The sequence below is a fragment of the Panthera onca genome, chromosome C1 (genome assembly GCF_046562875.1).
Source record: "Panthera onca isolate mPanOnc1 chromosome C1, mPanOnc1 haplotype 2, whole genome shotgun sequence".
Classification (NCBI taxonomy): domain Eukaryota; kingdom Metazoa; phylum Chordata; class Mammalia; order Carnivora; family Felidae; genus Panthera; species Panthera onca.
The window spans coordinates 139371977-139516155 of record NC_138346.1 but is presented as its reverse complement, the minus strand read 5'-3'; the positions used below and the strand labels follow the sequence as shown (position 1 = coordinate 139516155).

General features: G+C 35.1%; 1 protein-coding gene and 1 pseudogene across 6 annotated transcripts; one reads left to right on the top strand and one right to left on the bottom strand.

The window, feature by feature from the left end:
• Positions 1–52285: 52285 nt before the first annotated feature.
• Positions 52286–133922, top strand: PTBP2 (polypyrimidine tract binding protein 2). Of its 6 annotated transcripts, none has more exons than XM_060621635.3 (14): positions 52286–52408; positions 54106–54136; positions 79941–80016; positions 95288–95460; positions 96325–96468; positions 102223–102387; positions 102480–102590; positions 108379–108574; positions 123264–123403; positions 124877–124910; positions 125328–125420; positions 131764–131980; positions 132081–132158; positions 132337–133922. In XM_060621635.3, exons 1-14 carry the CDS (start codon positions 52401–52403, stop codon positions 132464–132466), a joined length of 1596 nt encoding a protein of 531 aa, XP_060477618.1. In that variant the 5' UTR covers positions 52286–52400; the 3' UTR covers positions 132467–133922. The 6 variants fall into 6 exon arrangements, with proteins under 6 accessions (XP_060477618.1, XP_060477617.1, XP_060477616.1 ...); XM_060621634.3 differs by having other exon boundaries at positions 132334–133922; XM_060621633.3 differs by having other exon boundaries at positions 123249–123403.
• On the bottom strand, positions 97389–97547 carry LOC132673921 (U4 spliceosomal RNA; annotated as a pseudogene).
• Positions 133923–144179: the final 10257 nt, after the last annotated feature.

Sequence of the window (144179 nt, the reverse complement as noted above, 5' to 3'; positions counted from 1 at the left end):
GTCTAAGACCAGGAAATGCTCATTTGCCACCTTGTAGAGCATATGAAGGAACACAGTGCTGCACACTACCTCATTCATGAAACATTATCATCTCAAAAGTTATAAGCAGCTTAAATAATGGAGATTCCAACATAGAAAATACATTAATAAGAGGGAAAAAGAGAGAGAGAGAGACAAACCAAGATACAAACTCTTAACTATAGAGAACAAACTGATGGTTACCGGAGGGGAGGATTACAGCAGGGGTGGGGGGGGGGATTTAGATGGGGGAAATAGGTGAGGGGGATTAAGGACGGCACTTGTGAGGAGCACCAGGTGATGTATAGAATTGTTGTATCAGTATACTGTACACCTGAAACTAATATTACACTGTGCATTAACCAGCTGGAATTTAAATAAAATTTTTTTAAAAAAGGAAAATACATTACTATATTTGGCTCTTCTTTTTGGCAGATATTCCAGGAACAAAACAGCAAAGTAATTTTGCTATTGAAATTGATTGTGAAATGGTTTTTCGTACAAAAGCTGCAGTCAGATTTCACTGTAGGCAAAAGTTTTAAAAGTTTAGGAAAAGCACTAGTTATGCAGAATATTCGATTTCTGAGAAAACTTGTGACCAAATATATTTAACTCTTAAGTTGAGCTCAACTCTTAAACCACAACAGCTCCAAATTGTATGACATGTTTTTGCATGTGAGGAATACCCTCAGTCAAATATGTTAAGTGAAAATGTTAAAGGGAATCAGTTGCTCTTCGACCTGAAATAATGGGAATTTGAAATGAAGAAGGTTCTTTCGCTGCTTGTGTGCTTCTTGTTAGCGTGTCAGATCAGTCAGAACTAGGATTCTGTCACTCTTTCCCACAATTTCCCCTTCCTCTGACTCTCTAGCATCAGAGATCACAAAGAGCTTGACACATCTATTGAAAACTTCTGGAAGAAGGAAATGCGATTAATAGTGTGCTTGTACACACACACAAACACAAACACACACAATTTCTTCTCTTTGAGTTTATTTCTGAAATTTTTCTGCTATTCTTAGCCAAATTAAATAATAAGTCTCCAAATAAAATCTTCGTTTGAGGCCCCATGATCAGTAATCTCCTGGAAAAAGAAGGGCGATATTCGTTACCAGTAATTTAGAATGCCCATGGTAACAAAAAGGGATACGTTCATCAATTAGATTTCTATTCTATCCTTTTACTAATTAATATTTGGTATATATATGAATATATGTAACATAAATTATTTGAGACACAATGAATTGAACAGTTACTAACCTACCCCCAACTTATGAATATTGCCAGTAATGTTGTATCTGTGTCTCTTTTCTTTGCCTCCCTATGCCCCAGGAGGTATGACTATTATGAAATCTGTGTATATCCTGTCCCATGTTCCCCCTGTCCCATAGTTTTATCACAAATGTATTTAGGTGTAAACAGTACACTGTTTGATTTCTTGCTTTGAAGACTGTAAAACCAGAAACATACTATACACATTCTTCAATTATTTTCTTTGTTTAAGCAACATCTTGTTTCATTCATGTTGTTGCATATAATTGCAGATCGTTCATTTTCACGACTGCATGAAATCGCTTTGTGTGAATATTCTAAATATTCTAACAATTTAATGATCCATGATGTTGTCAGCAGACATTTGGGACATTCTAACTGCCACCCAGTGATCCCAGACTTTATCATCACCCATTTCAGGTTGGGTAATCCTGACTATCAACAAGCTAAAAAGTTTCTTCAGTTAGAACAGAATAAGCACCATGATAAATTATAGCCCTTTGTAAGGAACAACCCAAGAAGGCTCTTTAAATCCTTCTGATCATAGGATGCTTAGCTCTACTGTAAGACATATTACTGGTTCTAATATTTTTTCCTTCCCTTTTTGGGATACAGGTTTTGTAATACTATAATATGCATTGTGATTAATTTGAATAAACATGGCTTGAGTTTTGAAAACTTAAATGGAGAAATATTTTCCACAATGGAAAGAGCTTGTGCTTCGGATTCAGTCACATTTGGATTTAAATCCTGATTCTGCCACTTTCTAGCTATAAGAGCTTGAATAATTTATTTAACTTACCCAAGTCTCAGTTTCTTTTTCAATAAAATGGAAACAATAATACATATCCATGTGATAGATATCATTATTAAATAATATATTAATGCTTCATATAATGTCTAGCATATAGAAGACATTTAATAAATGTTTAGGGAATAAAGGATTGAAAAATGAATAGTCAAAGTGTGAGCAAGGAGGCAACATGAATACCTACAGAGCAAAGAAGGTAGCAAAACTGTGAATCAGGTGTGAGAAAATACTTAGTGGTGGGTCCTGTTAGAAGGTGGCCTTATTCCCAGGCCTACCATGTTAAACACAAGTGATGTTCTCTAGAGTTGTGCAACATGGCAGCCTTGTTTTAAGACACTTATATTCTTTTTTTAAATTTAATATGCTGGTGAAACAAAAACATATCTGCAAGTGACAGTCCTGGATAACTATTATCCAATTCCTGATTTATAGAACTCTCATCTGGGGATGTAGGAATTATCAAATATGTGGCAAAACCAAAGCTAATATCTTTTGTGTGCCTACTATATGTCATGTATCTTCTGGGATGAGAAAAAGGAAAGTGCTGTTGAAAACACCTTGTCCCTTTGCCTGAGAATCTAAAATTCACTCCTTCTGTCTTGACATAGTCTTCTGACACTTCACTTGCTTGGTGAGTTCCTCTTTGTCTAGGCCTTGTGGAGTCCAGTCCAAGCCGAAGGGCTTCGAACACCTAAGATATGCTTCAAAACTGCAACGTACACAAATTTATTTTTTTATTTTTTTTTATTTTTTTTTTTAATTTACATCCAAGTTCGTTAGCATATAGTGCAACAATGATTTCAGGAGTAGATTCCTTAATGCCCCTTACCCATTTAGCCCATCCCCCCCTACGACCCCTCCAGTAACGCTCTGTTTGTTCTCCATATTTCAGAGTCTCTTATGTTTTGTCCCCCTCCCTGTTTTAATATTATTTTTGCTTCCCTTCCCTTCTGTTCATCTGTTCTGTGTCTTAAAGTCCTCATATGAGTGAAGTCATATGATATTTGTCTTTCTCTGACTAATTTTGCTTAGCATAATACCCTCTAGTTCCACCCACATAGCTGAAAATCACAAGATTTCATTCTTTTTGATTGTCGAGTAATACTCCATTGTGTATATATATACCACACCTTCTTTATCCATTCACCTGTCGATGGACATTTGGGCTCTTTCCATACTTTGGCTATTGTTGATAGTACTGCTATAAACATTGGGGTGCATGTGTCCCTTCGAAACAGCATACCCATATCCCTTGGATAAATACCTAGTAGTGCAATTGCTGGGTTGTAGGGTAGTTCTATTTTTAATTGTTTGAGGAAACTCCATACTGTTTTCCAGAGTGGCTGCACCAGTTTGCATTCTCACCAGCAGTGCAAAAGAGATCCTCTTTCTCTGCATCCTCACCAACATCTGTTGTTGCCTGCATTGTTAATGTTAGCCATTCTGACAGGTGTAAGGTGGTATCTCATTGTGGTTTTGATTTGCATTTCCCTGATGATGAGTGATGTTGAGCATTTTTTCTTGGGTCAGTTGGCCATCTGGATGTCTTCTTTGGAGAAGTGTCTATTCATGTCTTTTGCCCATTTCTTCACTGGATTATTTGTGTTTTGGGTGTTGAGTTTGATAAGTTCTTTATAGATTTAAAGATTTATAGATTTAAAGATTTTAGTCCCTTGCTTCCAAGGACGTGTTGAGTAAGAGGTTGGTGCGGCCAAGATCGAAGAGGTTTTTGCCTGCTTTCTCCTCAAGGATTTTGATGGCTTCTTGTCTTACATGGAGGTCTTTCATCCATTTTGAGTTTATTTTGTGTATGGTGTAAGTAAGTGGTCCAGCTTCATTCTTCTGCATGTAGCTGTCTAGTTTTCCCAGCACCACTTGCTGAAGAGACTGTCTTTATTCCATTGGATATTCTTTCCTGCTTTGTCCAAGATTAGTTGGCCATATGTTGTGGGTCCATTTCTGGGTTCTCTATTCTATTCCATTGATCTGAGTGTCTGTTCTTGTGCCAGTACCATACTGTCTTGATGATTATAGCTTTGTAGTATAGCTTGAAGTCCGGGATTGTGATGCCTCCTGCTTTGGTTTTGTTTTTCAAGATTGCTTTGGCTATTTGGGGTCTTTTCTGGTTCCATACAAATTTCAGGATTATTTGTTCTAGCTCTGTGAAGGATGCTGGTGTTATTTTGATAGGGATTGCTCATAATATTCTCTTGTTATTGTTTGTATTTCTCCTGGGTTGTTGTATTCTGTTGGTTGTGATCTCTCCTCTTTTATTCTTCATTTTATTTATTTGGGTCCTTTCCTTTTTCTTTTTGATCTATAGCAAGGATACACTTGATATTAATTTCTACCACTTTTATTCTTCCTATCCTCCAACCATTTTGTAATATTTCCTATTTCTGTCATCTTTCTTCAAAGCCCTACTCCCTAAAGCAAAGAGGTTCTAGGCCATCCATCTCTAATCCCATTTATTCACCTTATCCTGGAAACAATCATTTTGTTTGACTAATTGATGTAGCTCAAGTTCTTGGTTTGTCTTATGCATATTATCTACAGCATTAGTGCAGTGAAACCCTTCTCTGCCATCCCATTATTAATTCACATAAGTTATAGTCAACCATACAAAATTTAAAACATAACTGAGCATATTTCAAGGCCAAAATGTACTGAAAAATAGTGACTACATTCTACCAAATTCTGACTTGTAAAGTACTTATTGAACTTGAAAAATATTAGCTATTCTGGCCTCTTTCCCACCCTTTTGAAAACCTGGTCTTATATATATCGCCCACTATTGCCACTGGGTGATTATCCTAGGCTTGCCATCAATCAGAGCTGGTTGCCTTGCATGCCTTAAGGATTTCATTTTATCTTGCCTAACCCTACCATATATCGCCTGGCAATTTCAAATAATATCTTTGATGATTTTCTCTTTTCTCACTATGTTAGAAGTATCTGAAACACAGAACAGGTATAATCTGACCTGCCCATTTTGTAGCATTGCTATGACCAGATTAATAATAAAAAATGATTAATACACAAATTAAACATTATATGATAGATGACATATAATAGTTGCAACATTCCAACCTTTAGGACATGTTGGCTTCATTCATAATGGCTGGGAAGTGAAGAGGTCTAATCTGGCTTTCCTACTTCCCTCTGTTGCATGCCTCATGATGTAGTACTCCTGTTTCTTCTTCTCTGGTTCCTTGTATGTCTGCATCACTTCAGATCTTTCCAGAACCATAAGCAACCTTCTGGCCTATCATTTATTCTCAGTTCTGTGCTCCATTCTCCAGGCTACTATGATATCCATGAGGACTAATTCTAATGAGGAGGGCTAAGGTAAAGCTCATTTCCTTTCTGAGAACATGTATGTTAATGTCATCCCCCTTTTGTGTTGTTAATATGTCAGCTGCTCACTATAGTGGCATGCTTCAGTAGGAAGAGCTTGCCTTCTAGTCTTTATGCCCTTGGGAGACTCTCCCCCATTTGAGAGCAGCAGAGCAAAAGCCACCCACTGCCTATTTATGCATTCAGCTAAAAATGGAAAGGAAATATTATTAATACTGGCTTAAGCAAACAGTTTATTTCTCTTATATAAGCACAAATTTAGAGGCAGGAAGCCTACTGCAACTACTTTACAATGCTGTCACAGACTAAGGCTCATCTAGGCTATCTTTTTGCTCTGTGTACTAAGCATGTAGTGTTTGTCCTCACATTTACAAAATGGCTACTGCACCTTCATATATCACATCTGTATTCCAAGCAGGAAGAAAGCAGAGGGTATTTGTCATTTTATTACAGAGTTTATCTCCTGGGCTTCCCTTCCCAAGATGTCTCTGTTTACATTACCATTGACCAAAATAATCCAGCCTACAATCATGGCTGAGAAATCAAGTGTTTTTACTTTCCAGTCCTCATAGTAGAAGACACAAATTTTACAAACATATTACTCTTAGAGGTTGCCAGAGAATTTTTCTTAAAGTTTAAGGAAATTTTATTCATGAAATATATATTTCTCTATGTATATCTGTTACACTTTATTACGATTTTGACAAGGGTGCTTAAGGCACTACATAAGTAACTCTCAAATGATAGACGTTTTGCAAAATAACTAATATCTTAAACATTATACTGCAGGGCCAAAGTATGTGAAATAAATAGGGGAAGATAACAGGGAGAGGACAGTACAAAAAGAAGTGCATTAGGAAATGGAAGAGGAGAGAAAACTGAATTCAATATGATAACAATAAGTTAGTAGTTATCTTAAGTACTTGTTCCTCAAGACCAAAGTCAACTTGTACTCAATCTCATCTTCCCAGGATGCTGATGAGGGTGGTGCAGGAGAGAAAACCTCCAGATCTTCAGTGCCTCCACAAAAACATGTATGTAATAATTTTCAAATATAGAAAAATTTATTGATTTTATTATGCTACAGAAAAGTATTAGACCACAGGCTTAAAAAATGTTGTTTCTATCTGAGGAATTCAAAACAATTATTAGACTTTAAAATGTACTCAGAAGAAATTTGTTAGCAATATACTATATATAGAAATTATAGTGAATCACAGATCCTTTTCTCGGGATGCCTGGGTGGCTCAGCTGGTTAAGCATTGGACTCTTAACTTAGGCTCAGATCATGATCTCACAGTTCATGAGATTGAGCCCCGCGTCGGGCTCTGTGCTGACAGTGTGGAGCCTGCTTGGGATTCTCTCTCCCCCACTCTCTGTCCCTCCCCCCACCAAAATATAAACTTTTTTTTTTAAAGATCCTTTTCTCAATCTTTCTCTTTTCTTCCATTCTTTATTTTGTGCTCTCATGCTTTCCCTTACTCTCCTTTCCCTACACACATATGCATAAACACACACAAACTAATCCAAATGATATTGTATTTCCCAATGTGTTTTGATAAAATATACATTTTAATAACAAATATGCCTATTTGTAAATAAAAGCAAGGTATTAGAGTAGTAAAGCATATGGTTTAAGAGAACAAATGTTTTAAATTATTCCCTTTAGTTCTCACATTTTTTTTTTAATTAGACAAGATAGGATGGCAATAACACCTTCCATTATCTGACCTTCTCCTTTATCCTAGCTTATACCCTTCTGCATAAAAATGCAAATACAATTTGCTACACATTTATTATGGTGCCCAAAAATAGTTACAAAAAATGTTATTTACATCTAGGATATGTCTCTAACATCCTACTACAATAATAATAGCTTCCATTTCCAGTAACACTTCAAGATCCACTTTTAATGTTTACACATATATCTTGAATTCGACAATTGTGAATATATCTGTAACCATATTATAATCAATACATTAAATAGAAATCTCATGAATGGGATTTGATGTTTTATCACAACAAGATAAACAGTTGCATTTTAAATTGATTAATTCATTTGACATAATTTTTTGAGGCCTGCTCTGTACCAAATATTATGATTGCTTCTTTTCTTTTCTGAAGCCTGTGATTAAAGGCTGGAGACTAAGCATGGGGTGTATCTTATTCTCCACTCAGTTGCTAGCATCTAACTTAGTATCTGGCACATAGTAAGTGTTGAATAAACATGTGTTGAATGCATAAATAGACATTCATCTTAAAAGTCTGTTTCTGTTTTCTGGTTCACTTTTTAGTCATTGTGAATCTAAACTTTTCTTTCCAAAAAAGTAATCCTTTTCCTTTCAGCAGACTTTCAGGCTTGAATGGTGGTTACATTTGTTTTCCAGCCATCTACGCATGTGCCAAACTGCTTGAAGCAGTATTTGAGTGAATTCTTAAAGCATCTCTCTTGCTCTTCCCATTCACCATTACCTGAATTCAGATCACGAGCCAGGAACTTCTTGACTATCTTCTCAGAGACATTCTGTTGTGAAAATCAAGCACTTTAAGTAAAAGCATCATCGAGTCACCCAAAAGATTGCTCAGCAAAAATTATCCTCCCCACAGAGGGCAAAACTTCTATGAATATCCTTTTTAGGTTCATTTTCTTAAGAAGTATAAATGAATAGAACATTAAATTTCAATAATCTTAAAATAAATAATGCTAAGATTGCTTTCCTTCTGAGAGAAAATATTCAGGCCATGTTGTGACTACTGGGAGTTTCCATGTAGTTCTCAGGGATTCTGGAACCATCTTGTACTTTCAACAATATGCCACAATACTTTATGTAAACTGTTTGTAAGGTTAATGGCCATATAAAATAAGGCTAGTGGAGGTGAATGTTTTCTTTCTAAGAAAGATTTTTGTATGTGAGAACACATGTACTGGATTGTTAAGGTTACAGTTGTGACATATCAAGACTGTGTGAGTTTATGCTGCATATTATACATATTTTATTAATAACTTTGTGAATCATCTCAGAGATGCATCATAGATAGAGTAAAAAATTTTACATATACTAGAAATGTCTAATTCCATATTTAGAACCAACTGGCAGCCCACCATGACCCAGGGCCTAATTTTATGACTAATTATGAAGCAGGTAGGGCATGAATTATCTCTCATCAAAAATCATTCCAGGTCAATGAACGTCTAAATAGTTCCTGGAGCTACCTGCTCCCTCATGCAATTCATAGGAATCCATATATTTAGATAGCTACAAATGTTCTCAGAAGCTGTGAATTCTAATCCTGTTCTACCACTAAAGTGCTTTGTAATTCTATGTTGCTTTTCTACTCCAAGTTTTTTTTCCCACTATAAAAATGAATATGAACATAATACTCTTCTCACGAGGACATTGTGAGGTATAATTAATTAATGTATGTAGCACATTCTGGGAAACTCAGAAGAGAGATATTGTATAAGTATAGAGTATTACACTAAAATCTCTAAACTGACTTAATTATACAACAATGCACATTTTCAATATGGATATTGTGGTGCTGTATTTTCTGTGCCAATATTATAATTTAAAGTAATTATAGCAGCTTTACTTTTCAAAAAAAGACATCTTTTTCTTAGAATACCAGATGCCACTAGTCTTTTAGCTACGGTTACAATGATAGCCTTAGTAAATTCCTATTAGGAGCCAAAAGTCATATATAAGAAATTCAATGAGAGTGAGGAAAATGATTGCCACAGTTAGTCTGGACTATGGATGTTTATAATGACATGCTGAGACCATTAGTGATGCATTAGTGTTCAAAGGGTGGGCTTACCATGGTTCTGCATAGAGAGTCAAATTTGAATTTAAAGCAAAACTTGATTAAATAGTGTCTATGTAGCAAAAGGCAACAATTTTAAGGGGTGGGGAAAACTCTGAATGTCACAATGACAACCCTAAATTTTCTTTTGTTTGTTCTACCAAATTGAAAGCAATAACAACCCATCATCCACCTATTATGCATTAAGTCCCATAACTTGTCAGCTGCTGAAATAATTGTCCAACCACTTAAATATTTCCAATATATGTCAGCAAGCAATGACAGTGTCAAATGCTCCCAAAGTGTAGAATTTATGATCTTAGAATCTACTTCCTTTCCCTGTGGAATCCTATATATATGTATGGGATATACATTAAACCCTACTTCTAATAACAGAATTATTTGAACTTATCATGACTGTCATCTGTTATTCTCAAAGTATTTTACTAGTAATAAATAATCTGTGAAATTTTTCTGTGCTATGGGCATTACTACTTGTGTTTCATCAGCATGTCTCTGACTCTGGTCCCATCTATTACTGCCAAGATGTCTGATTAGGGGAATTAGGGGTGAAACTGGAAATCAGAGCTAGATTGCAAGACGGGTGGCTAGTGGTTCTGCTACTTTTTTGTGTGTTGTACTTGTCAAAAAACTTCCAGCTGTAGTTTCACACAGGGATCAGTTTCAAAGCCTGACTCCCTGAGGGCGCCTGGGTGGCTCAGACGGTGGAGCGTCAGTCCAGCTTTGGCTCAGGTCATGATCTTGCATTTTGTGAGTTCAAGCCCTGTTGGGCTCTGTGCTGACACATGCTCAAACCTGGAGCCTGCTTTGGATTCTGTGTCTCCTTCTCTCTGCCCCTCCCCTGCTCATGCTCTGTCTCTCTCTGTCTCTCAAAAATAAATAAAGTCTGACTCCCTAGCCAAACAGCAGTGCAATGAAAGTCAACACAGCAGTCACAGGCCCGGGACAAAAACACTGCCCTAATTCACACCTGTTCTGAGCTCCTGCAACCTGCACTTGATTCACTGTTCCTTGCTCGTGTTTCCATTCCACTCTCCCAAGAAACCAACAGAAGACCAGAATGACCGCTCACTTTTTCTGAGATGATCAAGTGGAACTCATAATAATCTTAGAGCATTGGCATCAGGAGTAGTATATCTTGCTTGTCTATTTCCTACTTTTTTGTGATAGTAACACTGCAAAAATAAAGTTGCAAGGATAGTAAATGTATAAGGGGAGGCATTGGATGGTCAAGTGGTTCCCATTAAACAACTTAATAAATATTTGTCATTTCAAATATTGTATAATACACAGCCTCTTCAGTTTTCTTGTGGTTGTTAAACCTCTGACCCTAAGCACCAAAAGATTATAAGTTTATTATTATCTATTTATTAGTATTTGTAGATAATGCCTAAGTAACACTACCAGCCTTAAATTAATTTTAATTAATTTCCAACCTGCTTGGCTATTTCTTACAAACTTTCATTAATCATTTACACAAAGAAATGTGAGTCTTGTATAGAAATGGAAATTCTTCAGATTTGTGAAGATGTCAAGTGTCCTAAGTGTATTCAGAAGTTCTAAAGTAAATATTAGAGCTGGAGTGAAGTCTTTTTTTTTTTTTTTAATAAAAATGTGAAAGATCCTGGAGTAACTGACATTGTTCAAATTATCAAGTAAAGCTTCTGAACTCACATTTTTATATCCTTTCTTTCCCAATTCCATGCAGTAAAGTGAAAAGATCTATATTAGCACTGCAAGTGGTTAAAAATGCTGTTTGCAGACCAGACATTTTGATAAATTTTAGGAGAAAACATGGATGAGATCATATTCAGAGTGCTGACCACATAGCACCTTTGTGAAAAGTAGAGAAGGACACCCTCTGGGGAGACAGAGCCCTGAAATCACAATCACATCTCTCTAAATGCTAAAGGGACCCAATATTCAGTTCTTGATCTCTCCTCTACCTACCCTTACTCATTAGAAAGTTCTCATGTCTTTAAATATCATCTTAAAACTGACAGCCAGATTTGTATTTCAGCCCCATTTGCCTGTCTCAGCTCTTGATTCATGTATCTGTTCACTCAGCATACCCAACTTGATATCTCATTGGACAGTCAAAGTTAAAATGGCCAAAAATAACTCTGGGTTCCCTTACCCTCACCCAAACCTGATCTTTCCTAAGTCTTTCCCATTACAATTAGTGGCACTACCCTTCACATGTATATTTAGCCCAAATTCCCAGAAATCATCCTCAATTCTTTTCCCATCTCCTACGGTAACCCTGAAGCATCATATTTACCTTAAATCCTGAATCAAACCATTCTCACATCCTTTCTGCTGTGACTAGCTAGTACAAGCCACTATCATTTCTCATCACGACTCCTATCATAGCCTCCAAATACTTCTCCTGATCTTTATTTTTGCTCTCTATACAGTTCATTCTTCACGCAGCAGTTATTTTTTTAAATTATAAATCAGACCATGGCATAACACAGTTCAGATCCCTCCAACAATTCATCATCAGAGTTAGAATAAAATCCAAACATATGATCATAGCGAACAAGGTTCTATACAAAGGTTCTATATATCTGGTCACTAACTCTCAGACCTCATCTAAAACACTCTATCTCTTGCTCTTAGCCCTCCTACTATTGGTGTTTTGGTCCTTTCTCAAAAGGGTCATGCTTGTTTCTGCTGTAATATTGCTCTGGTCACCCATGCACCCATGCTACACATGTTTACTGAGCACCTATCTTAGGATAGGTTGTTTTATGCAATGAAACAATGGCAATGATGACAGCAACTGCCCTCAAGGAGTTTACATTCTTGTGCCGAAAGGAATGTTCTATCATAAAGACTCCTAAAATAGCCTCCTAACCCTTCTCCTTGCTTCTATTCTTACTCCCTTTAAAATCCATTCTTCACACAGCAATATGAGTGTGACGTGCTCCATAAAGAGGTTTTTTTCCTAAAGATTCTATATAAAACAGTGCTCTGGGTCCCTATCACTTTTTATTCTTCTTAATTTCCTTCACAGCTCTTATAACTATTTAAAATGGTATTGTGGACTTATTTGCTTACTTTTCTATTACCTGTTGTTCTCACTGGACTATAAGATTCAAAATGACAGAGATTTTGTTTTACATCCCTGTATGGGATGTCACAATACACAAGCACAGGAAAGAGCTTAAACTGAGTGGAATTCATTCCTTCTGGAAATGAAAATGAAAGGTTTCAAACTTGAACTTACCAAGTATGTGGAGTGGAATAGTCCATGGGGGGAAGTAAGGTTATTTACTAGATGACTGTCTATAAAATACCTGAGACAGTAAAGCCTCACCCTTTAAATGCCCTATATAGAATGATTGGTACAGTGTTTGTTCCAAAACCAAAGTCAGCATTATCCTCTAAAGACAGTGAACACTTCTGGAATTATCCAAAACTGTTAATGTAGCTGGTAATACCATAGAGAGAGGAGAGCGGAGACTACCGTAAATGTAGACCTACAGGGCTAAGGGGGAAGAGAGGACAGGGAAGGCAACTCTGCCTGTAGGAAACATCTTAAGTGAAGCCTGTCTGTTCATTCCTGCACATATGTCTCCAGTCTGCCTGCTCCAGTCTGCTCATCTGCAGGCCATGATTGTTTACACTGAGCCAGAGATCAGTGATCCATTTCAGGAAAAAAATGTTTGAATATAAATCTGCTCAATTGTAATTAGAGTTAACATTTGCATAGCACTTGCCATGTACTAGGCACTGTTATACATGCTGTAAATATATTAATTTATTTAATCCTTATAACTGCTCCATGAGGTAGGTACAATTATTATTCTTCCCATTTTACAGATGATATACAGAAATGGTAAAGGGACCAGCCCAAGCCCTTCCAGTTTTTAAGTTACTTAGTAAGAGCTTTAAATCTGGAAGTCTTTCTCCATGGTCAACACACTTCTCTACTGTCTTTATAGAACAAACCTATGCCATTGCCCAATGTTAATCAACTTTGTTCTTTGTTCTTTAATAGAAATGAAAACTGTGAAAAACAAGACTTTAGATAAATATACAAAACAAAAAAAAAAACTAAAGGAGAAAACAGGACAATTAACACCATGGGAAACAAAATTAAGTTAGGATGCTAGTAAAATTCTAATAGTATCCTTCAAAGGATTCAAGAAGTTCTTACACCCATAAGACATGATCAGAATGTTTTGAAACAAGGGTAAGTCAGAAATGTGAAATATTGTTGCTAAAACTTTTTAAATAGTAGATCTAAAGAATAAAATGAACACCATAGAAGATCAACCAATAGTATAGAAAATAAAGGTAAAAAAATTTCAAGAAACATAATTCAAAAAAATAGATTAAAATATGATAAAAGTAGCTAATAAACATAAAAAAATTGATCTACAAGGTCCAACATCCAACTATTAAGAGCTCAAGAAAGAAAGAGAGCAGAAAAAGGAAGCAGGGGGGAAGGGAAAAGAGGAAATGAAAGAAAGAATGAAGGAAATGGAAGAGAAGATACATTATTAATGGAAGACATTTGGGAAAATGGCATAATGAAGAAATAATAGAATAAATTGAGACATGAGTCTATATTGAAAGGGCTTGAGTTTTAGTAGGAGAAATGTTTTAAAGACATACATGGAAGAAAACTCATGAAATATAAAAATTCTGAATATTAAGAGAAAATTCCAATATCTTAAAGACAGAAAAACTGCAGAAAATTGCATCAAAAACTTTGGATATTAGAAAATAATACAGGAGGTTCTGACAAAATCTAAAATTGGAAACTATAATTATAAATTTAGTCAAGGACTGGATACATACAAGAACTCAAAATTTACTCCCACAGATGTTTTTGTAAAAGTACTGAAAAATATATTTCACAAAACACAAAACAAACAAACAACACCAATATATTATATATATAAAGAGTTATAAATGTGCTTTCAGGAGCTATGAAATTAATACAGAATATAAAAGTAGGAAAATTACTCAGTAATTACTTACTGCATAATTACTGAGTAATTTTCCTACTTTTATGTTGGTAGATAATATCTATGCAGTAAGACTAGAAACTACTGGTTTCTAAAAAGTAATTTTCTTACTTTTGTATAGATAGATAGATAATATCTATGCAGTAAAACTAGAAACTACTTGTTCAAATTAAAACAGAAGAGGGCTCTGTGAAGCATCACTTCAAAAAGATAGATTTCTTTCACAAAAATATGACTGTAAAATGAGAATTTATTCTGTCAGTAAGGAAAAGTAAAGGTAATTAGAAACTGAGGGAAACACAAAAAGCTGTACAAGAAAGCCATGATTCTAGAATGAGAATTAAAAATGTGGCATGATTTTTAGTAATCTATGTTCTGTAAGAAAAAAAAATTCACTCAATTTTAAAACATTCAATGTTGAGCAGCACAGTTTTAATCACCTGTAATTATATTTTCTTCCCTACAGGTAAATCACACAATTTAGATATCAGTCAATGATGTTTTATAATTATTGTAAATACTTTTTTAGTTCATTATATTTAGATCAATTTATTGTCAAAGATCACAAAAGCTTTGATTATATCATAGAATTATTTAAGTTAGCATGTAACAAAAATTTATAAAATGACGGAAATTGGAAGAAGTCAGGGCTTCTGGGTGGCTCAATCAATTCAACGGCTGACTTTGGCTCAGGTCATGATCTTGTGGTTCGTGAGTTTGAGACTTTGTGCTCAGACTTTGTGCTGACAGCTTGGAGCCTGGAGCTTGTTTCGGCAAGCTCCCTCTCTCTCTGTCCCTCCCTTGCTTGAGCTCTCTCTCTCTCTCTCTGTCTTTCTCTCTCTCAAAAATAAACATAAAAGAAAAAAAAATTTTTTTTAACGTTTTATTTTATTTTTGAGACAGAGAGAGACAGAGCATGAATGGGGGAGGGTCAGAGAGAGGGAGACACAGAATTGAAACAGGCTCCGGGCTCTGAGCTGTCAGCACAGGGGCCCGATGCGGGGCTCGAACTCACAGACCGCGAGATCGTGACCTGAGCCGAAGTCGGCGCTCAACCGACTGAGCCACCCAGGCGCCCCAAAAGAAAAAATTTTTTTAAGAAATTGAAAGATGGCATGACATGAGGTAGAGGACAATGTAAGGAAGCTAACTTCTCATATTATATATAAAGAGAACTCAATAGATTCTACCTAAAATTGGTGAATTAAGATATGGAACTAGATATTTAAAATTATTATAATAGCCACTAGAGTAATTAAAATCAGAAACAGAGTGGTAGAGGGAGAGGGGCAATTAGAAGATACTGTAACTATGATCACTTTCTACTTGCAACACTGATTCAGTCAATATTGTCTAAATCAACCAGCACTGGCCATGCATATCACTTAGAGATATAATGGTAACCTCCAGAACAACCAATTTTTATCATTTTTATAGGAAGTAATTAGTTACATGAAAACTATGAAATTCTTGATATCAAGGTGACACAATGGGTAAAATATGGTCTAGAGAAATTAGTCTTCATGTCATCTGGCTGAAAAATAATCAAGTGTCATTACAAAGTCAAAGTGCATGTTCTTGAAAGAATGAGCTCTTTGAGATGTGTACATTAATCTTTACTATGAATTATAACCATTCTTTAGTTCAACTGAAGGGCAAGGAATTTAAGATAAACAATGATGAGTAAATAAAATGTAAAATGTATTTAAACAAACACACTAGTTTTTGCTGCATAAAACAACCAACCAAAACATTCAGCAATAGGCTTTTATTATTATTAATATTATTTTGCTTATAGGTCAGCAATGACAACTTCTTTAACTTTTAGATCTGCTGCAATGACTCAGCTCCATAGTCCTATTTAGAAACCCAGGCTGACCGAGGCATCAGTTTTCTGAAAAATGCTTTTCTCATGGTAAAAGTTGGAAGTTTCTGCAAGGATACATGAAAATACATGCTGTCTATTGAGGTCTAAGTTCAAAATTTACACATTCACTTCTACCTTCATGCCATTAGGCAAAGCATATCACACGCCCAGTCTCAACATCAATGGGGCAGAAAATATACTTTCATGGGGGCAGGGGAAAGGAATAAATACTTGCTGAACAGTCTTCTAAGCTACCACATACACGTAAATGAAATCATTTCTTTCTATTGAGCACTACTGATTTCATTCAGAAATACATTTTAGGAAATTATTATTCCAACCAGACTTTACCTGTCTTTGTTTCTCAAGTATTCTCAAAGGCCAATAAAAGCTTTACAAGTCAAGATGCCAATAAAACTAAGTTAATAGAGTAATATATAACCAAGCCATTATTTATCATCTCACTACAGTCAGACACTAAAGAAACTGCATGGTAAATTATTCTCAGAAAGGAAAAGTATCATTTATTCATTGTCTCATCATACACATTTATGTATACGTTATATTCATTCTAGAAACATAACATTCATCTTTTGTGTGAATAGAATATGTATAGCATTTTTTTGTATAGCATTTGATAGGAAATGCTTACTTTGTTCTGTTGAATAGCACTACCACTTGGAATATTAAAAATAAATTATCACATTGGACACAACATAGTCTGGTGAAGTTTGACTGAAAGTAACGGTTCTCAAATGAACTTCTTAGTATATATTTAAAAGCTCTTTAATCATAAGAAACATTACTTTTCACCCCCCAAAAATTACTGTACAGTGACTTATCTTTTCTTTGATTTAAAAGGAGAAATATTATAGTCTTTAAAGGTAAACATTGATTTGAATTTCACAAATGAAGCATAGCTAACCATTAAGATTTTTTTATTATTTAGATACAGCTAAAAAGAACAGTAATTTTAGGCCTAGAGACATATGGATTTGGTTGATTGGCCAGCATGTTCAACAAGCTAAATTCATTTTAGAAGCATTTCAAATGAATCGGCTGGTAAACTCCAGGCAGAAACAACAACAAGCTAAGTGAGAAGTAGGCCATTTTTCTCTTGATGTTTCTTTGTTTCTCTTTTTCACCATCTTTCTCCATTTCCAGGCCGGGAAATAAAGTAAGTCCTCATGCAATCCTAGTTGGATAACTGTTGTGGTCTTCTTGCCCTGCCTTCCTAGAATCTCCCAATCCCCTCAAATTTCAAAACTGTTAAGACCTACACATATTTTAATGATTAATTTATCTGTACTAGAAAGAATAAGAGTCCTACAAAGACTTGTGTGATCCTCAAACTCTAGAAAACTTATTAAAGGAAAAAAAATCAATAAAATTTACCCTAAATTGAGTAATTCAAATTTGCTGCAAATACATATAGATAGAAGGATGGATGAATAGATAGGTAGATAATAGCTAGATACTAGCTACATAGACAGATAAGAGAGAGGAAGATAGACATATAGGTATATATATGTATGTGTGTGTGTGTGTGTGTATACATACATATTATATATATCCATACACATGTATAGGTATATATATGTATGTGTGTGTGTGTGTATACATACATATTATATATATCCATACACATGTATATGTATATATATGTGTGTGTGTGTATACATCCTAATAAACCTACATAGATGCCGTGCATTATTTTCATGATGCTCCTGCATAAAATAATCTCACTAAACCACTTTGAATCTATTCCTGACTTATATTTTCATAATAAAGCAATGACTTGGAGCAGCAATATCAGTGGACCCTTCATTAATTCAACTTGGCCAATGTCTTCCACAACCAGGCCAAATTGATAATATTTCCTGGTATGTAAATAGGGAAAGCGAAATACTTAGCAAACAATTATGACGCTTAGTAGGTAGTCACTAAATCTTTGTTGAATGATTCAATGAATGAATCCTATACAAATATGGCTCATTTTTTTAAATTTCACAATATTTCAACTCACAAACATTGGAAATGTCACTTGGTGAAGGAGAAAATGGGTATCTGTATTTAATTCCTTCTACATGAATGCTTAAAAGATTTAAATATAGATTTATATGATAAATTTTTCCTGAATGTATTTCTTGAACAATCTTTTTGTTCCCCACCAGCACCACTGCTTTAAATTATTGATTTGTCATTAAAGTATAAGTCAGGAATACATTTAAAGTAGGTTTAGTGAGAAATGTTTATGTGAGAACATCATGAAATAGTGTTCTCTATAAATTTATGGGTATGTAAATGAATACATTTATTTTTGAAATATTCTATGAAAGAGTTTTACTGATGTGGTCATGAAAGTGTGCTGTTCAGGTCTCTTACTATTAAGAGCAAAATTCACAGGAAGCCTCCGTGGCTGATGCTTCTCTAGATCTACCCCATCCTTGGGCCAGTCACACCAAGGCCAGGCTTCCAGACAAAGACTGAACATAGTGAAGGAAATATGCTCAATCTTACAAGACTTGGCACTACTTTAATGAATGACTTTGGCTCAAGGGCTCTGTATTAGCCTGACTAAAACTTTCTTAGAGCTGAGCTTTGGTCTGAGACTCTTTTTCCTAATTCTTCCTTCCTTCCTCCTCTCTCACAGGTGTCAAACCTACAAGGCACTTTGAATGCTCTTCCCACTTGGTCTGGCTCTGTCCCCTTTATCTTTTATAGATTTCCCCCAATATATCTCTTGGACTTCCAATCCTACCATATCATCTGTTTCTCAGACCATCCTAACAGAGCTGAATAATTCAACTTAGATGAAATTTTATTGATTTTTTTTTCTCTTTAAGATCTTCTCCAGGGTTTGAGGATCATGCAGTCTCTTAGAGAACTCTTACTCTAACCCATACAGGTAACATATTAGAATTAACCATTGAAAAATGTATAGGTTTCAACAATGTAGAACTTTTATTTACAATGGGAAGTGCAGAAGGGCAAGGCAACCCCAAAATTGGTATTTAACTAAGTTTGTATGTATGTTAGGCCCCAGAAAGGAGATGAGACAGAGAAATGTGGCCTACTTCTCCTTTACCCCACTGTTATTCCTGCTTATACCTTCAATTGCTATTTCAATTAAAATACTTCCAAAGTGAGTTCAGGTTATTGAACAAAATGGTTGTTGAACACAACCAGATCCAGCAGATATTACCATTATGTCTCTAAGCGCAAGAATGACTATTTTAAGAGAGTTTAAAATGTAGTTTTAAAAAATGTAATGGTTAGCCATGCTTCATTTGTGAAATTCAAAGCAAAGTTTATCTTAAAAAATCTTATAAAATGACCCTATTTTGGTAGAATTCACAGAAAATTAAACTAGTCAAGCTATGACTTTTTTCTAAAAAAAAAAAAGTAGTATTTCTTATGTCTAAGGAGCTCTCAGATATATGCTTATGTTAATTAATTTTAAAAACTGCATTTTAATCCAATTTAATTTTCACTAGGATGGCAGCAATGCTTCGGATGTGCTTTGTCTAGCCAATGTGACAATTCTTTTTTTTTTTTTCATAATTTTATATGAAGCAGATTTCATTGAATTATTTCATTATTATTTTATTTTCATAAACATGAAAATAATTTTGAAAGAATGCCTGGAAGAGGAGAGCAATAGGCTGTATAACTTGTAAAAACGTTACCACATAACATAAAAACTACAATATATAAATAGTTGAATTGCTTGACAAAACAGGAAAAACACATTACTTGAAATCATTACAATTGCATACCTTCAAAAAATGCAAGACTATCAAAGAAAATTTCTTTGATTCTATCAGGGAACATTACTGAGACATCTGTAAGACATCTAGGAAAAGAATAAAATAGTGCTGAGAATTTTGAAAGAAGATGTGAATAAATGGAGAGACCAGTTAGTGCTGCTTAGAATGAGTATGGGGTTTGCTGGCCTATAGAGGAAGCCACTACAAAGACCCATCAAGGTAACAAATTTCTAAGTCCCAGACACATCACAGATTCTACTTCTCAAGTACAAGGCTGAGCTCCCTTGTCCCATCAGGAGTGCCCTTTGGAAGATATGTAATCATGACCATATCATAATGTGCCCACTCAATACCTCTTCCTGGCCATGTATGAGTGGAAATGAGACATGATGGAAATATAGCAGGTGAGAGGGAGTTATGACACAGGTTAGCCAGATCTCCCTCCAAAGGCTACTGGCAAAGAAAAACCCTGGTTTGAATCAGAAGATCCATTATTTATTAATATATTTTACTCATCGTAAATTGGTTGTCTCCCCCCAAAACCACCCCTGAGAGAACATAAACTCAGGGGCAGGTGTCCTTGCAGATTTTGTTCGCTTATGTGCTCAAGCACCAAGAATAGTGACAGGCACAAAATAGGCATTCAAAAAATAACTGGATCGAATGAATAAATCTCCTCCCTCAGTAAACTGTCAGACCTTTAGGAGTAAGAATCATGCTTAATTGAGCTTTGTAAATCCAGCATCCAGTTCACTGACCGAGGCCTTTTCAGCATCAATGAATACATGTTGAATTAATCGACTGATTATTTGGAAGTAGAACTAATAGGAAAAAAAAAACTTTTCCTCCCAATTCAGAGATAGCACATTGGAAAGCTGTCTTTGGGCCACATGTATAAGGCTTTGGATTGTCAGGTGTCCTGCAAATTCTTCTAATCAGTTGTGAGTTTCAAGGACAAGAATGAGAATGTATTTCATTTTTCTATGGTATCCAGACAGAAGCTGATACAATTCTCAGGACAGAGCATGACTGAGGGTGGCATTTCTCACAACTCAAGCATTTATTTTCTCTTTTTCTTTTTTAAATGTTTGTTCATTTATTTTGAGATAGAGATAGAGAGCACAAGTTGGGGAGGGGTAGAGAGAGAGGAAGAAAGAGAATCCCAATCAGGCTCTATGTTGTCAGAGCAGAGCCCTAGTAGGGCTCGATCCCATAAACCGTGAAATTATGACCAGGGCTGAAATCAAGACTCTGACGCTCAACCAACTGAGCTACCCAAGCACCCCAGAACTCAAACATTTCTAGAATTGCTCCTTCCCCCTGCACCTCTGCTACACCAATATATTTTTCAATTATTTACTACGAAAAATTTTAGATTTACAGAAGAGTTGTTAAGATAGTATAGATAGTTCCCATGTACCCTTTACCCAATTTTCCCCAAAGGTGACATTTTATATAACAATGGTACTTTTTGCCAACACTACAAAATTAACATTGGTACACTACAGTTGGTATTTGTATTTCACCACTTTTTCCATTGTCCTTTTTTTTTTTTTAGCTCCAGGATCCATGTTGCATTTAATCATAATGTCTTCTTAGTCTCCTATAACCTGTGACAATTTCTCAGCTTCTTCTTAGTCTCCTATAACCTGTGACAATTTCTCAGTCTTTCATCATTTTCCATAATCTCAACTAACAGATATTTTTGAAGATTTGTGGTCAGGTATTCTGCAGAATGTCCCTGAATTTGGGTATTATCTATTGTGCTATGATTAGACTAAGGTTATAGATTTGGGGAAAGAACAGCACAGAGGTAAAATATATTTGTCTGTTAATTTTGAATATTCCAAATGATATTGCTATTTTACAAAGCAATGTGAGCATTTTGTATCACATGCATCTCGTGTCAAAATTGATGTCAGTTTCTGGTTACACTAAGCCTAGAAATCCCAATAGATAGCTCTTTTGTGTACCAGAACAATTTAATGCATAATCTAGATGTACAAAGGTAAGCTGGAAGCCTAGTCTGCAGTGGAGGTCAAGGCCTATATTAAATGGTTGGGTGAAAACACCTACTCCTGTTTTGGTCCTTTTAGTTACTGATCCCAGCAGTTGCTGGAAAAGAGGAAATAAGAGCCTACTTGGTGGCATATACCAAGTTACTTATATTGATGTCATGGGGCATTACATATGGTGTAATACTTGACACATAGTAACCGTAATAAATATTTGTTGAATTTATAAGTAAATGACTAAACAGCCAAGTCACAAAAGCACATCTCCTGGTACCAATGACAGAATATTAGGCTTTCAGGACAATGGATCTGACCCAATATATCTGCAATTTTTCTCTTTAAGGGTCATAGTAATCTAAACAATTAGCTTTATAACAGGTAGTTGAGGAGAAGCTGAGAAAAGATCTCATCAAAGATTACACTGAATATAAAAGCTAGAAATTAAGTTGAGCCACATATAATAAGGATCTTCTTGGGGCGCCTGGGTGGCGCAGTCGGTTAAGCCTCCGACTTCAGCCAGGTCACGATCTCGCGGTCCGTGAGTTCGAGCCCCGCGTCGGGCTCTGGGCTGATGGCTCAGAGCCTGGAGCCTGTTTCCGATTCTGTGTCTCCCTCTCTCTCTGCCCCTCCCCCTTTCATGCTCTGTCTCTCTCTGTCCCAAAAATAAATAAGGATCTTCTTGCTTTCTTTTCAAACCAAAAGGAATAATTCTAGAAAAAATATTTGTGTTTTCCTTATTTTAATTAGATCTATGTATCTAACAACCTTAAGTCAAGGCCTTTACATGTCTTACGTTGAAATAAATTGTATTGTGGTCAGTGTGGACCCGAATTTTCTTTCTCTTGCCAAACTTAACTGTTGGATATATTATTGGTAGTATTTTATTTTCGTTATTTTTAGCGTTTCACTTGGAGGAATCTAAAAATGCACACATCACTGAAAAGACAGTTTTTCTATTTCTGAAATAATTCCTCCTTAAAGAATGTTCCTGATTTAAAGAAAATTCGGAAAAGGTTTTCTCTTTGAAAAAACTCATACGATTGAAGAGATTTCACCTTCAAAGAGTTTTACTCCAGAGGGAGCCCCCTTTGAGAATTTTAAGCATTGCATGGGAAATGTATTCTTTGAAGATTTTCATGTTAAAAAACAGTTGCATGACTTGGGTATCCTCTTTGAAGTTTTTTTTAAAAACAATATTGAAAGGATTTCCCCCTTTGAATGTTTTCATGTTACTAAGTACTGCTTTTCTGAAAAATGTTACTCTCTACTCAAGTGGTTTGCTTCTCTTTTCATTTTCCCCCATTATTACCATACATTTTATTATTTGATCTAATAGGAGAGATAGAAGATGCTACCTTACGAGGACTCCTCCTATATATGGTAAAACTAGAATTGGATTTCCCAGTCTCACCCTGCATCAGATCAGAATCAGAAGTACTATAAAAGATTACTACCCCATATAAAGAACCAACGCAGAAATGTGACCTCATATAGGAGGTTTTATAAGAATTGGTGATGTCTGGATGAATTACTCAAGAACATTATAAATTAGTTATAGGTAATAGAGAACACATCAATGAATAATCTCTTCATAAAATCCCTAAATCATATACAGCTAAAGAAGAGACAAAGATCTTTTGGGGTAGATCGAATGAGGCATATTATCATGACCAATATCAGGTTTCCCTCATTTGACTAACTGCCAGTGAGACTCTACTATGTCCTAGGTGCCAAAGAGGACACGGAATAAATAAGACATCAACGTCACTCTAAAGTTTACAGTCTTACAAGAAGGCATAAAATGCACAAAAATAACTATAACCTCAGGTCTTGTGTTAATAAGTGCATCAATACTAGAAAGCTCTTATCAGAGTTTAGAGAAAGGAAAGGCTATTTGTGATTAGGGGGATAACAGTCTTCATATAGGAAGGGACATTTCAGATAAGCATTAAAGCAATGTTTTCAATTGAAGAATAGTAACCCATATTTGGGTCAAGACTCAATCCGATGGGATAACACTAGCATTTTCTTTTAATGAAACAGAATGGGAGAGAACAGAATACAGCACAATAGAAAAGAAATTTTATAACACTCAAAGTAAGGGAAAATGTGCTTTCTTGAAAATTGTATTGCATTTTATTTTTAAGTACATGCATGTGCCTGTATTAGTTGTGACGTAAAATACATTTCTTACGGTGAGTCTCAGTAAGATAAAGGAAAACAAACAAAAACCACTTGAAAGCCACTTGCTACGTTAAAAGATGGGAAAGATTTCAAGGAGGAAAATGAGCTAGGATACATTTTTGGCAGAAGTCAAAAGACAGAAACATATTAAAGGACAAAGTAGCTCAATATCTGGAAGATAGAATTCACAAGAAGAGTGAAATAAGGTGGGAAAAGTAATACGTGGTAAGGAAAGGAGTGACTTTTGGAGGAATTTGAACTCTAAGCCAAAGACCTCAGGTATTGTTCTAAAGTAGAGGGGAGCTACTGAAGACTTTTGGACAGGAAGTAACAGTATCAGAGTACGTAGTAGGAAGATTAACCCATCAGTGATAGATTGCGGGAAGTAGAAATTATAAGTGGGAGAGATATTAGTGGTACATTGCAATAATGACCAAAGGAGAGTGGTGTTTATTTCAAAAATAAGAAATATATATATAAATCTAAAAAAAGGGTAAAACATCATTACTATAGTCTCGAATAGAGATGTATTATTCTTATAAGGAAATAAGTTTTAAAAAAATCTTTCCCTTTAATTGTGTTCTTCCAAATAAGAAGAATAAAAAGTTACAATATGATGTGACACTATACCAACACTACATATAAATTACCAGCAAACTACTACAAAACTGGCAATGAATTCATAGGCCTTTTCCTGTTTTCTTATTTTTAGCCTTAGGCTTTCCTTTTCCTAATCATTTAGAAATTATAACTCATAGACTTCTTTTTATTTTATTTTAATGTTTATTTTTCAGAGACAGTGAGCACAGGTGGGGGAGAGGTGGAGAGAGAGGGAGACAGAGGATCCAAAGTGGGCTCTGTGTTGACAGCAGAGAGCCAGATATGGGACTCAAATTCACAAACCTCGTGGTCATGACCTGAGCTGAAGTAGGACACTTAACCAATTGAGCCACCCATGCTCCCCTCAGAGACTTCTTTTAAAGTTATATCACTGTTATATTTAGTAATTTGTACATAGAGGTAGAATTCATATTGTTAGTATGTCTAAGAATTACCATAACTCGAGAACACCCCTCAAAGGCCAGAATCATATATTATGCTTCGTTAGATTTCAGTACAAAGCACAATATCTGATGCATAGTAGATAATTTTGCTATATTTGATAAAGAAAACTACAGAAATCCCAGTGAAATTTGGATTTCAGATAAACAATGAACTTTTTTGGTATAAACATGCCACATTTCAAATAAACAACAAATAACTTTTTGAGTAGGCCCCAAACATTGTATTACATGGTACATATTTACATGTTCATTGTTTTTATGAAATCTAAATTTCATATTTTATCTGGCAACCCTAATAGATGTTCACTAATGTTAAAGGAATGAGTGAATGCTTGTATGTGGTCTTTTTTATTGTGATACAATATATGTAACATAAAATGTATCATTTTAACCACTTTTAAATGTAGGATTCAGTGGCATTTAGTACATTCCCATTGTTGTGCAAATATTACCACAATCCATCACCAGACTTGTTCACAATCCCAAACTGAACCTCTGTACCCATTAAACAATAACTCCCCATTACCCCATCCCTCAGTTTCTGGTAATCACTATTCCACTTTCTGTCTCTATGAATTTGTCTATTCTAGATCACTCACATAAGTGGAATTATGCAATATTTATCTTTGGTGTCTGCTTATTTCACTTAGCATAATGTTTTCAAGGTTCACCTATGTTGTATTATGTATTAGAATTTCCTTCCTTTTTAAGGCTGAATATATGCGTTTTTATTAGAGCATCTTCTTAGGATGCTGGCATAAAGATCACCCTGTAATGCTCATACAGCTTTCAAGCTTTGCCCCAGTTCCAGCACTTTGAGAGCCAGAATTGTGATTCTTCCTATTGCCTATTTCAAGTCAACAGCTTTCCATTCCCAGGAACAACACAAAGTGGGGTCAGAGGTCAACACCACCTGTAACAGAATCATTCAACAAACTCATTCCCTTCTTCTGTCCCTTAGTGTTGCTGCCTTCAGCAATCATACCTTCTCCCTTTTCTGGACTCTGTAGTTTATCATCCCAATCCTTCCAGACCAGCCACCATTCTAGCTCAGCTGAATTTCCTGATTGTCTAGCCATAGATCCCTAACAACCTTCTTCCCAACTGCTACTCTGTACTGGGGGTGATAGCCCATTACAATATGTTCAGTAAGCAGTTTTAGTGAATATTTGTTAGCATAAGTTGAGTTCTTTTTTATTATTTTGAAAAATTTACAATCACTGACACGTTGGCCATTTGAAATGATGTTTGGTGACTATACATTTAATTCCATGGTAAAACTTTTAAAAATCTTTGAATTTATGTTTATATAACAATATTTTGATACAGCTGAGATTTGTTTAATTTTCAGCTCTATTAAAGCAATTTTGTACCATTCTTCATATATATGAGATGGTTGCTAGGGAACTATTCAATGTAAATATCAAGTAATGCAGGTTTGTGCTTCGAAGGGCAAAGAGCTAAATTTGAGAGATCAGAGGGAGATAATAGTGGGGTTTTTTTTCCCACTTGAAAAAGTAGAGAGATATTGCAAAGTCTCCTTATGTTCCTATGCAAGGTGAGTCAACCATGGCACCCCATGCCTTGCCTCTCATGACACTTACCACATCTTACAGTAAGGATGGCTTTGTATTCCCTCTTGTTCCCTCCTCAATTCCCTAACACAAACTCAGGTCTACTGTAGGCTCTCAATAAACACTTCTTGTTTAAGTAAATAAAGGGATAAACTTGCTAGACAAATAGAGTAGCTTCTTTGCTTTTTCTTCACTTTGCCAGGATTTTTCTTTCTTCGAGAAACAACAATCAGTTATGCAGGCAATCTAGCACTGGGAAATGGATGTAACCCATCATCCTGACCCTCACACTGAGAGTGATTAGCTCAGGAATGGCATCGTGATCCAAACTTGACCAAATCACAATCAATTTTGGATTTTTGCTGTAACTCCTAAAAAAGAGAAGCCCTCTTTGCCCTGAGTCACGAGGGGTCTCCCTATCAGTAAAGCCAACATAGAGAGAGCAGACCTGACCAAGAGAAAGACTGAGGCCTCCTGCCAAACCTTGAGTACCTGAATCCAATTCTGCCTGACCTTTTCTATCTCTGTACTTTTCACCTTCAGCAGTCAATGAATTCCCTTTCACTGTTTAAGAGTTTGAGTTTTCCATCACTTGTGAACAAGAGTCTTGTCTGAAGTAGCAAGTTTTAAGGTAGATGGCCCACTTGAAAAACCATAATAGTTACAAGCAAGATTTCTCATTGTGGAGGTAATTTAAATAGCTCTCAAATTTAACTGTTGTTGTTGTTGTTGTTAACTGTATAGTAGACATTGTTGTTGTCCTTTTCCAAATCTATAACTCCACACTGAATTAGCCAGGCATTTTGAGTAGAATCAATCTTACTTCCTACTATGGTACTCTAAGCACTTGAAATCCTTGTCTCACAGTGATCGTTTAAGGATAGGTGTGTGGCCTTAGTTGATCCAACCAGAGTGAAAACCAGAACTTAACACTCAATGGTTTTAGAAAGAAAAATCTCCCTTCTGAATGGATGTGGTGGGCAGCTATATGACCTGGAGTTGCTGCAGCTATTTTGCTACCATGAGGAAAGCCAGCCTGAAGAGAGTCAACACATAGAGAAAGACAAAGCTGTGAAAATTAGGAAAAAGTAAAGTCTAATTTTTAATCAATATAGTCTACCTCTGGGCTTTTTAGTTCATGAATGAGTATGTTCTATTTATTGTTGAAGCCAATTGAATTTAGTGTTCCGGGGTTTGGTGTTTAGTGTTCTTGGGTTTGGGAATATTATGTTAAAATATCTTAATTAAACCACAATCAGTCAACTGATAAAATAAGAAAACTCACTGCAGAGTGCCTTATTTTGCTAAAATACCTCTTTTGAGGAGCCAAAAGCACCATATTTGAAAGTACCTACCAAAGATCATGGCGAGTAGGAATACAAGAAATAATGACTTAATTGCTGAGTGTTATTTTTAATACTAGCTATCATTTTAGTTATACCAGGCAATCCTAAGGATTTGACATGTACTTTTTCATTTAATTCTCACATCAAATTACAATAACCATAATGATTGGTTCAGGGTTAGACATATGACCCAAGCTATCCAGAGTGAATCTCAAAACTTTTGTAGGAGATACAGAAGAAGAGGCTTGCTTTTTCCATTGGATATGAAGTTGCAAGAATACAGGCCAGAATCATCTTCACATAATTGATGAAGGTCCTCTCTGAGAATGGGACCAACATAGAAGAAACAAAGCTAAGAGTTAAAGAAAAAGCAGATCTTGGGGCGCCTGGGTGGCGTAGTCGGTTAAGCGTCCGACTTCAGCCAGGTCACGATCTCGCGGTCCGTGAGTTCGAGCCCCGCGTCGGGCTCTGGGCTGATGGCTCGGAGCCTGGAGCCTGTTTCGGATTCTGTGTCTCCCTCTCTCTCTGCCCCTCCCCCGTTCATGCTCTGTCTCTCTCTGTCCCAAAAATAAATAAAAAACGTTGAAAAAAAAAATTAAAAAAAAAAAAAAAAAAAAAGAAAAAGCAGATCTTAACGTAATCATTTAAAGTTCTGTGCTCAAAGTTTTCACCTATTCTGTATCATTTATCTGCTTCTGTGTGTGAAACAAACAAATAAGTTCAGTGGCTTAAAACAATAAGCATTTATATTTGCTCACAAGTCTATGCATCAACTGAGTAGCTATGTTGACCTGGTCAGGCCAGTTCATTTTGACTAGGCTTACTTATATGTATGTGGTCATCTAGGGACTGACTGGTCTATAAGAGCTTCATTTACATACGTGGTGGTGAATTGTCTGTAGGCTGGGGCTAAAGAGAACTATAATTGATCTTTCATTGTCTGACAGGAGAGTCCATGCTTGCTCACATGGCTATAACAGTGTTTTAGGGAGGGAGCAGAGAGTGTATAAGGACTGTTTACTCTTGTATAAGGACTATCAGTTCTGCCAAATGCTATTGGCAGGTCACAGGGAAGCCCAGATTCAAGTGGGAGGGAATAGATTCTGTGTCTTGATGGAAGTCCCATTGGAAAGAGTGTGGATGCAGGGAGGCATGAAGAATTGGTTTTTAAATAAATCTACCACATGGGCCTAAATTAAGTTCTACTCTTAGATGTCGCAGTTATGTGAAGCAATAAATTCACTTTTTTAAATGTTTTTTTTATGTTTATTCATCTTTGAGAGACAGAGAGAGAGACAGAGTGTAAGCATGGGATGGGGCAGAGAGAGAGGGAGACACAAAATCTGAAGCAGGCTCCAGGTTCTGAGCCAGACAGGGGGCTTGAACCCACGAATCATGAGATCATGACCTGAGCCAAAGTCGGACGCTCAACCGACTGAGCCACCCAACAATAAATTCACTTTTTAATCAACCTTATTTAAATCTAGTTTTCTATCTCTCATATATCTCAGTGTTTTAACTGATACAATGATTGCCTCCCCTTTGTAGCTGTATTTTGGGCTCCTCTAGAGTGAGAGTCACATACACATTTAGGTCCCTCAAAGTTACTCTTATTAGGTGCCTGAAAATTTTACTGTTTTAAGCTACTGTAGTAGAGGAAGCATCATACCAGGACTGTCCAATAGTAGCCACTAGTTATATGTGACTATTGACCACTGAAATGTGTCTAATATATATAACAAACTTTTAATAGTATTCATTTTTTTAGTATTCAATTTTTTAAAAATTGATATTGAAATAGCCACAGGTGGCTAATGATTAGCCTTGCAGCACACATCTTGACTGATAATCTCACCTATGCCCCAGGCTGGCTGAATGACTATGGGTCAGTCATAGAAGCCTTCTAGTGTTAGACCCCTTACCTATTTGATGAAGTGATTAGACAAAGTGTTATCTAAACAAACTCTTAACTTTAACATTCTATGATTTTAAGTAATTCAGTAATTTCTGCTGGAAGGATGAAAAATTCTGAGGGAAGTTCGGTATTTTGTGAGGATATACAAATGGTATGAAAGATTTTTTTTCTTCTTTAAAGTAGCATTTATAGCTCTTTTTCTTGCATCAAAAGTCATATGTGAGCACTAAGGAAAACTGACAATAAAGGAAAGAAGAAAATCAAAGTCGACTGTAACTGGGATGAACATATAATTTATTGTCCAAACAGGCACTTTTGAGAGTGGAAAGGGCACTAATGACAATCACAATGGGACAAGTAGAATCAGGAACTGTCCCAGACCAACTAGGCTATATGGCCACTGTGTACATAACCCACAATGTGCCTTAATAGAAACTAACAGCATAACATGCGGCTAACACAATGTGTCCAGGTGTATATGCTTTCTGTTACCTGTCATACTACAGGGATAGATTTTATAGTATATAAAGAAAGAAATGGATGATATAGCTAACAGTCAATTCTTCAAAAAATAATTGTTTCCTCTGGCTAGAGCTTCAAAAGGTATTGAGCAATGATGAATTAAAGATCAGGATACCAGGAGAGTACCTCTATAAAATATTGCAGACTAAAAACAAACCCATGTCTTTTAACAGCCACTCAAACACAGGGTAGAATTTGCTTCTTCTATTACTAGAATTAGAAGTCTTTTGTGAAGATACTATTTCTTTAATTCTAGGAAAATAGAAAAAAATAATCTCTCATTTATGTGAATGATAATTTGCTTACAAAATAAGATAGTTTTAACTATGACAATAATAACGGTGGTTTTTGGGGCGCCTGGGTGGCTCAGTCGGTTAAGCATCTGACTTCAGCTCAGGTCATGATCTCGCGGTCTGTGGGTTCAAGCCCGGCATCAGGCTCTGTGCTGACTGCTCAGAGCCTGGAGCCTGTTTCAGATTCTGTGTCTCCCTCTCTCTCTGACCCTCCCCCGTTCATGCTCTGTCTGTCTCTGTCTCAAAAATAAATAAACATTAAAAAAAAAATAATGGTGGTTTTTACTTTCTTATTACAACATTGGAAATAATTTTACTTTGAAAATAAAATAGACCTTGAAAAGATCAACTACTATCAATTTTATGTAGCATTTCAACCAATAATAACTACTTCATTTTCTTTTCTTTCTGAACCTAGCTGTATCTTTATATTTAAAGTGCATTTCTGGTGGACAGTATATAGTTGGTTCTGTTTTTATCCAGAAACTGATAATATCTGTCATTTAATTGAACTATTTAGGCCATTAATATTTAATGTTAGTATTGATAAAATTGGATTTAAATCTATCACCTTAGTTTTGTTTCTTCTTTATCCTAGCTGCTTCATCATTTCCTTTTTCTTCTCTTGCCTTCTTCTGATTTTTTTTTGTTTTTTTTTTAAGTTTTTATTTAAATTCCAGTTAGCTAACATACAGTGTAATACTACTTTCAGGTGTACAATGAAGTTATTCATCAATTCAGTACTACACCCAGTGCTTATCATAACAAGTGCACTCCTTAATCCCAGTCACCTATTTCACCCATCTTCACACACCTCCTCTCTGGTAACTATCAGTTTGTTCTCTATAGTTAAGAGTTTGTGTCTTGGGTTGCCTCCCTCTCTCTCTCTTTCCCCTTTGCTTTTTCTCTTGTTTCTTAAATTCCACATATGAGTGAAATCATATGGTATTTGTCTTTCTTTCACTGACTTATTTCACATAGCACAATACTCTCTAGCTTTATCCACATTGTCGCAAATGGCAAGATTTCATTCTTTTTATGGCTAGGTGATATTCCATTGCATATATATATATCACATCTTCTTTATCTATTCATCCACCCATGGACATTTGGGCTGTTTCTGTAATTTGGCTACTGTAGATAATGCTGCTATAAACATTGGGGTGCATTTATCCCTTTAAATTAGCATTTGCTTATTCTTTGGGTAAATACCTAGTAGTGAAATTGCTGGATTCTAAGGGTAGTTCTATTCTGCCTTTTTTGAGGAACCTCCATACTGGTTTTCAGAGTGGCTGCACGAGTTTACATTCCCACCAACACTGCAAGAGGGTTTCCTTTACTCCACATCTTCTCCAGCCCCTGTTGTTTCTTGTATTGTTGAATTTAACCATTCTGACAGGTGTGAGGTGATATCTCATTGTAGTTTTGATTTGTATCTCCCTGATGAAGAGTGATGTTGAGTATCTTTTCATGTATCTGTTAGCCATCTATATGTCTTCTTTAAAAAATGTCTATTTGTGTCTTCTGTCCATTTTTTCATTGGATTGCTCAGGGTTTTGGCGTTGAGTTTTATAAGTTCTTTGTATATTTTGGATATTAACCCTTTATCATGTATGTCATTTGCAAATATCTTCTCCCATAACACAGGTTACCTTTCAGTTTTCTTGCCTTCTTTTGGATTATTTTTATGATACCATTTTATCTTTTCTGTGGACTTTTTGTCTATAATTCTTTGTTATATCTTTAGAGTGGTGGCTGTAGGTTTTACAATATGCATCTTTGATCACAATCTCCCTTTAAAAATTATACCATTTCTCACATAATGTAAAATGCTTACATTGTTGTTCCATTCTTCCCCTTCCACCCCACAAGTTATTGTTATCATACATTTACTTCTACATATGATATTTTTTATCATTGCAACACTGGAAAACAATCTTACTTTGAAAATAAAAGACATGAAAAGACAAATTTTATCATTTTTATATAACATTTCAACCAATATTAATGACTTTCTTTTCTTTTAACTCACCGTGAGATGTTATTAATTTCTGCTTTAAGCAGTCAATTGTCTTTTGAAGAAATTTTATTATATAAAAATTTAAATATACCCACATACTTACTTTTTCTAACACTTTTTATTCCTTTATTAAGATTTAATTTCCATCTAGATTTAATTTTCCTTTTATCTGAGAATCATTTTTTCTTGTTGTATAGATCTGCTGATATTCTCAGCTCTGTTTGTGTAAAAAAATTATTTCCTTTTCTTTAATTTTTGGAAGATATTTTCCCTGGATATTGAATTCTTAGTTTGACAATTTTTAGCCAGATTCTAGTTTGGCAATTTTTTCAAAACTTTAAAGATGTCATTGCATTTCTGAATTGCAATTTTTTTCTGATGAGAAATCTGCAGTTATTCTTTATTTTCTCTGGATACTTTTAAGATTTTGTCCTTATCGTTAATTTTTAGCAACTTGCATATGATGTGGCTTTATGTGGGTTTTTGTGTGTTTATTCTGCTGTGTTTGTTGAGTTTCAGATTTGTGGTTTTATGGTTTCTATTAAATTTGGAAACAATTTTAGTCATTAATATTCCAGTCTTCCCCTCTAAGTGCAAACTTCAATTACACATGTTTTAGACTATTTAATATTGTACCACAGGTCACTGAAACTCTACAGTTTTTTTTTCGTCTTTTCTTCCTTTTTGTGTATCAACTGGGAGAGTTTCTATTGATTTCTATGTCTTCGAGTTCACTGATCTTTCCTTCTGCAGTGTCTAAAAACTCCATTAAGCCCAACAAATCAGGTTTTTTTTCATCTCAAATATTGTCTTTTTCAGTGCTAAAATTTTCATGTGATTTTTCTTTATTTTAGAGAGAGGGAGCACAGCAGGGGAGAGGGGTAGAGGGAGAGAAAAAGAAAATCTCAGTCTCCATGCTCAGCACAGAGCCCAATATGGGGCTCAATCCCACAACCCTGGGATCATGACCTGAGCTAAAATCAAGAGTTAGTTGCTCAGTCAATTGAGCCACCCAGGTGTCTCTCAGTGTAACTGTGTAACTCTTCCTTTTTTTTTTTTTTTTTTTTTTTTGGTAACTTGGGCAGGGACGGTCTTTTTTTTTTTGAGAGAGAGAGTATGTGCATGTGTACACAAGCACAGGAAGTGCAGACAGAGAGATGGAGAGAGAGAATCCCAAGCAGGCTCCATGCTGTCAATGCAGAGCCCAACTCAGAGCTGAAACTCATGAACCATGAGATCATGACCCAAGCCAAAATCAAGAGTCAGACACTTAACCAACTGAGCCACCCACGTGCCCCAAGAGTATTCTTAACACTAGTGCTAGTGAGCCCTACTGTTAAGGTATGACCTTTCTGGGGTTCCTATTGAATGTCCAAGGAGTTCAACAAGGGCTCTCTACTATAGCTTATTACAACTCAACTCTCTCCCAGTCCTGTGAATCTCCTGGCCCTGTGTGAGTAATGGGAATTGCTCAGCTTATAGATCCTCAATCATTTTTGACCAGCCTTATGGAGTTTAACCCTATGCATGTGTAGCTCAGTGTTCACTGGTAGACTCAAGGATAACTCTTGAAGTGTTTTGGAGCTCTTTCTCTGTTCTTCTTTCTTTCCAGTTCTCATCAGTTCAAACTGCAGGTGTTTTGCCTCTCTTAAATCTCATATCTGTCACCTCAGCTTATTGAGAGTGTCATTTTCTGTTTTGCTTACCTTTCTCCTTACCATATTCCAGAAAGTGCCTTCAGGCACAAAGCTGGAGTGATCATAAGGTTTGCCTCATTTATTTTTTTTCTCAGTCACGCACTGCCTGTTGCCCAATATATGAAAACAGTTTTTTCTTTATATATTTTTTCAAGTTTTCTGTTTGTTGTTGTTGTTGTTGTTGTTGTTTTTAATTGTAGGAGGGCAAGTCAGGTTCCAGTTACTCTTTAATGGCCAAGGATGCTCATGAGCCTAGCCCAGATTATTAACCGTGGTTGACCTGTCTTGACTCTTTGTTAGGGAAGTTTCTGTTTTCCCTTCCAGGTACTGCTGCTATATTAGTTGAGAACCCTGATATCACTGTACAGAAGTATGTTCAGTCTGATGTACTCCTGAAAGCTGGAGACAGAACATTGAAATCTTAGAAAAAGAAAACATAGCATGGCCTACTTCCTGAGGCTATTATTTCTGCTGTAGCTCAAGGATCATGTCCCCAGTATAGCTGAGCCAGATGTCCAGACTGGTGAACCTTGTTGCTACCAGGGATTTACTCAGGATCTTGGCCATTATTTGTTAACCCAGAAGGTCTTAATTTCATTAACATTCTCTAAACTGTTAATGAACATCTGCATACAGTATGTATGAAATATTTCACAATACAGATTAACAGTTTTGCTAACAGTAAGGATAAAATGTTGGAATTATGAAGTTCACATTTTGTATTTTAACCATTGTGAGGCAAACATATTCTGGTGGGCACAGTGTTACCATAAAATAAAAAGCAAGCACACAAACAAACAAAGAAATAAAAACTTATATGCCTGGGAATGCAAGCTGGTGCAGCTACTCTGGAACACAGTATAGAGGTTCCTCAAAAAACTAAAAATAGAACTACCCTACAACCCAGCAATTGCACTACTAGGTATTTATCCAAGGGATACAGGTGTGCTGTCTTGAAGGGACACATGCACCCCAATGTTTATAGCAGCATTATCAAAAATAGCTAAAGCATGGAAAGAGCCCAAATGTCCATCGATGGATGAATGGATAAAGAAGATGTGGTATATATATACACACACACAATGGAGTATTACTCGGCAATCAAAAAGAATGAAATCTTGCCATTTGTAGCTATGTGGATGGAACTGGAGGGTATTATGCTAAGTGAAATTAGTCAGTCAAAGACAAATATCATATGACTTCATATGAAGAGTTTAAGAGACAAAACAGATGAACATAAGGGAAGGGAAAGAAAAATAATATAAAAACAGGGAGGAGGACAAAACAGAAGAGACTCATAAATATGGAGAACAAACAGAGGGTTACTGGAGGGATTGTGGGAAGGGGGATGGGCTAAATGGGTAAGGGGCATTAAGGAATCTACTCCTGAAATCATTGTTGCACCATATGCTAACTAACTTGGATGCAAATTTTTTAAAAATTAATTAAAAAAAAGAATGAAAGTAAAAAAAAAAAAAAAGATGCCTACCCCTAAACAAAGTTTAATGATAGAGGTGAGGGAGTAATTGATGGATCAAGGGCCCAGATGGTATAGCATCAAGGAACTGGAAGAGACACCCTTCATGTTCAAAACTAGAGGAAAGGAATACATGTGAATGGTTTATATAAATTATTTTGTAGGTGAGAGATCTGAAAATTCAGAGAATTTCTGCATAATGGCCTAAGTTTTGCAAATGAAAGTGGGCTGAAAGTGAGTGGAGAATTGTATGAGATTTGTACAGATTTGGAGTAGTAGTTGAGGGAAAGGAAGCTCAAGGGATTAGTAGGAGAAGCCAAGGATCTGGCTGCAGTTTGAAATTATGATTTTATGGCGGCGGCATCTGTAAGACTGGGAGATTTTTTGCCTAGTGGTGTCCAACCGCTCAGGTGTAGGAAAGAGAAGATGATAGTTTGAAGTTCTAATTCAGTTTTTGTTGCATTGAGTTGAGAGAGTAGGGTTTCAGAGTTTTTCTGAGTAGCAATTCAAAGCTTTCTTTAGATAATCAAAATCCACCTTTTAAAACTTCTCTCTCATCTCCTATAAGGGGGAGAGGTAAAATCAGTCCCCCAAGGGTTCTCTTGGGAAGAACAAAGTATAGTATTATTTGGAAGAATTATTTCTTGGAGTTGTGAGTGAGACCCCCAAATGTATATTGAGGCAATAAATGATGCTCACTGAAATGATATGCATGAGAGAGGGAGGAAATTTTGGTTTGCTTCAACAGAGAAGGAAAGAGTACAAAAACAAGAAGAAAGAAGGAAGGAAGAGAGAGGGGCTACTGATGTCTAACCCCAATACAATATAACAACTCCTCACGGTCATTGCTAAATATTCAGGGACATTCTCACAAAGACTTAGTGGAAACTAATTTATCATGTCAACTACACCAGGGACTGAATTTCACATACAGGTTAATGCAAGATGTACAAATGCAGGAAATACAGACATAGGATCTGGAAGCAGAGTAGATCATGAGAATTTCAGTTTCTAGGACTGGACATTAGCGATCCCTGACAAGTTCACCTTCAGAGGCAGGAAGGCCCCATGATAGCTTCTAAAGGGCAGGATTCAGACTGATCCCTCTGTATCTCCTGACTGCCTATCATATGCCTTATACATACAAAGCATTCAATAGATAACTCTATTCTGAGTCATCCTCCTTGAGGATGAATGCTACCTTTTACAAGAAGAACAGAAGGAAAAGAGTGACTGGATCTCTGACCTTTCACTGCCTTCAAATAAACAACACAAAGCACAGCTCAGCACTGTCATTTTCAAATAACAAGGGCACGACATTTTCAAACATTAGAGTACTGTGATAGCACATGTAAATTTTCCAAGAGAGACTGTATAACCAGAAACATGTGTGCATTCCAGAACTATTATACCCTTGTAACAACCCTGTGCCAAAACTGATAGGCATCTGTTCTGAAAGGTGAATGCTGGCTCTCAGTTCTCCTCTGGTCCAGAACCTTATCTGGAAAAAAATTTGTCAGGTTGGTCACTTTTGGAGCTAATGCTGGATTAACCAATCATATTAAATTTGTGTTTAAGATGACAGCAAAGCTGGGGCGCCACATTTTTTTTTTTTTTCCAATGAAATGCTTCCAAGTATAGGAAAATGTGTTGGGCAAGGTTTAGTTTGTGTTTTGTTTTTTATTTTTTAATTTTAGATTATACTGGGAGCTGATGAGATGTGAATAGGAAAGTTTTCCTCAACCTTGTTAGGATCCCTGGCTGAGTCTGACAATTAAACTGATAAAGACAGATTAACAGAAGAAAAGCATACACATTTTATTGACATTTTACATGTACATGGGGGCCTTCACAGGAGAATGAAGACCTAAAGAAAAGACCAGAGTAGGAAGGTGTTCCTTTTTGAAGAATGAAACAAAGAATTCGTGAAGAATTGGTAAGATACAGGGGTTTGGGTTCAGGTAGCAAGTGGTGAAGAAGTAACTACAAGATAAGCATAAGTTTAACAAGGTTTGTACAGATTTCTTGACCTCAAATTCCCCATCTCTGGTTATAAGAATGTCACCCTTCTTCCTTGTACAGGAAGAATATCTTTTACATCGGAGTTTCACGAGTTGTTTCAGGGAAGAAGGGTAAGGAGGATGGTGGCAAGTTATCTTCCTTCTTCTGCCCTTTTCTCAAAATCCTCCAGCTTAAGACATTCAAATGCCAAATTCTCATATTTTGGGATACCATGTCCTGAACCCCGTAAGATGGAAACTATACTTTTCTTAGTTTTGTTAATAATTATGTCTTCAAAAATTACACCGTAGCACTGCCTGGGTGGCTCAGTTGGTTGAGCGCCGCCTCTTAATTTCAGCTCAGGTCATGATCTCAGTTCATGGGATTGAGCCCCTTGTCGGGCTCTGTGCCGGCAGCATGGGTCCTGCTTGGGATTCTCTTCACCGCCCACACCCCTCTGCCTTTTCCCTCACTCATGCTTTCTCTCTCAAATAAACACTTTTTTAAAAATTACCCTGGAGGTGGATATTTTCAGCAGACATAATGGTGTTGCATCCTAAACAAAGAGGTACCAAACAAGTTGGAATAGTAACTAAAGAAAAAGAAATTATCCAAGTTCATTTGACAGAGATAAAGGGCAGAAAACATGTCACAATTTTGCAGTACTCATTCAGCTATCAAGTCTTAAGCAACTCAAGCTTACAGTTAACAATATGTTGACTAATAAAAATCCTTGGGGGACTGATTTAACGAATAGATAAGAATTATTCAAAGATTAATTATAATTAGCATATCAACTGTATGCAAATTAACTACTTCTGAAAGTACTTGAGGGTATTGAAGGTGCTTAGAAACAGTTGATAATCTACATTATTTTAAACATTCTGCTAACACTAATACAATTAAATTGTACTGTTCATAAGCAAGGAATTATTTTTGACAAAGATGAACTCTATTCCAATTTAACTCAATCTCAGAAGTTCTAAATCACACAAAATCGGAATATTGTGAGGAGTATTTTGAAAGGTTTTATTGTAGTTTTTAAGTTCTCTTTTTTCCTTTTTTTTTTTTTTTTTTTGTCTTTTTAGTGATATTGGGAAGGAGTTCCAGAAGATGTGACCATAATTGACATGAGTACAAGAAGGTCCAAAGATATATTGTATAAACTATTAAAACCTATCTTAAAATATACCCTAATTGGTCACAAAGCATTCCATAGCACATATAACATCTGAATGACCAGATTGGTATCTTCTTTTTAACTACATCCTTGTGCCCAATGGGATACAGGGAAAGATTTAAAAAAGAAAGAAAGAAAGAAAGAAGAAAAAGAAAAGAAAAAGAGAAAGAAAACCACTTCCCCTGCCTACCATAAGTTCTCCAACTGGAACCCAGTAAATTAGACAGACAAAAGACAGATTAACCAGAGAAAAACAAACAAGTTTACTAACGTATATTTCACACGTATCTGAGAGAAACTCAGGGATTAGTAACTCAAAGGGGTGGCTAGACCTTGGGCTTATATAGCATTATAACAATGGAATCATAATTTTTTTAGAGCAGCTGCAAGACAAAGGGAAAATACCTCAAGATTCTAGGGCTCAAATCATGGGAAGACAACTATCTGGGAAACTAATGGTAGATAAAGGCTGGTTAGTAAAGTTTGTTACGTAGATTCCTGTGGTGCTGTCTCCAGGCTGATAAGGGACTAAAGTTGTTCTTTATGTGTTCTTCCTGGGGGAGGGGGAGGAAGGGCATCTTTGTAAAATCTTGTTTTTAGATAAATAGGAGGAGAGCTTTTTTCATATTTGCTTTTTTTCGATTGCCTTCAGCTCAAAATCATCCTTATGCCAAAGTGGCATGTTTTGGGTGGCAAAGTCTTCTACCCTTCAAAGGACAAGATTTTGTTTATTCCTCCCCAAACTTAACAAAACTCTCTGCATTTGAAAATGTGAGAACAAGATAACTTTTTATGAGATATAAATAAACTTTTTCTAATTAATATCAAAAGCAAGTCCATTAGCCCATTAACCAAGGTAAAATCAAGGCAATATTATCATATTATCAGGAATACTATAAGTGGGAAAATATCTTATTGGCCTATTAAAGAAGCTTCATATCAAAGACAGTTTCCAGGCTATACTACGTGTCCTGAAAGAGTAATTTTAACATAAATATCTTGAAGCTTAAGTATCCTTTATGTATTTCAATGCTAAAGAGAAACTATAAATTCTTTGTATTTGCTTTTTTCCCTTTTGAGATATCAAATGTGGCAAATAGATAACAATTTTAGGAAAGTCTTATGACTTCAAAAAGTTAAAATTTCAATGTGTACCCTAAATCTCTACCCAAGTATCTTATAAAGACCTCATGTCCTCCTCTGCTTAAAACCTTCCAACAACTCCCTGCTGCATTTCCCTTAAGGTTCAAACTCATCAGCATGTCTTACACAGACATTTGAGGATCAGGTTTCCTCTTCACTCTCCGTTTCTTACACCCAAATCTTCAACACTATTATCATCTCTCTGTGTACCGGTTCTGAGCACTTTATTCTCTCTTCTGACTCCCTGATTTGCAAATGCTGTTTCTATATCAGTGATGCCTTTCCAGCCTCATCTACTGGCAACCTAACAGTTAAAGCTTCAACCACCCAGCAATCCTGATCATGTATCTTCAACCCTCTCCAGCTTACATTAAAAAGGAAAAATTGTGGTGGCGACCTCCTTTGTGCTTTACCTAGTTGTGCTGGTACTGCACTGAATTTTTGGGGTTTTTTGCACCGAATTTTAATGACTGATTTCCTCATATCTTCTCTCTACCAGAAGTCTAATTACTTGAGGCTGAGGACAGTTGGGTTTTTTTGTTTGCTTGTTTGTTTTCAGTAGCTTGCACAGAGATTGAAACGTGGTAGTTTTTTAATAAATACACATTAGATAACTGAATTTTCAAAAATTTTGAACAGCCACAGTGAATGTATTTCTGCATCTTTATGGGTCTGGATTACCAAGCCTACAGGCTCATTCTGCTATCTTTATCTTCTTTTAAGTCTCTGCTTAAATGTCATCTTATCAGAATGGCCTTTCCTAATCTCCCTATTGAAACATATCACTCAATTCTCATCTATTACCCTCGTTCTACCCTGCCTTGCTAGTTTTCTACATAGCAGTTATCATTTTCTGAAATACACATATATATATATATATATATAATTTTTTTTTCTGTCTCTCCCCCTGGAATGTAAGTTCCTTGAGAGCAGAGTCTTTGTTTTGTTCTCTACTGTATCTCTAGTCCCCAAAATCGTGTCTGAAACATAGAGAGTATAAATTTCATTCATTTAATAAATATTTATTGAGTGCCAGGTACTCTTCTAAGTGCTTAGGATACATTGGTGAACAAAGTAAGCTTTTTCCCTTGTGAGTTGCCAGCAGGAGGAAGTTGTGGGGGAAGAAAAAAAAATAAAAAATCAACATAATAAATGAGGAAAATATTTCCTAGCTTGGAAGATGTTACGAGAAAATGAATGTAGAGTAAAAAGGATCAGGTGTGTGAAGGGGACAGTTTACGCCATTAAATAGGGTGGTCAAATAAATATTTATGAATAAATAAATGTTTATTGAACAATACATATTTGTTCAATGAATGAATGAATATCTTATATTTCATATAGTCAGCTATTTTATATATATTTAAACTAGGATTAGTTAAATAACTTTAGCTCACTAACAACAACATGAATGAAAACCTTTGGAATAGAAAATTACTTTGTTTGAATGGGATATTTTACCTAATGTAAGAAAAAAAGTTAAATGATTCATCCTACTCAGTTTAGGCAGCTAGAGGAGGAGCAAACTCTCCTAAATTATCAGTCCATCGCTCTTTCCATTACATCAGACTGGTTCAAATCCAAACTTTCATTTCTGAGTTGACCTACTAGCCTTACAGAAACACAGCACATCTTGTGTATGTAGGTAAAGTCAACTTGTTTTTCTGTATGTCAGTCTTCCATGCTATGAAACAGGATAAGGAAGAACAGATTTGCCATCTGGTATGCAGGCATATCACTAGAAATATAGTGTTCCTAAATGAACTTTCTTCTAACTTCCCACTCTTGCTCATTTGTCTTATATATCTATGTAATTACTTATTCATATATTCAAACATTTTTATTGAGTGCCAATTCTGGTCCAGGGACTGTGCTAAGCACTTAGGATGTAGAGACGATTGCCACTTGATTTAACAAAGTCTATCCATTAATTCGTTCCACAATTATTTGTTGACTATGTACTTTGTGTCAGGCATTGTTCTAGGTGTTGGGAGGGCAGCAAAGAACAAAAATTGCAAATTCACTGCTCTCTTGTTAGTTGCATTTTGGGAGATGAGACAAATAATAATCAACTAAACATATAGATACACAATTTGTTAGGCTGTTAATTCCTAAGAAGAGAAAATGAGGAAGGAAATGGAGTGATGGGATACAGCCGCCTATTTATTTATTTATTTATTTATTTAGAGTTGGTATTTTAAATAGAACTCTCCGAGAAGGCCTACCTGAGCAAGACTTGAATGAAGTCTTCTGAGCAAGACTTGAATGAAATAAAGGAGAAAACCCTGTAAAGATGTAAAGAAGAGGGGCGCTTGGGTGGCTCAGGTCATGATCTCACAGTTTGTGAGTTTGAGCCCTGCGTTGGGCTCTGTGCTGACAGCTCAGAGCCTGGAGCCTGCTTTAGATTCTGTCTGTCTGTCTCTGTCTCTGTCTCTGTCTCTCTCTCTCTGCCCCTCCCCAACTTACACTCTCTGTCTCAAAAGTAAATAAACATTAAGTTAAAAAATGTGAAGAAGAGCATTCAAGACAGAAGGCACTGCCTGAGGCTGACTGTCTTTGGCAGTGGGTTCTAGATACAAGGCAGCCTATCTCAGTGGTGTGCTAGAGCCAGCTTGAACATGCCCTCAAGAGCCAACTATGCTCACTTTTTCCATGTTTAGTCACATTTGTAGCTTGAAATCAACCTTGTGGAAGTATTTATGTCATGAAAATCAACAAACATAACAAATCAGAGTTTTTCTCCCAAAGAGACTCTGTTCTCATGCACTGAGGGAGGGGAGACTGGTAGAGGTGAAACCATTTACTTAAGGGCCAAATCTGACTTCTGTGAGATCAGTTCTCTTGGTGGAGACCTAGCCAAAAGGTTCTGGTTGTTTCTTTATGTATCCCTTCCTGGACCCCAACACTTGAGGTGGGGGAGTAACCTTAGTAGTCACTGCTCCCAGTAATTGGTAAATGGCATCAATGAAAAAGCCCTTCCTCCCTACTCTTGCACTTATGTGTCACTCCCAATTTTTTAAAATGTTTAGATAACACCTGTTTTATCATGTTCACAGTACCACCAACAGCTAAACCTGAAAGAATAAAAAAGCTAAGTAAAGGACAAGAACAGAAAATACTACCAAGTGAGTAGGGCATAATAATAGCAATAATAACGTTAAGGTACCCAAATAGAAATATACAGTGCATTTGTTAAGTCCCAAAATACTCAACATAATAGAACTGTTATCACAGTTTTTAAAGCTTTATGTCAAGTATTAACATGATAGAAATGATAGTTAGGCAACTGATACATTAAAAGAAATGTCATACAACTTGTTTTTTTGAATTAATTGACAGTGTATGCAGTTTCAATTAATAAGTAATATGTATATGTATATATGTAATATGTAATATGTAATAAGAGAGAATCTTATTTTTACCCATTTTATATAAATGATAGAAGATTTAGTTTATAAATGGGGATCCTGTACAGAGATACAGTAGTTAAAAACAAAATAAAGTGTTTACTGATTATAACCCTTTGGTTGCAAGTAATAGAAACAACTTGAGTGGCTTACAGAAAAGAAAGAGAAAGAAAGTGAAAAGAGTTAGTTAGACTCATGGGTGAGAACATCATTACACCTTAGGAAGAACTGGACCTAGAAACTGGAAAGCCTGATAGACAGGCAATATAGCCTTTGTTAGTTAGTGTTGCTCTCTCTTTGTATCAGCTTCAATCTTTTATTCCTTCATGCAGACCAGTTATCTCCACTCCTAACTCACACGGTAGAATATAGTTGTCCAGTATTTCTGAGTTAGGGTGTTGCCTTTCTAATCACTTAAGAACACTGACTGAGAGTTTTTCTTCCTGTATCTAAGTTTCTAGGTGGAAGAATTTGATTGACATACTTTGCTAGGCTGCCCATTCTTGGCCTAATTAGCTATGGCCATAGGAACTGGGCTCTTGCATTACAAATATGGCTGCTGAAAGCCCATCATGTGAAGAGAGTCAAGGAATTGAGAGAGAGAGAGAGAGTTCACAGAGAAAGAACATGTATTTTGAGGCTAAGCAAATATTCTATAAGTGCCCCCATCAAAATACTTCATACCAAATTCAATAGTAGAAAGGGACTCAAAAAATCACCTAGTTCAATCCCCTGCCCTGTGCAGTGATCTCTTCCATCCTCTCTCTGATGGATACATTCAGCCTCTGCTTGAGCATATAACAGAGAGCTGACTAAAGCATGAGGCCGCTCATTCCAATGTGAGGCAGTTTTATTGTTAGAAGGTTCATTCTTGCACTGAGCTGAAATTTGCCTCTCTATAACTTTAATCCCTTCTACTTTGTGGAACAATAAATAATATGCTTAAGTCCTCTTTTTACATGACAGCCCTTCACTTATTTGAGGACGACTAACATGTTCTTCACTGGTTTTCCCCAGGTTCAACATCTCCAACTCCTTCAAACATTCCTTTTCTGATATGGATCCCTCATCCTTTGCTATTTTAATAGCTAGTTTGCTTTTGATTGTCTAAAAAAGACGTTCCTACTCTAAATGTATAAAGCAATAAAGGAATCACCCTGGCTCACATCACTGGCAAGTCTACTAGAGTCAGTCTTCAGAAACTAGGTGATCCAGCAGATCCCTTCCTCATTCATTCATCAGCAAATGCTTGAGAAGTATCTACTCTGTGCCAGACATTTGTATTAGGTGCTTGAAATACATCAAGGCCAAAACAAACTGCCATTCTAGAGCTTATATTCCAATGAGAGGGGGACAGATGGTAAGCAATACATATAAAAAAATAAACTACATGGTACATTAGAATGTGGTAAGTGCCTTTAATAAAAAGAGTAGAGCAAGGAAAAGGGGACTGAGATAATTGGAGCAGGGTGGCAGGTGGCTGTATTTAGTAGTGTGATCAGGGTGCATCTCCCTGAGACTTGAATAAAGGCTTAAGGAAGAGAGAATTGGGGGAGGCATGGGAAGTAGGCAAAAGTATTTGCAGGAAGAGCAGAGAAACAGTTTAAATGAAGGCCCTAAGGAAAGACAGTGCTTGGCATGTTCCAGGAACAGCAAAAAAGGCTAGCACATGGCAAAGAACGAGCGAAGGGAAAAGTCATCAGGATTGAAGACAGAGGACAGGGGACCAGATCATCTAGGATTATAAGTTTTTATAAGGATCCTGCCTTTTACTCAGAATGAAATCAGGTTCCATTTCAGGGGTCTGAGCACAAGAGTGACATGACCTTACCTACATTTAAAAAGAGTCTTCCTATCTCCTACTCAAAATAGATTGTTGGGAGGTAAAAGTTTCTTTCTGTCTTTCTGTAGGTTTTACATTTAGGTAAGTTCATTTTGTGATTATAGTGTGGTTGTTTGCAATGATCAGAGCTGCATACCTCCACATTTGTGTCCATCAAGAGGGAGATGATGATTATTACCCTCATCAAATGATAGCAAATTTCATGCTGATAGACCCACTCCTGAACCAATCCCTGGGCTCAAAGGAATGCCATATTCTGATTGGCCTTAACTAAGAATTACCCGAAACTATCACTATGGAAGGTCAATGATTACCTTGATTGGGTTCTCCATGAAGCTGGAAATAAAGGCTCAACTACTCCACAATAGAGAATAGAACGAATATTGAGCTGCCAACAATAATGCCCTCCAGAAATATACCGGTCTAATGATTACTGTTTTCTTAGCACTTATTCTAAGTAAACATAATCTATGGGCAAAATTTGAGTAGAATACTTTCATTCCATTAACAAATCCTAAGATCGTAATTGTTTTTGCTCGATGCTTTATGATTTCTTTAGAGGTTCTGTCATCAAACCATATATCCCCTAATATGTAGAGTGTTTTGCAGCTGTTTCTTTATTTTTTTTTTAAGTTTATTTATTTATTTTGAGAGAGACAGAGAGAGAATGCAAGCAGGGGAGGGGCAGAGAGAGAGAGGGAGAGAGAGAATCCCAAGCAGGCTCTGCGCTGTAAGTGCAGAGCCGCATGTGGGGCTTGAACTCATGAACGGTGAGATCAGGACCTGAGCCGAAACCGAGAGTTGGGCACTTAACTAACTGAGCCACCCAGGCACCCCTTTAGCTGTTTCTTTTAATCTAAATATGAGACCTTACCTTCCTTTCAATACCATCTTGAATGTGGATTCTATCTTCCTGACACAGGTTATCTGTCATTTGCAAATTTGGTAAACATACTTCATTGTGAATATTAAATAAGGACAAAATCATATTCTTCTTTCTTTTCTTAAAAAGCCGCTTTGTTTCTCTAATAGAAAGTGGGTGTAGGGGGTCCGGGGATCATGGACGGAGGTGACAATGCTCCAAGAGAGACATCTATTGTAAAATAATTAAGAGATTTAACCAAATCTGAACTATTTTCAGCTCTCATTTCTCAGTTTTTCATTGCCAGTGTTAAGGAGCAAATGTATTCAAACTACTTAGAAAACTTTAGAAATATTAAAAGATTTTGAAAAGGCCGATGGTTTCCATCTGTTATTTGGTTTCTTTCTTTGTGAAGTTATCAAAGAAGAATTTAGTCAGGAAGAGCTACTCATTCCAGGAATGATCTGAAAACCTGCATTTTTATTTGCAAATCACTTGTCAGTTATCATTTATGTGGCTATTTACATAAAGCTACGTGAATTATAATGTGGATTTTATAATATATTTATAACATTTCAGAGTTTACAATATTTTAAAGCAAAATGATGTTGTTTCCTTTGTATGTAGCATGTTTTTTCACCTTTTACTTTTCTGTGTATTTTTCTTTACTTTTCTCATTCTCTTCCCTACTTTAGTTCTTTATGCATGATCATTCTAAAAACTGCTGATCCACTCAAACTATTGTGTTCTCTTCCAAGAATAATCTCTATTATATGCACAGTATAGGAAGGACAGCCAGCTATGCTGAGCTTTTTTCAGTGAGCATGTAGATAAGCAGTCACTTTTGCTGAATACAAAAGAGGCAATGTTTGTGCAAGGACAGTCCTTTGCTCACTGCCATCTAATCCTTTCGTTTTTTAATGTAAAATGTATTTTTATCAAAGTAACACATGCACAAAGCTTAACAAGTAAATAGTTCTGGAAGATTTATCACAAAATAAACAAAACCAAAACTATACTCTTCTGTCTCTCCTCTTTCCTTATCCCCAAGTACCATGCCCCAGAAACAACCACTTTGAACTCTTTTCCCTGATTTTTCTGGTATTTACCTCTATGCTTCTGAATAATATACTCACTTGCTATTTTCTCACCTATCAATTCTAGACATTATCTGTTGACTTTCTACTTTGGAGTATGAGAATTCATATTCCCACCACACACACACACACACACACACACGCACACATCCATACTTCTCTTCTATCCTCTCATGATAGTGTTTCATAATATTAATTTTGTTAATATTCAATGCTCGCATTGTGTGAAGACATAACTATTTTTTACAACTGATCCATAGAGTGCACTGTGACTTATTTCCTTACAACTTTTTATTTATCTGAGTTAATTTCTTACCCTATGCTTGCCAACAGCATTACAAAACTGCTCAATATAGTCAGACATTTTTGGTCTATATAAGCTCTTTGTTTTGTCTTAGAGACATCTTTCCTGGGGCCTTCTGGTCTCATATCATATTGGAACCCAAGAACTGCTATATAGCTGTGTAGCTGTTGGCCTGAGTGTTCTTTGATCAATATCTAATTTATTTCTCCTCTCTTACGTGTTGGATGTCTGGCTTCCAGGATACCATATTTTCTTTACTGATATATTCCCTCATTGGGAAATACATCTTCCAGAAGATATCAAGGAAGAAATGCATAGGAAACAAACTTTTTGACATATAAATTTAGTGTATTTAGAAGCATGTTTATTCTATTTTCACACAGATTGATAGTTTTGAAAGGAATCCTTTTTCTCAGTAGTCAGGAAGCTTTGTGCTATGTTTCCTAGGGAAGGAGACAGGTGGGCATTGACAGGTGAAAAAGAGTACCCGAGTACAGTTTTATCTCTAATTTCTCTTATTGTAAGTGGGGCTGAGCATTTATTTTTGTTTTTATTTTTCTGTAATATTTGTTCAGATTCTATTTGTATGCTTTACTTATTTTTTCTATTTGGCTGTTGACTTTTTTATTTGTAGTAACTCCTAATATATTAAGGAAATCAGCCCTCTTTCTTACAATAGGAATTGCTAACATTTCCCCACAAGGGCTCACTAACCTGAAAGACAATTTGATAGTATTTTTAAAAATTTAAAAATGCATTCTACCCAGGAATTTAGTTTGTAATATAAAATGACTTAGAAACACAAATATTGATTGCAGAATTATTTGTAAATACTAAAATTGGAGGCAACCTAAATGTTCATCAATGAGATCCAGTGAAATACATCATGATTTACTCATTTGGTGGAATATTATGCAGCCATATACAAAGAAAGAGACAGTTCTAAATGTACCAATAAGGAAAGATTTCTATGATATATTTTTAAAGTTGAAACATAAGTTGCAGAAGTGTGTACTGTAGTTATTACTTTGAAATAAAAACTGATACTATGTATCTAATCAATTTATGCATTAGAACATTATGCAATAAACTGGTAAGATGGGTTGCTTCTGTAACAGCAGCTGGGGAGAAGAAATAGGTGCTTTTTCTTTTTGTAACAGCTTTATTGATATATAATTTATATGATATGAAATTCACCAATATTGAGTATATAATTCAATAAATTTTAGTATATTTGGTATATGTACAACTATCACTACAATCTAGTTTCAGAACATTTTCATCAGCCTAAAAAGAAACCTATGTTAATTTACAATTATTACCCATTTTGTCTGTAGGTATTTACCCTTTCTGGGCATTTTGTATATGCTTTTATACCTTTGGAATTTACTTTATCTATTTTGAATTTATATCACCTATTCAAAGATACATATCAAAAAAATAAACGATATAACTGATCACATTATTATTCTCTCTTCTCATAAGAAGAAACTGCTTTATGAAAACGTTAAAGGAAGCCTTTGGTACTATATGCAGATGAGAGGAGACAGGAATAAAATCAGAACATTATGAACAAGATCCTATTTCCTACTTTTATTGCATCCATATTAGACCTCATTTTGTCTTAGCATACACTGAAATTTAGATTTAATCATTGTTCACATAAGTGTAAATCTCTGTAAAAGGTCAAAACATTTACCACTCAGAAGGGAAAGAACAAATTGTTACACTGAAAAAAGATATGGGTATGAAAATAATACTGTACAGGCACTCACTTTTTATTGCCTTTTTTTTTTTTTTAGGAATCCATAAACACTAATATAATCTTGTCATATATTACAAAGGTTGGCCATGTGCTAATGTTGAGATTAATAATCTGTCTCATGGTTAACTCATAAAAATCATGTAAATTTAGATTTGGATGAGGTTTCAAAACTTATCTATGACATTTTCCCAGATTTATTCCACTAGATACCAGCCAATCTAATTACTTCAATGACATCTTTAACCTTTGTGAAAATCTCTATATCGATTTATTATATGAATACTGTTGATTGTTAACAATCCAAGAGCTAAATTTGTTACCGGTTTCTTGTCGAGTGAATAACAGTTAATAAGTAAAATAACTATGATGATAGCAGTCTTTATTGAATATTTACCATAACCCATCACTGAACTAGAGAGATACTTTACATACATTAAGGCATTTAGACCTCACAACCATCTGGGATGAAGTCCCTATTTTAAATCCCTTTTTCATTTTCAGTAATAAATCCCATATTTTCAGTAACAGAAACTTTTTCCTGGAGGAGTTAGTGAACATACCTAATGTCACACAGCTGCTAAATGAAAGAGCTCAAATCTGAAACTAGTTTTTAATCAACATGTTTTTGTGATATACATTGTTACATTAGCCTCTTTTTGACTCCATGTTATATTTTTGTCCATTTGTCTTACTCCTTATTTGACTTTGACATTTTGTCTAGTATTTTATATGTCTTGACTTGTAAAGAACTTTAAATCTTTTCTAGAAAGTGGAGGGTTTAAATAAACAATCATATTGACTATTATTTGTTCATACTCTTGTACTTTATTAGGAGAAAAAATAGAGAAAAACGTGGTTTTGTGAATATTATAATATCTTTTGCCATTTAAGGACAAGCTTCCCTCATGGAGACAGTTTGTCTTTGACCATCAATCAATATCGATTGAGTCAATATGGAGAATACAGAAAATTATGCTAGAGTTCCTGTCCTTTGGGAGCTTACATATTTAATTGTTGAGGGAAATACATGTACAAAACCACAAATATATGAAAAGTGATAGGACTGATAATGGGTCCTTTATATATTGTAAGTCAATGGTGAAGGCAAAGGCATTGTTGGAAATAGATTTTTTTTTTTTAATATTTATTTATTTTTGAAGGAGAGAGAGAGAGAGACAGAACACGAGGGGGGGAAGAGCAGAGAGAGAGAGACACAGAATTCAAAGCAGGATCCAGGCTCTGGGCTGTCAGCACAGACCCCAATGCGGGGCTCAAACCCACAAACCGTGAGATCATGACCCCAACGGAATCATGACCCCAACTTCACCGACTGAGCCACCCAGGCGCCCCCGAAATAGATTTTTTTTTAAGGATTGCCAATCCCTGAGGTAAATAACATTTGTATACTTTTAAGAGTTCTATAGCAAAATATTTGGACAAGATGCTCTTTAAGGTCTGTCCACCTTAAAAATAGTATTATTTTATGAATTGTATAGAACGTAGCGGTTAGTGCAGTGAAATACCAATCAATAAAGGAGTAACAGGGTTGCATGTAGGAGGTATAGACCCAGAGTGGGCACTGAGAGTAACTGGAGAATACAGAGAATACTTGTCGTGTGTGTGTGTGTGTGTGTGTGTGTGTGTGTGTGTGTGTGTGTTGTAGTTCGGGGTGATGGGTGGAGAAGAGGGTAAGTTGCCGGCCAGAGTCACCCCACTAAGCACATTTCCCCAAAATGGATGCTTGTTCAAATTTTGTCGAGCCCCTGAAAAACATGTTAAAGGAAAGGTCCAATATACTATTAGAATTAAAATGAAGACTGTGAGATACACAGGAAAGGGAGTCAATTTGTGTGGCCCATTTCAATGTTCCTTCCATCCCTAACCAATGAAGACTGAGGCACCACTCTCATCCCCACTTTCCCTTTCGAGCTCCCAAATGGTAGATCCTAACTATCGCTGCATTTTTCATACCTATTCTTTATTACAAGGCTCCACCTGTGTTCTTTTCCATCCAAGGTACTGTGACTGTTTCCTGTAAGTGCTCATTATCATCAGCTGAGGTGAGAATTACATTCTCCCAGTTGGCAGGGAACTACAAGGGTCTGGAAGCAAAAATCTAGGTTCAGTCTGATTTGTACAAAGCAGTGGTTTCATTTAGTGGGGTAAAGGTTGTGTGTGTGTGTGTGTGTGTGTGTGTTTGAGAGGATGGAGAGGGTCTGCAAATAAAAGATGGCGTAGGAGGACAGCTATAAAATGGTTTTCCCTTTGCCCAAGTAGGTCGAGGGTGGCCAAGTTGGGACCTGGTTTGGAGTTAAAAGTGGAGGCTGCTTGGTGGCAGTCGTGCAGTTCTGGGACCACCCCCGTGAGATCCAGGGCAATGGGTGTGAAGGGTTGAGAGGTGTTCCAACCACGCTGCCCAAGAAAGACATCAGGGACTTCTCACAGGCGCGTGCAAAAAGAAGCTAGGCCGCCCTGCTCCACCGCAGCAGGCCTGCGCCCACAGGGCGGAGGGCGGAGGGCGGAGGGCCCCAGGCGCGCGGCCGCGCGGAGGAAGAGGCGGCGGCGACGGCGCCCACTCCCCCTCGTCCCCGCGCCCCGCCGCTCGCCTCCCGCAGCCGGGCGCCGGCGCGCTCGGCTCTTTCCGCCGCCGCCGCTGCCGCGCGCTGCCCCGTGCGCTCCGACACCTTCGGCAATTTCCGTCGGGCCCTGGCCGCCATTTTCTAGCCGCTTGTGTGTCTCGCTGGCTGCGTGGCTCGGTTCTTGTGAGCGAAGCTTTGTCCGGTTCGGCAATGGACGGGTATGTAATGGGGCCGGGAAGGAAGTGTGTGAGAGGGGATTTGGACCCTCCTTCGGCCCGGTTCGGGGTCGGCCAGAAACCCTCCGGCGGCCCCTCCCAGGGCTGGGCTGCCGTTACCCAACCCCCGCCCCATCGCACACACCCCTCCCTTCGCTTCCCCCGGCGGCTCTGGTCGAGAAAATGAGAAGAAAGCGGGCTCGTAGACTGGAGAGGCATTGGGGCGATGGCGGGGGCGACGACCCCGGAGAGGGAGCGGGCACGGACTTGGCGGCGGGGGATGGGGTGGGAACCCCAGAACGTCTGGCCCGTCCCTGCCCCCTCTAGGAGCCATTTCGATCCGTAACCTGGGACCCGAACCCTGGGTAGCCGCGCCTGTGGGAGCGAATGTTGTGGCCAAAGAGAGAGGCCTGTGTGGGGGTTGTTAGGGGATGGGAGAAAGGCGTCTGTGTGCACCCCAGCCGTCCTCCATCTGCCGGGCCTCGCCCGGCGGGCCCAGGCTGGGGGAGATGCCGGTGGCGGGAGCTCGGGGGAAAGCTAAGTGGGAGCCGCTGGGGAAGGGGGGGGGGCGGGGAGGGCGTGCGGCGGCGGGAGGAAGGGGGAAGGCAGATGTCATACTCCTTTGTTTTCACTTGAGTCTGGTAGTGGGGGCGGGAGACCGAAAAAAAATGCCTTTTTGTGGGGGCCTAAACGTTCAAGGCTTGGCAAAAGGGCCCAGAAATTAAATCATCTGAAAAACCCAAGTGTTTGTGGTCGGCATCAGTCACATGGGCAAAGGCCAACAGCCATGGCAGAAACAAGAGCAGATAGTCAACACAGGGCCATTTTTTTTTTAGCCACTTTGACCGGTTTCGGGAAAAACAAAAAGCCAGAACCGTGCTGCATCTTTGAGAGCCCTAGTGCAGGTAGAATGCTGAGTGAGGTGAGGGCAAGGGCTTTGGGAAGCGACCAGGACCGGGGTCTCCCTGGTACTTAATGCTCTACATCTGAAAAGACTCTTAATGATTTAATTGTTGGAAAGGAGGCACCCTTGAGGGCGAAAAGAGAGCTGTATTGGGCCCATTTGGGGGTATAAAAACGAATCATTTAAAAAGTACATCTAGTAGAATCAGTGGCAGTATATGAAGAGTCCTGTAAAATATGAGTTTATTTTAATTAAGTGTTTGGAGTTTGGTGTTTTTAAAAGATATTAAGGGAAGACCATATCAAAGTGAACAAAGTAACCAAACTTAAGTTGTCCGAGAGGTTATCTAGAGATAATTTTCCACATGAAATCTAGATCTAAAGAAGTTTGCTATTTCCCCAGGTTAAAATGAAAATTGACGGCAGAAGTTGGCACTGGAATTCATGTTTTCTGATTCTGTCAGGATAACTAAATTGTTTTAAGTTTTAAACTATTAATCTAAGTATACTAGCTTTGTGGAAATGGCATTATAGTTCTTGGGGTTTTGTTCTTTTTGATATTTAATAGGTTATTAAAAAATACCATGAGTTTAGTGATTTCATCTTAAGTTTGAAAGCAGTTTTTAGAAAACTGAGTTTAAAATAGTACAAAGAATTGTCACTGACCATCTGTGTATCTGTTTTCCATTTGCATGGTTAGTGGAAGATTTATGAATGGTGAACTACCCTAAAGTTTTAGAGACCAACAGTGATCATTAAAAGAATAAGAGGTTGAAACTATTTTTTTTTCTTTACAGAATTGTCACTGAGGTTGCAGTTGGCGTCAAGGTAGGAAAAAATTGTTTGAAACTAATGAAAACAGAATGGCTGAATCTACTATTACCATCAACGGAAATTTTTAAGTTAGCTTTTGAAAGTTAGAGTTAACAAAACCCAAGTGTAAAGTGTTTCATTTAATTTTAAAAGTTGGATTATATAATTTATAATCTAAATAGACAAAACTAAGTTTTTCTAGAAAGTCTGTGAGAACATTCTAAAGTAGGTATGAATGGTGTTCAGGGAATTAAAAATGCTTTCAGACATGACTTTTTGTGAATATAAAAATGATATCCCAATTTTCTGAGGGGAAGTTATGGTTTTAAGTGGGCAGATAAGTGATTTGACATAAATCATATAATTTTATTAATCTAAGTGTTTCTAACTTTTGATTATGAAGACTAAAATGTGTCCGTAGTGAGCCACATTAGAAATCAGTTATCTTGATCTTTAAAACAAGCGAAACTTGTTTCAGTAATTAGCTTCAAATTAGAGTCAGAAGTTAAGAGCTGGTTTGTCTTTCTATTAAAGGAAAATAGCTGTTATGGTACAGATCATTTGGAATCTTTCCCTCACTTTTTGGCCAGGAAAACTACTCCTTTAGACCTTAGTTCTAATACTTAGGCCTTTGATTTCCTTGAATCGTTGCACATTTTAACAGCATAATATGTTAAAATTTTTGTTTGCAAACCTGTCTGCCGTGTTTGGGCATGGTCCTTGTCTTCTGTCTTTTTAATTTTTCAAGCCTGGCACAACATACTCCAAACCTGATATACAAATACTTGTTGGATGCAGTAACATTTCCCCCTTTCAAGCGTGAGTAGTCTTGAGAGGCTGTGTCCTTAGTATAGTGATGGTGACTGTTCACAGTATTTTTTGTGATAGTCTTTAGAATACTTTAGGGAATATTTTGTATTTCCTTGCTTATTTTCTGTCCTCTGCCCTGTAGTGCACTGGATACTTTTCCATGCTTTAAATTTTTTTTTTTAATGTTTTATTTATTTTTGAGAGAGAGAGGGAGGGAGACAGAGCACCATTGGAGTGTGGGACAGAGAGAGAGACAGAGAGAGAGACAGACAGAATCTAAAGCAGGCTCCAGGCTCTGAGCTGTCAGCACAGAGCCCAACACGGGACTTGAACCTATGAACTATGAGATCATGACCTGAGCCTGAGGTTATGACCTGAGTAAAAGTTGGATGCTTAACTAACTAAGCCATCCAGGCTCCCCACTTACCATGCTTTAATATTTAGGCTTATTTGTTGAGTTTCTACTATGTACATTGGGGGAGAAAGAGCTTTTTCTGGGGAAGGCATTTTTATTTGGCAGTGTTATTTTGTAAGTTGAGGTAGTTGCAGGATTTGAAATCGGGAATAGCTCAAGAGTGCAAGATGTAAAATGTATAGTTACCATTCAGTTAGGTAGGTATCCTGTGGAATTTTGTAAAAGAATGAATGACCCAAGTCTGAGTTGTTCACTGTTAGTGGGTGAGGAGAGAAGGAATTCAGACAGGAGCCACCATGAGTTGGCCCAGAGATAGGAGGAGACTCGGGATTGGATGTCCAGGTATGGTTTATTGGTTCTACCAGTTTCTGTGTTAGTGGTTTGAGGAGAAAAAAATGGAAAATGATGTAAAAATAATTGCCAACCATTTTTTTTATCCTTTGTTCAATATAAAAGTTTGAATAACCGAAGTTTTGTTTTATGAACTTTTCTGAGACAGTGGTTAAGAATTTTTGCTTTGGAGTCATGCATATGTACAAGTAGTTAAGTTCTCATTGTATATATATTTCTATGTGCCCTTAAAAAAATTTAAAGTGGAAGGTATGTTTCCCCAAATCCCAGTCCTGTTTCTCAGGTGTAGGTAATTATGTTAAATTTTTCCTGGTGCTTTTTTCCCCTCTGAGGTGTTACCATTTTGTATATTATCAAACATTAGCATCCTTGCTTACTTACACAGGTGGATTCATAACACATGTACTGGCCCACATCTTGCCTTTTAAAAACATAACTTTATTGAGATTCAATTTGATATAAAATAAACTGGACATATTTTAAGTATACAGCATCTATGAGACCATTATCACAATCAAGATAATGAACATATCATTTTGCCCTTTTGTAACCCTTCCTTCTGCCTTTCTTTCTCCAACCACTGATCTGCTTTCTGTCACTATAGGTTGTTGGCATTTTATAGAATTTTAAATGAATCCGCATGTACGCCCCTTTTATTTGGTCTTATTTCACTGTGTGATTATTTTGAAGTTTACCCGTGTTGTCTGTCAATAGTCCATTCCTTTTTATTGCTTAGTAGTATTACATTTTATGGATATACAGCAATTTATCATTCAACTCTTGATGGACATTTGGTTTTTTTTCCAGTTTTTGACTATTGTAAATAAAGCTGTGAACATTCCTGTAAAAGTCTTTGTGTGAACTTTTCGTTTGTCTTGGGGAAATACCTTTGATGGGAATGGTTAGATCATATGATACACATATGTTCTTAACTTTTTAAGAAACTGCAGACTATTTTCCAAAGTGGTTGTATAATTTTACATTGCCACCAATAGGGTATGAGATTTCCATTCCTTCTGCATCCTTTCCAATGCTTGTCTTTCTGATTCTAGACATTCTAGAGGGGGTGAAGTGGTAATCTTGTGGTTTTAATTTGCATTTCACTAATGTCTGTTATGTTAAATATCTTTTCATGTGTTTTCTTTTGCCAGCTGCATATCATCTTTGGTGAAGTATCTCTTGAGATCGCCTGCCCACTTTTTAAATTGGGTTACTATTGAGTTTTAAGAAGCCTTCATTCTGGTTATAAGTCCTTTATCAGATATATGGTTCATAGATTTTTTTTTTTTTTTTTTTTTTTTTGCCATTTGTAATTTCATTCTCTCAGTAGTGTCTTTTAAAGAACAGCAATTTTTAATTCTGATGACCTTTACCATTTTTGTCTTCTTATGGCTTGTACTTTTCAGGTCTTGTTTAAGCCATCTTTGCCTAACCCAAGGTCACAAAGATTTTTTTCCTTTGATTTGTAATAGAAGTTTCATAGTTTGGGTTTTGCATTTGAGGTTTTTTTTTTTTTTTTTTTTAATATGGTGCATTTCTTTTTTGGGGGGTATGGAGTTAAACTTTTTCCAGCACTGTTGAAAAGGCTGTCTTCTGTTCATTGAATTCGCTTTGCACCTTTGTCAAAAATCAGCTATCTGTATGAGTGGTTCTATTTCTGTACTGTATCCTTTTCCATTGACCCATTTTTGTCCATGTAGATGCCAAAAACATACTGTCTTAATTACTGTGACTTTATGTTAAGGCTTGACATCAAGCAATCATGGTTTTCTTTATTTTTTTTTAAAGTTGTATTGGCTCTTCTATGTCCTTCATATTTTTATAGGAGTCAGTTTCTACAGAAAAGCTTGCTGGGATTTTATTGGAAGTAACTTGAATGTAGAAAGCAATTTGAGGTAAATTGACATCCTGACAATGTTGAAGTTTCCCACTCATGAACACAGTTTATCCATTTATTTAGATCTTCTTTAATTTCTTTTAGCAGTGTTTAGGTTTTTTTAAATTTATTTTGAGAGAGAGTGAGAGTGCACATGTGTGCAGGCATGAGGGAGGGGCAGAGAGAAGGGGAGAGAGAGAATCCCAAGCGGGCTCTGTACTGACAGTGAGGAGCCCGATGCAGGGCTCGAACCCACAAACCGTGAGATCATGATCTGAGCCGAAATCAGGCACTGGATGCTTAACCCACTGAGCCACCTAGGCGCCCCAGCAGTGCTTAGTTTTCATTGTACAGTTTTTGGACATTTTTGTCAGATTTATTACTATTTCAGTATTTTTTGGTGCTGTTATAAATGGTATTTTTAAAATCTCAGTTTCTAGTTAGTAGTGGAGAAAAACACAAATATTTTGTGTATTGTTCTTGTATTATTCACTCTTGCCAAACTCACTTGTTAAGATATAATAGCTTTTTTGTAGACGCTATCAGGTTTTCTACATAGACCATCTTACTTTTTCCTTTCCTATCTGGATGCCGTTTTTTTCCTGTGATATCTTAGTACAGTGCTGAATAGAAGTGATGATATTAGGGTGAACCCCTAAATGCTATTCTTTCTTAAATGTTTGGGCAATTCACCAGTTTTCTTTGTGGAGGTTTTAAATGACACATTTAGTTTATTTAATAGATCCAGGACTATTCAAGTTATCTATTTCTTCTTAAGTGAACTTTGGTGATTTGTGCCTTCCGTGTGAATTAGTCCATTTCATCCAAGTTACTGAGTGTATTTGCATAGAGTTGTTTATGATAATTACCTTTTTTATACTGTTGATGTCTGTAGAATCTGTAGTGCTGTCACTTTTTTCATTCCTGATATTGATCATTTGTGTCTTTTTTTCGTTGTCAGTCTAGCTAGAGATTATTGATTTTGTTAATAGTCTCAAAAAATCAGCTTTTGGTTTCATTGAGTTTTCTGTGTCCTATTTTATTGATAACTACTGTTTTAATTTTCTTCTGCTTTGCATTTAGTTCTTTTTCAAGTTAGTTATGTTGAAGCTGGTATTGTTGACGTGATACTTTTCTAACATAGAGGTTTAGTGCTATGTATTTTCCTTTTTTTATTTTTTTAATTAAAAATTTTTTAATGTTTTTATTTATTTTGGAGAGACAGAGTGTGAGCAGGGGAGGGGCAGAGAGAGGGAGACACAGAATCTGAAGCAGGCTCCAGGTTTTGAGCTGTTAGCACAGCTGGGCTTGAACTTGTGAACTGCAAGATCATGACCTGAGCCAAAGTCAGATGTTTCACTGACTAAGCCACCGAGGTGCCCCTATATATTACCCTCCTAAGTACAGCTTTCGTGGCCTCTCTCAGATTTTTTTTTTTTTTTTAAAAGTTTATTCATTTCGAGAGAAAGAGAGAGAACCCCAAGCAGGCTCTGCACTGTCAGTGCAGAGCCGGATGTGGGGCTGGAACTCGGGAACCATGAAATCATGACCTGAGCTGAAATCAAGAGATCCATACTTAACCGGCTGAGCTACCCAAGCTGAGTTACCTAAGCACCCCTGCATCTCTCTAATTTTGACATGCATACTTTTTATTCAGTTCAAAATGCATTGTAATACATTTTTCTGCCCCATGTGTTATGAGAAGTATGTTATTTATTTAATTGCCAAATATTATGAGTGTTCCATAGATGTTTGTTACTTTTTTCATTTAATTTTTTTTTTTTAGTTTGTTTTTGAGAGAGCTAGAGCCCACGTGCACTTGCGCACACGCATGTGGGAGAGGGGCAGAGAGAGAGGGAGACACACTCTGAAACAGGCTCCAAGCTCCAAGCTGTCAGCACAGAACCTGATACGGGGCTCGAATCCATGAACTGTGAGATAATGACCTGGGCTGAAGTTGGGTGCTTAACCAACAGATGCCTAGACGCCCCAATGTGTCTATTATTTTAATTCAATTCCATTGTGGCTAGAGAACATACTGTAAGACTTGAATCTTTGTAAATTTGTTGAGACTTGTTTTATGATCCAAATATCACATATCTTAAGTTTTATGTGCACTTGATAGAGATGTGTATTCTGCTCTTGGGTAGTGTTTTATAAATGTCATTTGTTTATTGATAATGTTGTTGAAGTGATCTCTGTCCTTCTTGATTTTCTGTGTATTGTGCTATCACATTGAGAGAAGGATATTGAAATTTCCTCTTTTACCTGTGCATGTCTAAGTTTCTGCTTGCAGTTCCAGTTTTTATTTATTTATTTTTTTTAAGTTTATGATTAGTACATAAATGTTTAGGATTACTATGTCTTCTTTGTGCATTGACTCCTTTTTTATTATGTAGTGACCATTTTATCCTTGGTAATACTCTTTGCTTTAAAATCTACTTTTATGATATAGCCATTCTGGCTTTCTTTTGAATAGGGTTCACATGGCATATCTTTTTCCATTCTTTTACTTTCAACCTATTTGTGTCCTTAGATTTAAAATGTGTTTTTTGTAGATAGCATAAAGTTGGAATTCCATTTTTACATCCAACTTACACTCTCTTGTTTTGACTAATAAGATTAGTTTTAAAACTACTACTTTGCTGTTTTTCTGTTTGTGCTTTGTGTTCTTTGTTCCCTTTTTCTGCTGTCTTTTGGATGGATAATGTTTTAATTCCATTATATCTCTTGTTAACTGATTAGCTTATAACTCTGGTTATATTGGTGGCTGGTTTTAGGAGTTGTATCATACATCTTTAACTTACAGTCTTCCTTCAAGATTTATTTCTTCTCTCTTGGCCTCTGTACTATTGGTATCGTATATTTTACTTTTGTATATGTTACATGTCATATATTATTTGTTGAAACAGCTAATTATCTTTTAAATACTACTTAAACAATAAGAAAAATATTTTCTATATTAATCATAACACAGTTGTGTGCATGCATTGAATTTTCGGGGGGATTTTCCACAGATTCCCAGAGCTGCCTCTGTGCAACTCTCTTTGGTACTTTGCTTCAGAAACCCTACTTGCTTTGGTCTCCTTGGACTCATGTCCTCTTAGGGAGTTTTTGAAGTTTGGCCATTTTCTCCACCTGGGCTGTGCCATGGCCTGGTCTTTCAAGATAGTAAGCTGGGGCAATCATGGACTGACCTTGTTTTCTGAATTTCAGGGATCATTGTCCATCATTGTCTGGTTCTTGAAAACCATTGTTACACGTGTCATGTGTAAATTTTTTTTTTTTTTTAAAGTTTCAGTGGGAAACTCGTGCATATTACACTGTCTTGCCTGGAAGTACAAGTCCACCTATTTTTTCCTTTTTTCAAAAAAAATTACATAATGTGGTCTGTAGTTCTAGATCTGCCTCATTCTTTGTTATATGGCTACACCACGATGTAGTTTCTATGTTGATGACATAGTTTGATTCTAGTTTGTAGTTAAAGAGTATGTGGAAATATTTACAATGGAAGTAAAAATCCTGTGTCAAATGAAATTTACAGTTAAAAAGTTTATGAAAACCAGAATGCCAAAAGGATTCTTTCCACAACTATGTATGGGAATGCCTGGGAATCTTTGTTACACTTCTGTGTAAAATTGATTTCCTGTACACATTGTAGGTACATTTTCTTACAGATTATTATTTTGAATTTCTTCATGTAGTGTTGGACATATAGATTTATTTGTATTATTAAGGAGTATAGTTTTTTATTATTTGATCTTAAATGTTTTTAGCTTCAGGTCCTTTACTTTTTAGATGAGATTATAATAGTTTTGAAGATTAAATGTGATTATGCATAAAAAGTATTTTTCACAAACCAGGTCCTCAGTTAATATTAACTGATTTGCACTACTTATAGAATATCTGAATTTTATAACTTTAGGGTTTGTTGAAATTTCATTTTTCATTACCCTTATAAATTTGATGTAGCTACTCAGTTGATTTTAGACTTGTTTCTTTTTGGTTAGCTTAGTGAGAGTATAAAAATAAATTTGTGAGTTTTTTTTAAAGATTTTTTAAAAAAATTATTTATTTATTCTGCGTGGGAGCAGAAAGAGAGGGAGAGAGAATTCTTAGCAGGCTCCACATTCAGCACAGAGTCTGACAAGGGGCTTAAACTCATGATCAGGAGATCACGACCTGAGCTGAAATCACAAGTTGGGTGCTTAACCAACTGAGCCACCCAGGCGCCTCGGAAATTTATGAATTTTTAATAAAGAGATTTGTTGCATTTCTGTAAAATGGTTTTTTTGTTCTTTGTAATTTGTAATTAACTTCATGGTTTCATTTTTATACTCTTAACCATTTTGCCACTGAAATCGCAGTGTAATCGGCCTTTTACTGAGGAAAACAGAAATGAATGAAGTGATTGCACAGTAATTCAAGATTATACTCCTTGTGGTAAAATGTTAACTTTTTGAATGGATATTTTAAACAGTGAAATTGGTGCTAGCTCTCATACTAAATTAACTACTAAATGAAGCCTTTAAAACTGGACAATAGAGGACATATTTGTTAAAATAAGTTATTAGCATTTTCCATGTTGGATCTCACTGGTATATAGAAAGCACTGTTTGTAAATTGCTGAACTTAACTGAGATGTGAATTCACCAACGTGGGCTTTTTAGATAATTGCAATGAAATAATGCGATCGAATATAACTGGTTGTTTATAATAAGTGTGTTAAAAACTTCTGTTTGGACTTTTAGAGTGTGATTTTTCTTAAAATGCTACATATGCATGCTTAGGTGTTTATATTTGAATTGCAAGTTGCAGACATTTATAGTGTGTCTACAAAATGCCAACACTGTTAACTGGCAGTTCAGAAACACTGAGAATATGTGCTCTTTGAGGGTAGAGGTAGGGACCTTATTTGTTTTATTGTTCTTCCATCATCAGTAGTATGTGTTAAGTAGTACATACACACTAAATATTTAATAACTCCTAATGGGTCTGGCTTCAGTATGCTTATCATCTCAAGCCACTTATCAGTGAAAAGATAAACATCAATTTTATTTCATAACATTCTTCCTATTTGCTGGAGATCCAAAAGAGCTGTGTCTTCTAGGACCTCATCTGGTTAAAGAGATAACACAAGGTTTAAGCAAGTGCCTATGACTGTTATAAAAGATTAGTCTGGTTTGGTAGGATCAGAGTAGACCTCACGAAAGTAGTGAGTTGTGACCTATACATTAAAAATAGTTGGGGAGAGGAGGTGAGTAGTGTATGGTGAGGGAATGACATGGCCAGAGTTGTGATAATGGGCTGGCACAAATTGAGAACCACTGAATAGTTTTTGTGTCAGTAGATTTGTATATGAATTTGAGAGAAAGATGGCATATAGGTTGTAGAAGGTCTCAAGTGCAGGTTATGAAATCTGTACTTGATCTGGTAGGCACTATTCTGTAAATACTGGTAAGTTCCCATACATAAAAAGTAGCTCATTATTATCCTCTTGTTAGAATTTGGAGAATTAACTCCAAAAAGACTGGCTTTGGTATTACGTGGGGTGCTATAAATTAGAATCATGAATCTCTATAAATTTAAAATATAAACTCTTATGTGGTCTATTTGTGTTGCTAAAGTGTAATATTTAGTTTTGGACATACTGCATTAGGGGCTTAAGGTGGTTAAGTAATATTTTTACTTTAGAAGTGGTAAAGGTATCACAGAAACTTATCATGAAAGATGTGTTTTTGAACAATGATTTTTTATACCTATTGTGAAATTTGAACATAGAAAAAGACCTGATAGTTATGAACCACTATTTGTCACTTAGTCCCAATAATCATCAATAAACCATTGCTAGAATTTGTGATATTCACTGTACTTTTCTATGTTATTTAAAAAAAAAATTTTTTTTTATGTTTATTCATTTTTGAAAGACAGAGAGAAAGAGCACAAGCAGGGGTGGGGCGGAGAGAAAGGGGGACACAGAAACTGAAACAGGCTCCAGGCTCTGAGCTGTCCGCACAGAGCCCGATGTGGGGCTCGAACTCACGAACTGCGAGATCATGACCTGAGCCGAAGTCGGATGCTTAACTGACTGAGCCTCCCAGGCGCCCCTCTCCTATGTTATTTTGAGATGAGTAGCAGATACAGTATTTTACTTGTAATGTTTTGGTGTGTCTCATAAAGATAAGATTTTTTTTTTTTTTTTTTGATATAACCACAATACTGTTAGGACAGAAAAAAAAACATTCCTTAATGTTATCAAGTGCCAAATTAATGTTAAAATTTTTAATTTGGGGGCGTCTGGGTGGCTCAGTCAGTTGAGCATCCGACTTTAGCTTAGGTCATGATCTCATGGTCTTTTGAGTTCGAGTCCTGTGTCCGGTTCTGTGCTGACAGCTCAGAGCCTGAGGTCTGCTTCTGATTTTGTGGATCCCCCTCTCTCTGCCCCTCCACCTCTTGTGCTCTGTGTCTCTCTCTCAAAAACTAAATAAAAACATAAAAAGAAAATTGAATAAAAAAACATTTTAATTGTCTCATAAAGGTCAAAGTATTTGTTACAGGGGTTTTTTGTTTTGTTTTGTTTTGGTTTTTTTTGGTGAGAAGGAGAGATCAGGATGAAACAAGATGAGCAAATTCAATAGGTTGATAAGCCTTTTTTTAGTTTTTTTTTTAATCTGCATGTTATCCTTTCACTCGTGAAGTTTTTTTTTAACATTGCATTTTATTAAACATTTTTTTTCATGTTTCATTTTATTTTTGAGAGAGAGAGAGACAGAGAGAGGGAGCAGGGGAGGGACAAAGAATCTGAATCAGGCTTCAGGCTCTGAACTATCAGCACAGAGCCATGCACAGAGCCTGATGCGGGGCTGGAAATCACAGGCAGTAAGCTCATGACCTGAGATGAAGTCGGATGCTTAACCAGCTAAGCCACCCAGGCGTCTCATTGCATTTTATTTTTGAAGAATACTTGTTGATTCCACAGAATTGCCCCCCGAGTCTGCATCTACTAATTGTGTTCTGATGTTATAATTTAAAATGTTCATGTATCTGTCAATTGGTGTTGGATCTAGAGACTGTCATATTTTTTTTGTTTGTTTTTGGTAATATTTTATAAGTGGTGGTATGTTTTTACATTAGAAGACATATATTTGATTTTTGTGTGTGTCTGTAATGTTATTCCCAATAATATTTCTTATAATAACTTCTTTCACCTTTTTTGTGTTCATCATTGTCTGCTCAGCATAGTTCAGTAGACATCTGTTATCAGTATTCTTAAAGGATATGTAAAAGAAATGTATCTTAAAGTTCACTTAAAATTTATATGATGGAAAGACAGTATTAAAGTTCAACTTAAATTGTAGTTATTGATGGTAGACAAGAATTTTTTAGTGGAGGTCTTGTCAAGAGCATGTGATTTAGAATTTGCTAGCAGGCTAGAGTATGGCCTCTCTATAACATTGAAGGTAATCTCTGAGCTTTAGTTTAACAGATTTTTAAATGGTCTTAATAGGACTTACCTCAAAAGTTGTTTTGGAGATTAAATGAAATAACATGTAAGATTTAGCACAGAATGGCACATAAGTGCTCAAATGAGGATCATGGTTGTTACTGTAGCTCTTTACTCTGTACACCTGATTTGGGAGGAGCACCACAGTGGACTCCCAAATACGAACTTTTTTAACTGGCTATTAGAGATAAAATTTTTTCTTTAAAAATTAAAATTTTTAAAAAGTTTATTTATTTTTGAGAGAGAGTGTATGCACACATGTGCCAGGTAGGGGAGGGGCAGAGAGAGAGGGAGACTAGGATCTGAAGCCAGCTCCCCGCTGACAGCAGAGTCTCTGATGCGGGGCTCAAACTCATGAGCCACAAGATCATTATCTGAGCTGAAGTCAAATGCTTAACTGACTGAACCACACTGGTGCCCCCAAATTAAATTTTTTATTGAAGTATAGTTGACATACATAGTATTAGTTTCAGGTGTACATAAGTTTTTTCAATAGCTTACTAATTTTTTTTTAGTAATCTCTGTAATCTCAAATAATCTTTAGTAATCTCAAGACCCCAAAATCAAAGGAGTCGCATGCTTTTCCAAGCTGAGCCAGCCAGGTACCCCCTCAAGTGTACATAAGTTTTTTTTTGTTTTTTTTTTTTAACATTTATTTATTTTTGAGAGAGAGAGAGAGAGAGAGCATGAACAGGGGAGGGCCAGAGGAAGAGGGACACAGAATCTGAAACAGGCTCCAGGCTCTGAGCTGTCAGCACAGAGCCTGACGCGGGGCTCGAACCCACAGACTGCGAGATCGTGACCTGAGCCGAAGTCGGATGCTTAACTGACTGAGCCACCCAGGCGCCCCTGTACATAAGTTTTTAAGAGAGCTTTGAGTCCAGGTTAAAAATAGCTGGGCAGATAACCCTACAGAGAGAATTAGTAAATTAAAACATAAAAATTACTCAGAATTTAACACAGAGCAACAAAAAAGCAGAGGTTAAAAGAGGAAAGGAAGAGAAATTCTAACAAATTGTCTAGACTACCAGAAAGTGAAAGTTAAAGATTGCAGGGAAGTGGAATATGAAAGTTTAAAAACCTCCTAATTTACCAAAATTGATGAGCTTCATGAATTCTTAGATTTAGGAAGCACAAGAAAACCTAGCCACGTCACAGTGAAAGAGCAAGCCATTAGACACACGGAAGAGCTTTAAAGCAGCCATGGAAAAACCAGATTTCCCAAGAAGGAGTAACAACTGTAAAGATACAATATGCTTCTTCAGCAACATGGGGATCCAGAAGATGGTGAAATAGTATCTTCAAGGTGTTGAATGAAAATAAGTACCTACCTGTTATTTTGTAGTCTGCTAAATTATCACTTAAAGAGAAGAACAAAATAGTCATTTCAGAAACCCCTTTTCCCTTCACCCTCCCCCAAAAAAGGCAATTGAGGAAATTTATCAACAGACTCACTGAAGAATTTCTAGAGTTTATGCTGTAGGAAGAAAGCTGATGACTCCAGAAAGGAGGTTTGGGGTAGGAAAAGTAAGGTTAACCAAGAAGTTGGTAGGCCTGTGGGTAAATATAATTATTGACAGTATGAGAAAGTGATAGCAGTGATTGTTTGATTTGGGGTTTAAAAAGTTGAACTAAAAATATTATAACAACGTGTAAGAGAGTAGTTGAGTAACTGATGTTTAAGTTCTGATGCTTCTAATATTGTTTTGAGCTATGGTGTCCATTATAATAGCCACTCGTCATACGTAGTCATTGAGCACTTGACATATGGCTAGTCTAAATTGATCTCCAGTTGTAAAATGTACATAAACGTCCAAGACTTAGTATGATAAAAAAAAATGTAATTTTATATTTATTACATGTTGATATTATTTTGTGTTCAATAAAATTGTGTTCTTTTTTTGTCTTTTAAAAATATGGTTATTAGAACATTTAAAAGATCGTCTTACATTATAAGATCATCCTATATGCTCATCTTACATTTCTTTTGGACTGTACCAGTCTGGAGGGTGGAAATTTTAAGACTAAAGTGAATCAGATAAATTTATATTTTAAAATTGTAAGGGTCAACACAGTAAACATAGGGATAGAATATATAACTTCTAAAATAATTGGAGAATTGGGGCAACTAAAATTAAAGACATCTAATCCAAAAGAATTCAGGGGGGAAAAAAGTAAAAAAGGTCACAAAGTGAACTCATTTTAATGGTGTTAGGAAAGGTTCATTGGAGGGTTCCTTTCAGCCTTTAAATGTAGAATTTTGAAGGTATGGAGTTGGACTTAATTTAACCCTAATTATCTCCCAAAGTCTCCATTTTCAAATACCATCACATTGGGAATTACAATTTGAATGTATGAATTTTGGTGGTCATTAACATTCAGTTCATTGCATCCTGTATTTCCCTCCACTTCCACCCCAGGTAACCACTATCTTGAATTTGGTGTTTGCCATTCCTGTGAATGTCTGTACTTTCCCTGTGTGTGTTATTTATGTTTTGTGTCATAAGCAATATATGGTTTTGTTTTACATGTTTAAACTATGTATATGTGCCACATGCTGCTTGTATTCTCTAACTTGTTCTTTTTGTTCAATGTTATTATTTTTTAATTTTTTAACGTTTGTTTACTTTTGAGAGAGCACAAACAGGGGAGGGGCAGAGAGAGAGGGAGAAACAGAATCTGAAGCAGGCTGCAGGCTCTGAGCTGTCAGCACAGAACCTGATGCAGGGCTCGAACTCTGACTGTGAGATAGGTCATGACCTGAGCCAAAGTCAGACGCTTAACCAACTGAGCCACCCAGGTCCCCGTTTTTGTTTTTTTTAACCCAGGTTTACATGTGGCTCTAATTCATTTTCATTGCCATATGGTATATGATTATGTGAATGTACCTTACCCTACTGACAAATATTGAGGTTGTTTCTAATTTTTTCCTGTTATAAATTACTGCTGTGAGTATTCTTGTGCGTGCATTAATAAATGCCACTATTCAGGTTTCTCTGGAAGTGGAATTGCTGGATTATATTGTGTGTCTATTTGCAAGTTGATATTGACATGTTGCATTCCTAAATGGTTGTGCTAATTTATACTTTACTAGCAGTGTATGAGAATTCTTGTTTCTGTACGTCTTCTCTGATAATTGGCATTGTTGGAATTTTTAATTGTCAGACTGAGGAACATGTGAATAGATCTCTTGTTTTAGTTTGAATTCCCTGAGAATGGATACATTTTCTTATTTATAGGCCGTTCTTGTTAAATACCTGTTCATGGATAGAGTCTATCCATTTTCTTTTTAATGTAGTTTTTATCCTTTTTTAAATTGTTTCCTAGGAGTTTTATACATTATGGGTCCTAAAGCCATGTTACTTATGTACATTAACTCCTGTCTGTGGCTTGTGGTTTTTTTTTTTTCATTGAATAGAATTTGGAAATTTTAATGTCACATTTATGTTTTAGTTCTAAGAAATTTTTCTTTAACTCAAGATCTTATATATAGTGGTTTTTATCATGAAAGTTTTGAAGTTTTGGTTTTCACATTTAGGGCCTCAGTCTACCTGGAATTTAACTTTATGATAAAGTTTAATGATTTTTCCCCCCTTATGAATAACCCATTTAGTACCAACTTAATTGAATAGTTCATGTTTTTTCCCCACTGATCTGCAGTGTCAGCTGTCAGATTTCCATAGATGGATGGAACTGTTTCTGGGCTATCTGTTCTGTTTCATTGTTTGTCTATCCTGTACCAGTACCACAGTGTCTTAATTTAGTGTAGCGTCACAGTAAGTCTTGGAACCTTGTAGAGTGAATTTCACAACTTTGTTCTTCAAAATTGTCTTGGCACTTTCTTTACCATGTGTATTTTAAGATCAGTCGGCTGAGTTCCATGAAGACTTTTTGGTTTTGATTAAATTGCACTAAGTTTGGGGAGCTCTACTGGTTCAGTTGGTTGAGCATCTGACTCTTGATTCGGCTCAGGTCATGATCTCATGGTTCGTGAGATGGAGCCCTGTGCCAGGCTCTGCACTGACTGCACAGCGTGCTTGGGATTCTCTTTCTGCCCCTCCCCTGCTCCCATGCATGCTCTCCCTCTGTCTCTCAAACATTTAAAGAAGTTTATAGGATAATTGTAATATTATATTTACATTATCAATAAAATAAGATGGCAGTGCTTGAGCTCAAAGGTAGGAAACTAACATTTGAAAAATTTATCTCTTTCTTCCCCATAATATTTTCTGCAATTATAGAGGTTATGCTTAATGCATTAGCCAAAAAGGAAAGTAAATTAAATCACCAGTGATTTTACCGAAGTTAATCAGCACTGTATATACTTCCCATCATTTCCTCTATATATTACAAAGATTTTATGCAGCTTATATATAAAGGGTGAGGAAAGAGGGATACGTCTTTGATAAATGGTTCAATTTCTTCCAAAGTTACTAGTTTATTTACTGCTTTCTTAGACAATTATATTTTACTGGGCTTCAGATATCTCCGAATTCTATAGCATTTTTAAATTCCTTTTTGCTAATTTTGATAATTTGTATTCTGTTTATTTCTCTTGTCAGAGACCTTATTTTACTGGTCTGTAAAAAGAATCAGCTTTTCTTATTTTTTTTTTTTGTTTCTGTAATTGATTAATCTGTGCTTTTATCCTTATTTTTCTGCCTCACATGAGATTTATTTTATTGTCTTTTAGTCCACTTGAGATCCTGAACTCATTGACTTTCTTGTTTAAAAATGGATTCAGGGGGCGCTCAGTCTGTTGAGCATACGATTTTGGCTCAGGTCATGATCTCACGGTTCATGATTTCAAGCCCTATGTCAGGCTCTGTGTTGACAGCTCAGAGCCTGGAACCTGCTTCAGATTCTGTGTCTCCTCTCTTTGCCCCTTCTCTGCGTGCGTGCTCTCTCTGTCTCTAAACTAAATAAACATTAAAAAATTTTTTTTCTCAGACTGTCTTATTGTACTGTACTCACCCTTGTGATGAAATAATGGCTATGCAAGGAGATGAAGTGAGGTGAATGACATAGGTGCATTGTGATGTAGGATTAGGATGCTCTTGACCTTCTGACAATACCTCAGAAGAAGGATCATCTACTTCCAGGCTATGGTTGGCCATGAGTAACTGAAATTATAGGTAAGAGGGGACAACTGTATATGACTTGAAAATATTTTCTCCCATTCTGTAGGTCCTCAGGTTGCCTTTGGTGTCAAATCCAAAATATCATTGCCTAGACCCTTGTTAAAGAGCTTAGCACCTATGTTTTCTTTGAGTTTTATGCTTTCAGATTTTATATTCAAGTATTTAATTCATTTTGAGTTAGTTTTTGTGTATAGTTTGAGATAGTAGTCTAGTTTCATTCTTTTTATATGTGGCTGTTCAGTTTTCCCAGCACCATTTATTGAAGAGACTGTTTCCCCATTGTATATTTTTGCCTCCTTTGTCATAAATTAATTGACCATATATATGTGTGTGTGTGTGTGTGTGTGTATGTATATGTATGTATGGTTGCATTTCTTTTCTATTGATCTATGTATCTAGTTTTTATGCCAGTACCATCGTGTTTTGATTACTAGTTTGAAATTAGGGAGTGTGATGCCTTCAGCTTTGTTCTTCTTTATCAAGATTGCTTTAACTCTTCAGGGTCCTTTGTGGTTCCGTACAAATAGTAGGATTGTGTGTTCTATTTCTGTGAAAAATGCTGTTGGAATTTTGATAGGGATTGCATTGAATTTTGTAGATTGCTTTGGGTAGTATGAACATTTTAATGATACTGATTTTTTTCCAAACCAGGAGCACAGAATGTCTTTTCATTTATTTGTGTCAATTTTTTTTCCCTTTTTAAATTTTTTTAAAACTTCATTATTAAACTTTCAAGATACATAAAAAGGAGTGTGAATGGTAATGGTACAATAATACACAAATCCTTCCTGTTGGATAATATTAAAGTAAATCTCAGAGATCATTTCATGTCCTCACTCAATACTTTATTGTGTGTCTCTAACATAATAATCTCCTAAGGATGATATTGATACCATTATTATACCTTAATAAAATTTAAAATAATTTCTTAATATCTAATTTCTAGCAGTAAGAATTTTCCATTTGCCTCAGAAATGTCTTGGCGCCTGGGTGGCTCAGTCAGTTAAGTGTCTGACTTTGGCTCAGGTCATGATCGCACAGTTTGTGGGTTTGAGCTCCGTGTCAGGCTCTGCGCAGACAGCTCAGAACCTAGAACCTGCTTCAGATTCTGTGTCTCCCTCGCTCTCTCTGCCCCTTTCCTGCTTGTGCTGTCTCTCTGAATAAATAAACATTAAAAAAAAAATGTGTTTTTTTCTCTTTCAAATCAGATTCCAAGGAAAGTCAGTATGCTGATTTGGTTAACGTCTTTTAAGTCTCTATAAAGATAACTATGAATCAGTTTACCTTCCATTCCCTTTATTGCTTTTTCTTTTATTGCTTATTAGAGAAACCGGGTCATCTATTCTGTACGGTTTTCCACTTTGTTGATTTTGGTGATTATACTTCCATGTCATTGTTTTACATGTTCCTCATGTCCTGTTTCCTGAGGTGAGGCTTGATCAGATTCAGGTTTAATTTTTAGCAGGAATATTTTGTAGATGCACTGTGTGTTTTTCCTGTTGTATCACACCAGGAGGAACATATCTCATTATCTTTTTGTGACGTTAACATTTATCAGGAGGTTCAGGTTTGGTTAGCATGATGTATCCAGTATAGAGTGCTCCCATTATCCTTTCATACCTTCTTGATTTTATTAGTTAATAATTGCAGTTTCGTTGGGTATTGCAAAAATGGTGATCCACTCCTCCCCCTGCCCCCGCCTATTTTAGATTTTTCTGTTAACTTTTTACGTCAGTATTTTGTCATACTGGAATTCCCTTTTTATAAGAAAACAGGCTTCTACATTTATTTCCCAGTCTTATTGCAATGATCATTCTTTAAGAAGTCTTTAATTTTTCATTTTGAGCTGTTGAGAGCTTATAACACCAGTAGCTTTGATACTTACTTGCTTGAAGTATCATTTCTTGTTCTAGATCTTAGCCATTTCTTTAAAAAAAATCCTGGTTTCTTTGGGTGAGTAGTGGTCCTTAAGAGACCACAGTAATGTGGGTGCAAAGGTGCTAATTGCTGTTAGGTGGTCATTCAAAGCCCTTTTAGTGAACAGAGCTAGCAAATAATTTGGAGACATAATATTGTGAGCTCATTTGTTATTTCCAATATAACTTTACAGTTTTTACTTTTCTGATTTTATATTTCTACCTCTTGTATAAATTGAATAATTTTGCTTGCTAATATTAAAATTGTAACATATGTACATATATATACACTAGTTAGTTAAAAAGGAACATCAGTATTACACTGACATTATAATTACTGAATACAGTTTAATGTTTCTTTGCAGTTATTTTTGTCCTTATAGTATAAAAACAGAATATCAAAGTTTATTGAAAGAATTCTGTGTGTGGTTCTACTACCAAGCTGATAGGTTTCATGTTTTCATTTGGTTTTGATTTTTAGGGATTTTTTCCCCCCTAACATTTTTGGCTAAATTTTCCCAAATCAAAAGTAAAATAAACTACATTTATAGAAGTCTGGTTAATACTTCCTGTCCACTCTCCTTTGCTTTGTCTATCCCATTATAGGTGTCATTTTCATCAATTTTTGGCTTATCCTTCTTTTGTGTAATGTAAACAAATGTGAATTGCTTCCTACATTCTCCTTCCCATCACCCTAGAGAGAGTGACAGTGTATACAGGTTATAACAGCTACAACTTCCTTTTTAATGATAAGTTTATCCTGGAGATCACTCCATGGCTGTACAGGGAAATTTTTGTCTTTTTTTTTTTTTTTTTTTTTGTACTGCTGTATAGAAAATATATGAGTGCCTCCATTCCCGATAGCTTGTTGAATAGAGTATATTGTTCAGTGATTGGGGTTTTGCCAGTCTGATAGATGAGGTGGCACCTAAATGTAGTATTAATTTGAATTTGTTTTGTTCTATGATCAGGGTTAAACAGCTTTTCATATTAATCTTTTGCCCAGTTTTTTAAATGGGGTAACTAGTCTTTCTAAAATTTTATAATAGTCTGCATTTGAAGTTTATATTCTCATTTTGATCCAAGTTATATAGGAATTATTTCAAAATTTCATCTGATTAAAACATTGAATTTTCAGAGTGCTGCCTGGGTAGCTCAGCTGGTTAAGTGTTTGACTCTTTGATTTCAGCTCAGGTCATGATCTCAGGGTCGGGAGATCGAGCCTCTTTCTGCCCCTTACCCACTGTATCTCTCTCTATTAAAAGAAAAAAAAAAGGTAAAACAATTGAATTTTGTTCAATTTTTTTCCCCTCAAAATATTCTGTTTGAGCAAATATGGTTTGCACAATTTGTTCTTTATGGAATTTATTGAGTTACTCATTACATAGATTATGATCTGCTTTTGAGACTTTCACAGGTATTTAAATACAAGGATGAATTGCACATAACTGAAACATCAGTTGGAGAATTTAAAAAACCGTAGTATACTAATATACTAGAATGCTACGAAGCTGTTGATAAAATGAACTAGATTAGTAGTGTTGATCTTTTTTTTAAAAAATCTCTAAGCTGTTTTATTAAATGAAAGGAGAATGGTGTTAAGCAGCAGGTATGGTGTGATTGTTTTGTATGAATATTAAAAATGTAGATATATAGACATTTTTGGAAAGGAATTGTATTGAATTTAAGGACAAATTTTGGACTGTGGAGAACTTTATGTTTTCTATCATTTTGGACTTGAAGTTTCTAAATATTTGGAATTAATTAATATGGAATGTTTTCAGTGCTGTTGTATATGCTTATGTGTTACCCTGCTATGAGTAGTGACTGCCCAGAATTATTTTATCTTTTTCATATTTTGTCATGTAAATGACAAAAATGTATTGTTTTATATTTTTAGTTTTGTGAAAATGGTATGCCTGTTTTCTGTTTCTCTCACTTGTGTTTTACCTTGACAGTGTTTTTAATTATTAGCCATGCTTTTGTATATAGTTATGTAATACTCTTTGCAATGTAGTATTCATCTGTTAAAATACCCTGATCTATCTCTTTTCTTGTTGGAATTCCTCTGGGTCATTTACTGTTTTTGACTTTAAGAATAATGCTGCTCTGAACATATTTGTACTACTTGGTTCATGTGTGCAAAAGTTTTTGAGGGTACATATCTAAGGACAAGTATTGCTAGGATGTACAGTGTGTTAAACTTCATAAGGTAGTACAGATTATTTGTCGGTGTTTTGCTCCAGTTAATGTTAACAGTAGTATACAAGAGTTCTTACTGTTTCAGATTCTCATCAGCACTTGGTCAAGTGTTAAATTCCTTGGTTTTTGCCATCTTGGTATGTAATAATTTCTTTGGTCTTTCTTTATATTTCCCTAATTATTAATGAGGCGTTACATCTTTATTTTCCCCCGACATATTTATGGTCATTAGTGTTTCTTTTGTGAAATTTTATGAAATATCTATTTATGTCTTTGCCTAATAAAAATTTGAATTTAACCAACTTTATAGTTTTTTATGTATTGCTATTGATTCCTGTTATTTATGTTACTCATATCATTTCCTAGTTTGTAGATTTCCTTTTCACTTAATACTGTGTCTTGATGAATAAAAACTGTTAATTTTAGTGTATAGAGTTTTAATATGGCCATGAGTTCCCATTGCCATCATAATTAAAATTATTTATGTGTTCTTTTTCCACCATTTGAATCTTTGCCTTGTTCTTATTGATATCTTTGCTGTTGATTGTTGGAAATCTTTAAAGCCATCTCTAGTAATAGTTTTTATGTTTTCATCTGTTGTTGGGATACAGTTTCTTTTAGAGAAATTTTGTGGCTACTCTGTAGGAGTATTTTCTCACACGGTTCATTTTCTTGTGTTATAACTTAAAAAGTCCTTACATGACCTGAGGGTCATAAAGGTATCTTCATACGTTACAAAATTTTTAAATTAATGCCTCTGACATTTGTCTAACCCATCAGAAAATTACTATTTTTTGTGTATTGTATTAGATAGGGATCCAATTTCAATTTTTGTGACCTTATAGAGATAACCAGTTAAATAAAAATGGCAGTGCCATTTCTTCACATTACGGGTAAATATGTGTTAGGGTGAAGGCTAAGTTACTGTAATAAAATGCAGAACATAGTGGCAGAAATAGGCAAGTTTATTTCTCATAAGCCAAAGTCCTGCTGGCTTAAAATGGTATCAGTTTGTACCATAAAGGTTATTCACTAGGCCAGCTTCATCTTGTGGCTTCCTTATTTCCTAAGCTTTTGTTCTTGTCTGCATGGTTTGGTGATGTATAATTGTGCTGTCTTGTTTCATTTTTTTCCTTTGATCATTCTCAACCTGAGGTTTGTCAAGGACACCAGGAATAGTCATGTGAGTGAGTTCCTTCCTTTCTGAAAATCTAGTTTTTCTCAGGAACTTGATGTTGGCATCCTTGCCCCATGACTTTCTGTCGTGGTTCCTTCTTCTCCAGAAAAGAAAGTCTTTGGGCAGTTCTTAGTCCTGAAACCTGGCAGAGCCCAGGACTCTTGTCAGCCTCAGCCTCCAGTTATTGCTTGCCTTCCTGGTAGTTTCAGCAGCTCTTCCACCTGGGAGTGACGAATGGTACTTGGATTGTACTATTATGATGAACATAATATCTAATAATAAAATTTAAAAAATTTCAAATACTGGAATGATTGTAAAATGTCATTTAAATGTGCTTTTATTTATCCTATGTGTTTACGCTTATGTTTTCTTTGACGTATAAGTTGTATCTTTCCATGTTAGCATTTTTCTGATTGTTTTTGTGGGATACTAATTTCTCATGAAATGGTCATTATACAGGAAAAAGTTTCTGTGGTCAGATTTTAAAAAGCACGTCAATGCGTATCTTAACACTTCATTTCTTTTTTTAACGGAATCTAAAATCAATTGACATCCATCTTAGATGAATTAATTATAAAAATATGCATTTTTAGTAGAGATTGTTATTCCGAATTTAAGTTCTAATTTAGTTTGTTTCCATAGCCAGTATTGTAGAACAACCATCAATCACGATTCTGTTGAGTCATTTGATTTTATATCTTTTCCAAGTTAAGCATCAGTGTCAAGATATAGCAAATAAAATTGTCCTATAAGTTAATGTGGAAACATTAATGTTACTGGTACTATAGAATCACTTATTTTGGGCATAGTAGTGGTAAGCTTTATATTCAGTGGAAAGGCCAACATAACTTTAAAAAAAAATTTTTTTTAATGTTTATTTTTGACAGAGTGTGAGCAAGCATGAGCGGGGGAGGGGCAGAGAGAGAGGGAGACACAGAATCTGAAGCAGGCTCCAGGCTCTGAGCTGTCAGCATGGAGCCCAACGCGGAGCCTGAACTCACAGCCCGTGAGATCATGACCTGGGCCCAAGTCGGACGCTCAACCGACTGAGCCACCCAGGCACCCCATAACTTTTTTAAAAAATAATGTTTATAAACATTTTCAGTAATTTTGGTAAAAATATCAAGAATTGCAAATAATTTTATATTCTGACTCTGTTATGAAGGCTGTTAAACCTACTGTATTTTAGCAGCATGTGTGAAATCATTTGAGGGAGAAACAAGACCACAAATAGAATGTTAAAAAAAAAATTAATTCATTAATGAACATATGTTGTAGGAAGGAGAGTGTTCTGCACACCACACATCAGAATTACAGGCTTTTATACTTCAGAAGACCTAAGATTCCTCACCCCTTATCTCCAGAGTTACTTATGAACCCCCACTGGTATGGAAGGATTATGACTCCCGCAAACATCTAAAAAGTAATAATATATATATACATGAAAACAGGTCAAGTATACTTTTGAAAAGTATGGGAGTCTGTGTTTTCTGAGAACTTGGGCAACTGTTAATAATAATCAGCATTCATTGATTAGTCAACAGTTATATATGGACCCTGTGCTTGGTTGACACTTCAGAATATTATAGTGAACACTGCTGCGGTGGGCTAGGCACACTGGTAACCACTGTTTGTGTGTTACAGCATTTAATCCCAAGGATTTTAATGTAAATACTTTCTCCATATTACAAATGAGGAAGTTAAAACCTAAGATAGTTATTTACTAGTTACATAGCTGGTAGGTGGAAACTAAACTACAGAGCCCCTTTTCTTAATGCAATATTGCATACTTGTAAAAACAATGAAAACTAGGTTAATCTATTACATCAGTAGACTGAAAAAAGAAAAATCACATTTGACAAATCTAACATCCACTTATGACAAAGGCTAGAAATAGATGAGAACTTCCTCAACTTGATGAAAAATATCTACAAAAAATAAAAAACCTACAGGTAACATCGTACTTAATGGTGAGAAACTCAACACTTTCTAAGATTAGGTACAAGGAAAGGACATTCCATCTCATCACTTCCTTTCAACATCCTATTGGAAGCTTTTGCTAATGTGGTAGGGCAAGAAAAGAGAAAAGGTACACAGATCAAGAAAGAAGAGATAAAATCGTTGTTCACAGATGACATGGTATATGTAGAAAATCTGAAAGAACTGAAAAAAATCTAGAACTAAGAAGCAATAATTGCACTGTTGCAGGATTCAAGGTTCATATACAAACATCGGCTGCTTTCCTATATATCAGTGGTGAACAAGTGCAATTTGAGATTAAAAACACAGTATCACTGACAGAACCGCAGAAAGTGAAATACCTAGGTATAAATCTAACAAAATATATAGAAGATCTATGTGAGGAAAACTGCAAAACTCTGATTAATGAACCAAAAACCAAAATAAATGGAGAGATATTCCATGTTTGTGGATAGTAAGACTCAGTATTGTCACGATACCGGTTCTTTCCAGCTTGACGTACAGATTTAGTGCAATCCTAGTCCCAATTACAGCAAGTTATTTTATGGATATCAACAAACGGATTCTAAAGTTTCTGTGGAGAGGCAGAAGACCCCAGAATAGTCAACACAATATTGAAGAAGAACAGAATCGGAGGACTGATCCTGCCCAATTTCAGCACTTACTGTGAAGCTACCGTAATTGAGAGAGTGTGGTTTTGGTGAAAGAATAGACAAATAGGTCAGTGGAGCAGAATAGAGATCCTAGTATAGAGCCCCCTGTAAACATAGTCAGCTTATCTTTGATGACAGAGCAAAGGCAAGACAGTGGAGCAAATATGGCGTTTTTAACAAATGCTGCTGGAATAATTGGACATCTACTTGCAAAAGAATGAATCCAGACGCAGTTAACACTCTTCTGAAAAATTAACTCATAAACCTAAATGTAAAATGCAAAACTAAAATTCTTAGAAGATAATATAGGAGAAAACCTATATGATCTTGGGTATGATGATGCCTTTTTAGATATAACACCAACGACACAGTCCATGAAAATATAATTGATATGCTGGACCACATTAAAATTAAAAACTTCTCTTTAAAAGACAGTATCAAGAGAATTAGAAGCTAAGCCCCAGACTGGAGAAGGCATTTGCAAAAGATACATCTGATAAAGGACAAAACAGATCAAGAACTCTTAGAACTTAACAGTGGGAAAACAATTAGAAAATGGACCGAAGACCGTAATAGTCACTTCACCAAAGACGACGTACAGATGGCAAAGAAGCATATGAAAAGATATTCCACAAAATATGTCATTGAGGAAATGTGAACTGAAACAAGATACACACCTATCAGAATTGCCAAAATGTGGAGCACTGACAGTCTTTAATGCTGACGAGGATGTGAAGCAACAGGAATTTTCGTATGTTGTTGGTGGGAATGCAAAATGGTATAATCACTTTGAAAAACAGTTTGGCAGTTTTATAAAACTAAATGTACTCTTACCACACAATGCAGCAATTGTGCATCTTGGTATTTACCCAGAGGAGTTGAAAACTTAATGTACACACAAAACCCTGCACACAGATATTTATAGCAGCCTTATAGTCAAAACTTGGGAGCATCCAAAAGTCTTTGTGGTATGTCTAGACACTGGGATAATTTTCAGAAGTAAAAGAAAATGACCTATCAAGCCAAGAAAAGATAAGGGGGAACCTTAAATCCATGTTACTAAATGAAAGAAGCCATTCTGAGAAGTCTACATACTGTATGATTCTAACTATACAACGTCCTGGAAAAGGCAGAACTCTAGAGACCGTAAAAACTTAAGTGATCACCAGGGATGGGGTTGGGGAAGGATGAATAAAGCAGAGCACAGAGAATTTCTTAGGTCAGTGAAAATCCTCTATATGATATTATAATGATAGAAATACATCCTAACACATTTGTTCAAACCTGCTGAATGTACAACATCAATACCCTCTGGTAAACTGCAGACTTTCAGTGATTATGATGTGTCCATGCAGGTTGATCCTTGGTAAAAACTGTACCACTGTGGTGGGAGTTGTTGATCATGAGGGAGGCTATGTATGTATGGGGGAAGGGAGTAAATAGAAGTCTCTGTTGGCTGCCTTCTCAGTTTTCTTGCAAACCTAAAGCTGCTCTTAAAAATTAAAAGAAAAAAAAGAAAGCTTGGAAACATTTTTATTATTGGTAGTGAGCCAATACTTAGGTGAAAGGAAGAAAGGAAGCCCTGTTGGCTTTGTGGAAAAGAGAGAGATTGACAAGAAAGTTAATTTTCTATTTTAGTGGTTACAATTTTAAAATATTTTAAAATACTGCCAATAGCGTATGTAACACCTGACATTTGTTTTTCAGCGAATACTTGGAAAATACAGATAAGTGATGGATTAATATTTTTAAGTTTAAAGATAACTTATGTTAATGTGTTTCTGTTTTTTCTAGAGAGGATCTGACGAACTACTCTCAGGCAGTGTTCTCAGTAGTCCAAACTCTAATATGAGCAGCATGGTGGTTACAGGTAAGTGTTACTCTCTTAACAGTGTTTAATTATTTGCCATTTTATGGGTCAGAATATTAAAACTAATATTTAGTCTGCTTTACCAGAATAGCCTTTTATAATTTATGGTAAATGTTTTAAATGTTCCTGTTGGAAAAAAGAAATGTTTCTGTTGAAACACTACAGAGGAAGTTTTATTAGAGTATATATGTGTCAAGTAAAATACCTAAAATTGGTCACTTTTGTGGAGAAGTAGTGTTTTTGCCCTTTCTTTAATCACAAAAATATAAACTTTTCCTTTCATGTTAAAAGTCCCCTCATTCTTGCCCCTTTTATCCTTTTGTTTTTAGTTTTTGTGTTTGAGTGTCTTACAGAAAAATTTTTTATAATAGTTCCCCCCCACCTTCCCGGGCTTGTTTTCCAAGTTTTGCAGTGGATGCCTGAAACTGTAGATGGTACAAAACCCTGTATATACAGTGTTTTTTCCTGTACATACATATCTATAAAGCTTAATTTATAAATTAGGCACATTAAGAGATTAACGAAAACTAAAAATAGGACAGTGATAACAATAAACTGTAATAAAAGCTATGTGAATGTGCATACTCTCTCCCTCTGTCTCTCAAAATATTGTATTATACTCACCCTTTGTTTTCCTGTGATGGTGTGAGATTATAAAATGGCTGTGTGATGAGATGAAGCAAGGTGAATGATGTATAGGCATTGTGATACAGTGTTAGGGTACTGTTGGCCTTTTGACAGTATTTTAGAAGGAGGATCATCTGCTTCTGGATCATGGTTGACTACTGGTAACAAATCATGGAAAGTGAAACAGCAGATAAAGGGAATTACTATATTTGAAGTATTCTCTATCCCACAAGCTCTAAAGCCCAACTAAATAAAAGTCAAAAGATTGAGCTAGATAGTTTTCATTTCTGTGTGCTTTCAACCTTTTTTTCTTTGCTATAACAATATTTTAATTCTTTGAATTGGGTTTTTTAATGTTTTCTCCATATTATCTTCATAGGGTATTTTTCTTAAATTGTATATATGTCTGAAATAAAGTTGGTTGTGTGTAAGGTCTGTCTAAACAAATATAAACTAATTTTTAGACTCTTGTTTTATGGATCAAAATTTGATATGGGGATAATGATGATGATAATGACGATGAATTAATTATTCTGCCTATACCCCTGCATTTTACACTGTTTACCTAAAACCGAAGTTCCTTTTTTCTGAACCCTTTCCTGAATTACTTGCTTGAGGAATTAATTGTTTTGGGTAGTAAAAGGATTGTAAAAAACTAGAAGCATTTTGATTTATTTCAGGTAGCTATTGCTTATGTATAGGTGTGCCTTGGCACACACATACATATGCCTGGCAGTTCAGTTAAGTAAAAACTATAATGAAGTACTTAACGTAGTCATAATGATGTGATAATGAATTTGCCCACACATCATTATTATTGACTTTTCCGTGATTACAAAACAAAATCACTAGGCCATGATTTTGATAGTCAAAATACTGTGTACAAATAATTGAACAAATAGGTTCAAATGTCTAACGCTGCTTTGCCACTTTGATTTTTTTAAAACAATACATATAGTGATGAATAGTTGAAATGTTTTAAAAATTAGTATGTAGGGCTATGACAGAATAACTGATAGCACCTTTTCCTTCTCCTTCCATGTGCCCTCCAAAAAAAAATAATAACTACAAAACTGTATAAAATATATTGTCTTGAATTGATGAGCAGACAGTACCAGATAAAGATCCCTGAGAGAAGGGAAATCCATGAGGGGAGTCCCATGATCGCTTTGGCTTTCTGCCTTGGGCTACCCTATTGTAGCACAGGAAAGGAGAATCTAAGCAGAGCATGGAGGTCTCACTGAGCTGGAAAGATAGACTGGAATTCATAGCTGCTCAGACATCTGGGATTTGTGAAGGGTCCTGAAAAAGGAAGCTCTCCAGGGGTTTGGGCATTTTGCAGGGGTCAGAATTCAGTATGGTGATTCACTTGATTCAGAATTTTGAATAATAGCTGGGCTGCCTGTATACAGGTTGAGAACTCTGCATGATCTGTCAGAACGGACCTGTTCTGGGGTTGAGAGCTAAAGTGGTGATTCCCAAGGTTCTGTAGTGCTCTGAGATCTTGGGAGTTCTGGGAAGTCAGAATGCAGACATCTTGGAGAGAACCTCAGGCATTCAATTTAGACTACTGAAAGCCCAGTCTTTAAGAGAATGGATCACCCATTACACTAAGCACCAACCTTAAAAGGAAGAGTGAAGAAGCTAGATAGTTTGGCCTGACAAGACAATAAGGATCACCAGTAATTTAATTGCTTGCCTAAACAAAACCACACCCCCTAAGGAAGACATGACTCAGTCTTTTTTTGTGAACTATCATTCATAATATCCCCCATACCATCAAAAATTACGAATTACGGAAAGAAGCATGAAAACATTCCATCTAATAGAGAAGCATTCAACAGGAGCGGACACCAAAGTGACCTAGATAGTGGAATTAACACACAAGGATTATAGATATTTTTAAAGCTATAAAGGAAAATGCTAGTGAGTGAACACACAGAGACTGTGTGTTGATGTTTATATGACAACAGTTAGCACTAAGTGAAGATAAATAGAATTTTACAGTTGTAAGGTTTTTATTATTTACATGAAGTGATAGAATATTAACTCTAACTTAAAGTAGATTCTATTAAGGTTGCATACTGAAATAATTAAAAAAACATACAAGGAAGTACAGTTAAAAGTGAATAAAGAAAAGGTTGGGAGGACTGATTCCCTGTTTTCAAGTTACAATAAAGCTGAATAATCAAAACAGTATCATAGTGGCATAAAGATAAATAGATGAATAGAACAGAATAGAATCCAGAAATAAACCTACATAATTATGGACAACTGGTTTTTGACTAAGGTATCTATGCAAAAACCAAAAACAAAACACCAAAACACACTTGGATGTGTACCCCATACCATATTGAAGAATTAACTCTGAGTGGACCTAGAAGAAACATAGTAAAAAAATTTTGTGACCTTGGATTAGGCAGACGTTTCTTTGATAGGACCCCAAAAGTACTATAAAAGAACAAGTGGGATTTCATCAGCTTTTAGACTCTAAGTTCTTTTGCAGATACTGATAGTAGAATGAAAACACAAACCATAGAGTAGCAGAATATCTTTACAGAGCATATGGAACTTTGATCCAGAATATATATAAATTCAGACTGTATAAATGCTAAAACTTAATAAGGCAACAAACAACCTAGTGTAATAAATTGGCAAAAATACTTGATAGTTCAGCAAAAACATGGCAAATAAGCACATGAAAACGATGCTCTATGTCATTAATCATTAGATGCAAATTGAAGTGAGATAACATTACGCACCTATTATAATGGCTAATATTTAAGAGATTGACCATACTAAGTGTTGGAAAGGATGTGGATGAACTGTAACTCTCATGTTGGTGAGAACGTAAACTTGAAGAACTACTTGGACAAAATAATATTGCAGATTCTTAAAAAGTTAAACTACCAAATGACGTTTGTCAGCTGTTTATCTCTTAGGCATTTATGCATGAAAAATGAAGGCATATGTTCATTTAAAAAAACCCAAAAAACTAAAAAAATCAGTTGAATGTTCATAATAGCTTGTTTGTAATAAGCAAAGCCATAAACAATCCACATGTCCATCAACAGATGAATGGATAAATAGATTGCAATTTTGGCCTCGTATTCCTTTGCATACAATGAAATACTACTCAGACATGTAGAATAAGCTATTTTTCTTTTATGAAAGCTGTCTGCCCAATGTGGGGCTTGAATTCATGACCCCAACATCAAGAGTCTTATGCTGTACTGAGCCAGTCAGCCACTCCTAGAATAAGATATTGATGCATGTAATAGCAGGGATAAATACCCAAATAATGCTACTCTGTAAAAGAAATGGACGGGGGAGGGGAAATACATTCTGTATGAATTCATTTATATAAAACCCAAGGAGATACAAACTGAAGCAGATTGGATTTGGGAGTGGGGAGGAGCAAGGGGGATGGGTTGCAAAGGGTACAAGGAAATTTAGGGGTGAATGATATATATACTTTCTTAGGGTGAAGATTTTGTGGATGTTTGCATATGTCAGAACTTGTCAAATTTTATACTTTAAATGTATGCAGCTTATTGCATGTGAATAATACCTCAGAAGGGCTGTTTAAAAGGAAAAAGCCCATGGAGGAATTAAAATGGAATATTATCAAATATTCTGTTAGTGCAGTGCAAGAGAAGAACACCATGAAAACACCAGGCAATAAGAAAGTAAATAGATGTTAAACATAAATGTGTAAATGTAAATTAGCAAAAAAAAAAAAAACCAGAAAAACCCTTTAATCTGCTGTAGTAACCACTAGCTATATGAGGCCATGAACTGTGCTGTTCCTAATGGAGATGTATGCCTTTGTGTTTCAAAAACATAGTATCAAAAGTAATAATGTAAAATATTTCATTTTTTAAAATATTGACTATATGTTGATATGGTAATATTTCAGGTATATTGATCTAAAATCTATTCTTAAAATTAATTTCACTCCTCATTTTTTGACGTGGTTAATAGAATATTTAAAATTACATGACTTGCAGAATATTTCCTTTGGACATTAGTGGTCTAAGAAGTCCAATTAAAAGGTAAAGATTGTCAGACTGGATTAAAAAGCAAGGTCTGACTGCAGTATCTTCTAGAGTCAGGTTGAAGTACACAGATAGGCTGAAAGTAAAGAGGATTGAAAATAATATTCTGTGCAAACAACAAGCACAAGAAAGTTCATCTGATTATATTAGCCTCAGAGTAAAATTCAAGACAGGAGTATTACCAGATATAAAAATATCATATTTTGTAGTGCTTAAAGGGTTAATATATTGAAAAACACTTTATACCAGTAATAACAGACCTTCAAAGTTTATGAAAAAATACACGTATGTGTAAAACTAAAGAGAGAAACCAGTCTATAATCATTGTTGGATATTTTAACATTTCTTATAGTAATTGATAAGACAGATCTTTAAAATAAATAGAGGATTTGAACAGTGCTGAACATTCAGCTGGGCTTAACTCACATTCACAAAACTATACCCTAACTGCAGAAAAACTTGTCAAGTGTATATAGCACCATGATCGACTATATATTAGGACATAAAATAATAGATTTCAAATGACTGAAAGCTCATATAGTATCTGATCATAGTAGAATTTGAATCACCAAATATTTGAAAATTGAACTACACAATTCTGAATAATACATGGATTGAAGATATTAAGGGCATCTTTCTGACTGAATGAAAGTGAAAATATTAAAATTTGTTGGCTCATTTGAGAAAGTACGTGGGGAAAATACGTCTATGTATATACCCATATTAGAAAATACCTACTTTAGAAAAAGCTTTAGAGGTGCCTGAGTGGCTCAGTCAGTTAAGCATCAAACTCTTGATTTCGGCTCAGGTCAGGATCTCATGGTTCAGGAGTTCAAGCCTTGTGTCAGGTTCTACGTTGACAGTGTGGATGGAGCCTGCTTGAGATTCTCTCTCTCCCTGTCTGTCTGCCCCTCCGCTGCTTGTGCATATGTATGCTCTCCTTGTCTCTCTCAAATAAGCATTTTTTTAAAAAGTTTAATCTGTCAAGAAAAGAAAGCTATATTACCAATATCAGGAATGAAAGTAGAGGTACCACTACAGATCCTACAGAAACTAACTGGAAAATAAGGCAGTACTGCAAAGAGTAGTAATACCAATAAATTCAGCAACCTAGGTGATATAGACAAGATCCTTCACAAACCTAACTTACTAAAACTGACATGAACTGTTACTCCATAATATATACAGATTAGCTCTATGTCTATTATAAAAATTAGATTAGTAATCTTCTCACAAAGATTACTCCAGGCGTAGGTGATTTCACTCATAGGTGAGTTTACTCAGATATGGGTGGTTTCACTGTTGTATTTTATGAAACTTCAAAGTAGGAAATAATAGCCATCTTCAGTATACTGCTTTTAGAAAAAGAGAAGCAGAGTATACTCCAAATTCACTTTGTGATGCTGCTATAACTGATACCAGAGGATATAAGAAATCAAGATTTCAAACCAATATTTTTCATTAACATAAATGCAGATATTCTTAACAAAATGTTAGATTTTAGAATTATCATTTGTAAATGATAATTCATGATTATTAATTGAGGCGGACCCAAGGATTGTAAGGTTTAACATTTCAAAGTGAACTCAGTGTAATTTATCACAATAATAGAATGAAGGGGAAAAAATGTCAATAGGAGAATAGGACAGATACAATAGGACAGATACAGCATTCATTCATGATAAAACTCAGAAAACTGGTAAGGGAACTTCCACAGGTTGAGTGAGGGACATCCAATAAGAGCCTAAAACAAATTCCATTCTTTAATGGTGAAATATTGAATGTTTTCTCTTTAAATTTCAAACTTTTTTTTTTTTTTTTTTTTTCCAACGTTTTTTATTTATTTTTGGGACAGAGAGAGACAGAGCATGAACGGGGGAGGGGCAGAGAGAGAGGGAGACACAGAATCGGAAGCAGGCTCCAGGCTCCAAGCCATCAGCCCAGAGCCTGACGCGGGGCTCGAACTCACAGACCGCGAGATCGTGACCTGGCTGAAGTCGGACACTTAACCGACTACGCCACCCAGGTGCCCCGAATGTTTTCTCTTTAAAAGCAGGAATGAAGTAATGTCTGTTTTCACATTTTCTCCTGCTTTTTCTTTACATAGGGCAAATAAAATAGCATAAAGATTAGAAAGGAAGAAGTAAAACTATCTTCTCAGTAAACATAATTTTTAAAATAAAAAACCCAAAGGAATCTAAAAAATGTTGCATAGAACTGATCAGTGAATTTAGAATGGTTATATGATGCCAGTTCAGTATACAAAAATTGTTTCCTGATATTATTAGCAAATTCCTGGAAAATGAAATGAAAAAAATCCATTTATAAAAATACCAGAAACACAAATATCAAGGAATACATTTAAAAAATAATTTGGGAGACAAGTATATCAGTAACTATATAAGATGCTACAAAGAGATATTAAAGACCTGAATGAGAAAGAAACCATGTTCATGAATTAGAAGGCTCAATATGTTAAAATGTCATTTTCCCCCATATTGGATGGAATTGAATCTATAAGTCAGTCAAGCTCAACAGGCTTTTAAATTGAAATTGACAAGTTGATTCTAAAATTTATGTGGAAATAAAAAAGGACCTAGATGAAAACCATTTTCCAAAAGAAAAAAAAAGTGACACTATCTGATTTCAAGATTCACTGTAAATTTGTGGTAATCAAACAGTTTAATATTAGCAGGATTAGTATTTATAGAATAGTGTGCAGAAAGAAGCTCCTATATTTATGATCAACTGATTATTTACAAAGGTGCCTTGGTCATTCATTTGGGGAAATGGTGCCAGAAAACAGAAACACATATGAAAAAAAGAAACAAACTACCTGATACTGTACAGAAAAGTTAGATGGATGTATATCTAAACCTAAAAAACTAAATACATAAAGCATTTTGAAAAAATATAGAGTATATATCTAACCTTCAGGTAAATGAAGATTTTTTTTTTTAGAGAACACACAAAAACCACTACCCATAAAAGAATAATTTATAAACTAGACATTTCATCTAAATGAAAAACTCATCCAAAGTCACTGTTAAGACAATGAACAGGCAAGGCACAGGTTGGGTAAAGATCCTAATATTCACATATTTGTGCTTATATCTGACAAAGGACTTGTATCCAAAATAGCTTAAGAATTCTTTCACATCTGTAAGCACAAACGGCCTAATTTTTTTTGAAATAGACCAAAGAAGGTATATGAATGGCTGATAAATGCACAAAAATATTTGTCATCAGGAAAACACAAGTTATAACTGCTGTGAGGTATGTCACACCCACTGGAATTTAAGCTAAAATTAAATGGATTGGCAATGTAAATGTTGATGAGGAAGGATGTGGAGCAATTGGAACAACTTGCCATTGCTGGTGAAAGTGTAAAATAGTTTGGAAAACAACTTTGGCAGTGTTTTATAAAGTTAAACATGAAGACAGCTTATGACCTCGTACTTTCTGGTCTAGGTTTTTACGCAGTGTAAACATGTTCACTGTAAGACTTGTACAAATGTGTATAAAAAACTTGATTTATGATGGTCCCAAACTTGAAATTACCCAAATGTCTGTAAATAGGAAAATATCAGTGAATTGTAGTATAATCAAACAGTAGGTTACTACTTACTCATAACAAAAGAATGATTATTAACACAAAAACATGAGTGAATATTAGACCTTCTATGAACCAAAAGAAGCTAGACACAAGAGTACTCACTGTGTGATTCCATTTTTATAAAGAACAGATAATCAAGTTTTAGTATAGTAGCCAGAATAAGGGTTGCCTGTGGGTGTTCGGATGAACAGGAAGTACAAGGGAATTAATTCTCTGTGGTGTTGGACATGTTCTATATGGATTTACAAAGTTTTCAAACAAGTCCAAAATTCGTTTGAAACTGTAGAATACCTCTGGGAACCATGAGCTAGTCCTAGTTTTATCTTGCTGAAATGTGAAATATGAGAAGGGGAGTGACTAAAGTTGAGTTCTGATAGGTAGAGGTTTGCATATAAGATTTGATTTGTTATGTTAGGGATCTTGGACTTTACCAGATTTACATTTTAGAAAAGATTTTTCTTCCATTTGTGTTTCGTGGGGTATGGAGTGAAGGTTACTACTGTACACAGGGTAGACAGTTAAACACTGTACTGTAATCTCCAGAGATATTAAGGTGTTCTGAATTTTAGGTTCTTAGAATATGGAAGAAATAATGTATCAAGAAATTAGAACTTCTGAGTTATTTGGAAGTAGGCTGGTTTGGGAGAAGTATTCATTTGGGTTTAGATAATCACTAGATTGATGGATGATAGTCCCATTAACAAAGGGAAGATCATGGGAAAGGAGATTGGGTTTTGGTGGAAAGAAACAATAATTTGTTACTATCTTTTTAAAAGTATCTTTAGGAAAGACAGTGTACTTCAGTGACTAAAGAATGATTGAGTCTTGTGTTCTGATGGAATAAAATTCCTTAAAGCCTTGTTTTAACATAAGAAATTTACATGCTTTCAATTTATTTACCTTCATTCACATTGGAAACCCTGAGTTTTAAGATGTTTTTTCCTTAACAAAAAAGATGAGAGTCTGTACATGATCTCACAGACCCCAATTTGAATATTATTGCTTATAAGAGCAAACAGCATAAAAGACCTTTAAAAACTTGTGATTCTACTTGCCTGGAAAAATATGCCATTGTCAGGGTACTTGGGTGACTCAGTTAAGCAACTGACTTCAGTTCGGGTCATGACCTCACGGTTCGTGGGTTCTTGCCCCGCATTGGGTTCTATGCTGACAGCTCTGAGCCTAGAGCCTGCTTGGGATTCTGTGTCTCCCTCTCTTTCTGCCCCTCCCCACTCATGCTGTCCCTCCCTCCCTCATTTTCTCTCTCTCTCTCAAAAATAAATAAAACATTAAAAAAGTTTATTAAAAAAAAATGCCATTGTCATCCAAGTGTCTCAAAAAGGTACTTTTACAGACAGTATTACAAGGAAACTTTTATGATTATCAGATACAGAAGAGGATTTCATTCTTCTATTCCAGCTTTATCCAAAATGTTTCCTCAAAATCACTTTACTATAGAATTCTGTTTCTAAAAATGTCTGTTCAATGGCCTTTCCCTCATCTGTCCAGACTTTCTATATACATGCCAGTTTTTTGTGTCAGAAAAAAAAAAATTTTTTTTTAGAAGTGAGAAAAGTTAACGTCATTAGAATTTTAGTCTCAGGTAAATAAGAAGTCCCTGCATTAAGAATATTTTGTAATAGAGGCGCCTGGGTGGCTCAGTCAGTTAAGCAGCCGACTTCAGCTCAGGTCATGATCTCACGGTGCGTGAGTTTGAGCCCCGCGTCGGGCTCTGTGCTGACAGCTCAGAACCTGGAGCCTGTTTCAGATTCTGTGTCTCCCTCTCTCTCTCTGACCCTCCCCCGTTCATGCTCTGTCTCTCTCTGTCTCAAAAATAAATAAATGTTAAAAAAAATTAAAAAAAAAAAGAATATTTTGTAATATATTCCTTCAGAAATAAAAGTGAAACATTAAAAAAATAAAAAAACCTAGCTCCAACTAGTATTGGATTTGGCTTTTATTGAAAGGAATAACTAGTTTTCATTGGGGAGGAGGTTTGACAATTGTAAAACATGGTCTCTTTAATTTTTTGAGTCATTTCTTCATAGCTCTGGATATGGACTGTCCCTTTAAAGTATACATATTTCTGCCAGTAATTCTGATTGTTATTCTATAATAGTAGGATTTAAATATTGTTAAAAGTGTGATATTTTGCTTTATGTGAAAAAACTGAAATCATCCCATAGATTCTGGTATATGTTACTCAGAATTCTTTGAGATTTTAATTTTTATGTGAAGACATTTTTATATAATGCCATTTCATTTTGCTATAATGCTTTGAAGTATTCCAGCACATGAGTCTTCTAGTTTAGCCTTCTGTTTTTTCCTAGCTCATGCGTAAGGTACTTCTGGCAAGTAGGCTGTGCAGTGCAGCTTCTTGAAAATGCAGAGTTATAGCCAGTTTTTACATTAAGCCTAAGATTTTTTGTGTGGTGGCTGTTGGACCTGACTAAACAGCTAGCAGAATAACAGAAGTATCTTTCTGTATATACCTGCATTTCTGGTCAATTCTTCTTTGGGTTTTCTGTTTTCCCAGATAGGAATGTAAAGAATATGAGCATTCATTTTTCGTAACTCAGGTTTTTTTTTATTTTTTATTTTTCTAAAGCCAACAGCTTTTATAACATTATGCTTTGCCCTGAAGCTTAACTAAAACTGATTGGAATTGAAACTGCTTTTCCTCTCAGTTTCACATTTGATAAGGATGCTACCAATGCTTTTTTATAAATGGTTGGGTCTGAAAGACTTCAGAGAATGAGAATGTACTTATCTTTTGTTAAATAGTTTCCACTGTATAAATAAGTGGAAGTATAAAGTTTTGTAATGTTGCACTTCAGGCTGATGCAGTTGAAAGTATAGAATTAGAAAATTGGTGAATGAGTGGGACTAAGGTAATAGATTTACAAATTAAATGAGCAGGTGGTTTTTGAGACCCAGGTTTTACATGAGGAAGTAAAGATAGGACTTTGGGGTCAGTACAGCTTGAGGAATTCCCACCATTACTGGGAATGCGTGCTTAACAGAAAGTTCAAACAACTATACAGTGAGTCAGGGAAGTAAGAAAACTAGATGTGAATTGTTAGGGGTGCTGTGAGAACAGAGATATGGTAAGTATGAGAGGGCTTACAGTATTTTGGCCATGGATGGATTTAACAAATTACCCAGAATCTTGGTGAGACTGTTACGTGAAAACTGTGATAAACACCAGTAAAAAGCAAAGGTCAGTCAAGGGAAAAAAGAGACTGATTAAAGGTGAATGAACATGGTCACTTTAGAATTGAGGTAGAAAACCACTTTTGAATTTGGCAGAGAAGTATTCAAATAGAAACAGTTTTTGCATATTTTTACATACTATTTTGTTTCAAATTTGAGAAGAACATCTTAAGCAAAAGGCTTTAAGAAGGCTGAATAATATATGGAAAATAATATTAAAGATTTCTGCAATTTATATACAACCTGTATGCATAAATAAAAGTATTACTATATTGTTGTTGCCTAAGTTCTTAGAAATCATTTTAATTGTTACTGGTTTTACATACACAAACCAAAAGTTTCTGGATTTACTTGAGGAGTGGAAGGGAAAAGATCATGGAAAGAGGTTCAAATTATTCTTTGCCTTTGAAGAATCCTAGATCTGTAACCCAGAGAGACCCAATCTTCCTTACTTCTCTGATAGGGTAATAAATGGCATATGTGTTTTATAAGCTAAGGGCTATATATTTTCCTGTGCCCATTTTCTTTTCTAGGGCTGGAGTGTTTTTATATATGAAAGTATGCTTTAGTCAATATGATTAAAGAAGTCCTTATTTCCCAATTTCATGTTCTCATAGTCTCATTATCTAAAATGAAAACTTTAATAATATTTCACACCAAAATATAAATATTTAGTACTAAAGTATGAATATTTAGTAGCTACCCCTTCTAAACTATTAACTAACTGAGGGAATATCAGAGTGTGACAAAAGTGTAAGTTTTGATGTTACATGGTCTTTGGAAGAAAAGGACAGATCCTATCTTGGCAATTGTGTATAATGCAGTATTTGTCTTTGGGATCCTTGTATAGTGTGGTGGGTTAAGACCACAGGCCATGGAGTCCTATTTCCTGAGTTTCAGTCTTTTTCTATTACTTCCTGTCTTTTACTACTTAATGTCTGACCTTGGTCGACTTAACTAGCTCTTATCCATAAATGGGATTGTACTATAGAGTTGTACAGTGTTTGGCATGTAGTTAATTTGCAGGGAATGTTAAATATTGATGTAAAAGAAAAGTAGCTTCAAAAAATAAGGTTATTTATTTTCTTTGACTTTTCAAAATGATTCTACCTTTCCATATTATTTAACTGTTTTATTAACGTTCACAATTCACACTGCCCAGGAATTACCCAACACAAATCCAGAACAATAAACTATCCTATTTTCTTTATAATGGGAAAATGCAAGCTGTTAACCTTTTGAGGATCATATTCTAAAAATAACTTAAAAAGGGAAGCCTTTATGTATGCAATAATAGATAGTATCTTTATTGTGATGTACTTTTTTTTTGCTTTTTTTTTCCCCAGAAAGAAAAGGACAGACTAAATTAGGAAAAACTGAAATTTACTGATACCATAACCTATAACTCCTGGGGCTCTAGATTGGATTATGAAGTATTCATTCTTGTTATTCCAACAAATGAACAAATGAGAACACAAACTGTCAGGATTCTGTACTCCGTTTGCTTTGCCAAGAAATGGCTGTAGTCTTACATAAGAGTATATGTTTGTATGCCAATTATAAGTCTTAAAGTATACATGTATTCTTAAATTCCTGCTTTACTTACATTTTCGGCTAACAGACCCAGTCATGATTTTGTTCAATAAAATGCCACAAAAGAGAAAATTCAGCCTCTTTCTTCTTTCTATATATTCAGATGCTTGTGCATGTACAAATCGTCCTTAGTTATGAAGTATAGAGGGCTTCCTTTAGTTTTTCTTATTTCTGGAGTGATTAGGAGCTAGCCAGCAAGATTTTCATGGTAATATATCCAGAGGCCAGAGCCTACTACTCTTCTGTACAAAGCCATCCAAAGAGGATTTCTAAAGGCATTGGCTGGCCATTCCTGTATATAAACTTCAGTAAAGCTCTTAGCATAAAATATGACTTAAATTTAACTTAATAAGTTAATTATCAAGTGAGTTCACATATTATTTCCTAGAGATACCTTCTTTAATCATCCAATAAAGTCACTATCACACCACCTTCTTCTGGTTCTCTGCTAAGTCCATTTTAATCAACAACATTTTGCTTTGCTTTATTCATAGCAGTTAATCACTATAAGAGATATTTTGTTCATGTAAGTTAGTCCACCTCTCCTACTAGACTGTAAGAGAGCATTGGGGATCTTACTGATCATTTTGTTCATTGCTGTATCCCCCAGAGCCTCAAACAGTGCTAAAAACATGTTCTTGACACTCAGTAACTGGTTTTTTTTGATACTCAGTAACTCTTAAAGAATCAGTGTGTAAATGAATTTTAAAGCCACTTAGAGATCAAATTGATCTTAGAATTTTATAGATATTGTTGAATATGTATACATACACAACACACACATATAATGTTTATGGGTAGTGTTGATTTGGGGAGTACCATGAAGTACCTAAAATTATACACAAGTGGAGTATACATATTTCTCAGTGTTATTGAGGATCCTTCATTTTAGTTAGTTTCAGAAATATCCCTTAGTCTTTAGACAATTAGGAACTACTCTTGTGGAATATTGGATAGATTGCAAGTCCTTCAAACAGTTTTACATAAAATATCACCAATTTTGTGTCTTTAGTAGGACTTTTCTTTTTGGTGAGGCTTTGGAATAAAGGCAGGTAACTAATTTGTTGGATAAAAATATATCAGTTTATTTTAAAGGTCAGAATAACAGTAAGTTAATGAAGTCCATGAGTGTTTTATATTACATAGATGTTGATAGTGACAAAATACTTAGGTGGATTAAGTGATAATATTAGTAAATTAGGAGAGACTTATTGTAGTTAAGCTGTAATGTGGATTGACTGCATGATTATTTTTACAGCATTGCCTTCTTTGATTCCACTTTTTGAGTACAATATTTTTCAAATTAAACCATTAATAATTTCTTATCACCCTAATTTTTGCTAAGTCAATATTTCACACTTTTTGTATTTCTGTTAGTCTATAATAAGATGATTAAATTGTAAGATAATTGCGTTCTTTAGCCATTGGAAAATTTCTTTCTGAAATTGCATTTTAATTTTTGCTTGTCATTTATTACTCTTTACGTGTGTGTGTGTGTGTGTGTGTGTGTGTGTGTGTGTATACATACACACACTCTGTTCAGAAACATTTACCCAGTAGTTACCTTAATTGGTAACATAATTTTATTTGATAATAATTGGTGGATATGATTTTTCTCTCTCCCTTTGAAAGCCCAGTTTTTTAATTTTTAGAAATTATTCAGGCATACTCAGCTATGTTTTTAAGTTAAAAAAAAATTTTTTTTTTAAATGTTTATTTTTGAGAGACAGAGACACAGCAGGGGAGGGGGGGAGAGAGAGAGAGAGAGAGAGAGAGAGAGAGAGACAGACACAGAATCCAAAGCAGTCTCCAAGGCTCTGAGCACAGAGCCCGACATGGGGCTCGAACCCACGAACCGTGAGATTATGACCTGAACTGAAGTCAGATGCTCAACGGACGGAGCCACCCAGGCGCCCCTTTAAAAATTTTTTTTTAATGTTTATGTTTATTTTTGAGACAGAGAGAGACAGATCATGAGCGGGGGAAGGGCAGAGAAAGAGGGAGACACAGAAAGCGAAGCAGGCTCCAGGCTCTGAGCTGTGAGCACAGAGCCCAATGTGACCCAGGGCTCAATTAAGTTCTTTTTTAAACTTTGTTTTGTGGGGTTTCTTTTTTTTACACAAATGGGGAAAATTAATAAACTATTTTTTTAAATGTCTTTCAGCCAATGGTAATGATAGTAAAAAATTTAAAGGAGAAGATAAAATGGATGGTGCTCCTTCTCGTGTACTTCATATTCGAAAGTTACCTGGTGAAGTGACAGAAACTGAAGTTATTGCTTTAGGCTTACCTTTTGGTAAAGTGACCAACATCCTTATGCTGAAAGGAAAAAATCAGGTATGCTTCTTTCAGGACTTACAAAACTGTTAAGCCCCAAGCTATCCTGTGTGTGTGAATTAGCTATCTCCTAATAAAAGGGTAGAATATAGTAGGTCCTAACTTTTGTAAAAGAGCATAACAGAAGTTCTTGACTTTTCCTGGTAATGGTGTTTCGGAAATTAATACTAGGGAGCCAAAATGAATGAGTTACTGTAGTTTTAAATTTCGCCTTTTGAATTCACTTTTGGACTCTAATTGAACAGTTGTTATAATGAGATTGTGGAAAATACAAATGAAGTATTTCTTTCATTGTGGCTTTGATATCAGAAAACAGGGTGGATACTAGTAGCATCTTCTCCTTTAAGTTCTCATGGAAGTGTTTATCTGATAGCATTAGAAGAAAACAGTCATTAATCCTAGATAATTCTTCATTTAATAAATGTATCTGTGGCAGAGGTGCCCTGGCATATTAAAATTTTGCTTTAAAATTTCTAATATCATTTAGAAGAACTTATGAAATTTAACATGCTCTTAAATATAATAAATGTCACTAATCTGATATTTAATTCTTAATTTTTTTCTTTCTCTCTTGAGTTACACTGCTTTAAAAATGACTAAGATTTCTTATGTCTCTAAGAGTGGTAAAATTCTGATGTTAGAAAACGTTTAGATTTTATTTTCTTTAGCTTTTGTTGGGGGACTATATTTGTGGTATATGGAAAATAAGGATAAGTAAGGATAACTTACTTGAACATCTAAATGTAACTGGGAAGGTTATAGTCTTGTACTGATTTTTCTTATTAACTGAATATATTACACAGATACTGAGGTTTATTTGAATATAATTCATGGTATTAAAATGTTTGCTATTTAAATTTTCAGGCATTTTTGGAACTAGCAACAGAGGAAGCCGCTATTACTATGGTTAATTACTATTCTGCTGTGACACCTCATCTCCGTAACCAACCAATTTATATCCAGTACTCCAATCACAAAGAACTAAAAACAGATAATACATTAAACCAAGTGAGTATGTGTAGGTACACAAATAAAATGGCCTAGGACATATTAAGAGTCTGAAACATATTAACAGAAAGTAAAAATATTTAACCATTCAGAAGCTATGGGCATTTTCTTGTTATTTTAAAGACATTTTCTTGCAGTATGTCCCTAAGTATTAAATATTATGTTAATTTACAAAATGTATGTGAAGTCTATTATGTGCATGTTTTAAATTGGTACTTGATGAAGTAAATAATATTTTTTCAAAGCTTTAAGGTTCTAGTCAAAATGTTCATTTTCATGTTGCAAGTTCAAATTTTTGTATAGAAACTGCACATGAGATTGGGCTTACTATTAGCGTAAACTGTACAGGTCTGTTGCTTAGAGTTTTAAGGTATGTTTAATACCTTTAGTTATTAATAACTAAAATTAGGAATAAAAATGTTAGAAATAAAAATATTTCTATAAGAAACTTAAGACCTGTAGGTCTTATGAAAATATTTTTATTGAAGATGTGTGAATGGTTTTCTGGTGGGAGTGGGGGTGTTTGGGAATGTAAGAATTGAGAATATATGAATATATTGAATTTTTTTAAGTGTGATGTAGAAGATACCAATTATTTAAAATTAATATGTATATATTTTTTAAATAGCATAGGAATGATTTTAGACCTAAAAACATAGCATTTAAGGAATGGTCTTTTGGCTCTTTTAATACAGTTTTTAGCTAATTATATGTTTTATGTTTCAGTAAAATATAAACTATCTGGCTGTTTGTCTTACTGAAAATGTAATAGAAAATAATTCCTCATATATTTTAACCTTCATAAAAACTGACTTTTCCAGATCATTTTGATAGTTGATAAATAAATATTTAAAATTTTTTGTCTAAAGACCAGGCTGAATTTTCAGCTGGGTTTTGTTTTAATTTGGTAATAATTTTCATTCCTTTTGAACCAGAAATTGTACTTCTAGGAATTTATCATGAGGAAATATGCTAAAAGATATTCTATATTTATTTTACTCAGAATTTAAGTTTTCAATTAGCAATAATCGCGCCTCGGATAAACCTCATTGGCTACGATACTGCCACTGCGCAAAGCTATTTTACTCAGAATTTAAAATGGCATTCAGTATTTCAATTTTATTTATATATTAGTATTTTTAGTAATTTGTGAATGCATTCTCATTTTAAAAGATTCCATTGCAGGGAACATGAAAAAAGATAAGGCATCTATAGACAAATGCATGTAAGGGAAGGGGATTTATAATTTTAAATAGAATACTTAGTGAAAACCCCATGAACAGGTGACATTTCAGTTACAAACTTCAAAGTGATTTGGAAATAAATACAATTATTCTGGCCTGGACTATTCCAGACATAGGGAACAATCAATGCAACAGTTGCTTGTGTTGGGAAAACAAAACAAAACAATTGTTTTTGCAGCCATATTTTTAATTTTCAGAAGCCCTTTAATCTTTTTTGATAATCCTTTTTAGGTTACAATTAGTCAGTGTTTTGTGATTTCACAATTCTTTAAGGATACTACTAATTAATAGTATTTTTAAAAATACCTCACTCTATCTAAATTATCTCATTCTTTCAGTGTTAGCTGTTATGTTTATCTTCTGTCCATCTGTCTGTCTTCCTCCCCCCAGTTGTGTTTATATATTTTAGAAAGGACAATTAGGTTTTATTGGACTGTTATGCTTTCCTCTAGAGTAAAATAAGGAGTTTGGACACTGAGCTGGGATCCCATAAATACCAAAGAGCACCTTATTCTGGGCCTGTAAAACTCTCTTTAGAATTTCTTTCTTTTAGGGGAGGATTTTGTTGTTTTTTTTTTAATGATAAGGGAGAGAGATGATGAGGGAATGGGAGAAAGAGGAATTTGTTCATTACGCAGACTTTCCATTAACCCTTTGATTTTCGTCCTAGGACTCTGCCAGTTTCTAATCTGACATAATGTGGCGGTTAACAGTGCAAACCCTGTTTGTTCTGTGTTCACTAAGTCTTCTTTGTTCCCATTTGTTTCCATTTATTTTCTGCATTCCAGGAATTTTGGTAAAAGTATTCTATGCTAATGAGGACATTCTCTCTATTCAGTGTTTGGGTTTATTCCATGTTGTATTAATTTATAGGCATTTTTATTTTTAATTTTAATTCCAGTGTAGGTAACACAGTGTTAATTAGTTTTAGGTGCACAATATAGTGATTCAGCAATTCTGTATGTTACTCAGTGCTTATCATGATAAGGGTACTCTTTAATCCCCATCACCTCATTTATAGGCATTTTTCTGGGCTTTCATAAATAGAAGAGAGTCCAATAAATATGAGTCAACCTTGAATTCTTCCATGATCCTTCCTCAAATTACCAAGTCTTACCAGTTCACTCTTGTTAATATCTGCCTAGTTTTCATCATCTTTCTTGCTACTTTAGTAGCTCAGACACAGTTACCTTTTGGCTGTACTGTGATAACAGCTCTCTTATTGATCTGCTTTTTTGCTTTCCCCTCTTGAATTCTTTCTCCCTCCCTACTTCCTCTCCCCTTCCCCTACACTTCCCCTCTCCCCTTCCCTATTAGTCTCTTTCCCCTCACCCCGTCCCTCTCTCTTAAATATATATATTTATATATTTTTTTTAATAGTTGGTTTATTTATTTTGAGAGTGGGGGAGAGTGTGTGCAAGTAGGGGAGGGACAGAGGGGGCGGGGGGAGGGGGAGAGAGAGAGAGAGAGAGAGAGAGAGAGAGAGAGAGAGAGAGAGAATGAATGAATAAATGAATGAATATATATATCCCAACCAGGCTCCACACTGGCAGTGCAGAGCTCCATGTGGTGTTCGAAATCATGAACTGTGAGATCATGACCTGAGACGAAATCAAGAGTCAGGTACTTAACCAGCTGAGTCACCCAGGTACCCCTAAGTATGTATATATCTTTGTAAAACAGACAAATCTGATTTTAGTTACTCTCCTGCAGCCATATCCTTTTCATGCTCAGGATAAAGCCCTTCAGAAGAGATGGCTACTATTTCTGTCTTACGGCTGTATGTTTCCTTGTGCTTCTACCCAAAAGTAATTGTAAATCCTCCAACCTGGCATGCTTTCTCTTATTTCCAGTCTTTTGAGGCCACTATGTTTCTGTGATGTCACTCTTGCCTGGAATATTAAGGCCTGCCTACCCTTGTGCCACTTTTCCAACCCACACTTCACATGGCCGGTTAGTAGACATCTTCAGGTCTCCCCTTAGTTTCCTCTAGAAAGCCATCTTTTGATCCACAGTGTGGGTGAGGTTTGCATTAAGAAACTTTGACACCGGCGCCTGGGTGGCTCAGTCAGTTAAGCGTCCAACTCTTGGTTTTGGCTTAGGATCTGATTTCACAGTTCAGGAGTTTGAGCCCCATGTTGGGCTTTGCACTGCCAGTGGAGAGCCTGCTTGAGATTCTCTCCCTCTCTCTCTGCCCCTTCCCTGCTAGCATGTGAATGTGTATGCTCTTTCTCTCTTTCTCTCTCTCTCAATAAATAAATAAACTTTAAAAAAAAAAAAAAAGAAACTTTGACATAAATTAAAACCACATTGAGCTACTACCATGTACTGTGTCAGATTGCCTATGATTAAGATGGGTAATGCCAGATGTTGGTAACAAGGTTGGGAAGCTGGAACTTTCATATATACATGCTAAGAATGTAAATTAGTAGACTTATGTTTAAAAACTTGAAATATGTAGTAAAGCTGAGCATATACATAATCTTTGTCTTAGTAAATCTATCCTAGTTACATACCTGAGAAAATATGTAATATGTGCATCAGAAGATACGTATGAGAAAGTTCATGGAACACTAATACATAATAGTCCCAAACTAGAAATCATCTACATGTTCAGCAGCAGTAGAATATGTTGTGGCATATTCATTTGTTGGAATTTCTTAGAATACAAAAAGAATGATCAAGCTACTTATACTTGCAAAACATGGATGTATATCATAAAAATAATGTTTAGTGAAAGAAGCCAGACCAAAGTAGAACACATATGATGCCATTTTATATAACTGGGAGAAAGCATGAATGTGGCCTCTAGGGTTTTGACAATGCTCTGTTTTTATCTAGTCATTTTACAGATATGTCCAATTTGTGATGTTTTATTGAGCTGTATACTCTTAGGATCCGTGTCCTTTTATATGTATATGTAATAGTTCACTAAGTTCAGTTAAAATCTTTGTTGGCAAGCCAACTCTGTTTCATCAATTAAAAAAAATATGGAAAGTTATTTGTTAATGATAGTAGAAAACCTAATTGTTAAGCTAAAAAGAGAAGATGGAGAAAAGTGAATAGTACTGGGGGGAAAGGTTTGTAATAGACATATCGCACACACACACCTAGGTGATATATGGAAGGGTACCCATGTTTATATCGGTATGGAATGGGTATGAGAAAGGATACAGGGTGACAGGGTTGCAGAGGAAACTTTTAACCTTTTGTTCCATTTGGATAGTATATCATGTGATTCCTGTTTTAAAAAGACATTCCATTATTTGAGGTAGGAGATGTTAGTATTTTCCTAAGTTGTGATATTTCCATGCTTGCAATAACATAAATATATGTAAGGACATGCTTCACTAGTGAAGGAAGTAATATTGTAGTACACTACTTAAAATACTTCAAGTCACCTCAGCCAATATATAGATCTGTAGGTCATATTATTGTTTAATTAGCATTTAAATAATGAGGTTTGACCAGATGGGCATGTGGTCTCTGAATTCCAAACTGCGTGATCTCCTGGTTATGGGACATGTCAATGAAATGACTTTTTTTTTTTTTTTTGTTTCCAGCTTTATTGAGATAAAAATTGATATATTGTGTAAATTTAAGGTATATATTGTGTTGATTTGACACACGGATTGCAAAATTATTTCTACCATAGTATATGTGCTGTCAAAGTAACCAGTTTTGTTTATTCTCATATCTTTTGTGTTCGCCTTCCTTTTCATTTATCATGCTGAGTTTATATTCCTATTCATCTGCCAGTACAGCTTTTTCAAACTGTAAAACAATGTAGTAGTATTTGTTATTGTTACTTAACAGTTATTTGCCTTTGTATAGGTTTTTTGACCCCAGATAGGTAGAAATACTATTTCCTTACTGGTGAATCTATCATAGTAGTAATATTCTAGTATGTATATTTTTTCACATTTTAAAATCTCCGAAATTAAGATGTGTCTTAAGTGTCGTTGATTTGTCTGGTTTAATTAGTAGTATTTTAGAAGTTATGCTACTATGAAAAAGACTTAATATATGTCCTGAATATTTCTCCTTTAAGATTGTATTAGAAATAATAAACTTTACAGGAGTTCTTTTGGATAATCTGGTAATCCCCTTGCTGAGGTTTACTGGGTACCTTTTTTATGGAGTGAATAATGTTAAGTTGAAGTTTTATTGTTCTCTAAAAGTTTGTTTAAAACATTTTCTGATGATATGAATCTGCCAAACTATATTTTGTTCTTTTGAAAATAAATTATGTTGCCTTTCTTCGTTTGTTCCATTATCTAGGTCCCAAACCTTAGATAATTGTTTTGAAGTAAATACCAGTAGATACTTGAATTATAAACCGATAATACCTGGCTCATGGTAGGAGCTCCAAAGTATTTATTGAATGATTGTTAAATTTTGTTTAATCTGTGTGTGTTGTAGAAAAAAATGAACTAATAGTGTAACATGTAGCAAAGTTTAAATGAAAATATGGAGTGTGTTTCTAAAGTGCTTATCTTTTAATTTTCAGCGTGCTCAAGCAGTTCTTCAAGCTGTGACAGCTGTCCAGACAGCAAATACGCCTCTTAGTGGCACCACAGTTAGTGAGAGTGCAGTGACTCCAGCCCAGAGTCCAGTGCTTAGAATAATTATTGACAATATGTACTACCCTGTAACACTTGATGTTCTTCACCAAGTAAGTTTAACTTAATTTTCATGTTTACCTATAAATTGGAGAAATAAAGATAACAGTAGATAAATAATATTTTGATTTTAATTTTTTAACAGATATTTTCAAAGTTTGGTGCTGTATTAAAGATCATCACATTTACAAAAAATAACCAGTTTCAGGCTCTTCTCCAGTATGGTGATCCAGTAAATGCTCAACAAGCAAAACTAGTAAGTCTGGAGCTTGCTTTTTTTTTTTTTTTTTTTTAAATAGATAGTGATCTTTTTCAATGGTGGGTACACATAAACACATATATTGCTGATGTTACTAATATGGACATAACTTGGCAATACCATGTAGCATTGTAGATGGCACAAATTGGTATCATTTACATACAGTTAGAAAAGCTTGGTATTTGTGATAGAAATGTTTATTTCTAAGGATAGTTCTATCTATAGTTATCTATAATTGATTTCTGTTACTTTCCATTTTTGATTTAGGTCCAAAGTTTTATGCTCCTGAGGATATGGCAGGATATATTGTGCATGAACACCAGTAAAGATTTTGAGTGTTTTCCAGTGGGAGTTTCAGAGTAATTAATTTAGCTATCAAGACACTTGGGCTGAAATAATCATCACACATGTGGTTCAGATATTATGATAAGCTCTCAGTTTATTTAAGACTACAGTATATTTAATACTCTCTTTAAAGGCTTTTTTTTTTAAGACTGCTTTTTTGAATACATTCCTGATCTGCTTTTTATTTCCATCATTTACGTTTTTTTTTTGTTGTTCTATATGGAGGATAAGAAACTACTAAAAGAAGTAAAATATCTTCCTGTATCATGACCACTATTGAAAACTGCATATCATATCTTTGCTACCAACTGCCTTAATCTTCTATTTGTGTATCGTATTTAAATCTACCTTTGCTCTAGCTCTTTAATGTCTTGTGCCATGTTATCTCATTGTGATTATTATTCTGTTGTTAAACGATCAAATATTCATTATTAAACCATTACATCAGCTGTCTTATCTTCCTTTACCTTCTGTCTTACCTCTTTTTTCTCCCTTTTACTCATACTTTCAAATAATTATGGTCTGTAATACTTCAGTGCTTCCTCTAGATCAAGATAGATTGTATTGAACCCAGACCATTTTTGATTGTTTCATTGTGTTTCCAACTTCAGCATGTCATTTGGGAAGCAAAAATAGCTTAAGATATTTTTGCTATACCGTTTATATTGGCATAATTGAAATGTTTACCAAGTGCTGTTATCTCGTTTTTTTCCTAATATGTAGTCAACAGAACAGGAATTACTCTTGTGTTATAAGGGGATGCTAATATTTAAAGAGGTAAATTACTTACAATGTTCACTATATATAAGGTAGACGTATTTTCAGTCTGATTTTCTCCAGTATGTTGCTACTCACTTGTTCTTAAGTTACATGATCTAATCTTATTATATTTTCCTTTTCAGGCATACATTAACACTTGGGATTCTTTTTTCCAAAAATATTGATTTCTCTTTACATGTCCCTGACCTCTAACTTTGGAGATATTTTATATTTAAAGAGTAACCAAAATCCATGTGGTATGAGGTTTGATCAGTAGCATACGGTCTAGAAGCCAGGATGTTTATGGCACTTTTCACAGCTTCCAAATATTTAAATATAGTGCATGTTTTTCTTAATGTGGAATATTTTTTGTCATCCCTTCTGATGGAGAGGGGAGAGTATTTGGTAGAAGGCAATGGAATGGAATTTAACTTGAAATTACACTGCATTTGGGGTATAATCCAATGGGGAGAGTAGTTTATGTGTTTTGTCTGAGGTAATCTATAGTAATGAGAACAAAAGATTGTACTTTAATTATGTTATCAGATATTTGAGGTTTAAATTTAACCAGTCGTCTGTGTAGGATAATAAGCATCAAATATTTGTGAGGGTTACACTCAATCATGTCTTCTCTACAAAGATCTACAGTTGTAATTCCGAGGGAGTTATTAGGTAATTATTTAATATTCATTATTTAACTATTCTTGTATCTGAACTGAACATCATTTCACTTATTAGAGAAGGAAAAAAGAGGTCGTTTCCCGAACTTGCTTGCCCCATTATCTTGTAATCCAGATTCCTTGTTAAAACATATACTTTTGATGACTCTAGTAATCTTTCTTCATGCCTGTATCCAGACTGTTGGGTGTAGCTAGAGAATATCCTGTAATCTAGCAGTTGATACCAGTTGAAGTTTATCAGCATTAATTACAAATAGGCCCTCTATTCTGCTTGACAAATGTCACCACATTTCTCCAGCATGCTGTCCCATTTTTCACAAAGACTGTATCAGAAAATTAGTCTACCAACTCTCTTCACTCCTCCTTATGAGCTTGCCTACTATTTTTCAGAAAAAATAGAAGGTATCGGATGGAAACTCCCATCAGGTTTTCTCACAAAATCCACTTATACCACACCTATCGTTCTCTTCTAATAAAAGGCATAGATGACTTTAGGACAAGTAAACTCCAGATCCTGTCTTCTTCTCCCCTTCAAGAGACTTTGCACTATCGTTCATCCCTCTTTCTCTTACATTTTTCTCTGTGTTGGCTACTTGTCACCAGTGTCACAAGCATCATTAAATTTCTCTCATTTTGAGTGAATTTACCCTGAACTCCACACATGTATCACCCTTTCTCCTCCCTTTTCATTTATAGCCAGACCTACTAAATAAGCTGTTTGCTGTGTATACTTTTTCCCTTTTTATTTCCTCACCTACTATAATTTGGTTTCAGCCCCGATTTACTGAAATTATTCTTCCCAGTGTCCCCAGGATCACTACAGTAGGTAAATCTCACCAGCCTTATTCAGTCCTTACCCTCTAGGTACCTTTCATACAGCGTGAGCCATTCTCTTTCTTAAAATCTTCTCTTCTCCTGGTCTCAACACTTCTTGCCTAGATATGTTCCACCTCTCTTTGTCTCATCATATCCTTTCCCTTCTTTCTGCCTGGGGGACTTCACCTGTTCCCATAGCTCAATTATACCTTCATGACTGTGACATGCCCACGTGGCTCTTTCTAGCTCAGATCTCTTCTGAGAGACCCAGAGTAGGAACTTAGTGGACCATTAGGCACCTTCAGACTTAGTGTGATCAGTTCAGCTCCTGTCACCTACCCACTCAGCCTTTCTCCCCACCCCCTCCCCCCCCCCCCCAAAAAAAAAAAAACCCAAACCCTTCCTCACCTGTGTCAGTAAAAAGCTCAGGGTATCGAATTCCATGTCAGTAACAAGCCAGAAAACATGTCTTTTATTCCTCTTCCTTTCATCCTACCACCAAATCTTATTCTCATCCTAAATTTCTGTTGAATCTATCCTTTTGTCTCCCAGCTCTCTTGCACACCACCTTCGTCTAAACCAGGTGTTATTCAAAGTGCTGGTCTCTGATGGTACCAGGAGCGTTTGCCAAAATACAAGTCAGCATACTTCTAGTAGTGTGTTTAGTGCGCTGTTAATACAGATTCTGACACACTCCTTTTCATGCAGAGTGATTTGGACAGCTAGTCCAAGAATCCCAGAAGGCCTCTGACTCACCTCACCACTTTGAGTTCTTCCCCTACACTTATTTTTCTCCCGAGCACTAAGGATGATTCAACATAAAGTCCTATTACTTCCATTCTCAGTGCCCTTCAGTGACTGGCTTTTGTCCTTAGTGTAAACTTCTCAGTCCTTAACATGGCTTACAGAACTCTAAAGCAATCCTCAGTGTTTGTCTTTCCAATCTCATCTCTCTTCTTTTAACTAAATTGGAATTTTTTTAAAGTTTTTCATTTTATTTATTTTAGAGAGAGTGCGTAGGTGGGGAAGTGGGACAGAGGAGGAGGAGAAGGAGGAGGAGGAGACAGAGAATCCTAAGCAGGCTCCATGCTCAGCACAGAGCTCAACACGGGACTCATTTCCACAACCCTGGGATCATGACCCAAGCTGAAATCAAGAGTTGGACACTCAAGTAACTGAGCCACCCAGGCACCCCAACTATATTGGACTTTGTAAAATAGCTTGCATATGCTGTATTTTCTCTGATTTCTCAGGCTTAGAACCTGATGTTTCATTTGCTTCTACTGCTTTCTCTTTGTCTTTTTATGTCCACCTCTACCTGTTTTCCTCTTTCAGGTTTAGAAGTCTCTGAGAAGTCTTCCGTAAACTTCCAGCTACATCACATCCCTTCCTTTGTTCTCACTACCACACATCAAATTTGTAATTACTTGTGAGATGTCTATATTTTGTTTTCCTATAAGTTATATAAGAGTGGGTGGCTCTTCTGCTTTGTTCCTAGAACATATATTCCTAGAACATAGCACGGTGTATAGCACATTGTAGGTATTAGAACTTTCATACTGTGTCACAACTCTCCTAGCACTTGGGGAGAACATCACCTGCTGTGCTACAGATCTCTTCCTGTTTTGCAGTCATCCTTGTATATCTCAGTATACTACAAAATGAATTGGTTCTAAACTTTGTAGTTCATTTGCCACATTTTTAAAAAAGTTTTTTTAATGTTTATTTATTTTTGAGGAAGACAGAGTGAGCAGGGGAGGGGCAGGGAGAGAGCGAGAGACACAGAATCTGAAGCAGGCTCCAAGCTCTGAGCTGTCAGCACAGAGCCCAACATGGGGCTTGAACTCATGAACCATGAGATCATGACCTGAGCCGAAGTCAGGCACTCAACGGACTGAGTCACCCAGGCGCCCCTCAGTTGCTACATTTTTATGCTTATTAAGACAATGAAGGCTATGTAAAAAACAGATTAACAGTGGAGCATTAGTGAGTGTTGGAAAAATTCAACAATCTCTTGAATTTGTCCTAAGGTTCATATATATTTCAGTCCAGTCTTCAAAAGTCTGCAAAAAAAAAAAAAAAAAAAATGCTGGTCTACTACTAAAGTACTATAGTTCTAAATATATACATATAATGGATCTTGGTCTATGTAAACATCAGGCTTAATCTATTGATCTATTATCAGAAGAACTTGTTTCATTTTCATTTTCATGGTGATTTAGCTAAACATTCTTCATTTCTGAACTATTGTTTTATACAGTAAATGTTTATTCTTCTAATGAAAAATTAATATATTCCCTTGTTCTTTAGTTTCTTCTAGGCTTATATCCAGCTGGAGTAGCAATTGTGATTATATAGGAGCAGGAAAAAAAAAAACCATAATAATCATAACAGCAGCATGGTCTTTTATAACTCACATTATACTTACACATACGTGATCTTTTGTTTAATCCTCAAAGTAACCTGTGAGGATCATGGCAGCCATTACCATCTTTGTTTTCCAGATTAAGAAAGATCCTGATACTCAGAGAGGTTAAGTAACTTGCTCAATATGACGTAATTGAATGTAGACTTTTCAGCTCTAGAGCCTGTACTCTTCTATTCCAGAGCTTTCCTGGGATGATGTTGGATTTTCTATTTCAAGTTATTTTGATTCAGGTTGAACACCTCAAGTTACGGAAATAATAGTTTTTGCCCCGTTTTATGGGACTTGCTATTATGCCTTATAGTGATACTTACTTGGCTTGAGGCACTTCATAAAATGTGTCATCAAACAAAAGTTACCTTACAAAATTCGAACAATTCTTCTAAGTGCTGCCATCCAGCAAAAAATGTGTATAATAAAATTAAAGTATTAAGCAGACTATTATGGTATGACTTTGACAGGACTGTCATCCTTGTTTATTTTTTTAAATTATTTGCAGATATTTTGAATTAAAAGTATTAGCAAATGTGTTCAACTGGTTGTATTTTAGATTTGAGTAGCACTTTCTGTTTAAAGAAGATAGTATTTGTGGAAACAAATAATGTACAGCTGGGATAACGAAGAATGATGCATGATACTTGGTCCCTTTCCTGGTGGCTTTTATGTGCAGGTCTTCAATATTGGGTTTTATTGTCGAAATCCTATTTCTTGCTAATTTTCATTCCTTAAGACTGCTGATATACTTTATTCACTTTTACAGGCCCTAGATGGTCAGAATATTTATAATGCTTGCTGTACACTAAGGATTGATTTTTCCAAACTTGTGAATTTGAATGTAAAATACAACAATGATAAAAGTAGGGATTATACTCGACCTGATCTTCCATCTGGGGATGGACAACCTGCATTGGACCCAGCTATTGCTGCAGCATTTGCCAAGGAGACCTCTCTCTTAGGTATGATTTTTATTGTCTATACCACTTTTCTCCCATTTTGCCAAATGGGAAAGTGCCTATTAAAACTACAGTAAGTATAATAAATCCTCCATTTTGGAATTTAAGAAATTGTGTTAGGTTATTATTATTTTTTTTTTTATGATGCATATGAATGCTGTTGGGAGAAAAGCTTAAAGTGTTAATTACAGTTCTATCAGCTATATTCCTTTCATCATCCTCAGTTTCTCTGTTAAAAGAAGAGCTCTAATAAAGAAATACTGTTGAGTTATTTACACGTTAAACTTGATTACACACTCTCTTGGTCTACGTCTAGAGTCTTTGTCCATATTCTTTAGTCTTTAGCAATTCTGATTGCTTTAATTTAGTACTGCACAGAAACGGTGAAAAGTGAACAGGTGAAACATGTAATGGGATTAGTCATATGGGTTTTTTCAATGATATTATAATCTGTCTCTTAAAAAACAATTTAAACGAAGAATTCGCTATGAAGATTTATTCTGGTATTCACATTTTGTCTCAATCATTTATATTTCACCTTGTTCTACAATGGATTTGAGTCACCTCCCATAAAAAAAATACAAAAATTTGCAACAACTAGTTGATGGAGTAAAGATGAAGATAATAGGGAATGAAGAATAAGGGAAAATGTTACTTTGTAAGTAAAATGAGTGATTTATAACTTAGGATGAAATTTTAGTTTTATTTGCTGTGTTTCAGAAATTCTTGACATTTGATATTTGTAAGATTTTCTTTAAATCAGAGTGTGTCCATATGGAACCCAAGATTGAGGAGTTAAAAACTAGCTCTTACAGTTTAGTTTGTGTCCCTCAGTCAGAAAAAGCATATTATAATGAAGTAATTCTTAGAAATAGATTTATATTTATTGTGGATATGTAACAATGGTGTTTTCCATTGAAAGTGCAGTATAGGTGATACATCTGTGAACAGAGACACCCTAATGCACAAGAGAAGCAGTTGACATTTGAAATTAATTCTGGTGACTTCAGACCAAACTGACCCTTTAATGTTCTAACACATCTAGCACAAGCCCTAACTGTCTTTCATGACTTTAACAGAGTCTTAAGGTTGGTAATATTTTTTTCTGACAGAATCTCTATCACAGTGTGGGCCTACTTTAAGCCTTTACTCCCTTAACTTGGCTTCTTAAATTGATTATTTCGTAATGTACCATTTTAAAGGTAAAGGCAAGAGTGAGACAATGAGTGATACATGATCTTTGATTATAATCATTACTATAGATTCTTCAATTCTTTACTGATAGAAATGATATGATTTTTACAGAAGAGAAAACATCAACATTTATCGAGTAGCTTCTAGGTCCTAGGCATTCTACTAGGCACTGTTCAGTCACATTATTTAATCCTTAAAATAACCAAAGCAGATGACGTCTCTTTTTTGAGAAGTTTAAAAATTCACATGGAACTCGTTGAACAATTTAAGGGTAAAATACCAAGAAATTCCAGCTAGTGACAAGCATAGGACCATAACAATCAGTTCCTTGGACTCTTAAGGAGTTTGTGTGTGTGCTCATTTGGGTATAGTTAGATGTGCCTCTGTGTGTTTGGATTCTGGATGGAATACAGGTTAGAAGTCATGAAGATTCTTCTAGGGAGTTCATCACTATTTTCCTTGTAACCTCATAGCCCTGATGAAATTTTTTTTTAAGTAATAGTAAAACATTTTTCTCATAAATATGAAGCACTGGCATAACTAACTTGTGTCTTTCTCTGTACTTTCATTATCCATTTTTCAGGTATTGTGTATTTTTGCACTAAAAGCATATGAGTAAAGTTCACTCCTTAATAAATGTGGCTAGTGTCTTCTCCTTCGCTCTGTTTTGACTATTTTAATATATCTTTGTTTCTGCACTCTTGCTTGATAAGGAAAAAGGAAATGTTTTGTAGTGGAAATATGTGAATTCACCTTTTACTAAATGATTTCATCGTTTATCTATTTCAGTGGTTTTGGATTTTGTTATAACTGGGTTTTGTTTAAGTATCCCCAGATATTTTTTGAATGTTAGGGGAGTTACAAGATTCAAAAATCAGATAATGGAATGGACTCTGATAGTTTTGATCATTTACAAGAGGTAACCACTGTTAATATTTTTGCTCTTATTTTCTATGTAAATAAGTATTTTTGTACAAAATTAAAATCACACTGCAGTTTTGTGATATGTTGTTATAATTGTTATTTTGTAAGAATTTTTTTGAAAACTAATTTTAATATTTTTGAAAGTACCTTTGTTGGACATTGAATCTTCTTCTATACTTTTTATTAACATATATGGCATGTGACAGATACCCTGTACATAACTTTTTGTCTTTCAAATTATTCCCTTAAACTAGATGCCTAGAGCTAGAAATACTAAATCAAAAAAAGTGTTAAAGACTCCTGATTCTTACTGCAAATTTCTTTCTAGAAAGGTGATATTAAACTAATATGAATGGGGGGCGCCTTGGTGGCTCAGTCGGTTAAGCGTCTGACTTCGGCTCAGGGCATGATCTCACGGTCTGCGAGTTCGAGCCCCGCGTAGGGCTCTGTGCTGACAGCTCAGAGCCTGGAGCCTGTTTCAGATTCTGTGTCTCCCTCTCTCTCTGACCCTCCCCCGTTCATGCTCTGTCTCAAAAATAAATAAACATTTTAAAAAAAAAAAAAACAAAACTAATATGAATGGTATATGAGGCTGGCTATTCCACTTTTTTCCCTACTAGCATTGAGTATTATTTTTTTGATTTACTGGATATTAATTTGATAAGAATGTGTCAGGTTATTATTTTAATTTTTTATTATGAGCTAGCTTGTAATTTTTAAATGCTTATTAGACAGAAGTCTCTGAATTGGTTGTCTTTCTATTGGGATGTACATGTAAAGTGTGTTTTAAGGTTATCCATATTTCATATAAGCTGAGTCTTCAACTTGATTCACACAGTATTTTACGCTAGCCAGTTTATAGAAAAATTATTTTTAAATTTATCTCAATCCAAAGATATCTATTTATCGGACATGAAGTTAATTTTTTCCCCCACATTGGTGGATATTGTCATCTTTATAAGGAGCCACTTACTATTTTGCCTTTTATAGTAGCTTTCAGGCACCCTTTATAGCAACATCCAATATTACTTTAGTAAGGTCATGCCCTCTGGAATGGTAACTAAATCTTTTCTATGTTTATTTGCCTGCAATGATATTTAATGTCAGGTGACTTCAACATACAACAAACTGGTATTGATGGTATTGATCCATTTCCTGCTGAGACTTCCTCAAGCAGTACTTGTTCAAAATGAAATAATTGATAGATGACCCTTTATTTCGAAGATTCTGTAAGAACACAAGTACTAAATATTTTCTGCAAATATTTAGGGAATTCACTTTACCTCGTATAATTTTATATCTAAGGATTTGGCTGAATTCGGAATCAATATTATACATTTTAATTGGTTTATTTTACATAATGGTTTATTAAGACTAGCATTTATACTTGGCTTCTCTTTTTCTTTTAGTGCTAGGGATTACAGTGTCTCAGTGTCTCAGAAAATGTACTTCTTTCAAGAAGTGAGACCTAGTGCTTTGTAAATAATTAGAAATCTGACATCTAAATACATAATCACAAATCCAGCAGACTATTAGTTATTCACGTATTCTACTTCAAAGAAAAAGGTGATAAAAATCCTTGAGATTATAAATTGAGATGTCGTTACTATGATCATTTTATCATGTTTAAGAAGTGTATTTAATTTATCAAGGGGCGGATCACTTTTAGAAAAATTGCTGGAAGTAATTTTTCATGATCATGTTGTCTACATTTAAAAAATTAGGGAAGGTACTGTACAAAGAGTACTTTAGAGCTTTCCATGTGTTTTGAGTTGAATAAAGTAATTGTCATCCATTTCTTCATATGGCCTTAACAAAAGTCAATACAAAACTTTTTATACGAAATCTGTTGATGTCAAAATAATTGATAATTGAGGACCGATCTAACAAACATTTGTTCATAAAGGTAAATCTGTAGTTCTGTAGGACAGTGTCTCTCAAATTTTTCTGCATGTGGAAATCACCAAGCCCTACCCTTACACTGAAAATAATGAGGAGTGTGTCCCAGTAGTTTGTAGTTTTTCAAGAATCCCAAGATGGTTTTACTGTGTAATGGGAGTTGATAAATACAGAGAAAAGTTAGTAATTTTTAGATGCTAAATTTAGCTTTTTAGCAAAGTTAACAGAATTCTCAAAAAAAAATTCTTTATAGCTATTGAATAGTATTTTAATACTTTGTTTATTCATGCCAAATAAATATATTTTGGCATTTTTCTGATAGAATGTTGTCTAGCTGTTAAATTGAGTTTTTTTCCTGTTTGTGATGCATAAAATCAACAAGTAAACTTTAAAATATTCTTTTAAAATTATTTTTAAGTGATTTCTGAAAGCTTTTGTTATTTTCGAATGGGTTATTCATATGGTAGGTTTTAAAAACTTTTTACTATCAAAGATTTCAGTCATCATATACCAGTATAGTGAATCCTACATTCCCATCATCTTGATTCAATAGTTTCCACACTTGTTTTATCTGTTCATCATTTTTTCGATTGTATTTTGAAGCAAATCCTTGACATCATGTCATGTCATCTCAAACATTACCATAATATCTTTAAAATAATGACATTTTCTTACCAAACCATAATATGATTATCACACCCATCAAATTTGACAGTGACTTCTTAATGTCATTGAGTACTCAATCCATCTTCAAATTTCCCCGGTTTTCTCAAAAAAATGTATTTTAAGAGTTGCTTTGTTCAGAATATCCTCTCGGGCCATATATGACATCTGGTTATTTCTCTTAAGTCCCTGGTAATCTGTACTCTCCCTTCATGCCCACCCTCAGATCCATTGACTTAATGAGGAAACCTAATTATTTTGAGAAAGTCCTACAGTCTGGATTGGTGTGGCTCTTTTTTGTAGTGTCATCTTAACTTGTTTCCATGTGAACCAGAAGTTAACTCCAAAAGCTTGATTAAATTTAGATTCTGTTATTTCTATTTCTCAAGAATATTCATAGGAATACTTCATAGGTGTTCTTGTTCCATATTGTATGTCTATTGGAAGCATAAAACATCTGGTTATCCCACTTTTAGTCATGTTTTAAAATAGATTGTAGTTTAGGTGTTATGATCCTTCATTATATTGATCTAATGGTTTGAGAATCCACCAGTGATTGCTGCCTTAATTTATTCTATATGGGGGTTGCAAATGTTGCCTTCCTCCTCCCCATTCACATATCCCTTTCCATTAATTAGTTGAAAATCTTTGTAGAATTTTCCTTCATCAACTAAGGCTGTTTACCTTATAATTGGTTTGTTCTAGACAGTTTTAAATTCTTGCATTTATTTACTAGTTTTAGGTGGAAGAAATTGATGCCCAGCTTTTGTTTTTTGTTAATTATTTAAACCAGTTTATGAATGGGTACAACCTAGATTCTTCCCAACTTCTGCTTTAAACTTCAGAAACTGTAGGTTGCTTCCTGGTTCTGGTAGCCCCAGAGTGGTTTGAGATAATGGCCTTAGCCCAGAGGTGAGCAGTTTTATTTATGTAATAATAATTTTTTATTTTGGTCATAGCCAGTGGCCTAAAAAAAGAAAAGGGTGGTGGTGGATAAGGACTAAACAGAGCTAATTAAAATTTAAATATGTTTCTCCCCAAAAATAATACATCACCCTAAAATAAAGAACTGGGAAGCATTAGTGTTTCTTTACTAAATACCAAAAGAATATAAATCACTTCTCCTGTAGCTACTTATGAGGGGAAAAAAGACCCGCAGATATGAGTGTGAGTTGTTTTCTCAAAGGATTAACATCCCTTAGGTGTTCTTTTCCTTGTATCTGTGGGTATGTGCAGTCTGTCTGTTTATACATTTTTAATATGGTTCTATAAGATATGCAGTAAAAACAAACATCTTTTATGCAACATTGCAATATGCTGTTTCAGTAGGGTGATGAGGGGGAAAACTACAAATCCAGACAAATTGGAAATTAATTAGTATGTCGCAATGAGCAATAGACCAATACTCATCTATTTTCTTATGATATATTTAAGTGATGCCCATGTTTTCCCATGTGTGGTTTTAAAATAAGATACTCATTATTGTCTTTTAGATATTACTTAATAAATTTAGGTTGTTACAGTATCCTCCAAAGGTGAATGCTATTTAGAAATTCTTGTGTGTTTTTTTTTTCTGAACCATTCAGTAGCCTCAGAGCTTAGTCTGATTTCATTTAATTATTATGATGTAGGCCATTAAGTAGACTTTTTTAAAAAGATCCTTGTGGAAAGGAGTCTTGAGGATACTTTATACCACTTTCTAACAAGTGGGGTCTTTTTGGATGATGGGTATTGACAGAAGAGATAAGCTGTTTTTTTCCTAACACTATTTGCTTTCCCTAGAAAAATATGGCTCCACTGTCAAAATGCCTAGATCTTTTGGGTAATTCCCATGAGAGGAATAAATATTTAGAAAATTATTAGTTTAAAAGTAGTTACTTAGATTCCACCTATATTGCTGCAGTTCTTCATTTCATTTATTTTGTAGCAAAAATATTTGAAATACTATGGCTTAGAATGAAATTGTCTGATGCATATGGATACTAATCACTAGCCATTGATTGAATATGCGTTATGTGCCAGGCATTGTTCCTAACCCTTGTGAGTTAGTCCTCACATTGTCCGTAAATGAAGTTAACCCTTAACTGTCCGCCTACTTTATCAGTTTAGAAACTGGAATACAAAAAGATGAGCAGTTTGCTCAGATTCTTATAATTAGTGGGTGGCTGAGGTATTCAGGGATGCTGGCAGTCTGGCTCCAGAGTTCATACTCCTAACAGACAATTGAATAAAATATGCAGTAGACTAGTTGGGCCTCTTAGTCTGACTAAACTCCCCCCCATGGAGTTAAAATAGAATAATGTCATACATATAGTAAATATGTAAGTCTTATAGTTTTAATTTCCTTTTTGTCCCTCCTATACTAAGGTGTTTTGTTTTGCCAAGACATTGGCTTTTTGTTGCCCAGCCCATTAGGTGTTGGACCTGGTTATTATATGATTGCAAAAACAAAAGTATTGTTCATATATCCGTTCAAAAGTGGATCCAAAATAGAGATGTATGTATCATGGAAACCAAAACATAGCAAACTGAATTTGTATTTTTATGTTTTTACAAAATACACATTAAAACTTAAATACCAAAATCTTAATTTTAGCAAAGCCTGTCTATAATATTCCATTATAAGACTGAATTATAGCAAAGAAAATTCTGGTCATAAAATCAAGCCAAATAACTCATTTACTGCAGACACATTTGCAAGTCATCACCCAACAAAGATTAAGATAATTACAAGTATACACACATTCTAGAAATATTTCCCAGAAATATGAAACTACATAAATCTTTAAAGTGTATCGGTGAATGTCATGACATCAAAAATTTTTTAAAAACCATATAATTAGAAAAGCAGTATTTTATCATATTAGACATAAATCATAAATCACACGAAAATACCTGTTCTAATTCACTGTCCCATATCTTTGGCTTTCTCATTTCATTTCTGTCTTAACATCTAAGAAGTAAGAAACTACGGTTGAACATGCCTATCTCCCTATGTGTGCATTCTTAGAAAATGATCCTGAGTCTTTGGATTATTGAACTATCCTCTATTTTCTCAGGGCTGAATTTTTAAAATATTAATTTCTCAGTCTTTAAGATGTTTCTTTTAGAAAAGAAGTAATGAGAGCTGAGATAGAATTAAGTCCCAGAATTGATTGTAGTGTATTGGCTCAAGATTATAGTGAAAATGCTGGATCCTAAAAAATAAAGAGGTACTTGTTTAGATCACTGTGAGAACTACAAGGGATTATTGTCAAGCTCACACAGAAATGGGGGGGGGGGCGGGGAACAATGTAGGGGCAGAGCTAGAGCCAGAACCGAAGTCGTCATTTGTGTAGTCTATATTCTTTCCTCTCACCATTGTGTTTTTATGAAAAAAAGGAAAAGGGGAAACAGATGAAGGAAGGGAGGACTTCTGAAATTGGTTGGAAAACTTAAGGGGATTCTGATCTCAATTGTAGACTTTCTGAACTTAAGTCTAGTGGATTTGTAGAGAACTCTTGAAAATAGATGAGGAAGTCAGCTGATGTTAAATAACAAAATGTTTGTGAATCAGTTTTGGGGTATGTTATGTGTTCTGTGTTCACTCTAATACTTAAGCACATGAAAGTTTAGCCAGAGTACAAGATTGGATTTATCCAAGTCTGGCATTGAAGAATATCAAAGAAATTTAGGCTACATTGTGAAGTCAAGTCCAGGAAGAATAGAAAGGGCTAAAATAAATAAAGGACACAAGTGGATTCAGTGGTTGTATGGGGTAGAATTGAGAAAGATGGAAGAAGGAAGTTGGGAAAGGAGATTTAAATGTTAGAAATGGATGGCAAAACAAAAAGAAAAAGATGTAGCGAGAGAAGTTGCTAAAATGGATTGATGTAAAAATTATCAAAGTAGAAGTTTTAAAGAAATCGCGAGATCAGAGTGTTTGACATATCACAGGATGATAATAGGGGCTGAGAGAGGAGGAGGAATAAAGCCAGGTGCTTAAAAAGTCTATATAATGAGTGAAAATGTCCCGGTAACCTGATGGTTGTTTTGATGAGAAATGATTTCATGCAGAAGCTGTCTTAATTGATGGTGGTGGGACAGCAGTCTGAAAGAAACACTGGGTGGTGGGGTAGAATGATGAATAATACATCCTTTCTCTTTCCTTTGGGGAAGGGTTTATGGAGGTAAAAATGACTTTTTGAAAGGGTTATAAGAGAAGTTCCAAGAGGACAAAGCAAGCTTTTAATTAAAAAGTTTCTCTAAGGAACACGTTGAAAAAGAAAAATTTGATTGTTAATGATAGAAAAGAATGGATTCCAGCAGGTACAATAAGGAATTGAAGGGTAGGTTTGTAGAAGAGGAGGCATGGATTGAGGATAGAATAGCGTTTCTCATTTTTGTCAAAAGCAAAATTTTTAGTTTCAAATCAGGAAATAAAATGTTCTAAAACCTCCCTCCTCACCGAAAACCCAATACTTTATGAATTAGAAGGCCCTTCCAGTATACTGTGTTCAGTAGTATGTGAGACTTAAAACTACCAGATGTCCTAAACAGGGTAAAGAAGTAAGACCAAGAGAAATAATTTAATGGACTTTGGGTATAAATTTTAGAATGGGAAATGAAGGGATAAAACAAATTGTGCATCCTTAAAAATCATGGGTAAAATAATCCTAAGGACAAGTCAAGAGAAGCCTAAGGGGATGAGACATGACTAAATGTATTAGAGGATCTTGGAACAAAAAAGAATATTAGATGCACACCAAGGAAATCTGACAAAGTGTGGACTTCAGTTGATGATAATATATGAGTATTAGTTGATTAATTGCAATAATTACACTAACGTAAAATGTTAATGGGAAAAGGAAGTGTGCAGGTTATATAGGAACTCTGTAGAAGCTTCAGTTTTTCTGTAAATCTAAAACTGTTCTAAAATAAAAACCTTACTAAAAACCATGGATAAATTTGTAAATGATTTAAAGGAAGTTAACAAAAAGGTTAGTTTTTGGGGGCAGCTGGGTGGCTCAGTCAGTAAGCATCCGACTTCAGCTCAGGTCATGATCTTACAGTTCGTGAGTTCAAGCCCCACATCAGGCTCTGTGCTGACAGCTCAGAGCCTGGAGCCTGCTTCAGATTCTGTGTCTCCCTCTCTGCTCCTACCCCACTCACACACTGTCTCTCTCTCAAAAATAAATAAATAAATACATAAATACATAAATACATAAATATATACATAATAAATACTAAATATAAAAAATAAAAAAATAAATTAGGTTTTTTAATTCTTCTGGGCAAGATTAAGGATGTCTGTGTGACCTTAAGATAAATAAGTAATATCACTTCATCCCACTGGACTTTGAACCTGTATCATATACATGGCTGTGTGTTCATCCATTTCAGTGGTGGAAGGGTTAGTAATGTGTCAGAACTAACATGAGAAATCTATAAAATTGCTGAGTCAACTCAAAATATCTGGGTGACCCACCTGATGAAGATCACTTCATATGAAAAGGATTCTTGTTACACCTTTGTGTGGCAGTTTATGAAGCTCTTTGACATTATTTTATCCTTATAACAATCCTAGAAGTAGAATAGGCATTTTTATGTCTCATCATGAACATGTGTCAATATTTTTTTCCAGCATACCTGCTGCCATAGCTAAAGATATACAGTATTAAAAGTATTTCTACAACTAGAAATAATTTGCTGGAGCCAATGTATATAACATGTTTTATGTAATTTTTATGAAGGGGAGATTGTAAATTTGTTGATTTACAACTAGAAGTTAACATTAATATAAATATACAGAATTATTTTTCAGAATTTATCATTATGGTGTAAATAAATAGTGCATCATGAAATATTTTGTAGGTTGTTTTTATTTTTTTTATTTTTATTTTTTTTAACGTTTTATTTTTTTTATTTATTTTTGAGACCGAGAGAGAGCATGAATGGGGGAGGGTCAGAGAGAGGGAGACACAGAATCTGAAACAGGCTCCAGGCTCTGAGCTGTCAGCACAGAGCCCGACGCGGGGGTCAAACTCACGGACCGCGAGATCATGACTGAGCCGAAGTCGGCCGCTCAACTGACTGAGCCACCCAGGTGCCCCAATGTAGGTTGTTTTTAATGTGGAAGACATTTAGGTTAAACCGAAATTTTTTTTTTCCTGACTGATAGTAATTTTTCAGAGAAGAGTGTACTGAGAAATTAATTGTAGAATCTGTCGTTAGAGACTTTAAAAGTCCAGTAAAAACTCAAGACTAATTCCAGTGATTTTAGAACTATGTAAAGATGGCTTAAGTAAGCTTTTCTATCAGCATGGGGGAGGATACAGTGGAAGAGAACTACTTGCTAGTGGTATTAAAGACAGACTGCCCTCGTCTCTTAAAGTACTCTTAGGCCATACCCTGGGCTACCTAAAATGAAGAAAGATGATTTGGCAGTATCACCTGCCATAGCACAGTGGCCCAGATTGGTGATAATAAATAGAAAAGTGGGGAGACGTATATCATTTGGATAGTAGTAACAGCAGTGAAGATCTCAACAGCTTACATTCCACTTTTTGTTTCCCGTTACCTCCGTACTAGAAGGAGGTAGTTGCATCTCCTTTGAGCCCATTTTCTCACTAGAAAATTAGCAGTCTTATTTTTACCAAAGTGCAATGTTGTTTGTTAAAAGATGGCATTCCCTGGCATTTAAAAAGTCTCTCAGATCTGTCACACTAAAAAAAGACTAGACTTTTTTTTTTTTTCAATTTCCATTTTAAATTAATTTCAGTTCTCTCTTAATTCTCAGTGGTCATTTCTCCATGATAAGTCTTCATGTTTTAAATAATGTGCCACCAAGTTACTCCATTATAACATCCAGATTTCAATAAGAAATGTATTTCAAAAACCATTATGTCGTGAATGAAGTTTCTTTGAACAAATTTTCTATCACCTTTGAGTATATTGGTGAAGTTTTCATTAGATCATTGTATATTGACATTGTAGAGGTGTATTTCAGAAGAAGCTTTTTTGAAAAAATGAAATATTAAGCTTAGACTGTCATGTTTAGATTTATATATTGAATTTAGGTAGATTGATATTTTATATTTCATGAATTAATAATATTGCTTGAAATGTCAACAAGGAAAGACGAGTAATAGATGACTTCAGACTTAATCCTGGAAGTGTCAGTACTGAGTAATCTATTGCATGTCTCATTCTTGTGTGTGTGTGTGTATCCATCATGTTACAGCATTTTCTTTTTTGGAAGTGAATTCCTTTTTTTTTTTTTTTTTTTCCCCAATTCCTTATTTATTGATAACCACAGATGTACAAAGCATCATACCAAGAATACATGGCAGTGGTTCACAAAATGTTTAGAGATCTCTGGAGGCCCTCTTAGGGTGTCTAACAAAGTCCAAACTATATATCCATAACACTACTAAAATGTTGTCTTTTGACTTATTCTCACTAGCATACATTGCTTTAAAGGATAATAGAATATGTGATCATGTATACTTGTTCATTTTAAAACAGTTCTTGGCTTTAATTTCTGATATGTTAAATACAACTCATTTAAAAGCTGTTTGTATTCTTCAGTAAATTTTACGAGTGTAAAGGGGTCCTGAGACTAAAAGAACATTTTCATTGTGGGATACAAAGTTCAAGACTATTGTAGTAGATAAGTAGGAGTATTTTAATGAACAAGATGGCAGTGAAGAGTAGGGATGTACAGGGAAAATTTTTATATTAATGTTGGTAACTAATTCTTCAGTTAAATTTTTCTGGCTTAGTGGGCCCTGAAAATTGTTTCTTGTCTGGTAGAATTGAAAAACCAGAAATGTAGCTGATTTAATTTTTTGTGAAAGGAGCTGCTCTCAGATGTCTTTGATGGATTTAAAAAAAAAAAAAAAAAAAAAGTCTTTTATTCCTAAAAGGGAATTTGAGGGTTGATATTGACCTCTTCTGCATACCATGTATTTTCGATAGTATTTGTTTTGGGCCATGGACTGGATCCCATTAAGACCAAGAATCTTAACAGAATTTTAAGTTACTTTTTCCACTGAAAAGTAGCCAATTAAAGTCAGGGAAATGAAATAATTTGACAGTGTAATGCCTGCATCTGGAGTTTCTGCCAGTGTGAAATAATTGTGTTGTCAACTTTAGTTGAATGGTATGTACATTCAGCCACAGCTATCTGAAAATACTTAAGGAATACTATATTTAAAGAAAGGATGAGGGGTCACTTTCTAACAGTATTCAGAAACAAAATTACTGTTAGTGCATACCTAAGAATTGGGAATGTATCCTCATACTTGCCATTGGCAGCAAATTAAGATATCTATTGAATGTTAAATGGAAACAACCTATGAAGTGTAATCATAGGGCTATAGTATTTGACTTGGGGAAGTTTGTAACACTGTAGAATAATTGGTTAAAAAGATTCACACCGATGGATCCAAAAAGGCATCAAAGAACGAGAAGTTTCTATTTTAAAAGTAAAATGGGTGAATGGATGGAACAAGATTGGCCATAAGTTGGTAATTGGTAAACCAGTGTGATGGGTATGTGGGATTTGTTATTGTAGACTCTCTTTTCTATGTGTTGGATATTTTCCATCACAAAAAGTAGAATCTAAAAAATAAGATGGAGAAATAAAAAAGGGGGAATCTCAAAAAGTGGGCAAAAAGCACTAAAATAAGCTTATCCACAGAAAGATTGAGAAAAATATCTTTCCACTGTTGGAGTGCTTAGAAGAGATACAAAGAAATTGGAGGGAAAAATTAGAAGTCAGAAACTGAAGAGATTAAGAATTGTGAATCTTAACCTTTTAGACTGTCAGTGAAAGGCCATCATAGTTTCTATAACGTAAAAAGACTTAAAAAAAAAAAAAAAAAAACTTGGCTAAAATATTGAGAGATCTGAAACCAAAGGCAACAGCACATCCTTATGACATAGACAAGAAGGCTGATGGAAAGAGAAAAGAAGAAATAAAACATGAACTTTTGGGACAACAGTACAAAGGGCCGTTTTGATCCAGGTATGTCACGGATTAACTTCATGTAGGTTGGATGTTTCCTTTTTCATGGGAAGAATAAAAGTAACATACAATTTACTTCATTAGTGAACTAATATGTATTGAGGAATCAGCTGGTATGTAAGAATTTCAGGGATGAAAGGATTTAGAGTTCATTCTTTTAATTGGAACGTGGATAAAAGATGCTGAGACAAAAGAGAATTCTCTCTAGAGTGAAGACTGGCATATCTTAAAGATGATAGAACAACAGTAAGACTGGAAAATAGAACAATAGAAATGAGAAGGAAATGTTAAAACTGGTAGGCAAAATGTGGGAAAATACTGAAGGAGAAAGCCTGTGTGGATACGGTGACGTTTTCTTATTCCTTCTACTGGGGAAATGTGTTTGAGAAATTTGTTGTGTTCATTATGACTACTTGAGTATGGAATTAAGGCAAACAAACTTCTGTAAGATTTTCTTTAAGTCATTTGAATGAATTAAATAATGATGTTCAGGGTGATAGGTCTCCAAGAACTGAAGGACTGACTTACTGTTTGTTTCATAAACTGTAGCTGTCTGGTTTCAAGTATGAGTTTATGAAGATGATAGCACTTGTAGAAAAAAGTGTGAGTTACTGTTTTGTTGAAGATGATATTTATTTTAGATGTGGCTTCTTGCTATAAACCGTGGAAGTGAATCTTTCAAATCTCTGATTTAGAAATATTACATCCTTTATGCTTTGTTTGCTTTTTCATAGGAGATGGAATATGGTATATTTAATTTTTTAACATACAGGTATGTACCTTAGCCCTAATATTTAATGATTTCATTGAAACCAGTTAATTTTCTCTGATGCATTATCAGTAAACCATTTTTCTAAATGTTATACAAATTAACTTTCAGGAACCATTTGGAATGGTCAGCCGTAAGCCATGCAGCCATCGTGCTTAAATTGGTTTTTGTAAACGACTTGTGTGTGTTTCGTAAAATATGCTTTATTTTAAAATTAGGGCTTCCTGTTGCAGCTGTTCCAGGAGCTCTGAGTCCTTTGGCTATTCCAAATGCTGCTGCAGCAGCTGCTGCAGCTGCTGCTGGCCGAGTGGGTATGCCTGGAGTCTCAGCTGGTGGCAATACAGTCCTGTTGGTTAGCAATTTAAATGAAGAGGTTAGTAAAATAATTTTGTAATGTTTATTCTTTAACTCCATTTCATTTGTGAAAGTTTCTCATGTTTATTTCATTTTGCACTTGCCTTTCTTTTTATGTACATTCATTAGTCAAAGTATTTTCTGTACGTTTCTATTTCTGAATAAAATCTATGTATTTGTTTAGGTAATATTTCCCTAGGCAGTCATATCTCTTTATATATATATATTATTATTATTATTATTATTATTATATTATTATTTTAACCTAACTACCTATTTTTCCTAAGAAAAATATGGTGAAGTACTGTAGTATGGCTTTTTCTTTCTGTTGTTCTCAAAGGCAAATGTGATCTAATTTGCAGATTTAACTGTAAAACAATTTTGTTCTTTGCCTTTTCTAATTATTTGCTTGTTCATTTCATGCTTATGTGTCATTGCATTTTTTTAAATCTTATTTTATGTGAACTACTCTAATACATTTTTCTTTGAAGGTTCTTCCAAAGATCTTGACGAGGCACTCTTCCAGTCTTTCTTAGTAATTTTTTCTTTGCAGTTATTAGTCATTGTCTTCTAAAAATATTTTTCAACTTTATTCCCCCTCCCCCTTGTTAAATAAAATTTATTGCTGAGTTATTTTCTTTAGTTGTACATTTTATGTCTGGTATATTTTATTTTGATTGCTATGAAAGCTGGTATGAAATGTGGGAAGCTCAGTGTATCAGTTTACAATGTCTAATTTGAATATTTGTTTCATTTTTAATTGGCCTCTGTTAATACGAACATTAAGCTTATTTTATCATTTGATACTATTGTCATTCACAGTTCTGCATGCTAAAATGTTTGAATCAGAGTGCCTTTGTTTTTCTTTTAAGAATTTTGCCTGCATTTCATAACCAGCCATGCTTATGCAGTTAAAGTTCAAAGTTTAAAATTCCTGTGCATGCTTTCCTTCCCTATGTTGAGATGAAATGCTGTAATTTACTCTTTGATATAGATGTACTTTACCCATATTTGTCTTGGATGACTACATTTTACTCAGTTTTTCTTGTACAGTACATAAACCAACCATTTTCTGACCAAATTCCTGCATTTCCTATGTACTGACCTATATTTTATTTTTTTTTTGTTCCCCAATTCCTTATTTTTTTCTTCTGCATTGCTGTTTCCCTTCCCCATTTCATCCTTTTCCCTGTGTGTTCACCTTCCCTTTCCTTGTCTTTTCCCAAATGCCCATTCCCTTCCCTGTCTTATCCTTTATTTTCCTTGTCCTTGTCTTCATTCCCTGTCTCCATTCCCTATGTTCATGCTTCTGTGCTTGAACAAATGTTCCTCGGACCAACTTGCCCCAATTAACCGCCTTGAACCATGATCCATGACCACCTCACCATTCTGCGGGAACCACCCTTCGTTATGGATGATCTGTTCATCTCCGCTCTTCCTCGACTCTTCTCTCTTCTTGTCTTACGCTGCTTGCTCTTCTCTCCTTCTAAAGATGGTTACGCCCCAAAGTCTGTTTACCCTCTTCGGTATGTTATTGTTAGCACTATACTTTTATTATTGATTTGATTTTTGTTTCACCTTAATTCTTATTTGTAGCTAGCACTTTGGCTTAAAGTTGAATAGTAAATCTTTTGCTATTTTTCTTTGCTATTTAAAACTCTCCATAGACACAAAATTTGTTTTAATGCATGCTGATTTATTTTGCATGGTCTTTAATTTAATATCATTCACATAGCTTTGAGGGTTTATCAAAAATTATTCTTTTCAAAATTCACTGTTCAAAATCTTGATCTTCTTTATTCATTTGTGAGAATGATGAGTTTGAATGAGTGATCATGTTGATGTCTGAATGTTTCATTAATATGTCAGAAAGATAATCTTCAGCTGACTTGCATGTAACATTAATTCCATTTTTGGATTACCTCTCTGTGGCTCCAAAAAAGGTGTTTATGGAGATGTGCAGCGTGTGAAGATTTTGTACAATAAGAAAGACAGTGCTCTGATACAGATGGCTGATGGAAACCAATCACAGCTTGGTAAGGTTAAACAGTTACCCATACGTCTATAAATCTGAATCTGTTAATAAAATCAAACCCCTTTATGGCAGTAAGAACCTTTATTTACTCATTCATTCATTCATTTATTTATTTATTATTTTGGATAGCCAAGGCTCAAAATGGCACGTTAACTTTCGTATTTTAATGCGAGTCATTATACATGATGAATATGTTTGTGGTTGTCTGCTGTCCTCTTACCATTCCTCAAGTACAATCCAGTGGAAAAAGGTTTAGGCTCCAGAATTGCAATAATAATTTCACATAAGAATTATGACATTTGTATTAAAGATCCCTAGTGTTTTTCATTCCTACTTATTCCCTGTGATAGAAGTTAACTGCTAGGCTAAATATAGTCCATGGAGTCCTGATTAATGTGGTGTTATCTTAATTCTCCTAGATTTTTGCTAAACTTAATAATAGAAAGAGTCACATGGAAAACGTATTTTAGGGGTACTGGGTTTTTACAAAATGAAAACCTTGTGCCACATACAATACACCATTGTTAATCCCTTTTGGAATCTTAAAATGTACTGTAGTCAAATTACACTTACATTCTTAACTTAGGTAAGTATTTTAATTAAATTAATACATCATTTGCCTTCATACACAAAGTCAGATCACATAAATCTGGAATACAACTACACATTCACAGTGTGAGAAGACTGTAAATATCAGTATGATCTTTAGCTTGTAATTCTGTTCATTGACATTCGGTGCCTCAGGTTGGTTGTTTTCACGTTGTTAATTTCGAAATTTGTCACTTATGACGTAAGGACTAGTGTATTTTTGCTCTTATGCCCAGTGAAGGTCATAAACTTGAAGATGACATATGCACCTTTTGGCATTTGGTATCAGAAGTAAATTTGAATTTTATTATTTCTTACCAGCTTTCATGGTAGCTCAGACAACGTATAAAACTAGACCTCTGGCTCTCTGCTCTTTAAAATGGAGATACCCATCTTTAATGAAAGATGTATAAAAAAGTGCTAATCAAGTTCTGGGTGTCCTTGTAAATCTTTTTTTCTCCCTCTGCTGTGTATACTTCTGTACTCTGGTAAGGGTAGTCATGGCCATTGCTTTTATGTACATTGTAAGTAGCATTTAAAAAAACATTTCTCAAGTGTTTTATTTGTTTCTCATCACTGTGTGAGCTGTGGATGACATTACCCTCATGTAAAGGATTTACAGTTATCATGGTTAAGAAGTACCTCAGGTAGAATTTAATCAAATTCTTCTGGATATTTTATATATATAATGACTATTTTAAGTAAGTGGCATTTTAGTTTTTACTATACTTACATCAGTTTGTGCTGCTAAAACAATACCACAGAGTGGCTTAAACAACAGAAATTTTTTTTCTCAGGTGCCAGTAGATTGAGTTTCTGATAAGGGCTTTCTTCCTGGCTTGCAAATGGCCACCTTCCCCGCATCTCCTCACATAGCCTTTCCTCTGAGCTCTCTGGGTTTCTCTTCCTCTTCTTCTAAGGACACTGGTCTTACTGGATGAGGGCCTCATCCTTGTGACCTTATTTAACCTTCACTATCTCCTTAGAGGTTCAGTATATGAATTTTGGGAGAATACAGCTCAGTGCGTAACAGTACTTCTATTTTACTAGAGCCTTGACTGTCTAATAGCATGATTTGTAGTTTTTAAACCATATGTAATAGCAAATAATTTATTTTTTCTCATTGCTTTTAGGGTAGATTTTGAAGTATATGACCAGAAAAATATGTATTCACACCATTAATGCCTTTAAAATTCACACCCACATACTCAAATCCCACAGAAAACTAAGGTGTGCTGTTGAAAAAAATTAGAATAAAAAATTTAGTATGTTTTGGGGCCCTGTTCTCCCTTTGGTTTTCATAGGACTCTATTTGAAAATACTCATTGTTTTATGGTATAGGCAGATATATATTTAAAAAAAAATTTTTTTTAACATTTATTTATTTTTGAGACAGAGAGAGACAGAGCATGAGCAGGGGAGGGTCAGAGAGAGAGGGAGACACAGAATCCGAAACAGGCTCCAGGCTTTGAGCTGTCAGCCCAGAGCCCGATGCGGGGCTCGAACTCATGGACCGCGAGATGATGACCTGAGCCGAAGTCGGACACCCAACCGACTGAACCACCCAGGCGCCCCTAGGCAGATATTTTTATGTTTAGGAAGTAGTATGGGGGAAATAAAGAACATTAAGAGATAGTAGTGTTTAAATGTGAACGAGATTGCTACAAATCTCAGAGGCCATGCTAAATCATTTTAGACCAGAGTTTTAAAATTTGCAAACTTTAAGGTGTTTCTTTAATAATCTTTCTACCATGGCTTTCTACCATGGCTTATTTAATTTAGCCTTTTCTTAAATTGTTGTTTTAAGAGTAACATATTATCCTAAATGAACTTTAACAGAATTTTAACAAAATACCAAAGAGTATTTTTATATAAGTGCCATCTCAAAAGTAAACTTACTTATTAGTTCTTTATAACAGACCTTTAGCCACTATATTACATCTGTCAAAGTGTGCTGTAAAGTGCGTGGAAATCCTGTAACTCTAGTGTTAATGATATTTGAGCAATTTTTAAGTGTGTGTCTATATTGGCTTTCACAGAGGAACCGTCACGCATAGTGAAGAACTCTAAGTCACACTTGGAGGTATTGCCGAGATTTCAAGAGATTCCCCCCATCCAGTGGAGGGAAATAGCAAATGGTATGGAGTATAATGGGGGAAAATATAAATTTTAAAATTATGATAGAATCTAAGTCCCTATACATCAGTAATAACAACAACAACAAATGTAAAGTAGTAAATGCATCAGTCGAAAGGCAGGTCGTCAGATCTGATTTTTAAAAAGTTCTTTACAAGAAGCATATAAAGCACAAGAATGTGGAAAATTTGAAAGTAAAGGGATATAGAAAAGATAGATTAATTTAGATCACCAGGAAAATAAAACAGTTTTATGTGGGTGTGCCCCTAATGAAATATCCTCAAAATATGTAAATCATAAATGAATAGAACTGGAGGAAGAATTGAGCAAATCTTCCATCACAGAGATGTCAACACACCTTTCTGAATTATTTCAGGCATACAAAATGATCAACAAGGATACAAATGGTACAACACAAATGACACATGTATAGAATTATACATGTAACACATTCTTTTTAAGTACATAGGGAACATTACTAAAGCAGCCCTCCATAAGGCAAAGAGGAAGTATCATGTAGACCATATTCACTGTTGCACAGTCAAGTTAGAGCTAGTAACAAAAAGATAACTTATATTTCCCAGTATTTCATGGATCAAAGAAGTTACTTTAATAAGAATTTAGAATACTTAAAAACTAAAATAATGAAACTACTGTACTAAAATTAGGTATGTGTAGTACAGTGAAAGCAGTGTTGTGACAGGTTAACTTTAAGAATGATGGTGTAAACCCAAGGAAAGAAGAAGATAAAGACCAGACTAGAAATCACTGGTATAGAAGACAGTTGAGAAGAAGAAAGAAAAGCTAGAAGCTGGGTTTTTGAATAGATTAATAAAATAGACAAGTAGATGTTAAGATTCATTTTTTGGAATAATGAGAGAGGCAACACACCTAAGTTTTTTGAATTATAAAGGGTATAATTGTTGACATAGCTCCATTTCCACATATAAACTCGTCCTGTAGCTATATATATATATATATTTTAACCATCTTCTCATTGTTCATTGATATCTTCTTCAGAGATTAAGGGAAAAGTAGAAAATTATACTCAACCCAAAGTGCCATTTCCACTGTGCGACATTGGCTTTTTTCTCTTTTATCGTTAATTGATTGTTTTGTCCATTTATGCCATATTTCTTGTAACAGGCTTCAAGTTATCAGAGTCCCAATATTTAAACTTGATTCATCTTAAATTAGTAATTCAAGTACTCTTCTGCTTTTTGCTTAATCATTATGTATGCCTTAGTATTTGACAAGGTTTTCTTTTCTTTTTTTTTTTGAATACTTAAAAACCCTGGTACTCTACCCCTCAACTTCGGCCCTCATCCACTTCATATTACTTCATATTCTTTTGTCAGGTCAGCTGACTTGACATACTTCTCATTACCTGACTACTTCTAGAGATAGCTTTTTGGTTTTTTTGCTTTATTTTAATCCCATTAGTCTATTATCCATCTCCTCTTGGTGCAGGTGCTATTCCTAGAACTTTTTATTGTTTTCTTATATCTGCTCTTCAGTATCTCAAAGCTCAGCTGTTTATGCCGTCTTTTCATGACTTTTTGAAGATGAACAAAGATAGCTTTCTTATAACAACCTTAGTCTGCTTCTTTACACCACTTCATTCCCAGATTCATTCCTTATAACCCATGCCTTATATGATGTAGTAGCACTTTTTCATAAGCAAAGTACTGTTCACTTAAAACAATAGAATTCTAGAACTTTGAAAATATTTTATAATTCAAATAAGTTTTATAAAAGGAGTTTATGTACCATCTCTGAATAATGCAGTTGATTTTGTAAGTGAAAATTTAGAAGTATATGTGAAATGCAGTAAAACAAGTGAGAAAGAATTCAGGCCTGAGATTTTTCTTTTTTTCTGTTGGCCTCGGTTGCAAATCTAAAGAAAATTACAAATACATAACACTACAGTAAAAGAATTGGGAAGAGTAAACTTGTTTTTACAAATTAGGGAAGCTGTAAGTGAAATAAGAATTTACTTTTGAATCTTTTCTGAATGGTACCTTAACACTTCTACAGCATTTTCCTTTTCAGAACTGTTTTATGTTTAACTGGTTTATATTCTATGTGAGTAAGTAGGAAAAGATGCTTGGATTTAATAAATTGTGCATTTCTCTGGTGTCAGATTGTGTACGTACTGTTGTGAGTAGGATTTTGTCCTCATTTCCCTTTTCTTCCACCTTGCCTTTATCTCTCTGCTGTTAATACACATACTTGGAGTAGTCAAATCAGACCTTCATTTTAAAGTATATGACTTATAAAATGGTCGTAAGTTGTTGTGACTAGTGAGTAAAACATAAAACATGTAACTTATCTGTAACCTCAGACCAGTTTGCTTAGTTTAAAAATAACCCAACTGCTACCGCAGAAAGTAGGTATGTAATAATGTTCTGTGTTAGGCACTGTGCTGTGTGCTGGGATAGAGACCGGGGTTCCTACCTTCATGTCCTTTGCAGTCGGAAGGAGGAGGAGTTAGATAATTAAATTGTGATGAATTTAAGAAGAAGAAAATCGAGTGCTGCATGGGGAATATGAACCTTTCCAGAGAAGAACAGTGAGAAAGACTAGGAGGGATAATGACCAGATGAAAAATTATTGTAGCTAGAACAACATGCACACAGGGCTAAAAGGTAAGAAAAACTGGCACTTCAAGGAAGATAGGGTTTTGTATAGCTGGAGGGTAAAGTTCAAAGTTCCATGAGGGGTGAGATGGTTCTTGTCTTACCACTTGATTCTCAGCACTAACAAAGTAATTGGTTTTGTATATCATCAATAAATATGTTCAGAGATGCTGGGGAGATCAGGATATAGTCCAAATTCATTTCTTTAACATGGCTTTATACCTTTCCTAGTCTGACCCTAAGGATTTTAGGGTCAGGTAATAACATGAGATTTGCAATTTATAGAGGTCATCCAGCTGCTCTTTGGAATAAGATGCATTTGAAAAAAAGTAGGGAAAAATCCAACAGGAAGACAAATTGGGAGACAGAGTTAGCAGATCAAAAAATTGTGACTGAAAAGTAGAGAATTGAGAGATAATTAGGAAGAAAAGATTATCATAGGACTTGGCAGTTAGGTTATGGGGCAGGAGAGAGAAGTTGTTACAGATGAGTACTAAGTTTCTTTCTGTGGCATCTAAGTATATGATTTATCAGGATTGGCAAGGAAGAGAAGATTCATAATGAGGATTTTCATTCTGTGAAAGAGGCTGGCTTTTTTGCCAAAATGGTCTAGGGCAAATAAATTTAAATCATCTTGTCACCAGTGACTGTTGAAAACTCAAGATTTATTTAAAAATCATGGGGCGCCTGGGTGGCTCAGTAGGTTAAGTGTCCAAGTCTTGGTTTTGATTCAGGTTGTGATCTCACGGTTCGTGAGTCTCAGCCCCTCACTGTCAGCATGGAGCCAGCCTCTCTTTGCCCCTCACCCTTTCATGTTCTCTCTCAACATAAATAAGCTTAACCAAAAAAAAAAAAAAAAAAAAAAGATTTATTTAAAAATCATATAATTCAGTTATTTCAGCTATTCCAAAAGAAGAATTCTTTTTGTTTTGAACTTTGTTAATATTGTTTTTTAATAGGCATTTTTTTTTCGTTTTATAGCCATGAACCATCTTAATGGACAGAAAATGTATGGCAAAATTATTCGTGTTACTCTGTCTAAACATCAGACTGTACAACTACCTCGAGAGGGACTTGATGATCAAGGGCTAACAAAGGATTTTGGTAATTCCCCATTGCATCGTTTTAAGAAACCTGGATCCAAAAATTTTCAGAACATTTTTCCTCCTTCTGCAACCCTACACCTATCCAATATCCCGTAAGTATTAAAGCTGGAGATTTTTAAATGGGTATACATTTTAGAAATAAAATTTGAAAATTATTATTAATCTTTACTTTTTTCCATCCAATTTTTCTAGTCCTTCAGTAGCAGAAGAGGATCTACGAACACTGTTTGCTAACACTGGGGGCACTGTGAAAGCATTTAAATTTTTTCAGTAAGCAAGCTTTCTTATCTTTAAATTAGTGACTTGATAGAAGTTAAAAGTTTTCTTCAAGTAGTTTTTATTCTTTTTGTTTATGGAAATTTTTGATTCTGTAGTGGGCAAAAATTCAAGTATTTAAGCCCTTCCTAATTTTTATGAAGTATCTAATTTTATAATTTTGTTTCAGAAGAGATCACAAAATGGCTCTTCTTCAGATGGCAACAGTGGAAGAAGCTATCCAGGCCTTGATTGATCTTCATAATTATAACCTTGGTGAAAACCATCATCTGAGAGTGTCTTTCTCCAAGTCAACAATTTAAAAAGGGGGAGGTGAAGATGGAGGGTGTATCACATTGTTTGGTGTCATCACCTATTGACTGTTCAGAAAAGTGGGGACCAGAGTTTGATTTTTTTTTTTGTTTCCTTTTTTTTTTTTTTTCATGCTGTTATCATTCCTTGGTTATAAAATGAAATGGCATACATAAAGGCAGAGTGTTAACTGCTATATTTCATCTGTTCTATAGGGAAGCCATTTTTATTGTCTGTTTAAATTTTTAGTTTAATTATACTTTCCTTTTTCAACTTAGTTGACATACGTGCCTTAAAAAGGAAAACTAGTGTTGCTATTGTGCATTTACTAGGAAAAAGGAATTGGTTGTCTAGGGCACATTGTTACATGGGAATTACCATATGTTTAGGCAGGGGTGTGTAAAAAGGTTAAGTTTTTGTTTCTCCTGCTTGGAACTTATTTTGAATTATTGGCTTGTCACATTTCTTTCTATTTACTCAAATAAGATACATGATACTGAGAGAATTAAAGCAGCATTTTTTAGTTTTTACTACCTTAGGCTTTATTGCTTTAAAAAAACATTGGCCTTTTGTATCTCACAATTCTGGTCTAGATTCAGTTATGAATGTAGGCATTAGTTAAAATTAACAAGATGCAGAGTATTAATTTCTTAAGACAACAAAGTGATTTCTGTAAGTTTGAGCCCTATGTGGAAAGCATTGTGGAATCTTAACCTTTTTGTACACACTCTTGTGGGACGTATCATATAAATGTCAGCACTAAGTAATGTCTTGTTTGTGGCTGAATATTTTTCGTAGATGTTTTTGAAGTTGACATGACTTACGTGCATTTAAATATATATTGCCATCCTTAGTTTGTAATTAAGATTTGGAATATGGTTGTGGATTTCTGAGCATGTGCAGACTGGTCTAGCTAGTTCAGGAACTGGTGCATGTATTTTTCAAAGATAAAGAAAGTGTACTGCGAAAATTTGCAGGAAGATTAATTTTGTGGCAGTTTTCTAAAACTGACAACCAGGTGGGACCAAAGTTTATGTGCCTTTAGTCTTAATTTACCTTGCATTGTAATATTCAGTTTTAATAAATCTTCAAAATATTTTGTATTTAGGAATAGATCTGACTTTAATAAAAACATGGCTCAGAATCTACAGGTCAAATTAATTTGAACAGTTCTTGTCAATCTGAATTGTTGATTCTGTTTAAATGACCAATACTTTTTGAAATTGATGTACTTAGTTTCAAGATTCATAGATTCTGTTATCTATGTAGACAGAATGGTCATGTATATTTTCTATTAGTTGAGTTTTTACATCTTTAGAAATGTAAAATTCAGTATAGTTTGAAAGCGGCACAATTAAAAATTAATTTTCTAACAAAGTTGGGAGGTTTGATGGTTGTTTAATTTCCTTTTGTGTGTACTCTGCTTACCTCTGTAGCATGCTCAATAAACACTTCTGTAGCTCTGTATTCACCTTTTCTGTCTTTCTCTGCTGCCTTTTCTCTCTCCTCTTCTTTGTTTTCACTCCACTGTGCTTCTGAATTCATGTTTATTCTCTGCCAGGGTGGGAAAGGAGTAATAATATTACAATTCTATGGCTTTATACCATAAATAAATCTAGATGCTGTGAAAATATACCAGCTGTTTTTTTTTTTTTTTTTTTTTTTTTAATTTAAAAGATAGTAACTGCTTTTCAGGAGGACACCTATTAAACATTTCCCACCCTGTTATAATCTGCTTTAAAGACATAACTTTTATTATTGTATCTTGTTAATTCTCTCTATCTCTTTTGTTGTTGTTGTTTTTTTTCCAGTAGATTTATGCACTACTAGACCTTTTGGATTTGCCATGCTCTCTCGCTGCAGTTTCATCTCTCATCTTTTGTGTCTGCTAAAGATTTCCTACTAATTTTAGATTACCTTGTGAGATTTTAACAAAAGGTACTAGATGTTGTTGGGAAAAACAGTAACATATAGTCTACTTTTGCCCGGTTATTTAAAAACTTCAGGGTAATTTGTGATGTTACAATTTTCACTTTTTAAAGGAGTCCAGTTAGGGTGCTATTTGTATTACCCAGTATATTTTTGGCCACTTTTAAAAAGTAGGTATGTTGGTGTCGGGTAACTTTGGAGTTATACATTTTGCATAGAAAGTGAGAATTAATGCAAAACTCCTACTTTAGGAGAATAAACAACAATTGGAGTAGGAGGTAACTTTAAATGTGCTATATTAATACAACAATTCACTCCTCTCCAAGAAATAAGAATATAGTAAATAAAAATAATTGTTAATTTGAGTCAGCAACAATGAGGTTATTTAGAAGCTAGGTGATCTCCTTCATGTCTTTTCTTCCTAAAATAGGATTGTGTTACCGAAGCACTCTGAGCAACAGATGTGCCTAAAGTGTATAAAAAACCCAACACCATGATTAATGAATCGTAATTGAACAAAGTTTCTCTGAACTTTTTCTCAGAACTATTGGGTGGTGGTCGAAACAGCTGATAGTAAGTACTTGCCACATTTCAAGTAGTTTTCTGTGGTTTGAGAAGAGAAGTTTGAGTTGGAAGAAGAAAGAGAAGTCCTGAAATGCACGTAGGAACTGGGTTGCTCCAGTTGCCGACCTGGGGGAGTTCACAATACCTCTGATCAGGCATGACTAGCAACCAAGGTTCTTCCCATCCAGGGAGTGGCAGATTCTTCAGTCTCTTAAGAGTACACTGTGATCCAGCCTTCTCATGAAGTGGTAATTTTGACATTCTAGAATATTTAAAATTTGGTACATTAAATTGACCCCAGTCATCGTCATCACTAGTAGTACCACTATATGCTGCAGTCTTTTACAGCGAACTGGCTAACAGGGAAGTGTTCTTAAGACTTAGCTGCTTGTTAATATAGAGGCCTTACCTTGAAGATTTAGGAAGAGAATTTTTTTCTGTAACTGAGCTAGAAAAACTTGGTTTTGACATTAATATTTATTTGGAAATGGGTTTCAAAGGAATGGATTCATATGTATTTATATCTAATGTTATATTTAACGATAGAAATGGAATTTAGCATTTGAAAGTCACTAAGAATAGCTTGACTTAAGCAGGAAGGGTAACAAATCATTCTATTAGTTATGTTAGGAATATATTAACTGATGCTTTTTTGAGGCATTTTAAGATTTAAGGTTAGTCTAATCAAATTATAATAAACTGAATTTGTTCCTGTAGTTCTGTTTGGATCACCATATAGTTTCTAGAGGGACAAGTTACTTTCTAAGCCTCAGTAGCCTTTATAAAGTGGAGACTGTAATTCCGCTCTGCCCACCTCACCAGGGTTATTGTGAAGCTCAAACAAAAGCAGAAATACTGTGTAATTGGTAAACTGCTTATATAGGAGAAAATGTAACACCACCAGAGTTTTAGGACTGCCAGATTTGCCAGTAGTAAGCTTTATCCACAATAAATCTTACCCTACTGCCTTTTTTTGCCACAGGGAAGTATTTTTAATGATCTAAAATTATTTTATAAGTGTCAGCCTGGTAAAACAAAAGGATGGAGAATGGAAATATATAATGGCATCCCAAAGCCAAATGAAAGGAGACTGGATTTATTATTATTAGCCTTGTATTTTGTTTGAACTATTTTAATATCCCAGTAATATTATTACTATAATAATATCTATGTAATTGAACATAGATATGTAGGGGTACCTGGGTGGCTCAGTTGGTTAAGCGTCTAACTCTTGATTTCAGCTCAGGTCATGATCTCACAGTTTGTGAGTTCGAGCACTGCATTGGGTGCTGCACTGACAGCGTGGAATCTGTTTGGGATTCTCTTCCCTCATTCCCTATTCACATCCTCTCTCTCTCTCTCTCTCTCTCTTGCAAAAATAAATGAACATTAAAAAAAAATATGTATTTATAATTTAGGCTCCGCTTAAAACAGATTTTTTTTTTTATGTGTACAACTTTAAACGTTGCTGTGAAACGTGGAGGTAATTGTAACACGTAAAGGCTATGAAAGGAAGAAAGGATATTCTCATGAGTATCATAGGACTTTAAAGTTTCCTCACTGATTTAATATTTTAAATAGAACATAAATCTGAAAACATGTTTGTTCATTCAGGAAAAGAGGGTATAGTATTGAGTGTTTTGGTTTGGATTTTTTAAAGCTTATTTATTTTGAGGGAGGGAGAGAACGGGATGGGCAGAGAGGAAGAGAAAATCCCAAGCAGGCTCTGTGCTTTCAGTGCAAAGCCCAACTCCAGGGTCTTGATCTCACGAATCCTGAGTATTGTTTAGTGAAATTGAGTATACATTGGTTTCTATTGTAGTTAAATGTTTCTAGAAAATCTTAATTTTAAGCCACAGTATTGGAATCTGTGTATCAGTTAATTAGAAAAAATTTTTCTTAAATGTTTATTTTTGAGAGAGCACGCACGCGCAAGTGGGGGAGGGGCAGAGAGAGGGAGACACAGAATCCAAAAGCTCCAGGCTCTTGAGCTGTCAGCACAGAGCCCGATGCAGGGCTCAAACCCATGAACCACAAGATCATGACCTGAGCTGAAGTTGGCCGTTTGACTGAGCCACCCAGGTGCCCCATCAAAAAAAATCTTAATTTTATGGTTCTTTATTCTCCTAAATATACACCTTTTCAGGTTTTTTGTTTTTTTTTTTTTTCATTTTAGGTTTTGCAAATAAAAGCATAAATGTTGAGGTGTCAGATTATTCACATTAAGGACAAACAAGTGTTCAAATCTGCAGAAGAATACAGACAAAATGTATTGAACACCTATGCACTTAGCACTTGATTCTTTTGACATTTTCCATACTTTATGTATAATTTTAATATTTGAGATAAAACATTACAGATTGAACTACCTCTTCTTGATCTAGTCCCTACCAAACATAATTCAATTACACAAGGTAATTCAATCATTACCTTGAATTTAGTGGTGTTTTTCTTATTCAGTGGTTGCTTTTCAAAGGGAATTTGTTGTGTATTCTATAGCCTAAATTTATTTTTCTATCTAAATACTGCAAATACTCCCATTATTCATGATGTTGAGATGATATTTTGTTGTCCAACACATAAACTATAATTTTTTAAGATTCAGATACTCCCCTTATAAAATCTCATGACATTTAACCAGTTTTAGGAAGGCTTTTAAATCACTTCTTTTTCAATAAATGTTGAGTAAGCTGTTAGAGTTTCAACTTTCTCTTAATGTAAAGATGTAAAAAGTAAACAACTATTGTTAGTATCTTAAAGGCTGAAATTAGGTGTAAGAGTCTTAAACACAAATGCATCCTTTCTAGCTTCCCATTATAGCTACCCTTCTTGCAGCTTCCTGCCTCCCTCCTGTTTCAATGGAAAGAGTACTTGGCATCTTTGTTTTCATTCCCTTAATTGGCATTAGTGTTGTTATATAAGATTTTTTAGTCCAGGAATTTTAACTCTTTATTGTGAAACATTTCAAATGCACAAACAAACAGAAGGCTAGCCCCCCATCATTGAGCTTCATTTGCCAACTTAGCCTTTCTTGTTCCTCCACAACTTCTCACCTTCCATACTAATACAAATCCCATATCTATATCATCATGAGACTCTCTGGTATATTTTCCTTGTAGTGTTTGATTCCTGGTCATAGTTGCTAGTCTGTAATACCTGGGCTAGCCTCACTAGTCAGCATTACAGTTTCTTCAGATCCTAGAACCTTGCCATTCAAAATGCAGTCCCCAGACCAGCAACAATTAGTATCACCTGGGAGCTTATTAGAAACTGTCTCTGGCCCTGTCCCTGACCCGCTGAATACATTTTGACAAGATTGGCAGGTGAGATCCATTTGGACATTAAAGTTTGAGAAGCACTCTAGAATATGCTTTTTCAGTCATAAAAATCAGCTTAAAACATGTGGGTTTTTTTCTGATGTGAAAATTGTTGAACATTTTTAGTATTTTAAGTTGCTGAAAGATACATATTGTTAGTAACACTAAGGAATAATTGTAAAACTGAAAAGGACTGTGCGCGCATATATAGTACACACGTATACATATATCTATATGTAGAGATACAAATGTATATAGTTTCTAACCTTGTTTTAAATACAAACTTATAGAGAGGTCAAATGAATCGTTTAGCAACATATTTATATTGACTTACCTGTACTTAGAATACAGGTCCTTGGGTTCCCAGTCCAGTCCTCCAGTGTGTCCTAACAATTAAAAGACATAGAGGCCTGCTAATTAAAACTATAATGTACAAGTTAATAGCTAATAAAAGCTAATAGTAGAAATCAATATAATTTTTTAAATTCAGTACTAAACAAAATTTAGCTGGACAGGGAAAGAAACTCCATGTGAATTGATTTTAAATGATTAGAAAGTAACACTTTTAAGTGTTGACCCTAATTAAAATAATGGTAAAATAAAATGATGCCCTTGGGTCATTTCAGTAAATAGACAGCTTTTCGACTCAGTGAATGCTTCTTCAATCCATTTCCCGACTCCCAATTGGATAGCAGTTTCATAGTTGAAATACCTAACACTCATTGAGTGATCTTGCTGGTACTCTCCATAGTTAGAGCTGTGGTACAAACAGAGATTTAGCTTTGTCATAGCATGCCCTTGGGGACTATTACCCTTAGTATAGTTTTTAGTGTTCTTTTGGCTGTTTTCTCCAGTGTCCTGTCTTGCTAAATATTTCCTGCTTACCACCCCTATTGCTGTCTCTAAACCTCGTTGCTGCTTTAGCTGTCATTTACACTGTTCATTTCTCTCATTTTTCATCCCTCCTCTCTTCTTTGTGATTAAGCTTCTTGCTCCTGTGACTTTCATTTTTGTAACCATAACCAACCAATTAACATTACTCCTTTTTCTGATTAATGAACTGACAAACGATAGTGCATTGTATGTAATATTTAGATGTTTTCCTATTTTTGTCTGGTTCAGCTTAAACTCCTTTTGCCTTATTTTTATTTTGCTTTTTTAGTTTTTGGGATTGTAACAATTCCAGATGATTCAAATCACTAGGAAGTCTTCCAGAAACATGAAGGAAGCATTGGTGTGTTTATCACTATGTTCAGTTCTGGTGGAGGGGAATTTGTCAAAGAATTGTTGTTAAAAGAGTTCTTTTAAGGAGACTTGTAAAATTCTAAAAGGTGATTCCAGTTCATTTAGTCATGATACCTAGAAAGTAAAACATGTATGTTCAAAGGCATAATTACTTATATTTTTTAAAGATGTAAGTGAAAGAGCTCCAGGGGAGATAATAACATTACTGTAGTTCTCTCATAAGTTTGGAATTTTATAATGTGAGGTATTTATATTTTATTATTCTGGAAAAGGTGTAGGCATTGATGTTCAGTTAAACTGTATTCAAGCTATCTTCTGCTACCCAGTAACAGTGAGACCTTTAAAAGCCTTAACTGTCCCATCTGTAAAGTGGGGATAATATCTACCTCAGATGTTCACTGTGGGACTGTATGTGGAATACAGTTCCATGCTATTGATAGTTTTTCTTTTCCATTGCTTCGGAAAGATTTTTTGCATTCCATTTATGGAAGTTTTTTCCCTAAATATTATATTGGACTTCTTATTCAAAAGACATTTATTGGACACTTGCTATGTGCATTACAGGGAATTCAAAAACAAATAGAACCACAATACAGTCAGTTCTATAACAATTTTCCAACATATTTGATAAGTGTTAGGGAATAATTTAAGCATTACGTGAATTTCACATTTACATGTGTGCAATTTCATCACGGGAAACATTGATGAAAGCAAAAAGCTGCACCCAGCTAAACCATCTGTGTAGAAATTTACACAAAATGTGTTTATGTACACTCCTCAGATATCTATCTATTGGATACCTCAGTTCTCCACATGTATTAGGTACCACACTTAACCCATATCTGGTGTCAACTTTTTGTCCAATTTGAGGTAACCAACACTGTACAATAATAACTCACGAGCTCCAAACTGCTTGCCATCGCCACTTGAACAAGAGCAATGTAAAGTCTTTTTCAAAATAAAGTCCTATTTATAACAATATATATTTTTTAATCACTTACCATATGTAAAACTGCTGCCATTTTTCTGGCAAAGTTTCTGATGAAGTTTTTGAGTATTGTTCTCCAAACCCATTTTTTCCCATAGCCCTGTAGTTTTTATTTTGTGATTTTGCATGATGTGGAAGTTTCTGGAAATGTTTATGCTATGTTATAGTAGAACTATCTACTTTCAAGGAGCTTCTAGTCTAATTCACATTATGACAAGACAGTATATGGCAAAATATTAGACAATAGACATTGGAAAACAGGACTTGATATTGGGCGTCACGATTTACTGATCGTGGTAGCTTGAGCAAGGCCAGTTAGTTATCTGAGCCCATTTTCTCATCTATGTTCTGTTTCAGGGTGTTATTTTTAGTTTCAACCAAGATAATTTATGCAAGCACTTTATAAAATACCAATTCCTGTAGAAATAGAGCTTTGGGAATGTCTTGTACAAAGATTACCAAAAGGGCCAATTTTAAGGTGGTGTGATTATAAAAATTTTTCTGAGCTAATGGAGATATTTTTTAACCTCAAAGCCCATGCTCTTTACACTACAGTGAGTAATAACACAATGTATGTAAGTTTCTGTGGTTATTACCACTTGCGTGTTTTTAAATAACTGAATTTATTTATCTTTAACTACAGGAGAGCACCTGAAAAGAGATTCCAGTTTTAAAGATTGTCAGTATGAAACATCCAGTATTGTGCTTTCAAATGAAATACTAGCCCCCAAAACTATGATTTCTACCAACTAGAAATATAAGTCAATTTTAGAAGGATTTTCTACTTTATCTGCTAACATCTTTTTGCCTCTTGAGAATTCATTTATTTTTTTCATTCAACAAATACTACATGCTAACCATGTGCCATCTTAGATGCTGTGAAACAGCACATAAAACACAGTTCCTTCTTATCATGGGGCTTTCAATCTGGTGTGAGATAAGTAAATAAGCACTTACATAGTTTAATGAGTTTTATGGAGAAACTACTGGGCGCTATCATATATATATCATACTCAACTTTTATCAGGTAAGGATTCTTGGAGGTAATTATACTTAAGAGCTGGGTTGGAGGGAGGAATGAGGAAGGGAAGGGTTGAAGACAAAATAGTGTGTTTAAAAGAAAGACACCTGAATCAAGGTTATGGCACCCTAGAGAAATTATAAATTTAACATGACTAGTTTGTAGATTATGAAACAGAAGAAGTAGAGAAACGCGTTATGATAGTAAGAGGCCAGATTATGGGCCATGGTAAATAAAGCATTTGGAATCTAAGACCAGTGATTTTTAAACACAATTATTGGTAAAATGGATTTGAGAGAGGAGACAGGGTTGATGTGACAAAACTGGTAAATTTACCCTGCTTATTAAAAAATACTTCTTTTAAATATGAAGGTTTTTTTTTTCTGATTCTAAAAAAGTCACACAAAAACTGAGTTTATTTAAACCGTTACATCTAAGAATCTCAAACAAAACGATACTGAATTAAAGAATACAAAGTTAAGGCTTCCAAAAGTATTTTTTGTTGAATACCATAAATTAAAAAGACGCTTACTCTAATGCATTATCCTAACAGTTTAAACCCTATGCCCATGCTTTTCTATATAATAAGGATTAGACAAAGGCATGGGATGCTGCATGTTTTTGGATTGTCTTTTTAAATGGTAATTAAAAATATTTTCCCATTAAACATGGACATATCATGTTCTGTCATTAGAAGAATGCAAAATATAAAGCTTATAAATTACAACGTAAGATTTAAAATGAAATTTCAAAGCAACCATGGTATTTTAGCCACCATGCTTTAAGGACCATTTTAGGTTGTGCATCACGATAATCCAGGAATATCAGTTCACTCTCCTTTGCTGTTTAGACTGCTATTTGGTTTGAAGAACTCTAAGAATCCCTACTCTTAAGTAATATAGAAGTTTTAAATCTGAAATGCCAATTTTATTGAGTCAAAAGAATTGGTGTAGACAAATACCCCTTAATAAAAGTGTTTTAATCATTAAAAAGGAATTGAAGTCTCACAGAAAATTTAAATATTTCCTAATAGAAGTATGTTAACCATACTTTATCTTTTAACTAGTTCAAGTAAAATTATACTTGCGTTATATTCTTGAGTTTACAACCATACTCAAAGCCAGTTTAATGATTGGAAATTCAACATACTTTTCTTTACCACCTGTGCCTCTGAATTTGCTATCTACTCTGGCTTATCATTTTGTATACAAAAGCTGTATGTAATTGAGTTTAATGAAAATTATTTGAAATCAAGAAAACAAGATGTCTATGGGAATACTGAGCTTCATGATAAAGAGAATTGCCAGAAATACTTGTGTTAGCATTTGCTTGCTTTTATTTTTTTTAACATTTATTCACCCTTGAGGGGGAGCAAAATGCAGTATCTAAGGCAGGCCCCAGGCTCTGAGCTGTCAGCACAGAGCCTGATGCGGGACTTGAACACACAACTGCAAGATGATGACCTGAGCCAAAGTTGGAGGCTTAACCGACTGAGCCACCGAAGTGCCCCAGCATTTGCTTTCTTTCTGATCACTGAGTTACCATACTTAACCTGGAACTCTGTAGAGAGGTTCCTTACTACTATATGCTCTCTCAAGACCTCAAGTATCTTTTTCTCTTTGTTTTTATTATTTATTTTATTTATTTGTTGTATTATTTATTTTATTCCTAATTGGGATGGTGTATAGAGTTGATATCCAGGCCAAATTCCAGTTTAGAAACTCCAAAAGACTGTCAAACTTTTGATATATATTTTAAATGACTTCATACTGAACAGATGTAATTTAGTTGTAAATAGTTTAATAGTGTTCACCTAAGGAGAAGTTAGACCATCTTGGTCTAACATGTGGCCTAGCAAATGCATAATAACTGGCAAAATTAATCCAAATTTTGTTTTCATTTGCCATCTCACTTTTTATTAAATTCTAAATCTGAACATGATATACACAAGTACTATATGCTAGCACAAGAATTTTTTGTTTTTTCAAGAGTTAGAATCTTGTCTTCTGATGGGTTTGGAGAGCTGAAGTACATGGTTCCTTATAAATTCATTGAGCAAGCAAATGACAGGAAATCCAGCTTATAAAGATACAGAAGCAGCAGTCATATAACATGTAACAGAACTTCTGAAAGAAAACAAATATGGTTAGGTGTGTCTTTTTCCAGTTTTGTATCTATACACAACAATCAACACTTCACTGCATGGAGATCTGAAATCAGTGTGAGCCTTTTCTTGCCCTTTCTTCCATTGGGGAAAGGGAGAAAATGTTATGTATTCTTTAAGAATCTGTGACAAAGACATGGTCAGAGCCAACCATGGACCTAATCTAACTTTGCTAGATTCACAGCACCAAAAGAAGACAAATTTCTTTAATTTGTCTATACAACCATAACTAAAAAGCAAATTATCTGTATGATAGCTCTTCAAAGAAAGATGAAGAAAAGATCTTTATTGAATCTGTCCATCTTGGTTATTTATCTGTATAACTCTTATCCCTGACACAATTACATTAACATCTTTTATGTCCTTTGGATGTAAATCTTTTTATCATAGGGTCTAACTGAATTTTTGCACTAGATAGCCTGAACTTTCAGCTGTCCTCCATCTTTTTCCCACAGGTCAAGCATGAGAACATCTGTTTCCCCTTTTCAGATAATGG

Excerpts from the sequence above, each read along its gene's own strand:
- PTBP2 (XM_060621632.3), top strand. Across the intron at positions 102,591-108,378 it reads ATGCTCAACAAGCAAAACTA|GCCCTAGATGGTCAGAATAT; the intron begins GTAAGTCTGGAG and ends TCACTTTTACAG. Across the intron at positions 125,421-131,763 it reads TGGAAACCAATCACAGCTTG|CCATGAACCATCTTAATGGA; the intron begins GTAAGGTTAAAC and ends TTCGTTTTATAG.